The sequence below is a fragment of the Vulpes lagopus genome, chromosome 3 (genome assembly GCF_018345385.1).
Source record: "Vulpes lagopus strain Blue_001 chromosome 3, ASM1834538v1, whole genome shotgun sequence".
Taxonomy (NCBI): Eukaryota; Metazoa; Chordata; class Mammalia; order Carnivora; family Canidae; genus Vulpes; species Vulpes lagopus.
The window spans coordinates 78,943,106-79,087,284 of NC_054826.1; the positions used below are offsets into that span (position 1 = coordinate 78,943,106).

Here is a 144,179-nt window from a genome sequence, read left to right on the forward strand (position 1 = left end):
GTAATTTTTAGATTTGGCACATTCTCAGTGAAACCACACAATTAATAATATTTTTTTTCAATAGGCATATTTTTTTTAAAATAGAAAAGCAGTGTCAAAGGTAGTGCACAAAGAAATGCTACCAGATTGTGTTGAAAACTTCTGTGAGTTCTAAATGACAACGATCATTTAATGATTCGTTGATCACAAGAGAGATGGGTCGTTATCTCCTTACATAGATTCCCAAAGTCTTTATTAAGTGATTTAGAGTTTTAGTTTAAAAAATGCTTAACATGATAATTAGCTAATTCATGTAATTCTGATATTTTTCCAGGCTGCTGGCTACATGAATTATTCAGTTTGCGTGTATGTGGGTTTGCTTTGCTTAGATATGCCCATGTATATTTGTTATTATCAATAAAACCTAGATTCCTCCGTGAGACTCGAATGTAGTCTATTTTTAACATTTATCCACCTTTCATGGGGAAATAATACATGGAATAATATCCTTTTATTAAAATTTTAAATTCCGAATAACTGATTTTCTTGATATCTGGTTTTGTCAGTATTCCCACCTGAGAGGCCTCAAACATTTCAGAAACTTTTCAGTTGGCCACAAAAAGAGAGAATGAACAAACATATGGCTACGTGGTATATAACACTGCGTTTTGTTAATTCTATTTATAAAGTTATTTTCAAAAAAGTGTATTACCGTTTTTGAGTCAGAATCTATTTTATTTAGATGCCACTGTCCTTGGTATCTTGACTAGAAAACATTAAGCTATTTTTTTTAAAAAAAGTAGATACTGTGCTCTCCCATTGAAATTCCAACTCTGTTGGTATTTGTTGTTCCTTTTTAGCACATTGCCAGTGATGGGACCGAGGGAGTGGTGTTCCTCCTCCCTAGTTCGCCCCTCTTTTGCCAGTGCCAGTCTCAGCTCCACTCCCTGCAGACACCTCCTTGCTGGGCTGCCCTTGGTGCCCGTCGGCCCAGCATGCGCTGTCCTTTCTGCGTACTCATTTGGCCCTTCCTCACCCCTCCCTTCCACTTCGGAGCAGGGATCCTCCCCGGGCCCACACTGGAAGAGGCACTTTTTTTATACCACTTTGGCATGAAGCAAAGGACTCCCAGCCTGGAAGAGAAGTGATTGTCTTCACTTACAAACGCAAACTAGTTCATTAAATGCCGAACACAACTCTTCAGTTAGATCCCAAGACTCAGTAGGGAATACTGTGACGGGAGTGCCCGCCCCGCCGCAGGTGGAGCAGGTCCCGGGCGCCAGCACCGTGGACAGCGCCCGGCGCCTGCGGCGGACCAGAGCCGCCCGCTGCTCACTGCAGCGCCCTGCACAGGGAGAGGCTCCGGACCCCACCACAGAGGGCCAGGTCGGGGCCCCGACGGGGCGGCCAGTGTTTGGGAATGGATCTGATCCAGAGGGGGAAATCCCGAGCAAGGGAAGACCTAAGTAATGGTGTTGCAGGGAGAGCACTCGTTCCAAGTGTTGTGGAAATTGACACAAGAGGATGGGGTGGGGCCTCCTCCTCCCTCGTCCCCCCCCAACCCCCCCGCCGCCCCACCCCAGCAAATAAACACAACAAACAACTTTACGCAACAGACAGAATGGCTGAGTTTAATGCTTCAAGTTTTCCATTTCCTTCCACAGGGCTTTGTTTTAAAAATAACAAAATGAGGTAAATAAGTTAATGTATGTACACGTTATAAACATTGTGTAGGGTTGCGGCGGCAGCAACTCAAGCTGTTAGAGACAAAGTTGCTGCGGCGGTGACTCGAGGTCAGCCACCTGCAACCTGAGCCGATTTGTCGTCCTGAGGAGAATTCGCTCGCTGTTGGTGGCACGGGGTCTAGAAGCATTTGCGGTGGACGATGGAGGGGCCGGCCTCGTCGTACTCCTGCTTGGTGATCCACATCTGCTGGAAGGTGGACAGCGAGGCCAGGATGGAGCCGCCGATCCACACCGAGTACTTGCGCTCAGGCGGGGCGATGATCTGCAAGGCAGAGAGCGCGTCAGCAGGGCCGAGCCCGCGCCCCCGAGCCCGCCGCCGGCAGGGGGCGCGCGCCGCCGCCCACCTTGATCTTCATGGTGCTGGGGGCCAGCGCCGTGATCTCCTTCTGCATGCGGTCAGCGATCCCGGGGTACATGGTGGTGCCGCCCGACATGACGTTGTTGGCGTACAGGTCCTTCCTGATGTCGATGTCGCACTTCATGATGCTGTTGTAGGTGGTCTCGTGGATGCCCGCCGACTCCATGCCTGGGGGCCGCAGGGGGCAGCGTGAGCGGCGCGGGCGCCCCGGGCCGGATGGGCCGGGCGGGCCGGGCGGGCCGGGCGCGCCCCCGGGGCCCCGGCGCAGGCGGGCGGGCGCGACTCACCGATGAAGGACGGCTGGAAGAGCGTCTCCGGGCAGCGGAAGCGCTCGTTACCGATGGTGATGACCTGGCCATCGGGCAGCTCGTAGCTCTTCTCCAGGGAGGACGAGGAGGCGGCCGTCGCCATCTCGTTCTCGAAGTCCAGGGCCACGTAGCACAGCTTCTCTTTGATGTCGCGCACGATCTCGCGCTCGGCTGCGGGGGGCGGGCGCAGGAGAGGAGCCCTCAGCGCCGGCCCCGGGGCGCCCCGCCCGCCCGCCCGCCCGGCCCGCCCGCCCGCAGCGCCGCGCACCTGTGGTCACGAAGGAGTAGCCACGCTCGGTGAGGATCTTCATCAGGTAGTCGGTGAGGTCGCGGCCGGCCAGGTCCAGGCGCATGATGGCGTGCGGCAGGGCGTAGCCCTCATAGATGGGCACGTTGTGGGTGACGCCGTCGCCGGAGTCGAGCACGATGCCTGCGCGTGGGGCGGGGCGGGGCGGGGCGGGGGACACGGCGCGGTGAGCGGGCGCCCCGGGCCCGGCGGGCGGGGGGGCGGGGGGGGGCGGGGCGGGGGACACGGCGCGGTGAGCGGGCGCCCCGGGCCCGGCGGGCGGGGGGGCGGGGGGCGGGGCGGGGCGGGGGGAGCGGGCGCCCCGGGCCCGGCGGGCGGTGCGGGGCGGGGCGGGGGGGGCGGGGGGCGGGGCGGGGCGCGCGCTCACCGGTGGTACGGCCCGAGGCGTAGAGCGACAGCACGGCCTGGATGGCCACGTACATGGCGGGTACGTTGAAGGTCTCGAACATGATCTGGGTCATCTTCTCGCGGTTGGCCTTGGGGTTGAGGGGCGCCTCGGTGAGCAGGGTGGGGTGCTCCTCGGGGGCCACGCGCAGCTCGTTGTAGAAGGTGTGGTGCCAGATCTTCTCCATGTCGTCCCAGTTGGTGATGATGCCGTGCTCGATGGGGTACTTGAGGGTCAGGATGCCTCTCTTGCTCTGGGCCTCGTCGCCCACGTAGGAATCTTTCTGACCCATCCCCACCATGACGCCCTGCGGAGCGCGGACACCACGCCAAGGTTACGGCGGCCCCGAGGGGCGCGGGGCGACCCCGGCCACACGCGGACCCCGCCCGGCTCCCTCCGCCGGGGGCGCCGCCTGACCTGGTGGCGAGGGCGGCCCACGATGGACGGGAACACGGCCCTAGGGGCGTCGTCGCCGGCGAAGCCGGCTTTCACCAGGCCGGAGCCATTGTCGCACACGAGGGCGGTGGTCTCGTCTTCGTCACACATGGTGTCTGGCTTCTGCGAAGGACAGGGAGGCGGCGGAGATGCGCGTCGGCCGGCCCGGGGCCCGAAGGACACCCCCGCCGGGAGCGCGCGCCGCGGGCCCGGGGGCGCCCAAAGGACCCGTCCGGGCCGCGCTCCCGGGCTCAGGGCTGCGCTGCGACGGGAGAGGGGCACGGGGTCGTCGCGACCTCGACCTCTCGGAGACCGTCTCCCGCCCGGGCCCCGGCATAGGGGCCGCCGGCATTTCTCCGCCCTCGCGGCGGGCTACCTGCGGCGGGACCCTGGCGCCGGCGCCCCGCCTGTCCGCGCCGCGGCCGCCCCACCTGCCAGGCTAGGCCCGGCCCGAGGAGCACCGGCGCGCCCGCGGGAGGGGCCTCGGCGCTCGGGACGGGGGGCGCGGCCCCGCCGCACCCTGGCGGGCGGCACCTTTCCTCCCGAGGCCCCCCGAGGTTGTGGCCCCGCAGCCCTCTGGCTCTGGCCTTCGTCGGGAGGGCATTGCCCTCGGGGGGACTGACGCAAAGCCCGGAGTCTGCCGGGCACACGCTGAAGGCCCGCAGAGGAGCCAAAGGCGCGGGGGAGAAATTTGGAGACGTTTCCCCAAACTGGTGGTGCCGTCTCTGAAGGACCGAGACGGTGGCTCTGAGGACCGAGACGCAGGAGGCAGGAGGCAGGCCTCGGGTTGAGCAGTGGGTCGGTTGGGCTCCACCCCGGAGTTCTCCGGGCCCCCGCGGGGGTGCCCCGTCACCTCGCCCGCCCGCCCCGCCCCTCCCCCACCGCCGCCCTACCTGGGCGGGTGGCTACACCTGCTGCTCTCCGGCTCGGGCCCTGGTCGCCGCGGGAGGGAAGCGAGGCTTCTCTCGGCGCTGTCCGCTGCGGTGGCCGCTGGTCCTCGCGCTCAGGTTTTATATAGCCCGCGGGCGCCCCCCCCGCGCCGCCCCGCAGGAATGTCGCTCCCCTTCTCGAGCCATATTTGGGTGTTGGACACTAGAGCCCCCACCCCCAGCCGGCTCGCGGCCTGGGCCCCCGCCCGGGTCCCCTGCGCTGACCAAAGAAGGAGCGGCCTGGCCCGAGCCCAGGTAACGCGGGCCGGGCCGTATATGGAGTGTCTCCCCGGCCGGTCGGCCCCTCCCGACCCGGCCCAGTTGCCCGCCCGAGGGGACAGGGTGGGGCGAGGGTCACCGCGCGCGCCAGTTGAGTGGGTGCGTGCGTGCGCCTGCGCTCCCGGAGCTTGCACCTGTCCGACAGGCCTCCCCGCCCCGTCCGCTCTGCTCGCACCGGGCGCTCCGGAGGGTGCCTCCCACATGTCAACCCTTCCCTGGGCTTCCTCAGGCCCCCAAGGCCCCCCGCGCGGCCACAGGGAGGAGGGAGCCACGCCAGTGGTGGGACGGGAAGGCCGGGGGTCGCAGGAAGGCCAGGAAGGAGACCCCGCTCCCCGCCAGTCGGCTTCACTCTCCCTCCCCACCCCTGAGCTCCCCGGTTCAGAGCGCTGACCCCAGTCGGCCCCCGCCCCCGCCGCGGAGAGGGCCGCCGGCGGCGGGAGGGCGCGCAGCTGTCGCGGGCCGGACAACTGGCGGCGGGAGGCCGGAGAGGCGGGGAGGAGGAGGAAGCGTAGGGCTGCCGGGGACAGGCCGGGTCGGCGGCTCTGGCAGCGCCAGGCACACAGCCAGGGCGCCCGGGAGCTGTTCGCCTCGGGGACGCGCAGCGCACACGGGGGGCGGGGGGGGGGCTCATAGAGTGAATTTGGGGAGTGTTCTCTTTCTCCTGGACGGACCTGCCCCAGGTTGGGTGGGCCGAACTGAGTCCCCAAGTCCCCACCTCCTCGGTGGGGTAAGAGTGTCCCCGTCCTGGGGCTTCAGGGCAAGGGTCACACCCCACAACCTGGGGGTGGAACGGGTGAAGCGCCCTTACTAAATGAAGCCTTGCTCGACCTTTCCTCCCAGTAAAGAGGACAAGGACATTGCACTCTAGGATGGGTAGCAATTTTTCCTTCTGTAAAGGCTGAACAAACTCATCTTTATATTTAGAGGATGATGCCTTGCCAAGGCCAGGCCACTTCCCAGTCCACCTTGGAGAGTCACCATCCACCAGAGACTGGCTGAAGCGGTTCTATTTATATCACTGATATATGGGGATATGCCTTTCAAATTTTCTAGAAGGATTTGGATCTACTTATGGTAAGGTGGAGTGAGGGTCAGAGGAGGTTATCCAGTTGGTGCCTGGCTCACTTTTTTTTTTTTTTTTTGGCAGGGGTGGGGGAACCGGCACAGTCCTAAGGCTGCTGCAGAAGGCATAAGAAGAAACAATTTTCTGTGATGAACTCAGTGACATGCTTTGAGGGGGTACATCAGTGAGAATGGAATCATTCATTTTTCTGACGTGCTTAACTGTTCCCAGAATAGTTGCAATTCACATTTGGTGGTGGAGCTCAGCAACTGGGACAGGTGTGGATTCTCTGGAGGAGGGACACAAGAGCACATGTAACCCTCCTCTGTAGCCCACCTCATGGCAGCTCTTCCTAAAACCATCAACATCAATTAAAAAATAGTTTGATTAGTATGGGGCCTATGTGATGAGTATAAGGGGTGTGTCAAAAGCTACTGTGGATTCATATTCAACATTTTCAATTATTTTAGAGAGTGACAGAACTAAATTTCATTTTTAATACCTCATGTCCTGCTTTCAGTAGAAAAAAATTAACTGGCAAATGGGCTGTAGATACAATAGAAGAGGAAAGCTTAAATTTTGGCCCGAAAGTAAGAAGAATAGCTAGAAATTTGGTATTTTAAAGGGGAATGGGGTTGTCAATATTTTCCCAAACTCTTGCTCAGTGCAGTCCTCTCTCCTACAGCAAGCTTTCCTAAGCCCAGAGTCCAGCAGTTTCAAACACACAAAGCGATGAACAAAACACTTCCGGGATGCCTGGATGGCTCAGTGGTTAAGGGTCTGCCTTCAGCTCGGGGCCCGGGGTCCAGGGATGGAGTCCCCCATCCAGCTCCCTGTGGGGAGCCTGCTTCTCCCTCTGCCTACCTCTCTGCGTCTCTCACGAACAGATAAATAAAATCTTTTTAAAAAGAAAGAAAGAAAAAACAACACTCCCAAGGAAGAGGCTCCTGGTTCAGCAAACCTGGGGGAGCGGCCCTGAGAACACCCAGCCAGACATCTGCTCTCTGCCCACGGTTAGAGCTGTTTAAATAGTCTCTGCCCGGGCACTACAGAGCCACCCAGTACCATTCTGGTCTTGTTGAATTCTCATTGGCCTAGGGAACAACTTCACCAGCGAGTGGAAAAACGGTCTCCATACATGTACACTTGGGGGGAAACACACCAGTGCCCTGCTCTCGCCTGATAAGCGGGTAACTGCCTGCATACCCTTTTGAGAACTAAGTCGAGCTCAGCCACGTAGGGCGTGCCTGACAGCGCCGGCTTCTAAGTTTTCAGGTGCAACCCGGCTCTGGACACTCTGACAGGGCCCTTGCGTGCTCACAGCTCCCTCATCCTCAGCCCTGTCCTCTGAGCTCCTCACAAACCTGTATGCCCACCCTCGCTGGGCCTAAGCCTTCTGTCCTTTCCTATCGATTCAAATATGAATCCATATATAGGCATTTATATGCCTTCATATAGTTAAAAGCATATATGCTTTTAACTATTCTGAGGTAGACAGGTGAGTCAGTTTTAAAAATCAGAAAAGCAAGGCTCAGTGAGTTAGACCACATTCCCAAGTCCCACAGCTGAGGCTTGGACGACCCTCCCTCCCACTAGCAGTCAGGGCGGGGTGGGAACTGCTTTCCACCTTTCTTAAATACTCCCCAACACTTGGTTTGGTTCTGGAAACATAAGAGATCCTTAAGCGACCTTTTCCGAGGGGCCAAGACGTCCTACAGTGAAGTCAGGACTTCTGACCTGGCCATCTCTACCGGCCTAGGATTCCACTGGAAACATCAGCTCCCACCCCCCACCCCCACCACCAGTATCTGGCATCGTGTGTTACAAGCCTGCACTTTGCAGTGAATTATTTCTGGGTGTACTCCCCTCCACTCTGGCTACATGACCTTGGCAGCTTACCTCAAGAAAGACTCCATATTCTCAACTGAGGACACTACCTACTCCTGAACATTGACTTGAAGATTAGAATGAAGTGCCTAGAACACGGACACTCAAATAGTACAGTATCTTTCTTCTGAGCGTTTGGAGGAGGGGAGGGGGGTGAGATGGTACAAGAGGGGAGCAAAGGACATTCAATATGACTAGAACTGTTCGCTAAACACGTGTCAACATCAAAAACTCAACAAGAGTCATGTAATTTCACAGGAATTTGGAGTGCACACAAGATTTTTGTACAAAGACTTACTATTTTAGTATTACCTAAAGTGGCAAAAATAAAGTAAAAACAAAACAAAACAAAAAAACCAACCCAAACCATTTACTCTCAAGTGTAAGATCATTAAGGAGGCAGAGAACTATTAAATAAAGCATGGCGTAGCCATGTGGTAAAGTGTCATGTGGTCATTAACAAACTGGATGTTGGGCAGCCCAGGAGGCTCAGTGGTTTAGTGCCGCCTTCAGCCCAGAGCCTGATCCTGGAGACCTGGGATCGAGTCCCATGCCGGGTTCCCTGCATGGAGCCTGCTTCTCCCTCTGCCTGTGTCTCTACTTCTCTTTCTGTGTCTCTCATGATGTGGTTATTTAATTTAATTAATTAATATGTGGCTTCTTAAAGGGGGGAGAATTGTTTCTTGGGGGTGTGAAAAAATTTTAAATTAGATATTACAATGATCTGTGCCCTCCAGAGGCACAGCACATAAAAAATATAGTTAATCTGCAGTATTAAACTTTCACGGGGGTGGGGTGTGTGTGGACTGATTAGGGCAAAATGGGTCTAAAAACTCCTCAGGAATGACAATGGGAAAACGACTGGGGAACCCTGGATTAAGGCTACATGGAGTTGCTCACAATACACATTAGGTTATAGAACACACAGTATGCACAGTCCCAGTCTAAGATACATTTCACTTTTTAAAAGTTTTAAGTAAAAAAAAAAATAAATAAAAAAAAATAAAAGTTTTAAGTAATCTCTATATCCAATATGGGGCTCGAACTCATGATCCTGAGATCAAGAGTCGCATGCTCTTCTGACTGAACCAGCTAGGTGTCCCTCATATACATTTCAAACCTGTAACTGAAGCTATTTCTAGCTGGTGGGATTACAGGGGTTTATCTTCTTCCATATACTTAGAAAAAAATACGTTATACATTTCTACAGGTTTTTTTTTTTTTTTTTTTTAATTTTTGAATTAATTAAAGGTGCCTGAGTGGCTCAATGGACTGTGTCTTCTCAGGACATGATCTCAGGATTCTGGGATCAAGCCTAGCACTGGGCTCCCTGCTCTGCGGGGAGTCTGCTGCTCCCTCTGCCTCCCCACCTCATACTGTCAAATAAATAAAAATCTTTAAAAAATTTTTAGAATTACACAAAATTTTTAATATTTTGGTATTAATGAGTAGATTTTATGTAGAAATAGTAAAACTATTTTCTCTTCAGGCGTTCTCCAAGTTAAAAGGTCCAGGAATAAGCAGGTGGGACTACATTAATATTTTTGTAGTTCCTCAGCCTCAAAATGTACAAGTGTGCTGGATTACAACAGAGTAAGAAGTGAGTCTGATGGCATTATAGTGTGGCTTTCCTTCTGTTCCTGTTTCTAGAGAAAGAAATTCACCTCAAAGGAGAAATGCGCTGTACCATTTACCTGCAGGCCTAATGTGCCTGGTGGGTGATAACACTTCAGGACTCTGGTTCAGACCTCAAAGTAAAACAAACAATCCAGTTTTGAAATTTTCTTCAAAAATGAAATTCCTACAATAGAGGGTATCAATAGCTTTTTCCTTCTTCACTGGAGTTTCAGCAAGTCCCTTATGTATATCTCTGGTTCTGCCTTCATCCTTGACACATTCACAAATTCTTAAAACATTCAGCACACAAAGCTGGCTGCTCACTTTCAAAAACATGTTATTGTTTCATTTAATCAGGCTGCAAGCTGTGACTTTCAGAACAGCACAATGTGAGTGAAAAAAAAAAAACCTTTCCTACGTCAGTAAAATTTCTCTTTCCTTAGAGAACATGCTCACTTTTATAATGTCTTTATCAATTACTCAATTTATATAAAATCAATTCTTTGCTAAAGACTGTTGTGAAATTTTTTAAAATTTAGAAAAATTATTTAAAATCTTAAAGCCTTAATTTTACTATTACTAATTTTTAAAAACCCAACTATTTTGGTGCTAGGCTGACTACAAGATAGAGTTAGAAGAGTGAGCCTTTCTCTCCCTCAAATTAAGACTATGCATTATACTGCGACAGCAGTAGTGCCACATCATGCCATCAATGGGGCCAGGGTCATTGTCAGACTGGCTTTCCTGTCACACTAGGGATATTAGATTTGTGGCACTATGTTGAAGAGGGCACAATCCTGTATCCTCAAGAGCACATTATTACCTAAAAGGATCATACAGGCAAAAATTGTTAATGTCTATGTAGAACCAAAGCCTTGTCCTATAACATTAATAATTTAACAATTTCTTAGCTACCATTTGACAAGTTCTTCCTAACTTCCCTTAGCATCCATCAGTAAGTTCCTAACCTGGGCCCTGATGCTGTCCAACGCACAAGCTGCAAACAGAAAAAGACAAGGTTGCTAGTGTCTTTCCTTTCATTATTAATGTAATGAGCTCCATTAACCTGTTTTTGCCACCATGTTCAAAGGCTGGATTTGAAGCCTAGAGGAGAAGAGGGCATGATGGTTGTACTTTATGAAACCAGGAACAGGACTCTCTTCACCATATTTAACTTCTGACCTTTTCAGCTGTTGGAGCAAGTTGTTTAGTGAGCATTCAACTGGGCCAAAGTCTGAATATGCCAGCAACTCCCTGTCCAATCTCTGGTCTTTATTTGAAGCTGATAAAAACTGAGTGATGACATTGGTCAGAACAATGAAGCTTTGAGAACCACCACTTTTCAGTAAATCAGATGCCATTTTAAGAAAACTTATAATGGCTTCTAGCATAACACATGCTTTACATTAGTCAGACTGTGGTAAAGCTGGAATTCATTGTAAAACACTTTGAAAATATATGAAGTTAACTGAATTCCCGACACTGGAAGACTGTAGCTAACATTAATACTGTATACTTACGGTAACTTACAGATAGGTTAGAAAACACTGAAGGGTCTTATTGACTACTCTAATACTCTATTATTCATGTAGAAATATTTAATATCCTCCCAGTGAATTAATCAGTTCTCAAGCTCACATGAATTTTGCCACTTGTTTAGTCTTCTAGTCCTACAGCAAGTTAGCATATCTCACATCTAGCTTACTACATCTTTCCCACTAGCCCTAACCAAAACAGACATCACATACTCCAGATTCTCTTCAGGATATACCATCTAAAGTCACAGCAATTTCAGAGACAGTGCAAGCTTGTTCATGTTTAGTTACAGAAATGAGGCCTAGAAGTGCTCTGTGCATACAAGTAGCCAGAACCAGAGTAAGAACTCCAGAACCCCTGACAGAGAGAAAGAAAGGGTAGAAAGCATGGAAATCACAAGTGATGAATTTCAGATGGAAAAAGGGTAAGAGAAATTATCTTATAACAAAAAACCAAAACTAGTCACACAGCTGTTTTGTAGCAGCTTTAAAATATAGTATACAAAATTCAGCAACACGTTATAAAACTGTACAAATTTTTAGATGTTTAAGACCTAAGATTTTTATAAAGATAGGCTTATATTATATACATTTCCAGGAACAGTGACTGTTATTAGAAAAAGTTACATTTGTCCCAGAACATAATATTCATAGTTTGCTTTCAAAACAAACTCAAAGTAAGGATTGGACTTTAAGCTTCCAAGCTGGTCTGCTTGTAGGAGGTCCTTCACCTCTGGCAAGTATTCACTGAGCTGAATACCTATAAACACAAACACACAGTCCTTTTTTATTTTCATAAAACTCTCAAATGAATTAAGATGATTAATGATAACAACATCTGTGCTTCTATTTAAAATATAATCTCACTCCACTATTGGGAAATACTGTTCTAAATTCCTTCCACTGTCAAACACACTTGCAGGTCTAACGACAGGACATTGTTTACTTAGAGGAGGGTGCTTGAGTATTTTTCCGCCTAGTGGTCAAAACAGCCAATCCGATTAGTCTTTTAAATAAGATCTGAAATATTTTCATTTTTCTCTATAGCTTAAGTCATTTCTTCAGAATGGAGGTTTTCAACTAATAATCACCTGAAAACAAGTATTTCAAACAATTATATATTCAAGTATTTCAAGAATTATATATATTAAATATATACCCAATTATATATAGAGAGAAATAATTTAGCAGAGATAATACCATGAAAGCTAGCTATAGTGTCTCAAAATACAGTCTGAAATGAGACAGGAGAAGAAGAATCTATAAAGCTCGAAAGCCAATGAACATTGATTAAATGGAACTGCCGGAATCAGGATTTGTGTAGTTACAAAGAGGCACGTAAAATTTTCTCACTTGATAAAGAAAACTAGAAAAAATTTCAATAAGACAATATAACTTATCACATTAGCATTAAGTTCTCAAAATCAAATACGGAGTTTTTTTTTTTAATACCATCAAAGTGCCTAGCACCATTTTTTGTACTTGTTATATAATAAAAATCTGGGTTAATAAATGTTATGAGGCTAAATCCAAAATATTTATAGATCATTTACTACAATTAAAATACTTTCAACAAAGATTGTGCATTTTGTGTGTATAATGTACTTCAATAATATATAAAAACAAACCAAAAAATTCCATGTGGGTAAGTTAAACATATCTGTTGGATGAATACATTCCACAAGCTGAAGTTAATTGCTGGCTGTCAAAGCCTATGAAATTTGAGGCTATTTATCTCTCTACCTTCAGGATCTGTCCTTTAAAAACACTTACTACTGCATATAGTATTATTCTACAGTATTATTAAAAATTTTCCAAAAACAGATGTCCCTACCTTCTTGTTATAATAAATATAGATATCTTTCATTTGTGTATATGTATTTATTTACGTAATAGTTTCTACTTTTTTTTGTCCTTTGGTCACAATTCAGTAATTCTTTCTATAAAACCACAACTTTCCATTCCTGCTGCCCATCTATGATTTATAATCTAAGAATAACAAAAAGAGCAAAGTCACCTTTAAAAGGCACTAAACACTTACCTGAGCAATAACTCAATTCTGTGGCACTTTTATGAGAACAAGCTTCATGAAAAACATTGGATTTGAGTCCAAATGCTTTCTAATAATCTATTAGGCCCAACTGGAAAATCTCTCCAACAGCACAGAGAAATCAACTATATCCAGTTATTTCTTCATTTTCAAATACAGAAAAAAAGTCTTACAGGTGTTTTAGCTGTTTCTGAATTTCAAGTATTTCAAATACTTTCAAGCAAAAGTCAGGTTCTTTTGCTATATCTCTTAATTCATTTTTAATTTTTATTTATTTTGTAACAATGAAAAGGCTTGATTAACCTTTGTGTTATCTGCTTGTCTTTGAAAATGAATGCACTATTAAATCTGTCATGTAGGATGATCAAGCATTCCTTTTTCATAAATAAAATCCATATCGGGGATCCCTGGGTGGCTCAGTGGTTTCGCACCTGCCTTTGGCCCAGGGCGCGATCCTGGAGTCCCGGGATCGAGTCCCGCATCGGGTTCCCAGCATGGAACCTGCTTCTCCCTCTGCCTGTGTCTCTGCCTCTCTCTCTCTCTCTCTCTTCTCTCTCTATCATAAATAAATAGGGATCCCTGGGTGGCGCAACGGTTTGGCGCCTGCCTTTGGCCCAGGGCGCGATCCCGGAGACCCGGGATCGAATCCCACGTCGGGCTCCCGGTGCATGGAGCCTGCTTCTCCCTCTGCCTGTGTCTCTGCCTCTCTCTCTCTCTGTGACTATCGTAAATAAATAAAAAATTTAAAAAAAATTAAAAAAAAAAATAAAGAAATATCATAAATAAATAAATAAAAATAAATCTTTAAAAAATAATAATAAAATAAAATAAAATAAAATAAAATCCATATCAATTCTAGGCAAGTTCCAAGTTGTCTAGTCACAGAACTGTATTTTCACTGGATCACTTATAAAAAGCGACTAAAAATCTGAAAAGCAATGAATGCAAGGAGACCACCACCGATGGGCTGTAAAACAAAAGCTTCTGACACACAAATGGTTGAGAGTTTGCTTTTGTTTCACCTCCGAATATGGGGTGGTACGGTTGGTTTCACACTACCTTTCCAAGAGCCTCCTTTTACTTTCCCAGGGTAAGCCAGCAATTCTAAAATACAAGATGGCAGAATACAATCCACTACAGAGGAGCTGGGGCTTTGAATCTACAAAATACTCGTAGGCATTCAAAGGACAAGTGTCTGTTGAGTGACTACTACATACCAGGGACTCAGTTTGCCATGTTTTATGTATATTAAAAAATGTCTCTTGCATATATATATGTATAGAAAACTTTCAAATGTGTGTAAATGTCACTATGATGGATTAAAGTCCCATCCATTTAGGAGGACTGAATTTACAATAACTTATCACTGTATATTTTTCCCATGTGGTCCAAAAGAATGTCCTTATCTTTATGCGAAGACTGGTAAACTCTAAGCCTTATTTTTGCACATGGCCTGAATTTAGTATGACACATTTTGATAGAACATGATATAACAGGAGCCACATGTGTATAAAATGTGCAAAACTGCTCATCTCTAACACTCTCCATATGTTAAGTTCTCAGTAATATGAAAAAAGGTGAAGGTAACTACAGTTGATCTTTGAACAGCACAGGTTTGAAGTGCATGGGTCCACTTAGCTCCAAATTTTTTGGATTCGGTACAGTACTGTAAATGTATTCTTCTTATTATTTTCTCAATAGCAATTTCTCTTCTCTAGCTTCTTTTATTGTAAGAATATAGTATATAATACACATGCAAAGTTATGTGTTAACTGTTTATGTTATTGGTAAGGTTTCTGGTCAATAGCAGGCTAACAGTAGTGAAGTTTTTAGGGAGTAAAAATTTTATGTGGATTTTCAACTGTGCTGGGGGTCAGTACCCCTCAACCACACATTGTTCAAGGGTCAACTGTATCCTCTACTTCATATTCCCCCTTAGAATAGCTCCTTTAACTTGTGTCTCAATCAGCAAATGGAGTTTTGCTCACTATTTTAGGTAAAAAAACATATACAAAACATATTCCCTTGTTTCTTTTTATTTTGTTCCTAAAATGAATTTTAGAGTGTTAATGTCCAAAATGGATTTATAAAAGCATTTTATAATTTGTACTTAAGCACAGTATGGTCAGTTATATAACAAAAAGTTATTTCTCATTTATATCTCAAGTTTTCTATCTTCACAAGAGTTAACTGAAAAATTAAAAGAAAATGGTTACTTCTATCATACAGATTTTTGGTGTCACAACCAGTATCTGAATCCATTCCTTGTCCATCTTGAATCAACATGGAGACTTTGCCCACTGGAGTCCCCCGGGGCCTATGTGGATGGAGACTTCACACATGCTCCCTCAGCTGGGAGAGGAAAGGAAAAACCCCTTCCTTCATTTTAAAAAAATTTCTCTGAGTATGATACTGTTTAAACTGCCCTAGCACTGACACCTTAGCCAATACCCATTATTCTCAGATTTCTAAAACTGAGGAGCGATGATACAATTTCCAATATTAACAAACCACTTACCATCTTTTAAAAGTTTCTGTAAGATTTTCACAAATATACTGTCTTTAGATACTTCAATTGGATCATCCTTGCCATCTGAACTGGACCAGCTAAAAAACAAAATTGCAATGAGAAGAAAATGAAATAACAGATTATCTAAAATATAAATGACTTCTGTTTGCTCCTGTAGTTTTGTTTTGATGGTTGTGCCTGGCTGGAGAATCTTGAGTTTTGTGATACTGTTTCAAATTATTTAAATAAGAGAGGTTTAAATGTTGTATTATACTTAGAGTCTCCATATTAAATACAAAATGCTACACTTAGGTAGCTATTCCCCCAACACAACCATATATATTTAATGTCAAAACCAAGTAGTGAGCCATCTTTGCCAAAAAAATTCTGTAAAATAAAGTAACAAATCTAGTAAGGACTCCCAAGCATGATCTTCAGAGCACAAGTAATAGTTATAGTACTGTAACATATTCTACTTTTCATTAAAATAAAATAGTAGCAAGTTTTCTTTATCTAGTCTAGATTATCTATTGTTGAAACACACACACACAGATCCACTCACTACTTTGTAGTAATTAATGAATATATATATCCCATGATACCTTAGAGTTTTGTGGGGTTTTTTTAAAGATTTTGTTTGAGAGACAAAGAGAGCACACGCACAAGCAGGCGCTAGGAGGAGGGGCAGAAGGAGAAGGAGGCTCCCAATGCGGGGCTCAATTCCAGGACCCAGAGATCATGACCTGAGCCGAAATCAGGAGGTGGACATTTAACTGAGCCACCCGGGTGTCCCAATACCTAAAAGTTGTTTTTGTTTTTAAAGATTTTATTTATTTATTCATGAAAGACACACACACACACACAGAGGCAGAGACACAGGCAGAGGGAGAAGCAGGCTCCATGCAGGGAGCCCGACATGGGACTCAATCCCGGTTCTCCAGGATCCCACCCTGGACTGAAGGCAGCACTAAAGCGCTGAGCCACCCGGGCTGCCCTACCTCAAAGTTTTTTGTTTGTTTTTTTTTAATATATTTTTTAAAGGCTCTATTTATTTATTCATGAAAGACAGCGAGAGAGAGGCAGAGACACAGGCAGAGGGAGAAGCAGGCTCCATGCAGGGAGCCTGATGTGGGACTTGATCCTACGTCTCCAGGATCACAACCAGGGCCAAAAGCAGCGCTAAGCCGCTGAGCCACCAGGGCTGCCCCATACCTCAAAGTTTTTAAACATGAAGTCATGACAAGGAATTCCAGTCAAATGACAATACACTTTTTTAAGATTAGGAAGAAGAATCAAGTGGTTAGAGCCAGATGCGTTAGAGAGTGACCTCCAAGACCAAAGAGAACAACAATTTTAACTATCTGGGAGTGATCAGAGAAGAAATGCTTTAGTAAAAGTAGTAATACAATTTCTCATATAAACAGGAAAACTGTGAGTAGGAAAGAGTGTTAGCACTCAAGTTACAATCTATTTAAAATCCTTTTCCCAGAAATAATTCATCCTCACAAGCGATTATTCTTGTCTTTCACTGCCACCACCTTTTCTTTGCCACCCTTTCCCATGGAAATCTCCCTCCTCAGGAAGGAGAGGATTGTGATAGAGGTCTCACAGTAACTTATAAGAGAGTACTGATACGCTAATAAACTTTTTATTTAAAACAAAATGCAGTTTCTTGTTTAGCAGAACAGGCCCAACTTATATGAAAATCAGGAACATATATATTTCTGTGCAAACAGTCCAAATTTTAAAATCAAAAGTTTAAAATCAAAAGTAGAGGGGCACCTGGGTGTCTCATTCAGTTAAGCAACTAACTCCTGGTTTCGGCTCAGGTCATCATGATCTCAGGATCATGAGATCAAGTTCTGCATAGGGCTCTGTACTGGGTGCAGAGTGCTTGAGATTCTCTTTCTCCCAGTCTCCCTTTGCATCCCACCTCTGCTCTTGCTCACTCAAATAAATAAAATCAGAAGTAGAAATTTATCATACCTGTGGTCCTAAGTCCTTAAACTCTCCCTTTATTATTAAATGAAAAATTTAATTATTAATGCATGCAGTAAGGTTTTTTTTTTTTTTTAAAAGATTTATCCATTCATAGAGACATAGAGAGAGAGGCAGAGACACAGGCAGAGGGAGAAGCAGGCTCCATGCAGGGAGCCCGACATGGGACTCGATCCCGGGTCTCCAGGATCACACCCTGGGGCTGCAGGCAGTGCTAAACCGCCGTGCCACCAGGGCTGCCCATGCAGTAAGATTTTTATGTTATAATACAATTAGGTTATAAAACCATTTGATGTATGATATAATGTTCCTAAAGAATCCTTTTCCAAAACCATAGCTTAGATTCATACGATGAGAACTAAGAACTTACTTATCTCTCTGAAGAGCTTTGCAAAAGATTTCCAGTTTTAGATCATTTATGTTTACGTCTTCCTCCTTTAGAGTAAAACAAACAAATCCTCATTAAGTCCTGATTTTAAAAATATATGCTTAAACTTGAGTTAGCTAATTCTGCATAAATGACTGATTTACTCTAATTCATAATTTAAAAAATTTCTTTTAAGACATCAATACTGAGGCAGCGGGGGAAGATGGCAGCGGCCGTTCCACAGCGGGCCTGGACCGTGGAGCAGCTGCGCAGTGAGCAACTACCCAAGAAGGACATTATCAAGTTTCTACAGGACCACGGTTCAGATTCGTTTCTTGCAGAACATAAGTTATTAGGAAACATTAAAAATGTGGCCAAGACAGCTAACAAGGACCATTTGGTTACAGCCTACAACCATCTTTTTGAAAGTAAGCGTTTCAAAGGTACTGAAAGTATAAGTAAAGTGTCTGAGCAGGTGAAAAATGTGAAGCTTAATGAAGATAAACCCAAAGAAACCAAGTGTGAAGAGACTCTGGATGAGGGTCCACCAAAATATACAAAATCTGTCCTTAAAAAAGGAGATAAAACCAACTTTCCCAAAAAGGGAGATGTTTTTCCCTGCTGGTATACAGGAACACTACAGGATGGGACTGTTTTTGATACTAATATTCAAACCAGTTCAAAGAAGAAGAAAAATGCCAAGCCTTTAAGTTTTAAGGTTGGAATAGGCAAAGTTATCCGAGGATGGGATGAAGCACTCTTAACTATGAGTAAAGGAGAAAAGGCTCGACTAGAGATTGAACCAGAATGGGCTTATGGAAAGAAAGGACAGCCTGATGCCAAAATTCCACCAAATGCAAAACTCATTTTTGAAGTGGAATTAGTGGATATTGATTGAAATAGCAATGCTTCAGATATAAAGACATTAGCAACAATAAAACATGGCCTTGAAGAAACTTTGTAACTAGAGCTGGTTACTATTGTAAGGGGAGAGTCAACTGGAAAATTCAAGAACTCAGATATTGTTTACCCAATCCCCAACTTTTAATATATGTAATCCATCATAATTCCTTAAAGTTTGAGATATTTTACTACAGCTGTGTAAAATATTAGTTAAGGTGAAGTGACTTTCCTTTTACCTCATGTTGTAAACTAAAAGGCTCAATAAAAAAGTATTCAGTGTCTTGAAAAAAAAAAAAAAAGACATCAATACTCAGAAGTGTAAGCCAATTAATAACTGTGTGTGAATTAGTTTGATTATTCTGTGATAATCTGATTGAAAGGGTTAAGATTTTAAACAAGGTAATATAAAAGCTACTATACTACATTTTAAAAATCTATCAAACTACCTTTTTTTTTTTTTTTAACCAAACTACTTTCAATTGCAGGGCCAACTATTTAACCTACGGAATTGTCATTATAATCTTCCCCCACCCCGCCAAAGAAGGCTGAGAACAGCTCCTCTTAGGATAAATACTGTGAAGAATAAATTGATAAAGCAATATATCAGACTGAGGAACTAATAATGACTTCATAAATGAAAGAGAAAAAATATCCCAGGATTCTGAAAAGCAGTGTTTTTTATTCATGTGCAGAAAAAGACATCTGGGAATGTCTGAGAATTATCAGGAAAGGGAATCTCCTGACAGCTTTTTTAAAGAGCTGTGCACAAGCCAAGTTAGGAATATCTGAACCAGAGTCTTTTTAAATTAACACATTGTCACAACTGGCTAAAAGAGTAATTTTTTTCTTTTTATGTCTTTAGCTCTACAGAAAGCCAAATATATAAATTGTAATACTTGCCCATGATCATCTCAAGTGATTTACGTACCTCATCAATATATTCCAGCAAGTCCAAAGCTTTCTTGAAATCATATTCATTAGCTCTTCTGTTTTCTTCACAGATATACAGCTATGGCAAGTTCAAATAAGACTGAGGATTATTTTAAGTAATCATATAACCAAGACTAGAGAAATTTATGGAGAAAATAAGTCATTCTGTCTTTCAAGTTAGTCACAGGTATTTTTTATTTTATAGTAAGAAGACTATCATCTTTGGAATTCACACTCCATCTACCCTCACAATAAACTGTCTTTCAAAATGTGCCTATGCTCAACAATATTTAATTTGTGTAACTTGGTATATGTACCTTTAAAATGTCAGTACATTTATATTCTTAAGTTCAAGATAGTATATGTATTTCAGTATTCTTTTGATCATATTCTTTGCAATATGCTATATATGGAGAGGCTGTTGTGAGCTCAATTATAGGAAATCTGTTATTAGTAATGGCTAAAATACTGAAGTTTTTGAATTGTCTTCTTTTTAATAGAATTAGAGCAAATTCAAAGTGATCCTACATTGTTCTTGCATTTGAAATGCTTTCTTGAAAGGCAAAGGAGAAGCAAAGTTAACACTACAAGCGTACATAACAAAGCTAGCCTACCTAGGCTGTAGCCCATAATCTAGCTATGCCCTTAGGAATGTGCTATGTCCCAGAGAAAAAGGGTGAGGATGGTACTTAAAGGCTATGTAAAATCCAGTTCCTTGAACATTTTTCTTATGGAAGAGCCTGAACCTCATGGTACATGTCTGTCCTATGCTGAAAAATACAAATACTTTCTTCTGGTCACCTGGATGAGCATCTCTAGGAACAGGTGGAGGCAGAGGCTGACCCACTACTTTCCACTAACGTGAGTCCTGCTCTTAAGCAACTTCTAACAACTATTCTAGGGGAAGGGGAAAGTTACCAGAAAAATAGGAAGTGGGCAGATGACTACTTGTAGGAACTATGCCATCTGACTCAAATACTGAGAGGTTGTTTTGAGACTAAGGAATGGTGCAAGGATGTGAAAAGCACGCACACTGATGAGCTGTGGGGCAGTCAAGACTGGCATTGCACTGAGACTTAGCTGTTTTTCCGCCAGCAGCTGTTCAGGCAAGGTCTCCTGGTGCAGCAGAAAGCGCTCCTGCTCAGCCATTTCTAGAATTCAAAATGAGAGGTAGGGAGAGGAATAAACTCTTCTGCTCCATCATAAAACAAATCTGAATTTTTTTTAATTTTATTTTTATTTTTATTTATTTATGATAGGCACACAGTGAGAGAGAGAGAGAGAGAGAGGCAGAGACACAGGCAGAGGGAGAAGCAGGCTCCATGCACCAGGAGCCCGACGTGGGATTCGATCCTGGGTCTCCAGGATCGTGCCCTGGGCCAAAGGCAGGCGCTAAACCGCTGCGCCACCCAGGGATCCCTGAATTTTTTTTTAAAAAGAGGAACATCTCTAAAGGTAATCTCATCACTATTTGGTGAACTTAAAATGTTATTAATTCTGCTAACTCTTGATTTCTGATTATGCTAAAACATATTCACGGTGTGATCCAAATCATATAAACAAACACTATCACCAGATACAGGAGGGGAGAGAAGAGCTATGAAAATACACCCTACTGCTTGAAGAAGTTGTAGAACAGATGGCTATCTCATGAGGCACAAGTCCTTCAGATCGGGGGATCCAGTCCCATTTTATGGTAACTTAGGAACTCCCACCAGAGTTTCTAGCATAATCTTTCACTAGGGGAAATGATCTACTTAAAAACCACAATGAGTATACTCCAGGAAAAACAAAACCTGGAAGCTTATGTGGCAAACCTATTAACTAGCAATGGTAATCTCAATAGGATGAGGTGACAGGGTGAGGCTTACTTGCCATAAGCTATCCAGGCTGCAGCCCATCCCCAGGCTGGGCTACAGAGGAAAAGGATCTAGAACTGCCATGCAGCCTCATAAACACAGTGGTCACATCACAGCAAAGTACAGTGACCAAAGCACAAATATGCTCATACAAATACTGACATCACTTCACAATCAAATCATTTTTGTGCAATTTCCATACATAGAAAAACAGACTGGGAGGATACACAAAACAGTAATAGTAGTAATCTCTGTGGCAGTGAGATATTATATAGACAATTTGGTTTTTTTGTTTGTGTTTTTCCTGGTAATTTACAAATTTCCATAAGGAATTATTCACATTACCAGAAAGGAAGTTATTTTTCAAAAATCTACTCCCTATGACCAGATACACTGATGACAGTCTGTAGGTAATTACTGACATCTGAAAATACTCCCATTGTGTTAAGAATGTGAAAGTTAAGAAGTAATCAAATCAAAATGACCAGTTCTAACGATTTCTGGTGGGTGAGGTAACAAGAAATAAAACCTTGATTTAATTAACATGGTCTATCTCTGGTGATCAGACTAAATTATGGCTTCCCACGTCAGATTATCAGCCAACCTTGCTGAATTTATACACACTTCTTTAGAACAAAAAAGGACTACCAGTGCTTAAAAATAAAAGACAAGATTTCCCTCAACAGTGCAAAATAATTTTTTTTTTAATATTTTATTTATTTATTCATGAGAGACACAGAGACAGAGAGAGGCAGAGATAGAGGGAGAAGCAGGCTCCACGCAGGGATCTCAACATGGGACTTGATCCTGGGTCTCCAGGATCACACCCCTGGCCAAAGGCGGTGCCAAACCGCTGAGCCACCCAGGCTGCCCAAATAATTTTAATAATAAAAATTAAATGCTAATCCTAGGATTTATTAAATAATATATGTAAGACTTTTTTTTTCAAGAAGATTTTTTACAAGGATTGCCTCCAATCCTTGTAACTACCCATTTCATAGCTGAGGAACTGAGGCCTGTAAGAGGGTATCCAAAGTCACAAAGATAGTAAGCTGGAGAAAATATCTGAAATCAGATCTGTCCAATTTCCATCTAGATTCTTTCCACTATTCCCATTCCTCGAAGAAACAAATGACAGCAGTATAATTAGAATCTATACCTAAGAGACTGGACTCTGTGGCTAAGCCCTGAAACCCAACACCTGTATTTGCATACAGTTCACCCCTGAACACATAGCTAAGATCCCCCTCCGATTTTTATTTTGAAAAATTCCAAACCTACAGAAAAATTTAAAGAATACAGTGTACACTGTATACCTGGAGTTACCTGCTGTTAACATTTTGCCATCTTTGCTTTATCTACCTATCTACTTATCAACCCACCTATTTGCTTTTCCCCTTAAGTAATATAGAAGTTGCAGACTTTCACACCATTTCATTTCTAATTACTTTAGCATATACCTCCTAAGAACAAGACCATTCAACCAGTATCATTATCAAGTCTGAAAAATTTAACAGATATAGTAAAGTCATCTAATATTAATTATGTTCACATTTCCCCAGTTGTCACCATAATGTTTGTCACAGTTATTTGGGGGATGACTGAGGAGCTGATCAAGCATCTCATACTGCATTTGGTTGTCACAGCTCTCAGGCTACTTTAATCTAAAACAGCCTCTTTTTTTTTCCCTTTATGTTGCTTAATTTTGAAAAGACTGGGCTGATTATATTAAATGCCCCACAAATAGGATACATCCAATCATTCCCTGTTGTTAGATTCAGGTTGAACATCTCTAGCACGAAAGCAATGCAGGTGGTATTCTGCATCACTCCAGGAAGTATGTAATGTTAATCTGACTCACTGCTGATGATGGTCTGTTAGATGTGTGTAATGACAGTCTGAAAACATGAGATGATCTTCTACCCCTAACCCCTAGACTCAATGTTTTAGCATCCTTTGATGAACCATTAGTCACTATAGTTGCAAGATGCTTCCCAAGTCCTATTCCACACTTATCAGCTGGTATTCTTTTTTCGTAAAGAAGAATTTCACTGATCCTTCCCATTCTGGGCATCACTGTAGATTTATGAATTTTTGCTTTTAAATGGTGAAATAAAATGCTTTACTATCATTTTACTATCACTATTTTTGGTGTTCAAACTCGGCCAGTGGAGGCTATTTTGTTGACATCTCTACAAAAACCTTGCTCTCTGGCTCAGCAAGATTCAAGATCTTTCCTCAATAACCTTTGTTTTTACTAAGAAATAGTTAGAAGTAGTTAGAAGCCAAAACATAGGACTAGGTATACTCATGCTACTGGGGTGTCACTGCTTTTAGCCCTTTTCAGTGAAGAGAGCCAAGGAATACTTTAATTTTAAATAATCTTGATTCCATCTGAAATCTCCAATTCAAATGCTGTATACAGGGTTCTTCTCCCTCCTTCTAGATTTTATCTCCCTTCCCCTTGGTTCTCAAAAATGACAATGTATCATTTTCTCAACCTACAATATAACAAAATAGTTGGATACAATTATGACACCAAAAAGTTTTAAATTCTGAAACCAGTAGCTTCAAAATTACCACTATTTACAACAAACCCACTGATTAAAAAGGTCAAGATTTCTTTGCAGTTCTTCTTGTTCTTAGATTATGAGTCACTCAGGATGTACTCAGAGCACTCTTCAAATCATACATAATTCTTAGGAATTCTTATTTAACAAACAGATTTTCTGTAAAAAATAGAATCCCAAAAAATATGTACTTAGGTGTCTAATGAGACTGGATAGAAATCGCTCCTCTTAAAGGAGTGATGGGTCCTGTTTCTAATAAACCCTATTAATAACAGGAATGCATTCTAAGAGTTCACTGATAGTATGATTAACATTCAAATCCTTTCTTTTACCTTCAATTTTTTCTTGTAGGATATCCTCTGAAAAGTCTGAAGCCAATGCAGCCAATTTACTCAAACCAAGAAGGGTTTTTTTCTTTGCAAAATAATGAGTTTCCATGTTTGCCAAACCCAGAAGTGTTGCATGAGCCTACAATAAACAAAATATGAAAAATGGTAAGATTCTCAGTACTAATTCAAGTTAAGTACAACCCAAAATTATTCCCAACTGATAACAATGAAAAATCAAATTAATACTAGCAAACCTAAAACTGATTGGTACTATATACTGAGAGCGATTGCACAATAAAATATCAACCCGCCACACTAATTATTGGGAAAAGAAACATACATAAAACATTCGTTCTATAACAATTATATATTCACTTCAACAACTTGTCAAGGACAAACTTTAAAATTAATTCATGCATGGTTTTTACCCAAAATTTGAATTTTTTTGTTTTATGCCATCATAAATAAAAAAGAACACTTTATTCAAATTATGTCAGCGAACAGGAGACACATATTTAAAATCACCTCTAACTAATATTTTAATCACTATAAGCTAAACTAATTAAATAAAAAACTGCCTAAATCGGCTCCATGTAACTCAATCTTCCTTACCTTTTCTAATTCTTGGCTGTTAATTTCATGTAACCAGCTAAGATGCTCATGAGCTTGCAAAAAATTTGCCAACTCTTCATGCTGAGAAATGGGCTGAGATAATAATTTGCCTCGCTTTCCTTTCTCCAGATACCAACGGAAGAGAAAGTCTGAAAAATTCTACAAAAAAAAAACAAAAAACAAAGAATCCAACAATATTCGGGAGTATAGTTTTAAAAAGTACATTTCTGAAAATAAAATATTAAATTTTCTTAAAGGTCTTAGATTCTAGAATAGAAATCTTCTTTTAAACACTTATTTTCTATATGGTAGTGTCCTAAAGAAAACTTAATTCAGATTCAGAATGGGGATCCTGCTCAAGATCATGTAAACTTTATACATGGATGGTGTGGAATGGTACTCATTAGTTACATGTAGCTGTTTAAACTTCATTAAAATTAAAAAATTCAGTTCCTCAGTCACACTAGCCATATTTTAAGTGCTCAATGGCCCTATATGTGCTATCTGAGGCAGAAAATATGAGTAAGATCTCCACTGTCCCTGAAAGTTCTATGCAACAGTGCAGAATGAAAGATTCTCAAGAATTGAATCCTTTGCCAGAAGGCCATGCAGGCTGGTTTGATAAATAGAAAGCTAGATAGGCCCTAAATGCTTAGTCAGTTTTTCCCACCAGATGTTGGGGGTAATATGGAAGGCTAGGGGGGAAAGGAAGACTAAAAAGTCCTACAGCCATACATGTAAGAGATCTTTCCACCACAGGGGGAATTCTGCAATTAACTGGTTTCATAAGACTTCGAAACCAGAAATGAAGTGAATGTAACAAAAGCCACAACCAAGCCTTTGTCCACCTCTATTCTGGTTGAATTGAGTGACCTGCTTCTCACCATATCTGCCTCCCCAGGTAAAAATAGCATTCATTTCCATCTGTACGGTTCTTTTATACACAATATCCAAACAAAAAAAAATTACAAGACATAAAAGCAGAAAAATATGACAAGTAAGTAGGCAACAGAAGCAGACCTGAGAATGATCAGATTTTGGAGGTAGCACAGAAGGATTTTTAAGTATTTACTAAACATATTAAAGAAAATAAAAGCATACAAAAATGGATGGAAAATGTCAGCAAAGGACTAGAATCCACAAAAAGAATAAAAACCATGATGGGCTTAGCGCTATTATGAAATACTAAATAAGCCGTGTCCCACAATTAGGCCCTATCAAATAAGATAAGTTACATCTAGTCCATGTTACACCCTAACATCATCAAAAACATTGCTGTGAAATACTTAATGATAAGGACAAATGTTTGTGACATACTAAGGTAAACAAACAATTGGCAAAACATGTCTGTCTGTATACAATGTCACTTTATAGTAGCAAAAAAATCAGGTTTCACATGAAGATCAACTGAATAACGTGGCCTTTAGGAGCAACTAGAATTCACTTAGAGAGTGTCATAATGAGAACTTTTTTAAAAAAATAAGCATGATGTCAAACAAGAAAAGCAAAAATCTTTGGTGTATGGAAAGCTAAGCTCTCCCAAAGCTGCAGCATCTTGTGCTCCCAAGATCTTTTTTCAAAGTTTAAGAACTCTCCCAACATTCGTATACCTAAGTACTTTTAATTATAACTGAAAATATCTGAATAGAAATGAAAGTTTTAACATATTCTTCAAACCTTAAAAGAATCATTCAATAATACTTGGAATTTACCAAGAAACATAATGCACAAATTAGTAGCTAAGTTAACTACAAAAAGATTGTATATCATCTTTCAAAAAACCCAAGTAGGATCTGATCTGGTAAAACCTCACTACAGGACCTATTGCCTATGGTCCCTGATGATCACTACCTGATCGGCAAACTGGGTCATGTAGCGCTGGAGTCTGCTCTGGTTGTCGGTCTGCTCACACATTTGTACTAAGATATCAAAATCACAGTATTTTTCTGCTAAAGAAGCAGCCCACGGGTACTGGCCTAGTGTGACTGTAAAAATGAGAACAGATAAAAAAAAATCCCGTTAGTGAAAACTTAATATGTGATAAAAAATGACTGGAAATTTTACCTTCAACTCATATTATATTCTAAACATAATGGAATAGAAACCTTTCTAGTTACTGGCATCCACACAAATTCATTAAAGAGACAAAGTGAATCTGCTGCTCATTCCTGTCTCTCTAGGAGGCGGTTTCCTTCCTGAGTGTACAGGCCCTTACCCTTCCTCCTCTCTATAAAAATAATGGGTCCTTTGTTGAACGGCCACATTCTCCCAGCTGTGCCCTCTAACAGGCCTCAACCTGCTCTACTGTGCAGACTAGTTATGTACATAAAGGTCTCAGATGCCAAGCTCTTGGAGGGCAGTTTCCATTTGTTAATTTATTCATTTTCAAATCTTATTTAGCACCGCCTATGGCACTTGTACTGGGAAGTTTTGAAAAAGTTGAACAAATCAACACAGAAAGCTGTACATAGGGGCAGCCCAGGTGGCTCAGCGGTTTAGCGCCCCTTCAGCCCAGGGCCCGATCCTGGAAACCCGGGATCAAGTCCTATGTCGGGCTCCTTGCATGGAGTCTGCTTCTCCCTCTGCCTGTGTCTCTGCCTCTCTCTCTCTCATGAATAAATAAAATCTTTAAAAATAAATAAATAAATAAATAAATAAATAAATAAATAAATAAATAAATAAAAAGAAAACTGTACACATATGCTTTGCTTTAAGTTCTTGGTTATGGTTGGATGAATGATAGTATATTGTATCTGCTACATTAATGATCTGACTCCTTCATCTGTTCTGCAAATTCAAAGACCCACGGCCATTGCTAAATACCATGTACTTACGAAGTGGGGATAAGAGATCTGATCTTTTCTGTAGGTACTCCATTTCCAGACTGCTGTATCTTTCTTGATCACAAGATCGGTCCAGAGACTTCAGCTGGGTAACATAACCATCCAGGAAGCAATCAATCAGTGCTACCAGTTGCTCTGTCAGAATGTTTCGGAGGTTGCTGTCTGCCTGAGGATAAACCACTTTCAGGACAATCCCATGCTGGCGTTCTATTACTGTTCGGATGCCTGAAGGACCACTTGTTGCTATGAAATCACACAAAGTAATATGGTAAGTAAGGGTTCTATGGCGGCTAAGGGAAAAACCAACTGCCTAAAAACTATCACCTCACTGTTGCTGGAAAAATAAATCACATAGGGCTTCAGTTGATACCTGTCCTGCTCAAATCCCATCTTCTCTATGGAAACTTCCTCAACATAGCCAGGTAAACATGATACTTCTTCCTCCTAAATCCCTCTTATGCTGTTCCACTTACTTCCTTGTATTAAATCAACATTAAATATAGTGAACTCTCTCTCTCCTAGAAAGCCAGGACCTGCTTCCTTGAGTAACTATACATCCTAAAATCTAGTAGACACAGAGTGCCTGGTGGGCTCAGTCACTAGAGCATGTGACTCTTGACCTTGGGATTCTAAGTTTGAGCTCCTCATTGAGGGTAGAGAGTACTTAAAAAAAAATCTAGGGGATCCCTGGGTGGCTCAGTGGTTTAGCCCCCGCCTTCTGCCCAGGGCGTGATCCTGGAGTCCCGGGATTGAGTCCCACGTCGGGCTCCCTGCATGGAGCTTGCTTCTACCTCTGCCTGTGTCTCTGCCTCTCTCTCTTTCTCTCTCTCTCTGTCTCTCATGAATGAATAAATAAAATCTTAAAAAAAAAAATCTAGTGTACACATAAGAAGTACTAGTTAAATTATGAAAAGATCTATAAATTATTCTAAGGGAATAAAAAGCAGTTTTCACAAGAATTGCTCATTCTGGAGATGGCATTTATTTTTCATTTCACTTATAAACCTGAACTAATGGGAGTATTATAGCTTCCAAAAACAGTCATTAGAAATATATTTTGCTAATAATAAATCAGTATGTTTGGGCTCGGTGCTTGCAAACTCACCCGTCCAAGGAACATATTCAGGTTCTTGTTCTAGCGGTTCTTCTCTTCTATACAAGGAGTTTCTATTTTGTCGATAATGACTAGCAGCTTGTAGCATGTCCTGGAAAAAAATGTTAACACATGCAGAAAGTGATGAATCTCAGTATTTTTAAAGGTAATTCAAAACACCAAAGTCTATTAATACTAAAAAATACCAAGTCTGCAGAATTACTTTTTGGTTCTTTCTGCACTGAAATGCTTTACTTCATAATTTAGCTGCAGTTTTGGAAAATTATAATAACCAAAGTAAGAAAACCACTGCTATAAGATGGAACATTTTAATCAGTAATATAAATAGTAAGCTTTTGAGTAAGAGACTTATCTAGTTACTATAACATTAATACATTTGCAATGATATGTACATATCCTTCTCCAAATAAAAGGTTTATTTTACCAAATAGAACTCAGGATTATAGAAACTTTCAACATGCACAAGGCAAACATTAAATGTTTGGTAATTAATGTTTATGTTTGGCTGATTAATAAAATGACTGGTATTTTTCTACATTTTTGGAATTAAAGGTTAAATACATTTATAAATTAATGGTGATACAGACAAGAATATGGAAACCACTTTCTCTTCTATCCACACTCTGGTCTCTGATTTGCTGAAATCTTCACTGTAGTTTTGTACCTTGAGAATACTATTCACATTGATCACCACCTCAGCCCATTCAATGGATTCCAATGATGTATCCTTTAAGACCTGCTCCTCATGCTCCAGTAAGCACTCACAGACAGTGTCTACCCGGGACACCTGAAAGAGTGAGGAGAAGGCAATACTTACAACAATTATGGTGATGGGTAATAATTACAACTGCCCAGAATCTACTCAAAGGGTTTCTCATCAAAGGATGCCCTCAGCTCGATAGTCAGAATAAAATAGTTAATGGTGAAAATAAATTTAAAAGAAGTAGAGAAGGGACCCTTGAACAACACAGGGTTGAACTGCACGGGTCCACTCACACGTGGATATTTTCTGATACAGTACAGTACTATATATGTACTTTCTCTTATGATTTTTGTAAAAATATTCTGACAGCGTAGGGGTTAAGCATCCTTAACCCCCTGCCCCTCTGTGTTCAAGGGTCAATTTTATATAACTTCTCACTGTTTTTTCTAATTTTTTGTCATTATTAACATATGAATGTAATGGCGTAAAAATGTTCTTAAGCACTGAAATACCTGCTTCCAGTTTCAGCCCATGATTAAACTTCCTCCCTTTAAGTGGAATACTTACTAAATACATTTAGAGTCTGCACAGCAATTGGGCATGCAAAGAAAAAAGAGAAATGATGTTTGCTGCCCTTAAGCTTACAAACTAGTTGAAGGAACAAGACATACGCACATGCAAAATGTGGCCCAAAGAGAAGAACCCTGTTCTTCCTTTTCTATTTCGGGTATTAGTCAAAGGCATCCTAACGACCCCAGCAAGACACTTTTTGGCTCATTTAATTTATAAGATTAAATGTAAGAATTTCTTAATACTGTTAATGTGAAAATCATAAGAAAGCACATATGACATAAAAGAGAAGATAATATAAAAGCAAATAAAATGTCAAAACATTTGCTAATAAACACCTTCAATCAAGTGAGTTACATACTCAGTGATTTCAAATACTGTTCATATGCTGACCCAATCGTCCATCCCTTAGGCAGTTAACTCTGCTTTATAGAACCCTAGGATTCAAAACTACATCTCGAAGGAATCTTTTTTTTTTTTTAATTTTTTTTTAAATTTTTTATTTATTTATGATAGTCACAGAGAGAGAGAGAGAGAGGCAGAGACATAGGCAGAGGGAGAAGCAGGCTCCATGCACCGGGAGCCCGATGTGGGATTCGATCCCGGGTCTCCAGGATCACGCCCTGGGCCAAAGGCAAGCGCCAAACCACTGCGCCACCCAGGGATCCCTCGAAGGAATCTTAAGAACAGTAAATGTCCCGATGGAATTAAGATAAATGGTGGTATCAATGGTCTTAAACATTACCATTTTCCATATGGAGTGTTCTTTTGGAGAACCAATCATATATTTAGTTTTGTTCTATCATATTCCTAAGATACTACTCATGAACTAATGTATTCAACTGATAATTTCCAGATCTTTCTCTCTCTCTCTCTTTTTTTTTTTTGGTAAGTGGAAAATGCAGGTATACTGAATTTAACTAGTATCCTTTCCATTTTGATCCAAATGCAGAAAAAGGAACCCAGGCTCTTACTCAATTCTTTCAAAAAATTTGTTAACAACTTAAAATCTTTCTTTTGCCATGTTAAATTATGTATGAACAAAGACCAAAAAAGGACACAAAAGTTCTAACAGTTTGTGAAAGAAATCACAATCGCCTTAAGGATCCTACCTTTTTCCCTTCAAAACCCCAAATCCTCTCAAACTTGAGGCTTTGCAAGGCTTACCACCCCTCATTTCAAATCCCTTTCCTCAAATATATTGAAACCTACTAACTCTCCTTATAGTACTCCAATTCTTCCAGTCAAAAAGCCCGATGGCTCTTACAGACTAGTTCAGGATCTTAGAATTATCAATGAGGCAGTATTCCTTATCCTCCTCATCGTCCCCAATCTACATATACACTCTTCTCCCCCACCATTCCAAGGTGGGACGCATTCTTCACTATTCCCATCTCCCCAGAATCCCAAGACCGACCCCAACACCTTACACTCTCAACAGTAGGTAGACAGTTCTCTCGCAGGGTTTTAGGAATGGCCCCCACCTCTTCGGACAAGCTCTAGCATCAGATATCTCTGATTTCTCCCTCCCAAATAGTACTTCATCCTGTAAGCGACCTTCTCCTCCGCAGTCCTTCTTTGTCCGCTTCTATTTCTGACACCATCACTCTCCTCCCCTTCCTAAATAACAAAGAGTTAGGGCTAAGTGCAGACACCTGTGAGTTTTATCTGTAAGCTTGGCCAGGGGTAGGGGAATGGGGGCTTTGTATAGATTCCTTTCAGAATGGTAAGATCGTGAAATGTGAGGTTAAGGGATGTCTGGGTGGCTCAGCGGTGGAGCGTCTGCCTTTGGCTCAGGGCGTGATCGTGGGTCTGGGGATCAAGTCCTGCACTGGGCTCCCTCTGGGGAGCCTGCTTCTCCCTCTGCCTATGTCTCTGCTTCTCTCCCTCTGTCTCCTGTGAATAAATAAAATCTTTAAAAAACTAAAATAAATGTGAGGTAAACTATTTTTATTTCTTTCAATTTTGGGCATATTTCCTAGATTAAAGAAAAACAAAATTAAATTAAAAAGTGCTTTGCCTTACATTCCCTAGGAAAAAAACTAACCCAAATATATAAAAACAAGGCATTCTTAAAACTAAACACATTTATGGAATCAAAAGAAAATGTGAACATAGTTCAGCGTCTTAAATTATTTTTAGGTTATAGTACAAGGAACACAGTCAACCCTTAATGCAGGTTTAAACTGCATCCATCCACTGATGCACAGATTAGTTTTCGATACAATACTGTGAGCTTACTTTCTCTTACGTAAATTTTAATATTTCCTTTATTGTAAGAATACAGTATGTAATATATAACATGCAAAACGGGTGTTAACTACTGATAAGGCTTCCGGTCAACAGTAAGCTAATAGTAGTTAAGTTTTTGGAAAGTCAGAAGTTATTTATTTTTTTTAAAATAAATTTATTTTTTATTGGTGTTCAATTTATCAACATACAGAATAACATCCAGTGCTCATCCTGTCAAGTGCCCCCCCCCCCCCCGCAGTCACCCATTCACACCCACCCCTCGCCCTCCTCCCCTTCCACCACCCCTAATTCGTTTCCCAGAGTTAGGAGTCTTTATGCTCTGTCTCCCTTTCTGATATTTCCCACACATTTCTTCTCCCTTCCCTTCTATTTCCTTTCACTATTATTTATATTCCCCAAATGAATGAGAAGATATAATGTTTGTCCTTCTCCGATGGAAAGTCAGAAGTTATATATAGATTTTCCACTGTGCAAGGGGGTCAGCAACCCCTGTTGTTTAAGGGTCAACTGTATTAAGAAGGAAAAAAAAGACTTCTTAGCATAGCCTGTTGGATCCTGGATCATAGCTAGACTGTAGTCAGAAGGAAATAAAAATGAGGAGGGGCAAGATGGCGGAAGAGCAGGGTCCCCAAATCAGCTGTCCCCAACAAATTACCTAGATAACCTTCAAATCATCCTGAAAATCTACGAATCCGGCCTGATATTTGAAGAGAGACCAGCTGGAACGCTACAGTGAGAAGAGTTCGCGCTTCTATCAAGGTAGGAAGACGGGGGGGGAAAAAGAAATAAAGAAACAAAAGGTCTCCAAGGGGGAGGGGCCCCGCGGGGAGCCGGGCTGAGGCCGGGGCGAGTGTCCCCAGGACAGGAGAGCCCCGTCCCGGAGGAGCAGGCCTCGGGCTCCCTGGGACACTAACAGGCACCTGCGGCACGCGCAGGAGAGTGCGCCGAGCTCCCTAAGGGCTGCAGCGATCACGGCGGGACCCAGAGCAGCTCGGAGGGGCTCGGGCGGCGGCTCCGCGGAGGGGGCTGCGGGGCTCCGGAAGAAGCTCAGCGGCGGCGGCTCGGGCGGAGGAAGAAGCTCCGCGCGGAGGGGGCGGCAAGGCTCCGGGAACAGCTCGGAGGGACTCGGGCGGCGGCTCCGCGGAGGGGGCTGCACAGCCGGGAGCGCGAATCCAACAGCGCAGGCGCCGAAGCACAGGGCGCCGGGACACAGCCCAGGATCCGGCCTACCCCGGGACAGGCAGAGGCCGGGAGGGCCCAGGACAGCAAGGAGGCTCCTGCCTGGAGCTGAGCAGATCAGCGGCCCCGCCCGGGAGCCCCCAGGCCCTGCAGATGGAGAGCCCCGGACTTACTGCGGGGGCAGACTCCAGGGTCCCAGAGCTGCCCCAGCCACTGTGGCTTCCTCCCGGGGCCTCACGGGGTGAACAACCCCCACTGAGCCCTGCACCAGGCAGGGGCAGAGCAGCTCCCCCAAGTGCTAACACCTGAGAATCAGCACAGCAGGCCCCTCCCCCAGAAGACCAGCAACACGGACCAGTTCCAGGGGAAGTCAAGGGACTTAAAGTACACAGAATCAGAAGATACTCCCCCGTGGTTTTTTTTTTTTCTTTTTGATTTTTTTGCTTCCCCGACCCCCTTTTTTTTCCCTTTCTTTCTTTTTCTTTCTCTTTTTCTTCTTCTTTTTTCTTTTTTTCTTCCTTTTTCTTTTTTCTTTTTCTCTTTTCTTTCCTTCTTTCTCTCCTCTCTTTTTCTCCTTTTCCCAATACAACTTGTTTTTGGCCACTCTGCACTGAGCAAAATGACTAGAAGGAAAACCTCACCTCAAAAAAAAAAAGAATCAGAAACAGCCCTCTCTCCCACAGAGTTACAAAATCTGGATTACAATTCAATGTCAGAAAGCCAATTCAGAAGCACTATTATACAGCTACTGGTGGCTCTAGAAAAAACCATAAAGGACTCAAGAGACTTCATGACTGCAGAATTTAGATCCAATCAGGCAGAAATTAAAAATCAATTAAATGAGATGCAATCCAAGCTAGAAGTCCTAACGACGAGGCTTAACGAGGTGGAAGAATGAGTGAGTGACATAGAAGACAAGTTGATGGCAAAGAGGGAAACTGAGGAAAAAAGAGACAGGCAATTAAAAGACCATGAGGATAGATTAAGGGAAATAAATGACAGCCTGAGGAAGAAAAACCTACGTTTAATTGGGGTTCCCGAGGGCGCCGAAAGGGACAGAGGGCCAGAATATGTATTTGAACAAATCCTAGCTGAAAACTTTCCTAATCTGAGAAGGGAAACAGGCATTCAGATCCAGGAAATAGAGAGATCCCCCCCTAAAATCAACAAAAACCGTTCAACACCTCGACATTTAATAGTGAAGCTTGCAAATTCCAAAGATAAGGAGAAGATCCTTAAAGCATCAAGAGAAAAAAAAGTCCATGACTTTTATGGGGAGGAATATTAGGGTAACAGCAGACCTCTCCACAGAGACCTGGCAGGCCAGAAAGGGCTGGCAGGATATATTCAGGGTCCTAAATGAGAAGAACATGCAATCGGGATCCCTGGGTGGTGCAGCGGTTTGGCGCCTGCCTTTGGCCCAGGGCTCGATCCTGGAGACTCGGGATCGAATCCCACGTCAGGCTCCCGGTGCATGGAGCCTGCTTCTCCCTCTGCCTGTGTCTCTGCCTCTCGCTCTCTCTCACTGTGTGCCTATCATAAATAAATAAAATAAAATTAAAAAAAAAAAAAAAGAGAAGAACATGCAATCAAGAATACTTTATCCAGCAAGGCTCTCATTCAAAATGGAAGGAGAGATAAAGAGCTTCCAAGACAGGCAGAAACTGAAAGAATATGTGACCTCCAAACCAGCTCTGCAAGAAATTTTAAGGGGGACTCTTAAAATTCCCCTTTAAGAAGAAGTTCAGTGGAACAATCCACAAAAACAAGGACTGAATAGATATGATGACACTAAACTCCTATCTATCAATAGTAACTCTGAACCTGAACGGGCTTAAGGACCCCATCAAAAGGCGCAGGGTTTCAGACTGGATAAAAAAGCAGGACCCATCTATTTGCTGTCTACAAGAGACTCATTTTAGACAGAAGGACACCTACAACCTGAAAATAAAAGGTTGGAGAACCATTTACCATTCAAATGGTCCTCAAAAGAAAGCAGGGGTAGCCATCCTTATATCAGATAAATTAAAATTTACCCTGAAGACTATAGTGAGAGATGAAGAGGGACACTATCTCATACTCAAAGGATCTATCCAACAAGAGGACTTAACAATCCTCAATATATATGCCCCAAATGTGGGAGCTGCCAAATATTTAAACCAATTAATAACCAAACTGAAGAAATACTTTGATAATAATACACTTATACTTGGTGACTTCAATCTAGCTCTTTCTACCCTCGAGAGGTCTTCTAAGCACAACATCTCCGAAGAAACGAGAGCTTTAAATGATACACTGGACCAGATGGATTTCACAGATATCTACAGAACTTTACATCCAAACTCAACTGAATACACATTCTTCTCAAGTGCACATGGAACTTTCTCCAGAATAGACCACATACTGGGTCACAAATCGGGTCTGAACCGATACCAAAAGATCGGGATAGTCCCCTGTATATTCTCAGACCATAATGCCTTGAAATTAGAACTTAATCACAACAAGAAGTTTGGAAGGACCACAAACACGTGGAGGTTAAGGAACATCCTGCTAAAAGATGAAAAGGTCAACCAGGAAATTAAGGAAGAATTAAAAAGATTCATGGAAACTAATGAGAATGAAGATACAACCGTTCAAAATCTTTGGGATGCAGCAAAAGCAGTCCTGAGGGGGAAATACATCACAATACAAGCATCCATTCAAAAAATGGAAAGAACTCAAATTCAAAAGCTCACCTTACACATAAAGGAACTAGAGAAAAAGCAACAAATGGACCCCACCCCCAGTAGAAGAAGACAGTTAATTAAAATTCAAGCAGAACTAAATGAAATTGAGACCAAAAGAACTGTGGAACAGATCAACAGAACCAGGAGTTGGTTCTTTGAAAGAATTAATTAGATAAACCATTAGCCAACCTTATTAAAAAGAAGAGAGAGAAGACTCAAATTAATAAAATCATGAATGAGAAAGGAGAGATCACTATCAACACCAAGGAAATACAAACGATTTAAAAAACATATTATGAACAGCTGTACGCCAATAAATTAGGAAATCTAGAAGAAATGGACGCATTCCTGGAAAGCCACAAACTACCAAAACTGGAGCAGGAAGAAACAGAAAACCTGAACAGGCCAATAACCAGGGAGGAAATTGAAGCAGTCATCAAAAACCTCCCAAGACACAAGAGTCCAGGGCCAGATGGCTTCCCAGGGGAATTCTATCAAACGTTTAAAGAAGAAATCATACCTATTCTACTAAAGCTGTTTGGAAAGACAGAAAGAGATGGAGTACTTCCAAATTCATTCTATGAGGCCAGCATCACCTTAATTCCGAAACCAGACAAAGACCCCATCAAAAAGGAGAATTACAGACCAATATCCCTGATGAACATGGATGCAAAAATTCTCAAGAAGATACTAGCCAATAGGATCCAACAACACATTAAGAAAATTATTCACCATGACCAAGTAGGATTTATCCCCAGGACACAAGGCTGGTTCAACACTCGTAAAACCATCAATGTGATTCATCATATCAGCAAGAGAAAAACCAAGAACCATATGATCCAGAGATGCAGAGAAAGCATTTGACAAAATACAGCATCCATTCCTGATCAAAACCCTTCAGAGTGTTGGGATAGAGGGAACTTTCCTCGACATCTTAAAAGCCATCTATGAAAAGCCCACAGCAAATATCATTCTCAATGGGGAAGCACTGGGAGCCTTTCCCCTAAGATCAGGAACAAGACAGGGATGTCCACTCTCACCACTGCTATTCAACATAGTACTGGAAGTCCTCGCCTCGGCAATCAGACCACAAAAAGACATTAAAGGCATTCAAATTGGCAAAGAAGAAGTCAAACTCTCCCTCTTCGCCGATGACATGATACTCTACATAGAAAACCCAAAAGCCTCCACCCCAAGATTGCTAGAACTCATACAGCAATTTGGTAGCGTGGCAGGATACAAAATCAATGCCCAGAAATCAGTGGCATTTCTATACACTAACAATGAGACTGAAGAAAGAGAAATTAAGGAGTCAATCCCATTTACAATTGCACCCAAAACCATAAGATACCTAGGAATAAACCTAACCAAAGAGGTAAAGGATCTATACCCTAAAAACTATAGAACACTTCTGAAAGAAATTGAGGAAGACACAAAGAGATGGAAAAATATTCCATGCTCATGGATTGGAAGAATTAATATTGTGAAAATGTCAATGTTACCCAGGGCAATTTACACGTTCAATGCAATCCCTATCAAAATACCATGGACTTTCTTCAGAGAGTTAGAACAAATTATTTTAAGATTTATGTGGAATCAGAAAAGACCCCGAATAGCCAGGGGAATTTTAAAAAAGAAAACCATATCTGGGGGCATCACAATGCCAGATTTCAGGTCGTACTACAAAGCTGTGGTCATCAAGACAGTGTGGTACTGGCACAAAAACAGACACATAGATCAATGGAACAGAACAGAGAACCCAGAAGTGGACCCTGAAATGTATGGTCAACTAATATTCGATAAAGGAGGAAAGACTATCCATTGGAAGAAAGACAGTCTCTTCAATAAATGGTGCTGGGAAAATTGGACATCCACATGCAGAAGAATGAAACTAGACCACTCTCTTTCACCATACACAAAGATAAACTCAAAATGGATGAGAGATCTATATGTGAGACAAGATTCCATCAAGATCCTAGAGGAGAACACAGGCAACACCCTTTTTGAACTCGGCCACAGTAACTTCTTGCAAGATACATCCACGAAGGCAAAAGAAACAAAAGCAAAAATGAACTATTGGGACTTCATCAAGATAAGAAGCTTTTGCACAGCAAAGGATACAGTCAACAAAACTAAAAGACAACCTACAGAATGGGAGAAGATATTTGCAAATGACATATCAGATAAAGGGCTAGTTTCCAAAATCTATAAAGAACTTATTAAACTCAACACCAAAGAAACAAACAATCCAATCATGAAATGGGCAAAAGACATGAAGAGAAATCTCACAGAGGAAGACATGGACATGGCCAACAAGCACATGAGAAAATGCTCTGCATCACTTGCCATCAGGGAAATACAAATCAAAACCACAATGAGATACCACCTCACACCAGTGAGAATGGGGAAAATTAACAAGGCAGGAAACAACAAATGTTGGAGAGGATGCGGAGAAAAGGGAACCCTCTTACACTGTTGGTGGGACTGTGAACTGGTGCAGCCACTCTGGAAAACTGTGTGGAGGTTCCTCAAAGAGTTAAAAATAGACCTGCCCTACGACCCAGCAATTGCACTGTTGGGGATTTACCCCAAAGATTCAGATGCAATGAAACGTCGGGACACCTGCACCCCGATGTTTCTATCAGCAATGGCCACAATAGCCAAACTGTGGAAGGAGCCTCGGTGTCCATCGAAAGATGAATGGATAAAGAAGATGTGGTTTATGTATACAATGGAATATTACTCAGCAATTAGAAACAACAAATACCCACCATTTGCTTCAACGTGGATGGAACTGGAGGGTATTATGCTGAGTGAAATAAGTCAATCGGAGAAGGACAAACAGTGTATGTTCTCATTCATTTGGGGAATATGAATAATAGTCAAAGGGAATATAAAGGAAGGGAAAAGAAATGTTGGGAAATATCAGGAAGGGAGACAGAACATAAAGACTCCTAACTCGGGGAAATGAACTAGGGGTGGTTGAAGGGGAGGAGGGCGGGTGTTGGAGGGGAATGGGTGACGGGCACTGAGGTGGACACTTGACGGGATGAGCACTGGGTGTTTTTCTGTATGTTGGTAAATTGAACACCAATAAAAAAAAAAAAAGATATCAACAGAAATCAAAAATAAAAAATAAAAAAAAAAAAAAAAAAAAAGAAACTAGACCACTCTCTTTCACCATACACAAAGATAAACTCAAAATGGATGAGAGATCTATATGTGAGACAAGAGTCCATCAAAATCATAGAAGAGAACACAGGCAACACCCTTTTTGAACCTGGCCACAGTAACTTCTTGCAAGATACATCCACAAAGGCAAAAGAAACAAAAGCAAAAATGAACTATTGGGACTTCATCAAGATAAGAAGCTTTTGCACAGCAAAGGATACAGTCAACAAAACTAAAAGACAACCTACAGAATGGGAGAAGATATTCGCAAATGACGTATCAGATAAAGGGCTAGTTTCCAAGATCTATAAAGAACTTATTAAACTCAACACCAAAGAAACAATCCAATCATGAAATGGGCAAAAGACATGAAGAGAAATCTCACAGAGGAAGACATGGACATGGCCAACATGCACATGAGAAAATGCTCTGCATCACTTGCCATCAGGGAAATATAAATCAAAACCACAATGAGATACCACCTCACACCAATGAGAATGGGGAAAATTAACAAGGCAGGAAACCACAAATGTTGGAGAGGATGCGGAGAAAAGGGAACCCTCTTACACTGTTGGTGGGAATGTGAACTGGTGCAGCCACTCTGGAAAACTGTGTGGAGGTTCCTCAAAGAGTTAAGAATAGACCTGCCCTACGACCCAGCAATTGCACTGTTGGGGATTTACCCCAAGGATTCAGATGCAATGAAACGCCGGGACACCTGCACCCCGATGTTTCTAGCAGCAATGTCCACAATAGCCAAACTGTGGAAGGAGCCTCGGTGTCCATCGAAAGATGAATGGATAAAGAAGATGTGGTTTATGTATACAATGGAATATTACTCAGCAATTAGAAACGACAAATACCCACCATTTGCTTCAACGTGGATGGAACTGGAGAGTATTATGCTGAGTGAAATAAGTCAATTGGAGAAAGACAAACAGTGTATGTTCTCATTCATTTGGGGAATATAAATAGTGAAAGGGAATATAAAGGAAGGGAAAAGAAATGTTGGGAAATATCAGAAAGGGAACCAGAACATAAAGACTCCTAACTCTGGGAAATGAACTAGGGGTGGTGGAAGGGGAAGAGTAGGGGGGGAATGGGTGACGGGCACTGAAGCGGACACTTGACGGGATGAGCACTGGGTGTTTTTCTGTATGTTGGTAAATTGAACACCAATAAAAATTAATTAAAAAAAAAAAAAGGATATAAAAATGAGACTCACCAAATAAGAACTAAAAGTTCCCCAAATGTAAAAAACAGTTCCAAATTTCAGAGGTGGGGGGTGAGGTAGCACCATTAGTATCACTATCTTTACGAGAGGGAATAAAGTCTCCCCTGCCCCTTCACAAGGTTGTAAGAAGTTGCATGAGAACAAGAGCTGTATACTATTATCACAATGATCAGCTACCACCAACTGGACAGTATCTTAATCTTTTCTCCCTCTGAAGTTTGCAGTAGGTTTTTCTTTTCCTTTGAAAATAAATCTGATTTTAAAAGCAAAGTAGATAATAGGATCCTAGCTGGTAGCGAGAAGAGTTTAGTAAAGGGATGATTTACAGTGGTGCTGGCAGGGGTAAGGGGATCTACAAAGGAAGGTGCAACATCTAGGGGAGCCACTATTAAGTCCAGGTGTGAAAGGGCACTGGGAGGAAGCAGTTATTGGAAACCTGAAAAGCAGCCATGGAGAAGCCACAGTCTCTGACAGAAAGCAGAGGAAACTGCAGTGGAAGCAGGGAAGGAATAAGAACAAATACCAACAGACAGCCACTCCCCACCTGATAGTGCCTCACCATTATCAAAGACAACAGGAAGCCAGAGGGTCAAGGGAACCTGCTGATGACGATGCCCTCTGGGGCAGTCAAGAGTGGATTTGGAGAGGCAAAAGGAAAACATTCAGCAGATAGTAGAAAAAACTTAATTTTGCAAGCTCTAATTTATACGGAATGTGTTAAATGAATATGGAGTCCTATTTAAAATTTCACTGAGATTTTTTTGTCCTCAATCTCATCCCTGTTCACGGCATAATCCACAAATGGCATAGCTCTACGAAGCCACATTAAGAGCAAAAGGACTCTTACTTCTCTAAAAAAGACGTCTGCAGGAGTCAGGTTAGATGGGATTTCACAGTCCCTCTTGTTTAAAGCAATCATTATTGCTGTGTTCACCAGGTCAGAGAGCCTTGAATGGTAGTTCTTGAGAACAATGGCAGCTGATAACTTTTCAGCATGCTCGCAGAGCAATAGTCGAGTTGCCATGGGCATTCCTCTTACGGCAAAAGTGCCAAGACGTCCAAATAAGCCAACCTAGTGAAAATACAAACACATGTTCTTAGAAAGCATTTACAGTAACACAAGAAATAATGCAGTCTTTTCTCCACCAGAAGCACGATGGGTAGAGAGCCACTGGCCTTAGCTGTCCCCAAGAAAGTACATGGCTATCTCTCCTTTTTGCTGTTCTAAACTCACTCTCTCTCTCTCTCCCCCTTTCCTCCCCTCCCCTCTCCTTCAGCCAGAGCCATTAGCACCTGTAAGAAAGTATAGATTCTCCTCTTCTGAGATTATGGTAATTTTGCTACTCTACCTTATTTCTCATTATTTATGGTTATCAAAAGTGTAAAACTGCTCTTTACTACCTATCCAAGATTCTAGATCTTTGTGAACAAGACAGTCAGCAGTCTTCATCTTCAGTGACTAATTTCCAGAACCCTAAAGCCATGAGGCGGGTGGGAGAGTCTTTAATCCTCTGCACTACTACCTCTGATCTGCCTGGTGGCAGATTCCTGATGTGTTACTAGGTTGAGTTCTTGTGAGCTTTCTCATCTGATAAAGTGTTAACATACCAACTAGGAAGAAACCAAGAGATACATCTAAATACTGAAATCTTTTCCACATTTTATTACTGAGTGACTTGATTTTTGTATGCCTAGGTTTATTTTTTAAAAAGTACACAGAAAGCAAAAATAAACAATGCCCCAAATCTCTAAATCCTACTAACATGGATAAAAAAAAACACACATGGTAAGAAAACCTTTTTATTTTATGAATTAGATTTCTTAAAACAATGAGGAATCTACCATTTGCTAAATGGGCTAAACAGTTTCCTGCAAATCCCTCATGAGGTTAGTAACAGTCTTCTCTTCTTATTTTTTAAAGTATAAAGATAGCTCCACTGTGTAGAAATGGAAAGCCATAAGGGAAGGCTGCTTCCCATACAATAGACATCAGAATCATTGAGGAACATCAGCAGTCAAGACAGGAGGAACAAGAATTAGTTATAGTGAAAAGCCAAAACAACTTGTGTCTTGGCAAGTCTGGCTTACAATTGTATGTCAAGAACAAAAATTGCAACATCAGCTAACTGGAAACAAAAGATAAAAGATGACATTCATGTGTCTTTTCCCTTTTTTCTCTGTGCAAAAATGTTCTTTCATTTTTTCTGAATGATAGATTACTTCTACACTGCAACCCAACATGGAAATGCCGTGTGCCCAGGACAAGGCACCAGTGGTGCCTCTCCCTATCACTGTGAGCAAGAATCTGGGCAATAAGAGGATGAACAGGACCTCTTCTGGCTGGAGAACCATTTCTTGCCACTTTGCTGCTGAATTCACTCATTTAACTGCTCCAAGAAAAGCTGCACCCTGACTTCTGAGAATCTATAGCAATTATATACATAATAAACTATCAACTAAGAGGACAGCACACAGGAACCCTTCCTTCAGTGAATACAACTGAAACAGAATGGGTGTGATAAACCTGGGCCAGAATGAAGTATAATACTGTAGGTCAGACCTTAAGGATCTCAAGAATATTCTCTATCATCCCAAATGAATAACAAGGCCAGGAAAGGAGGAGTGAAGAGAAGCTCTAACCATGGAAGAGAAGGTGTGCATAGTGGAATGAAAGGAGTTCATACCTTAATATGCCACACCGAGGACACACTAATTTATCAGAGGGTGAGAGAGCCACAGAGCAGGAGTGGTTGCCATATCTCTAGTACAGCCTCCCTGGGCTTCAGAAACCCTGCTGGAGTCACTCAGCTCTTGGAGGCAGTGTCCATTGCCAGGTAGTATTTAGCTGGATCTAAAGGCATTCTGGGTATGCTTTTGTTTGTATTGCTTTTAACATTTTAGAGCTTATTACTGTTTATTATTAATGTAAATAATTATATAACCAGATACTTATATCCAAGGAAATACTTCTGAATAGAAGGCTCTCCTCCTCAAGCCAGATTCCATGCCAACAAGGCCATATCTCTTGTCAAAGGGGATAAGAATTAATATCAAGGGCTCAGTGGGGGATACTCCAGTAAAAAAAAAAAATTAAATACGGAATTGATTCTAATGGTACTTCAAAATCATAAACCCATATATCAAAATCTGTTACTCTTCACTATCTTTTTAATAATACAAAGTAAATTCATGAAAACCTAAGTTTACACATAGGTTATCACAGAATATTAGAAGTAAAACACATAGAATATCACAGAATATTAGAAGTAAAAACACTTCTGCAGAAATACACTATTTTTCTTCTTTTTATCCTGTTTTCAATGCAGTTTTTATACTTGAATAGCTCCCCCTCCCCTACCAACGCTGGAGTTATATCTATTTTTATGGCATCAACGAAAATGGGAAACACTCACTGGTCATGTTCCACTCCAAAAACCAGCTCAGAGTAAGAGGATCTCCCACTATCCTAGGGAGATCTAACAAAAGACACAGTAAAGCCAAGTGTCCTGGCCATCCCTGTTCACAGCAACTAGGATACTTACTTGGTGAATAAAGTCCATAAGGAAAGAATGGGCTTTCATCTTATCTTCTAGCTGATGAAGAATAATCAGTGATGTATTGCTAAACCCAGGTGCTTCTGTTGAAACAAAGTAACAAAATTTAAACACATAACATACTGGCTTTACAATTACTGCTATTAAAATGAATATATAGATTTTTTTATCTTTATACAAAAAGAACTGCCAACCTTTCAATGCAATTATTTGTAACAGTACCCAAGAGTTAAAAAAATTTAGAGGGCAATTTTGGGAGTTCGACACAATTCATATTTTATTTATTCAAAACACAAGCCATGTTATTATTAATCATTTATATCTTTCTGAGCTTGACAGCTCAAAATAAAGTCAAAGAAAAAAGGTAAGCATTAATGTTTCCTTATTAACCTTCTAATGAGGCATAGCAAACTTGCTAAGTAGGAAATTTGGGAGAGAAATGGACATTTGAGACAGTTTGTTGGTATTTGGGTATGCCTGAGTGCCCCTGATGCTGTGGTGGAAGTGTAAGAGGGATAGTCACCCAGGGCGAAAAGGAAAGCACTGGGCAGAGAGACATGATATGCCCACTTCTATACACTGAGATTTGCTCATTGCTGCTCTTAGGGAAATGTATAATTTCTATTAGGCAAATACAGGGATTATGCCAAAAGTATCATTTAATTTGGGAGCTAATATGCTTTTTTTTTTTTTAATTTTTATTTATTTATGACGGTCACAGAGAGAGAGAGAGAGAGAGAGAGAGAGGCAGAGACATAGGCAGAGGGAGAAGCAGGCTCCATGCACCGGGAGCCCAATGTGGGATTCGATCCCGGGTCTCCAGGATCGCGCCCTGGGCCAAACGCAGGCGCCAAACCGCTGCGCCACCCAGGGATCTCGGGAGCTAATATGCTTACTTATGTCACCAATTTCCTTTTAGAAACAAAATGGTGAGAAAGGTAAGTAGGGCTAATTAATCTCCTTCAGACAGAACAAGCAGGATGTGCTGCATTATTCCTTCAGTTTTTATTATGCAGATCTGTTGAGCCTTTTCCCAAATCTACTATAAAGTAACAACTTTTTAAAAAATAGTAAATTTATAATTGTTTCACCTAAAAAACATGCTTTGAGACATGCTTTAATAAAAAAACCAAAATATTCTCAAAACAGATCACTCCATAATATGAAAAGTAGAAGTTCTTACCCTCAGGGACAGACTCAGCCCACCGTGGGTCAGAGGCTGGGTAGTCATCCACCAGGTCCACACTGATTTGGGTAACAGCTTTGTCTAATTCACAATCAGAATCCATATCAGAGTGGGAGGAAAAGAGCTCATCAACCATCATTTGAGCATGACCTAGATCTTTTCTGAAATAAAATTGGAAAATAAAAGTATTAAAGGAGGCAAATCATTTTCAAAATTCACTATTAAAAAGTTAATGGTGGGGATACTTGGGTGGCTCAGTGGCTGAGGGTCTGCCTTTGGCTCAGAGCATGATCCTGGGGCTTAGGGATTGAGTCCAGCATCAGGCTCCTTGTGAGGAGCCTGCTTCTCCTTCTCTCCACACCCCCGCCCCCCCCCCCATGTGTGTCTCTCATGAATAAACAAAATCTTTAAAAAAAAAAAAAAAGTCCTACGTTAAAAAAAAAAAGAATTGAGGTAAATATTGGCAACTGGCCGGATCTGTATGTTTTTGCTCTGAAATTGAATGGATTATGGTAGAACACTTGTAGAACACCAGTGGTAGCAAAAGGGGCTAAAAAAGAAAATAAGCTTGGAGAAGACAAGCACAGCTGTGGGTATGTTCAAACTGAGGTGCCTGTGAATGTACAATTGCTCTGGAACATTCTTCATTTGTATATAATGGCCTAGAGTATGGTAGATCTGGGTTTCTTTGGCAAATCAAGTCAAGGAAAGAGAAAAAAAAAAGGCAAGGAGAAAGAAAAATTATCATAGACAACAGCAAAGGTAGACTAGGTAGACTAGTTTTCAGGCAGTTTAGTTATAAACAGGAACAAACAAAAGGGGTGGTAGCTCAAAGTGGAACACAAAAAGTCAGATTGGTCTTTTTTTTTTTAAGTAGGCTCCACGCCCAGCTGAAACCCAACATGAAGCTTGAACTCATGACTCTAAGATCAAGACCTGAGCTAAGATCAAGAATCAGACACTTAAAGGACTGAGCCACCCAGGTGCTGTTTTTTTAAAAGGGGTGTGTGTGTGTGTGTGTGTGTGTGAGATACAGAGAGAGATCGCGGTAGGGGTGGAGGAGCAGAGGGAGAGAGAAACCCAAGCAGATGTGCCACTGAGCATGGAGCCCAATGTGCAGCTCTATCTCACAACCCTGAGATCATGATTTGAGCTGAAACTAAAAGTCAGATGCTTAACTGACTGTGCCACCCAGGCATCTCCTGCCCCTGGTCTTTTTTTAAATGACACATTAAATATGATTAATGGCTGGTGAGAAGAAGCCAGCACAAAAGAGGTCAAAGATACAGAAGATAAGTAACAAAGAACATAATTTCAAAATGAAATTCAAAACAAAGACAAAGAGGGGTGCCTGGGTGGCTCAGTGGACTGAGGCCCATGTTGGTTCTACACTCAGCCAGGAGTCTGCTTGAGGTTCTCTCTCTTCTCCCTCTGCCTCTCCCCTTCACTAACCCCCCCCCAAATATGTTTATATAAAAATAATATATATATTAATATGTAATATATAAATAGAATCTTTAAGACAATAACAAAAGACAGAGCTTCTTCTTAGAAAGAACACCCCTTCCTATTTTATAGGGAGGGAAAGAGGAAAAGTAGCTGAGGTGCAGCTAAGTTTGTAGGTAGTAAGTCCAGGGAGTTGGCTTCTATTATCTCTGTGACGTAGGAGGCTGATTTGTCTGCTAGGTACGGGAGAGAAGGCAGAGAAATGGGACAGGTGGAGGAGAGGTAGAAAAGCACTGAAATGGACCCCTGGTAGAACAGGAGATGGAACTAAATAAACACAGAAAAACTGCCTAGAAGTGGTTAAGGCCAAGCTGAAGCTGGGAACCTGATTATGCTACGGGTTACAGGAATACAGTTGACTATGGCAAGATAACCAATAATTATTTAAATTAACAGAGTAAGTTCCTTAAAACTCTCATGAGCAAAGATCTTATATTTATATAGAGCCAATAAAATGAAAATCAAAATAATATAAAAATTAATTTCAAAGAAAAGATGCCATAAAAATTACAACATTACCTTAGCAAAAACTAAACACAGAATACTTCTGAATGCTATCTACCAATTTCAACCCTCAGGGAGCATTTGGCAATGTCTGAAGATAATTTTGGTTGTCAAAAAAAAAAAAAAATTTTTGGTTGTCACAAGTTGGGGGAGGATGCCACTGGCATCAAGTGGGAAGAGGCCAGTTATGTCTGCTACACACTCTACAATTCACAGGATAAAAAATTGTGATGGCCTCAAATGTCAACAGTGATGAAGTTGCAAAACTGCTTTAAAAGTACAATTCCGGGGATCCCTGGGTGGCTCAGCAATTTAGCACCTGCCTTTGGCCCAGGGCATGGACCTGGAGTCTTGGGATGGAGTCCCACATTGGGCTCCCTGCATGGGGCCTGCTTCTCCCTCTGCCTGTCTCTCTCCCTCTGTCTCTCATGAATGAATAAATAAAATCTTAAAAAAATATAAAAATAAAAAAACAAATAAAAGTATGATTCCATTTGTGAAGAGTCTAATTCTTTAAGACTATTAATAGGTGACAACACCCCAGAAGTGGTTACTTGTTAACCTCATAGTACTTCAACCATGCCACACACGGTAAGCTGAAGAAGATATGGCTGTGCTAGAGACCCATGACCCTATTTCTAAGGTTACTATACTCTCAGGATTTCAGGTCAGTGATTCCTTTTCTTGCTTAAGAATCTTCCCCTATAAACAAACAAACAAAATCTTCCCCTATAGGACATTTAGAAATGACCATACACGTTGAATAGCATCCCTTCCCAAATCCACATCCACCCAGAACCTCAGAATATAACTTATCTGGAAATAAGGTTTTTGCATACACACACACACAAAATCAGTTATGATGAGGATATAGTGGATTAGGTGGGCTCTAAATCCAATGACTGTGTCATTATTACGACATGTAAAGGCAGATACATGGGGAAGAAGCCCATGTGACTATGGAGATAACTGGAGTAATTTATGTACCAGCTAAGGAATGTTGATGATTGCCAGCAACCACCAGAATCTAGGAGGAAAACAAGCAAACATTCTTCCCTAGAGCCTTCAGAGGGAGCATGGCCCTGCTAACACTTCTGGACTCCAGAACTGTGACAGAATAAATTTCTATTAAGTCACCCGGTTTGTAGTGATTTCTTATAGCAGCCACAGGAAACTAATACTAGAACTATGGTGACTTGCATTATTATCATTTAAATTTTGAGATGCCACAGATCTGTCAAAATTGTTAAAGACCAAATGTATGCAAGGCATAATCGTAATCTTTTAATCCAAATCTTGGCTATAAGACTGAAGTTGTCTAATGGTGCCCTCTTCTGGCTAAGAACTAAGCTCAGCAGATCATTATGATGGCACAAATTTGTAAAACTGTCAAAGCACTGTAGGGTCTAACTATTTACTATCTCTTTTGTGGGAGTAAGCCCCTACACACCAGATACTACTACGTGGGACTATGGGATCACAAACTGAGAACTAGGGAATATGGAGGTAGTTAACTCTGGGTTTTTAACTTCAAAATAAAAATCTGCCAGATAAACTAATGATCCTTCATACAGTTCAATGGCCACCCGAATGGCCAACCCACTCAACACCTCATAAAGAAACAAATGTTAAGAAATGTTAAGGAATGTTAAGGAATCTGTTTAAAGTCTCACACAGCTACTTAGGGGCAGGGCAAAGGCTAGATCTCAATTTTCCTTAGTGTTCATTCAAATGTGAACTTATGTTTTAAGGAAGGCATATGATATGCAGAATACATAACTGGGACAAACACATGACTGAATTCACCTTAAAACCAGAAGTACAGGTCAGCAACTGTAGCAAACTGAGCACAATCATTCCCTTCCCATATACACACTCCTTATTAGCACCCTCCCAATAGGGGGTGGGGTGGCTAGGGGTTTACCCCTGTGACTTACTCTGGCCAATGGGATATCAGCAAATATGACCCAAGGAGAGATTTAAAAAGCACTTGTACACTGAAGCTTACTCTCTTGCCATTCCAGGAACCCTGAGATACATAAACAAGGCTGGGGTAGCTTGCTAGATGAATGAAGACAGGGCATATGAGCAGAGAGATGACCAGCCAGGGCCTGGATGCAAGTCTAGCTGGCATGGCTGGCAGGTGATCACAGAGAGTGAATCCAGATAGGAACCATAAAATGTCCACCTGAGCCCAATCTCAAACAGCCAGACTACAGAATCATGAGTTATGCTAAATAAGCCACTAGTTCTCTGGTGATTTTGTATGCAACATAACCGAATGAATAAGCCAAGTCTAATTTCTTTATAACATCAATAGACCTTAATATGCAAGTAATTTGCCTTCACAGTAAACATAAAACATGCTTGCAAGATGTCTTTCAGGATCACCATTTTAAACAGCATATAGTTATCCATTAAGTGGGAGGGTACGTCATATCATGTTTTTTCCTAGACTAATTGAAAGCCTCTTATGGCTACCAAGTTTAGAATAAATTTGTTAAAGCATTAAAGCTAAGGAAAACATTTTCTTCTTAGTGGCGTCATTCCTCCTACTTGCCCCCAACAGTCAACAAATAAGTAGCATGTCACGAAAATGTGACATAATTAAGCCATAATTTAAAAAACTTTTCATACCTGCAGTATTGCAGAAAAGCAGCTTTTAACAATTTGGTTTTATCTTCCTGGGCTATGGTTTCATTCTTTGTAGTAGCCTCAAAAACCATACTCTGTCAAATAAAAAAAACTGTAATTCAGAGGTGAAGGTATCAGAATATTCTAAATTATTGAACTAAAAACTGGATCAAACCCACCTATGACAACAAAACAGACACAAGCTGTTTACCATGTCCTTCATACTACCACTTTATATACTTAAATATTTATTGGAACAAAATAAAATGGACCAAATGATCAACTAAAGTCTTATCAAGGGGTGTGCCTGGGTGGCTCAGTCAGTTAAGCATCTGCTTTCGGCTCACGTCATGATCTTGGGGTCCTGGGATTAAACCTCTATAGGGAGCCTGCTGCTCCCTCTCCCTCTGCTGCTCCCTTCCCCCTGCTTGTGTGCGCGCTAATAAATAAAATCTTAAAAAAAAAAAGTCTTATCAAAAAGGTATACATATCAAAGCAATCCTGAAAAATAAAAAACTAGGGAAGGTATCACAATCCCAGATTATCAAGTTATATTACAAAGCTGTAGTAATCAAAATAGTATGGTACTGGCACAAAAACAGACATACAGATCATTGGACTAGAGAGCCCATAAATAAAGCTACAAATGTATGATCAATTAATCTTCAACAAAGGAGACAAGAATATGCAGTGGGAAAAAGACCATCTCTTCAACAGTGTCAGGAAAACTAGATAATTACATGCAAAAAAATGAAACTGGACCATTTTCCTATATTATACACAAAAATATACTCAAAATGTGATTAAGGAACTAAATTTGAGACCTAAAACCATAAAAATCCTAGAAGAGAGCACAGGCAGTAATTTCTCTGACACTGGACGCAGCATTTTTCTAGATATGTTTCCTAAGGCCAAGGACACTAAAGAAAAAATCAACTAGTAGAACCACATCAAAATAAAAAGCTTATGCACAGGGCAGCCCAGGTGGCTCAGCGCCTTCAGTCCAGGGCCTGATCCTGGAGACCTGGGATTGAGTCCCACGTCAGGCTCCCTGCATGGAACCTGCTTCTCCCTCTGCCTGTGTCTCTGCCTCGCTCTCTCTCTCTCATGAATAAATAAATAAAATCTTAAAAAAAAAAAAAGCTTATGCACAATAAAAAAAAAAAAAGCTAAAGGACAACCTAATAAATGGAAGAAGATATTTGCAAATAACCGATAAATGGTTAGTATATAAAATATATAAAGAACTGATAGGGATGTCTGAGAGGCTCAGCAGTTGAGTGTGTGCCTTTGGCCCGGGGCGTGATCCTGAGGTCCCGGGACTGAGTCCCACATCTGGCTCCCTGCATGGAGCCTGCTTCTCCCTTTGCCTATGTCTCTGCCTCTCTGTCTCTCATGATTAAATAATAAAATCTTTAAAAAAAACATAACTAATACAACTCAACACCCAAAAACAACCCAATTAAAAAACAGGCAGAAGACATGAACAGACATTTCTCCAAAGAAGACATCCATATGGCTGACACATGAAAAAAAGCTCAAAATCATTCTTCATCAGGGAAATGCAAATCAAAACCACAATGAGATATCACCTCACACCTATCAGAATGACTAAAGTCAGAAACACAAGAAATACTAAGCACTGGTGATGTGGACAAAAGAGGAACTGTTGCACACTACTGATGGGAATGCAAACTCATGCAGCCACTGGAAAACCGTATGGAGAGATGCCTGGGTAGCTCAGCAGATGAGCGTCTGCCTTTGGTTCAGGGCATGATCCCAGGATTGAGTCCCATATCAGGCTCCTTGCAGAGAGCCTGCTTCTCCCTCCGCCTAAATAAATATATAAATATAAATATAAATATAAATATAAATATAAATATAAATATAAATATAAATATAAATATAAATAAATATCTTTTTTAAAAAAGCCAGTATAGGAATTGCTCAAAAAATTAAAACAGAACTATCATATGACCCAGTAATTCCACTATTGGGTAGTTACCCAAAGAATACAAAAACACTAATTCAAAAAATATATATGAAACCCTATGTTTATTGCAGCATTATTTACAACAGTCAGATTATGGAAGCAGTCCAAGTATCCATCAGTGGGTGAACGGATAAAGAAGATGTGGTACATACATAAAATGGAATATTACTCAGCCATAAAAATGAATGAAAATTTGCCATTTGCCACAACATGAATAAATCTAGAGACTATAAGACTAAGTGAAATAAGTCAGAGAAAGATAAATACCATATGATTTCACTCATATGTGGAATTTAGGAAACCAAATAAATAAAGAAAAAAAAGAGACAAAGTAAAAACCAGACTCCTATTTTATTTGTTTATTTCACAAACTAGTGGTCACCAAAGGGGAGGGTGGGGTAAGGAATGGGTGAAATAGGTGATGGGGATTAAGAGTATATTTATCATAATGAGCACTAAGTAATGTATACAATTACTGAATCACTGTATTATACATCTGAAACTAGGATAACACTATGTTAACTACACTGGAATTAAAAATAAATAAAAAATATGGATTGACATACAGTTAAAAAAAAAGGTACATATAATTTAGGAATTATATTGTAAATAAAACTATCTGGGGGTTTCATCATTAGCCACACAACTTTTTATTGGTTTGCTCTTACACAATTCATTGCAATGGGTATTACTAAGGAAAATGGTTGATTTCAAGTTTAAACAGATTTAGAAAAATTTCAAAGAAGAATATTCTAAGCTTCAGAACATAAGCAGTATTATAAAAACCACATGACTACAAACGAATAAAAGTAAAAAAAAATTGTTACCCTCTGTTGAAACTACCAAGTTATTTTAATTTTGAACTCTAAAAATAGTCTATATATTTCATATTGTATTCAAATGGAAATGACCTCAAGTGGTATTTTTAGTCTCTTGTAAATGATACAAATACCCAGATCAGAGTATTTCATAATTCTAGATGAAGAAAAAAAATTGATGGTTTTTATTCCACTCTGTCAAAATCATCCCAAAATAGCCAGAAGCGCAACCACCTGAACATCTATGATTCCAACTACAACACATAAAGATGGAAACCAGAAGAAGGAATGAAAGATTACAGAGCAGACAGGAGACAGGCAAACCAGGGTGTGTGATGCAGACACAAGTCCTGGCAAGGATTTGTGGATAATGAAAAGGAAGTTTCGAAGATGCCAGTAGATGCAGAGTTTCTAAAGATTTGACTGTGAGGAAAACCATATTGTCAGGCATTTAAAGAGCTCCGGGAGGCCATGAGAAGATAGGCCATATATTAAAGAAAAGTGAAAGGAAATATAAAATTGGTCCATTAAACACTCCGAGAATCACATAAAGGTGAATAATGAAGGACATGTCATCAGCACACTACTTGATTCAGTGAACTATAAGTAATATTCACATTGTTATTAAAGGGAAAAAATTTATACTGGGATGATAAACGCAGAGGCAGGACTACAAATTACCCTAAATCCTATCCTGTAATAGGATATCAACAAATGTCTAAAGCTGATGAATTAAGGGATAGCAACATATGATATTATTTAGAAATATGGAGACAAATAGAGCTAAAAGGAGTTGCTACTGGAAAAGAGGACAGAGGAGATGAGGGAATTATTTTTTCATCACAACTCTTTTAAAACTGTTAAACTAAAACATCTGTGGGAAATACTCTGATAAAAATCTTAAAATCTTATGGAACCAAATTACCTCATTGCTGGGTCCAGCAACTGAAGATGCTAGAGAATCTTCAAGGTCTTCTGCTAATATGGACACACCTTCCCTTGAAGTAATAGACACCAATCCACTGTTTCTAGAAAAAAGGATAGGAAAACCACCGCAGGAACCAGCTCCTAAAATACTATCTCCTAAAAGGAAAATATACAGACATACATAACAAATAAAATTCTTTCTAAAAAATCATCTTGATATATTAAGAACTTTTTTTTCCCTTTACAATATTCTTCCTACTTTGAACTCAGCTTTTTAATTTTAGATCAAATGTCAGGAACCTGTTGTTATTTGAAAAAACAAGCTCTGTGTCTTTCATTTTGGGGACAATTGAAAACTAGCCTTGCAAGATAGCGGTAAGTATAATCAGCCAAAAAATAAAATTATTCATTCTGCAAAACTCAGATGACAGCTTTTTCTAATTCAAGGGAGTCCTCTTGCCCTCTGTCTTTCTTTACTTATTAAATAGGCCAATGGAGAAGGGAAAAAGTCTCAGGTTGCTCAATGCCTTGATAACAATCTCAATACCCAAAGTCTAGGCTCTTGTGTTAAAACTAGAAAAATCTAGGTTCCATTCAGAATCCATGCCTTACTTGGATTTTCCCCTCTCCCCAATCTCTTTAAGATGAAAATCCTGATTAGACTGCCTGGTTGGCTTTTTTTCCACTCCTGGATGACTCCCCCTATCCTGTGCCTCCATTCTGGCCCCCTTGCATGAGTCTGGCACCTGGGATTCTTCTTAACCAGGAGTCTGAACAAACTTAAAGACCATCAGCTCAGAGTAATAAGTTAGTCTAATTAGGAATCAACAATTATTTCTTTTAATGTCAGTTCTCTGCTTCTTGACCTCTTCTGGGGGAAAACATTACTATGTTTTTGCCCACAAACATAACAGTTTGGGAATTTTACTACCCTTTCAATTTTTCAGTACGGTTTGTAACTTCCAGCAACTATTGCTATAGTACTGAATGTCTCAATAACATTTAGAGGTATCATGCTTAAAACAACACTTATGGAATGAAAGAGAATAAAAACTGCTAAGAATGACTAATTATGATTAATCATTAATCATCCTTTCTAAAACTGATACTGTACCTTGTGTATTAAAGACAATTTTCTCCCGAGGAAGAGAAAACTTCCCAGTTCCTGTGGAGCACACGTAGACTGCACTTTCAGTATACAGATACGCAGTCTGATTTGAAAAGTTTGGAACCATCAACCGACACATAATCAAGTCTTCAGACTGAAAATTAAAGGTTACATTAATGAGAATTAAAAATACTCGTATAATTTTGTAAATTTACATTTTTATATACTATCTCATGAAAATGATAAAATAATTCAGGTTGTCCTTGTCAAAACTACCCTAAACACTAAAAACTAAACACTACCCTTGGGATGATTTACAAAATATGACACAGAGTAAGTTTATAAACATCAATTGGAGAAACAATTTGTCAAGTTGTAAATCAACAAATTTTGAAAATTCCATGGTGATGAAATTTTAACTAAAAGTCTCTAACAAATGTGAGAAATTAAAAGATTAGTTTACTATATTATTGATTTAAAATTGGCAAATACTTTGTAAGAGATTCTTGGTAAACATTTTGGTTCCTACTTCACTGTGAAGCTATCGAGCACAAGAAAATTGAGTTAATTTGTTCATATATAAAAACAGAAACCGAAAGAAATATGACCTAATTAAATGAGATCAGCAAATGCTAAAAATATATACTGTTTATTTTTATTAATATTTTAATATTAATAGGCAGAGGGAGAAGCAGGCTCCATGCACCGGGAGCCCAACGTGGGATTCGATCCCGGGTCTCCAGGATCGCACCCTGGGCCAAAGGCAGGCGCCAAACTGCTGCGCCACCCAGGGATCCCTATATACTGTTTATTATTAAAGAAGTAATTTTATAAATGAAACATTAAAAGTAGTATTCCATGATTTTTTTATTCTGAAACTGTTTTCTTTATACCTCTTCTGCATTGCCTGAAAAATCTTAACACTGAGCATGTTTTTCTTGCATAATAAGGTTTATTTGAAATAAAAGGACAAAATAAGCGATTTCCTTACAGTATTTAGTTAGAGTCATACTAAAAATAAAGACTTAACAAAATTAGATACTATACTTCTTTTTTTTTTTTTTTTTTTAGATACTATACTTCTTAAGGCTAAATGAAATGAATTTACAGCTAAGGCTTTTCCTTATGAACATCATCATCATTCAAGAATATTTACAATATTAAACAACTGCTTACGGTCAGCTGCTTCCACTCTCATTTCTTTTTAGCTAAGGTTGTGCAAAGGAACAAGTCTAAGATGACAAACAAAATGCAATGCCTAAAAACTAGCTATTTAAAAATATTTCCAAGCCCTGCAGGTCAATCTCTCAAAAGAACCTGACCCTGCAATGGTTCAGACAAACAACTTGTTACATTACTGTCATTCCTAATTTAATCTGCAGACAGAAATCTTACCTGAAAAGGTGGATTATACTGAGTGACTTCTACAGTTACTGCATCTGACATTTGGTGGCCATTATCTTCTACTGTTATCAGAGAGTAATAAATGAGACACGGATTGTCTGCTGGGTGCCATGCAGCTGCCAAGATCAGGAGCCCATCACTAATCAATAAAAGAGAAAGATCTATAGCCTCTTTGGAAGTCAGCTTGTCAGTTTCTTATATAATTAAAATGTGGACTAACCAGAAGACCTAGCAATCCTACTTCTAGATATTTACCCCAAAAAAGTAAAAACTTATGTTCACACAAAAACCTGTGTGCAAATTGTTATAGTGGCTTTATTCATAATTGCCTGAAAATGGAAGCCCAATATCCTTCAACTGCTGAATAGATGACCCTGGTAATCTTTTTAAAAATATTTATTTGTGAGAGAGTATGAGTAGGAGGGGCAGAGGGAAAGAATGAATCCCAAGCAGACTCCAATCTCACGACCCTGAGATCATGACCTGAGCTGAAGAGTCATCCAGCTGCCCCAAACCCTGGTAATTCTACAGTGTGCCACTACTTAGCAGTAAAAAGAAACCACTGAATGAGTATCAAATACATTATGCCAAGTGAAAGAAGTTAGTCTCAAAAGGCTTTAACCTTTATGATCTCATTTATAGGGCATTCTGAAAAAGGCAAAACTACAGGGACTGAAAATACATCAATAGTTGCCAGGGGTTGAAGGTGAAGGAGGAATTGATTACAAAGAGGCATGAAGGAATTTTGGAGGTGATGGACTATTCCATATACTGACTAGACCTTACAAATGACTAAGTCTGCATTGGTCAAAACTCATTAAACTATACACTAAAACAGGTGAATTTTACTGTCCGTAAAGCACAGTTCAATACATCTGACATAAAAAAAGAACAGGGGCACCTTGGTTTGGGTCACGATCCCAGGGGTTTTAGGATTGAGCTTCAGGTCTGGCTCCCCAGTCAGTGGAGAACCTTCTTTTCCCTCTGTCACTTCCCCTGCTTGTGCTTGCTCTCTCTCTCTCTCTCTCTCTCTCTCTAATAAATACATAAAATCTTGAAAAAAAAAAAAAGATCAACAAATCAAAAGCAGGACTGGTAAAACAGAACCCTCAGGGCTAATTGTGCCCAAGTGAATTTTTATAAATGAAGCTTTACTGGAATACAGCTATGCCCACTCATTTCTATATTGTCCATAGATGCTTTCATGCTACTGTCGATAGAACAGTTGATACTGTTGATAGTTCATGCTATCATTGATAGCATAGAAGACTACATGGCCCCCAAAGCCTAAAATAGTCAGTTTGAGGCCCTTCACAAAAAAGGCTGCCAAACCCTTGCCTAATTTGTTCTTTAAAGCTTACTCTGAAAAAGAAAAAAAAAAAAATTAAAAAAAAAAGAAAAAAAAAATAAAGCTTACTCTGGTTAGGAGGAACATCATTTTGGTTTTAATTTTAACAACTAGTTACAGAAATTTCAATATGAAAACAAACCTTTTCCTATCTTAAAGCTTGTATGTTCCTCTCAAGTCTATCAAAATTGTTGCCCTCAACAAAGAATAGTCTCTAATCTCAACCCCTCCAAAACATTCAGTAGCATTTATTATTAGCAACTTTCATGCAAGTCTCAGAAATATTAACAGGGATGAAGCGCCCTCTATTGACAACTAAAAATAAGAAGCCAAAAAAAAAAAAGGCCCCAAAACAAAAAAACAAGCTGATGACTAATTGATATCACTCCAAATCAAGCGATCCTAACATGGCTTTCATTTCTTTTTCCACCGTTCTCCTCACCCAGCCCCTGAACCCTTATCACTTCTACTTGGACTCTTGAAAGGAATCCAAAAATATTGGCCCAAATTTGTAACATACTGGCAGTGACCTAAAGAGCTAATACAGGACATAGAAGTCATATGTAAAAAGGAATTAATGGATTAAAGACCTAAATGTTGAGACCTGAAACTATAAAACTCCTAAAAGAAAACACAGGCAGTAATCTCTTGGACATCAGCCTTAACAACATATTTATGAATATGTCTCCTCAGGCAAGGAAAAAAAGCAACATCAAACTATTAGGGCTACACCAAAATAAAAAGATTTTGCACAGCAAAGGAAACTATCAACAAAACAAAAGGCAACCTGCTGAATGGAATTTCGCAAATGATGTATCTGATAAGGGGTTAATATCTAAAATATATAAAGAACTTAACAATTCAACACCCAAAAAACCCAATTTTTTGGGCAGAGGCCCTGAACAGTTTTCTAAAGAAGACATACAGATGGCCACCAAACACATGAAAAGATGCACAACATCACTAATCATCAGGAAAATGCAAATCAAAACCACAATGAGATAGCATCTTATACTTATTAGAATGGCTATAAAAAACAAGAATTAACAAGTATTGGTGAAGATGTGGAGAAAAAAAAGGAGTCCTCACACTCTATTGGTGGGAATGCAAACTGGTGAAGCCATTGTGGAAAACAGTATGGAGGTTTCTTGAAAAATTAAAAAACCATATGATCCAATAATTCCACCACTGGGGATTTATCCAAAGAAAACAAAAACACTAAATTGAAAATATACATGCACCCCTATGTTTATTGGAGCATTGTTTACAACAGCTGAGACATGGAAGCAACTCCAAAGCCCATCAACAAATGAATGGATAAACAAGATGTGTGTGTATACGGGTATATATATCTAAGTATCAATGTATGTAGTACATATATACACACATACACACATGCATAGTGGAATATTAGTCATAAAAAAGAGTGAGATCTTGCCATTTGTGACAACATAGATGGAACTAGAAGATATTCTGTTAAGTGAAATAGGTCAGACACAGAAAGACAAGTACCATAAGCTTCCCCTATATGTGGAATTTTAAAAACAAATGAACAAACAGAAAAATTAAAGACTCTTGGTTGTGAGAAAGGAGATCGTTGAGGGAATGGGCAAAATAGATAAGGGGAATTAGTAGATACAAACTTCCAATAATAAATAGTGTAGCCAAAAACAAACAAACAAAACAAAGTAAAAAAAGGAACCAAGTGAGGCCCCAGAGAATGTGGTCTTGAATGTACCAAGGAGTGAGGTATAGTTGGTTAGACCTATGGTAAGGTTCTATATTGAAGCTACTCTAAAGACTATCACTGGGTGATGAAAGGTGCTCACCAAATCACAGAGATATGTCTAACAATTAGAATTCCTTAGAGACTGGTGTTAGACCAGTTGTATTTGATATCTTTAAAAAACATCTTCACGTTTGAAAAAAACATGATGCACTTTTAGGTAGCACAGAAGACACACAGATAATCTAAATTTTGCAGACCAGTAAAAATTTAACAAATTTTTATGTGAATATACACAAGATACTACATTTAAGACTTAAAAATATCCAGGGCAGCCCGCGTGGCTCAGTGGTTTAGCACCTGCCTTCAGCCCAGAGTCTGATCCTGGACTCCCGGGACTGAGTCCCACGTCGGGCTCCCTGCATGTAGCCTGCTTCTCCTTCTGCCTGTGTCTCTGCCTCTCTCTCTCTCTCTCATGAAAAATTAAATAAAATCTTAAAAACAAAACAAACACAAATTCACACCAAAAATGAGGCTGAGTTCCACATCAATAATAATCTAATAAAAGAACTTATAAGCCTATTCATTAAAAATATATGCTTAGGTTGCAAACCTGGCTAAAACGAGCAGTAGATTAAGGAGCAGCAAGGAGCACCAATGAGCATTAGGAAGATGAACACTATTCTTAAATAGAAAAAATGTATGCAGACATGGACACACTGTATGGATCACCAGAGGGTCCAGAAGGAGAACTGAGAGCTGTGTCTTGAAAGCCCCAAAGCATCTTGTTAAGCATGACAATAGGGGAGAGGAGCCTGGGCTCTGATCCAATACAGCAATTCCTAAGCATGTTTCTCTTCCTGTTTTCAGTCTACTTCTCCATTCTGAAAACTATGTTAAAAAAATGTCTGCATCACATGCCCACATGGGCTGTGTGTCCCAGCAGCAGTTCTAAACTTCTGAAAGTCTGGTAGAGATACATGAAAACACATAAACTATATGTAATTAAACTATTTATGGAAATTAAATAGATACTATTATTTCTACCTCTTTGATAGTTCAAATGAGGTTTCTAGTAAAAAAAAAAAAAGATCTGACATTCTCAAGAGCCTCAGAAAAATTTTACAGAATTTCATTATCCTTCCAAAAAACAAGTAGAATTTGTTCTACTGAACTAAATTACTCTAAAACACATTAAAAATTGCCCTTAACTTCTGGTAAGTTGTGTTTTGAAGAATTACAAATCCAGTACCCATAATGCACTCATTATGAACTTTCTCATGGAAGCCATGTTACAACTGGTTTTTAAGTTCCATACAATCTTTGCTATTAGAAGTAAATTGTAAGACAGCTAATAAAGCTAACACAACTACAATACAGCAATAAAGCTCAGCTTTAACAGACTAACCTAGGGTCTTAAGCACGACTTAAAGCATTGTCTCCTCTTGTCTTTAAGAGGAAATTTACTGAGTATAAACCCTGAGTTCTTACTTGTACTGCCAAGACAAGATCTTACCCCACCTTCCTTTCTTTAATATAGCCACAAACATAGGCTTACTAAAGCAAAATGGCTGCAACAGTATGCCTGGAATCTCCGCTAAGAATGACAGCAGCAGGGAGGACAGCTCTTTGCATGAAGTAAGAGAAGCTCCAGCCATGACAGCAGGAAAGATTGGTCTCAAACTAGGGCAGACAGCTAATATAAAAATATACAGCCAAAGGCTGAAAACTGCCTGTTTCTCAAAAAGAAACAGCATCTCTAGAAAAGGACACTAAACCACTTAGGTATGAGAGTATGATGAGATTAGCAGTAAAAAACAGATAGCAAGACTGCTCATCACTTTACAATAAACATTTTTCCAAATAACTACCTATGTTCTTGGTGACAAACTAATAACTTACCAGTTTTGCTTCAAATCCAAATACCGAACGTTAACCCCTTCTTTAATAGCTTCATAGTTACTTTCAGATCCCTATATGAAAAAATCAGTAACATAAGCTCCATGACTGTAAGGATCAGTTTTTCACCTCTGTATTCCCAGCACCTACTAAATATTTCAAAGAGTTATCAAATAATGTATGCATTTTAAAAACTAAGTAAAAAAAATAAAAAATAAATAAAAACTACTAAGTAAATCAGTGAGCTCCAGTATTTCTAGAGACTGAAGGTCCCATTTCTGCTTATCTGATGGCTAAAAGCTACATTACACTGCATCGAAATGTGTTATAATAAATAAAACAACTAAAGAAACTAGCATTCTCATATAACCAAAAATGTGAATTACAAAGCTGAATATTATTTTTCCTTACCCATATAGCATCAGTGATGTTTTCCTTCAGGGTTCTGTTTATATCCCAACTATGTGCTTGTTTTTCTGAAGAATCATCTAATTCCCATTTACTAATGCTTGAACTTGTCAGGCTATAAAAGCTTGCTCTCTCTCTATCCCAAAGGACACTTGAAAGCTGTATGGAGAGAAGAAAAAAGTTCACAGATTTCTAAGTTCTAATGTTAATGAACTATTTTTCTAAAATTCAAGTTTTATGTATTTTATGAGTATTCTATTAGTAATCCTAGCAGAATTCTTCATTTAGGATTCAAGAAAGGAGTGATCCTGAAATGGACCTTGAAAGCAAGGTAAGACTTCCATAGGCAGAAATATAAAAGTATACAGCCCAAAAAGAGTACAATGTGGGAAAGTTATAAGGTCTTTCAGAAAACATGTAGTCCTATTACATTGGAATGTAGATTATAACAAAAAAAGAATTAGAAATAACATTCAAATGAAAAATTACGAACACACAGCAGAGTCCTGAATAGGAGTTTGTAACTCTAGTAAACAAGATATGATCAATGGCTTTTGAACTCAAGAGCTGTTCTAGGAAAATGAATGTGGCAAGTTATGTGTAGTTTTTTTGTTTTTGTTTTTGTTTTTTTATAGAAAAGATTTTATTTGAGAGCGAGAGAGAGAGCACAAGCAGAGGGAAGGGCAGAGGCAGAGCCCAATATGGGGCTTCATCCCAGTGCCCTGGAATCATGACCTGAGCCAAAGGCAGATGCTTAACTGACTGAGCCACCCAGGTGCCCCATGTAGGTAGATTATTTTGCCTTTTCAAGTATATACTGGGTTCTGAAGTACAGTTATGTTTTTAGTTGGGCACACATGATTGTTTTGAGTTAAAGCCCTACTTTTCTCCTGTTACCATGATTCTGGCCTCTAACAGGATAAGGGGCCAACAGTGAGTAAACTAAACTGGCATGAAGAACTTAGGGGAAATTTAACAAGAGTGTAGATTAGGGCATAACAATGGAAGCAAGAGATAGGGATTAAAATGAGACATGGTAGAAGTCAAATCAATAGTATCTGATAAATAAGTAATTTGCTATAGAAGGGAAGATACATATATACAGGATGAAGGTTTTATTTTATTTTTTAAAAATTTTTATTTATGATAGTCACAGAGAGAGAGAGAGAGAGAGAGAGAGAGAGAGAGAGAGAGAGAAGGGCAGAGACATAGGCAGAGGGAGAAGCAGGCTCCATGCACCGGGAGCCCGACGTGGGATTCGATCCCGGGTCTCCAGGATCACGCCGTGGGCCAAAGGCAGGCGCTAAACCGCTGCGCCACCCAGGGATCCCGGATGAAGGTTTTATATTGAGGTTACTAAAAAAAGTGACAGGGTCATGAACAGAAATAAACAGCCCAAAAGAGAAACGAGTCTTATATACACTTCTGGTACAGAAAACATAAGAGAAGAGGGAATATGAGCAATGTGTTTTCAGACACATCAGGTTTTAGGTCCAAAGACCATCAAGAAAGTGGATGATGAGAGCAACCTGCAGTGACGAACAGCACAGTGAGAAGAAAATGTGCTTTTTATTCCCAGAGGCCTGGGCACGTATCTGCCACAGAGTAGCTGTGCAACCTCAGGCAGTTTACATAATGTCCCGAGGCTGTATCTTCATCTGCCAACTGGGGAGAATGCTCTCTACATTATAGGTCATCATAACAATTACTCAAGATAACAAATACAGAGCACCTAGCAGAGAATAGATGTCCACGTTAGCTCCCGTCCACCTCCTTTCACTATTCCAAAGCCTGAGGCAGAAGCCCGGCTGACAGATCTAGATCTGAGTCATCCACACATACAGCTGGAGTCATGGGAGTGGAGAACACACTTTTGGTTAAATCTAAAAAGCAAAATTGGTCCTTAAACACATTTATAATTTTATATAACAATTTTAATTCAAAGACTCTACTTAGAATCTGTATGATTTAAGAATATTAAAGTTACAGGGTTTGCAAAAGGGTTTGGTTAATACGAACTCATTTGATCAAAACATGCTTCACTGAAAAAAAATCAAAGGTTCTATTTCATATACACTAGTGTTCATACGGAGGCAATATCAACATCACAGGAAACTTCCAACTTACTGATTTCACTAAAAAACAAGCTTGTAAAACAAAATTATTTTTATCAACTTACGATGAGATCACTACTTGGAGATAAAATCCCCAAAAGAGAAGAAACCTTCCGACCAATTCCTGAAAGCATGCCTTGCCCTTGAGGTAGGATATGTTGATGAATCTTTCCTAAACTATCAGGTATCAGCCGAACCAGCTGGCTTCCCGATGAGGACAAAATAAAACTTCCTCCCTATGAACAAATATTGTGAAAGCAGTTATGCATCTACAACTAAGATAAAGAACATTAACACAAAATGCTTTGATCATAGAAATAAATCATCTATCATCTATACCTTAAAACAAACCTAAAAAGAATTTTAAGTGTCATTTTACTAAAATGATTTAATTATGAATCCACTCACATGATATTAACTCTACACAGAAAAACTTCAGGGATGCCTGGATGGCTCAGCAGTTGTGTCTGCCTTCAGCCTGTGTGATCCTGGAGACCTGGAATCAAGTCCCGCATGGGGCTTCCTGCCTGAGCCTGCTTCTCCCTCTGCCTCTCTATGTCTCTTGTGAATGAATAAATAAAATCTTTAAAATAAAAAAAGAAAAAGAAAAACTTCAGTTATAACTGTTTTTTTAATCACATATTTTTCTTTTTTTTAAAAAAAGATTTATCCATGAGAGACATAGAGAGGCAGAGACATAGGCAGAAGGAGAAGCAGACTCCCCATGGAGAGCCTGATTTGCTACTTGATCCCGGGGCTTCGGGATCACAACCTGAGCCAAAGACAGATGCTCAACCACTGAGTCATCCAGGAGTCCCAACTGCATGTATTCTTAATTCTGATTTTTAAACAGGTTCACCATACTGCAGGTTCAACAAATCGAGTATCACACTTTATTGTTGGCAAACTTGTAGAGTGGACATTAGTAAACTATTCTTCATACCATTTAAGGGTTCCTAAGTCACTGTCTGAAAATTTCTGAAAGAAATGAATACCACTGGCCATGATCCAATATTGGTATTTCAGAGTCCTAGGAGAAGGGCTTTCTTTTGTCCACCTATTGAAATCCTAGACCCTTTCATTCTTCTCACCTCTTTTTGATCCCCCTCTGGCCTGTACGGTCTATTCAAAACAATTTTTAGTCATTTACATCTCACTCCCAAGCCAAAACACAGCTTTCCAATAAATATAAAAGAATACTCATTGTATACCTGCACTGCTGTTAGGAAACTGTAAGTCTTATCACCTCCCAAATCTACGAAGGTCTCTGTGTAGATATCTTCACCAGCAAGGCTTGGCCAATAGCGGATGGCTCCTTCTCTGGTGGCAACCATGACAGCAACAGCCTTGAAACAATATAACAGTCAGTAATCACAATAAAAAAGACCCTGAAACTAGGAGTCTGGTGACACCAATAAAAAGAAACCAGGGCAATTTACTATTTAACAAAAATTAGGGGGGACAAAACCCCTCCTTTTTATATTTTAAAAATTATCAGACTATAAAATTGACTTTCTTTTGTTGTGTAGTTCTACAAAATTTTTTTTTTTTTTTTTTTTTTTTTTAGTTCTACAAATTTTAACACATGTACAGACCCACGTAACTACCACCAATATAGGGACACAGCACAATTCTGTCAACACCCCAAACTTCCTGGTGCTATCTCTTTATAATCACACCTTTCCCTCATCCTAACCCTGACAACCACTGTTTCCATCATTAGAGTTCCATCTTTCTGAGAATGTCAAGCAAATGAAATCATATAGAATGTAACCTTTAAGCACCAGCTTATCTTACTTCAGCATGTCTTGAGATCCATCCAGATTGTTACTGTTATCAGGAGTTCATTCCTTTTCACTGCTGAGTAGAATTCCATTCTATGGATGAACCCTGTTTGTTTATTCATTCACTTGTTAAAGGACACTTGGGTTGTTTCCACCTTTGGCTACCACAAATAAAAAGCTTCCATGACATTCATACACTGTTTTTTTGTGTAAATATAAGTTTTAACTTCTATAAGGTAAACAGCCAGGAAGGGAATTGCTGGGTCATAACAGCAAGTGTGAAAATCCAGTAGCTATACCATTTTGCATTCTCATCAGGAATGTATGAATTCCAGTTGCCCCATATCCTTGGGAATACTTCGTAGTGTCAGTATTTTGTATTTTAGCCATTTTAAGAGGTGTATTATGATATCTCATTATTGTTTCAATTTACATTTCCCTAATAGCTAATGACATGAACATCTCTGTGACGCCCTTGGTGTCTGTTCAAGTCCTGTGCCCTGTTTTTAAATTCAGTTGTTTTCTTAATAAGCCTTGAGAGTTCATTTTGCATTTGAGATACAAGTCCTTTGATAGCCATAGGACTTAAGAATATTCTCCTCCAGGCTGTAGCTTGTCTTTTTTTCTTGTCACTGTGTTTGACAGAGCCAATTTTTAAATTTTGATGAGATCCAATTTATCCATTTTTTAAATGAATCATGCTTTCAGTGATTTCCAAGAACTCTTTGTCTAACCCCAGATTATGATGATTTTTTTCCTATTTTCTTCTAAAAATTTTATAGTTTTATGTTTTACATCTAAACCTATGATCCATTTTGAGTTAATCTTTATATAAAGTAGGAGATTTAGGGAGTAGTTCTTCCTTTCTCTCTTTTTCTTTGCATAAGGATGCCCAATGGTCCCAACACCATTTACTGAAAAGACCATCCTTACTCCACTGAATAATTGTTGCAGCTGTCAAAGATCAAAGGGCCACTCTGTATCTGTACTCTCTATTCTGTTCAAATGCCCTTATGTGTCCCTTTGCCAATACAAGTCTTGATTCCTGTGGCTTTATCATTATGTCTTTAAATCAGGTTGGATGATTCCTCTAATAGTAGAACTTCTTTATTTAAAAAAAAAAAAAATGCGTATCAATAAGCATTTAAGTCACCTACCTGAGTAGATTGTGTTTCACCTGAGTTATCAGAGTAAGAGAGAGCCACCAAGTCAGCACTCCAGTCGAAGTCACTAGGTGGCAGTTGAAGTTCTTTGCAAACAGATAACTAAAGAAGAAACCCAAACAAAAAAATCTTTCACATCAATCAAATTTTTTAAAATATGCACCTGACTTCACTATGTTCTTTCCTTGCTTATTTTAGATTCTGACTCACTGCTGGAAATACCATTCTACAAATATTCTTTCTTCTCACATCTTTTTGATCAGGCTTTCGGTAATTTCAAAACAAAGTTTTTTAACAGATATAGGATTAGGAAAACTTAAAAGCTAGACTAGACCCTGAATATCAACTACTCCAATGTTTTTCTGGACTAAAGTCTATTGGTTAAGAAAAATACGTATGGAATTTTCCTAGGCTAGTCTTGATTTGTTTGACAACTAACATCAGCATTACCACAGAGCAATTAATTATACCAAGTTGTCTAGAAAATATTTCTTAGCCTCAGCCAGGTATCAGGTTCCTTCTGCTAACTCATCACAGCACCCAGAACATGTCTCCCTTTCCTATGCTTACAAATATCATTTTCTATGTAGTAGCAGTACAGAGGTCACAGACATCAAGAGTTTAGGTAAGCAGGAGTCCCCAGTTCCAAAGGAATAAGGCCCAGTAACAGTAACCAGTGAGTGATGTAAGACAGGATGCCTGATCTGAAACACACAGGAAAATAGGTTGCTGAGGATAAGGTTCTGGAAACACAAATGATAACCCTATGTGAGAAACTTGACAACTCAAAGTTAAACTAGCAATTGCTAAAACTGGTATTATTTTTCCCTTGTTTTTTAAAAAGACATTTATTTATTTGGGGGGCGAGGGTAGAGGGAGAAAATCCTGAAGCAGACTCCTCACTGAGTGCAGTGAGGCAGAGCTCCATTTCAGGATCCCAAGATTATGATGTGAGCAGAATCAGGAGTTGCTGCCTAACTGACCGAACCCCCCCCCAGGCACCACTCAGTTCTTCTCTCTTAAGCATCATTCAGTAAATTCAGTGAAACACAATCCTATTTTAGAAATAAATAAACTCAGTTCATTAGCTTATGTGGACAGCATTTAGTCTTTAAACTCCATTAGATAGACTGACAAGATGCTTATAACAATCATTAAAAATTTTAAAGTCTCTAATGTTACTAAATGTAAGTAACATAGCTCTAGTTTAAAATTATTAAATGGGAGGAACTTTCCCCCCCAATAGAAATGTGTATGCATGCTCAGTGTTTCATATTGTAACAAAAATGGAAATCCATAATGTTGTATAAATTCAGATTACTGTCCTGTAACAACTCTAAAACTTTATAGAGTAAAAATCTAGAGCCAATTGGTAATCCTCTCCTCTATCTCCTACTAGTTCTCTAAACAGCAATTACCTTAGTAATAGGTGACAGAGCAATCTTCCAAATAATGAGTTTCTCTTTGCAGACCAGACAAGCCCATCCACCTTCATCTATGTGAACTGTGAGCTGATCATCAACTTAAAAAAAAAAGCATGTAATTAATCTTAAAGCATAAATTTTAAAAAATTGTTAAAAAGAAAAAAGATCCTTACAATTCCTTATATGATAATCTTCTTTATGGCTACATTCTTTATATATATATAAGTTATTACCGCATACAGAAAAGATTCATTCACATCAAAAAATGCTTTTTTTTCCCAAAAAATGCTATTGAGTAAATCAATATTTATTAATATCCAAAACAAGAATCTATTTAACTTTTATAACCATTTTTGGAAATGTATCTGAAGGCAAAAAGTATATTTTAGGCTTAGGTTTACTATCTTTTAATATTTGCTATAAACAGATATCTTATTTTCTGCAATATTTAGTAACATGTATAATTTTATTTTGATATGGAAACACAATCTCCCATTAAATATATAAAAAAATTTCAAGGAAAAATTGTTCCTTCAAAAGAATGTGATTTTCAAATACTTTATTTAAAAGTATGATAAATCATTATATGCAAACATATATAAATATCAAAGGTGAGGGATCCCTGGGTGGCGCAGCGGTTTGGCGCCTGCCTTTTGCACAGGGCGCGATCCTGGAGACCCGGGATCGAATCCCACGTCGGGCTCCTGGTGCATGGAGCCTGCTTCTCCCTCTGCCTGTGTCTCTGCCTCTCTCTCTGTGTGTGACTATCATAAATAAATAAAAATTAAAAAAAAAAAATATCAAAGGTGACATTCCATATTTTTTAAAAAGCTATTTATTTTAAAAAGAGAGGGATCTCTGGGTGGTTCAGCGGTTTAGCGCCTGCCTTCGGCCTGGGGTGTGATCCTGGAGTCCCGGGATCGAGTCCCACATCGGGCTCCCTGCGTGGAGCCTGCTTCTCCCTCTGCCTCTCTCTCTCTCTCTCTGGTCTCTCATGAATAAATAAATAAATAAATAAAAATTAAAAAAAAAAAAAAGAGAGAGAGCGCATACATGAGGGAGGGACAGAAGGAGTAGAAGAGAATCTAAAGCAGGCTCCCCACTAAGCACAGGGCTCAATTCCGCGACCTTATCTAAAACCAAGAGCCAGCCACTTAACTAAATGAGCCGCCCAGGTGTCTCATGGGTTACATTCCATATTAAATGGCAAAACTAAATTAGTATATTGCTGTCATAACCATTAGTGGCCGACCTCAGTGTGTTAGCCCTAGAAATTTAATTAACTTGAGCTCTGCTCTTTGCTTAAAAGCAGGGTACAGAGGGCAAAACAAAAGGCATCAATAACGTACAAGCTACAATAGTAAATCATGCCTAAGCTAAGTGTGTGGTTTTTGCTGAATTAGAATGTTTGCTCAATATTTTCTTTTCCTAAAAGCAATATAGCAGCTCCAAATACTCTACAGGCAAACCCCTGAGGTCTCTGATTTAACACACCTTGGTAGGTTTCTATATAGGGAAAAGTTCTTATAGTTTACATATGCACATCCTAATTTCTAGGGACTCTCTCCTTTGAGGCTCTGTACTATTAACAGTACTATCTGTGCTATTTGTTCAAGCCTGGTGGCATGAACCAGGAGTATGTTAAAAGGCTTAAATACAATTTAAGCTGAAATTTTTTGAAGAGTAAAGAAAAATATAACATATATATTTAAAACAAGAACAGTGCATAATAGAGGTTTGTGGAAATTTAGTTGTCTGAACACCACCATAACTGAGTTCCCAAGGACTCACAGACAAAGATATGCAACTTCAAGTTGATAAGAAATGTTCCTTTCTAGAATAGGGTACTTTAACCTTTTTTGACTGTCAGTCACAGTATGAAATACACTTTGTATCACAATGCATTCAAATGCAATTTAAATAAAACAGGGCAACCTGATTTCAGGAATGCTGTCGTAATGGTTTTTAACAACTTTTATTCTTCTTACTGGTGCTATTTTGTAGAATCAGGATCAACATTAACAAGTTTTGTGGCGATTGTTTTATAGTTTTTTTTTTTTTTAATTTTTTATTTATTTATGATAGTCACAGAGAGAGAGAGAGAGGCAGAGACACAGGCGGAGGGAGAAGCAGGCTCCATGCACCGGGAGCCTGATGTGGGACTCGATCCCGGGTCTCCAGGATCGCGCCCTGGGCCAAAGGCAGGCGCCAAACCGCTGCGCCACCCAGGGATCCCAGCTTTTTTTTTTTTTAAATCAGCCTTCTATTTTTATGTTTTAACATTTTCATAAAAAAAATTTTTGTAACTGGAGCCACGTAACAAATATGGGGAAAATTGTACCTTGTTTCAACAGTTTTGCTAATTCTTAGGCTGAAAGATGACAGATGCCTAGAGTTTACTTTATGTTGAATTAAAATCAGTATTTCTCTAACAACAACAACAAAAAAAAACCAACAGGGCAGCCTGGGTGGCTCAGCGGTTTAGCGCCACCTTCAGCCCAGGGCCTAATCCTGGAGACCCAGGATGGAGTCCCATCTCAGGCCTCCTGCATGGAGCCTGCTTCTCCCTCTGTATCTCTGCCTCTCTCTCTATCTCTCACGAATAAATAAACAGAATCTTAAAAAAAATTATCTAACATTATTATATGAAATGCACTCTGATATCATGCACTCTGTTTTTTTAAGTGCTGGCCATGAGCCACTAAAATGACTTCAGTCACGACTTACAGTTTGAAAAACACTTCCAGAAAATCACAAAAATCTAGAACTGAATCATAAACAAAAATGACTTGGGTTCATCACTGAGGATGCTCTGAACTTTGCTCCCCCAGTCACCCAACCCCTCGTCCTTAGTGTTGCCTTCTTGATGCTTGTGTGACTGCATCTTCCAAATTTCCACTCTAATTCTCTGCCAAGAGAATCTTCTACAGGTACCACATTGATAACATAAATGTGTACATAAAACCTCTGGGATACTACACAGGATCCAGAAATAGAAGTAAGATTTGACCTGATTGCAGTATCACACCCAATAGTGTGAGGCAGTGGTTTTTGTTTTGTTTTGTTTTGTTTTAAAGCTAACTTCATACACACAAATTCTGAAATCGGACTGAGTTTTGCATATGCAATGTTTAAAGCCATAAAAGAAGTAATGTGATTGTGCTTAGACTCATTCTGCTTCTGAAATTTATTTTATTTTTCAATTACACTGAAGATCAACTATGTTATCTGTTTCTGCCCGATTTAAGTGAAGGTATATCACAGAAAGCACAAATCTCGATCTAAGCTAGAGCCAGGCTGCATTCTGAATTGCTAATAAAGGCAAATGGAAAATGATACCCACCTTCAGCCAATGTTAAGGCTTCCATTATTTTAACAGGAAGAGAAGATCCAAATGTTTTCACATCATAGTTCATAGACTCAGTTACACAGTGGTGTGGCAATATCCGCGTAGGTGTTCCTCTAAAGAAAAGAAACCATATTATTTGAATCATAACTTAAAATTGTGTTATTCTAATCTTTACGTACCTATTTTCACATGAAGAGAAGACCTTGCTTTGGCTCACGTCTACTGCAATTAACTATATTTTTCATTAAAAAAAAAAAAGACTGACAGGATCTAGAAAAACTTGGTTTCTGACTTTTCTGCTCTAGCAATCAGATGCATGCTCTATTTGCTTAGACCCTTTATAACTGCTTCCTTAGTTGTGAAATACAAAGGTTGGACTAGATCAGTGTTTTCCAAATTGTGGGTCACTTTGAAGGTCTCAATCAACATTTATGAAAAATGAAGTAGAATATAATCTAAAATTTATTCTACACTGTGGTCAAAAAAGCTTTACAAACATTGGGTTAGATCATCCTTAAGCTCTCATCAGCTCCAGAATTCTTTTTTTTTTAATTTTTATTTATTTATGATAGTCACAGAGAGAGAGAGAGAGAGAGAGAGAGAGAGAGGTACAGACATAGGCAGAGGGAGAAGCAGGCTCCATGCACCGGGAGCCCGACGTGGGATTCGATCCCGGGTCTCCAGGATCACGCCCGGGGCCAAAGGCAGGCGCCAAACCGCTGTGCCACCCAGGGATCCCCCAGAATTCTTTTTATTGAAGTACAGTTGATATACAATGTTACATTAGTTTCAGATGTACAATACAGTAATTGGAAACTATGCTCTGCTCACAAATATAGCTACAGTCACCATGCAACCCTATTATAATATCACTGATTATATTCCCGATGTTGTACTTTTCATCCTCATGCCTTACACATTCCATAACAGGAGGTCTGTACCTCTCACTCCCCTTCACCCATTTTGCCCTCATCAGCTATAGAATTTTATGAAATCTACTAGACTTGTACAATCAAGAAATTAAATAGGGTCCTGAATATCTGCTGTTATCTGTTCTTCAACACCAGATACAGCAGTTGAAATTGTATCTCCTGTGGTTTAGGGCCGCCTTCAGCCCAAGGCGTGATCCTGCAGACCCGCAATCAAGTCCCATGTTGGGCTCCCTGCAGGGAGCTTGCTTCTCCCTTTGTGTCTCTCAATCTTAAAAAAAAAAAAAAAAAAAATTGTGTCTCCTCATCTTGTTAACCTTCAAAAAAAATGTAAAGTTACCAGTATAAAATTTATTCTCTCTTATGAGGATTAAATGAGCTTTATTTCCTGACAGAGCATTATAACATAACAAAGATTTTTCTTTAAATGATCACTGGAGGGGACCCCTGAGTGGCTCAGTGGTTTAGCACCCACCTTTGGCCCAGGGCATGATCCTGGAGTCCCAGAATCGAGTCCTGCATTGGGCTCCTCCCGGCATGGAGCCTGCTTCTCCCTCTGCCTGTGTCTCTGCTCCCACCCCCCCACATGTCTATCACAAATAAATACATAAATCTTAAAAAAATAAATGATCACTGGAAAGTAAGAAAAGTTTTTAAAACACATTAAAGTACAGCTTTTATTCCCTGATTTTTCTCAAAAGTAGAGAACACTGACAAGATCACCACTTCGAAGAGCACTTTCAAAAGCAAAAAGTCAAAGACGCAGTGTAGTTTTTAAAAACCATTTCTCGGGATCCCTGGGTGGCGCAGCGGTTTCGCGCCTGCCTTTGGCCCAGGGCGTGATCCTGGAGACCCGGGATCGAATCCCACGTCAGGCTCCCGGTGCATGGAGCCTGCTTCTCCCTTCTGCCTGTGTCTCTGCCTCTCCCTCTCTCTGTGACTATCATAAATAAATAAAAATTTAAAAAAATAAAAAAATAAAAACCATTTCTCCTTTAAAGCGTTGCAAACATTCAGAGATAAATTTTAACTATAAATTCAAAATCCAGTATCACAGTTTTCTTGCAAAAAAAAAGTTCATTTTTGGTAGACGAATTCTGAGGAAACTAAAACATGCTACCTTCTAAAGCTCTAAATTAATTATGACAGGGGGGCATGGAGCACGATTTAACAGGTGATGTGGACTAATGTGAAACGCTTTTCTCTGGTAACTATTCTTATGTCAATGCTATGGAAAACCTTTCCCCTATTTAATTTAGCTACAAAGTTAACTTGTGTGGTCTAAAGTCCCTTAATTATCAATCAGCAGATACATTAACGGCAGTAATTCTATCAGGCATTATACGATTTTCCTAGGCTGGAGACGCTCATTCCCACCATCGTCGAGGAATTTCATGTTGATTCACTTGGCCTTGAGTGAAGCAGGTTCAGGTCAAATACTATCGCCATTTCACAGATGAAAAGAATGACTGACTGGCTTGCACCGGAACACAGGGGCAGTAAGGAGGCGGCAGGTAACCACTCACTGCAATCCAACTTGTTCCCTTCTACACAGAGGTAGAAGAGACCTTTTCCATGAAAAGTAAAAAGTGAAGGCACAATCGACGAATTAAAAGCGAGGCTGAAATAACCCGCAAAGATGGCGAAGGTCTATTTCCCCCAAACTTCTGGCATTCCTGCCCGCCGCCCCCGGTTCCGGAGGTTTCTGGAGACACTGGCCCAGCAGGCCCGCGAGGCACGTAAGCCTGCGCATCACCGGACCGAACCGGGGACAATCACGTACCTCGAGCTCAGCGAGCTACGCCGGCCGACGGGCGAAAAGACCACCGGGGAGCTGACTGCCGACCCCAGGCACAGCCCTTTCCTGCTCGCCGTCCGGGGCGTGGAACCTGGCCCGACTCCGCCTAGCGGGCCCCTCCGGGTTCCGGGCCCGGGTGTCCGCGGAGAGGAGACGGCCGGGAACATGACGGAAGGGAGAGGCGACACAGAACGCGCCGATCCCGCCGGTGCGGCCTAAAGCTCTGCTCGCGCGCGGAGCTTGAACACCCAGAGGCGGGAGGGCGCGCAGTGATGACGTAAAAACACAGCGCCAAGCTCCGGGCTTTGTAGGGTGGCGGGGGCAGAGCGCGCGGTCAGACGTAAAAGCGCAGCGCCGAGGCGCGGGGTGTGGTGGGGACGGTGGGAGGGCGCGCGGTAATGACGTCGGAGCGGCGCGGTCGGCCGCGGGGCGTGGTCGAAGAGGTGACTCTTCTGGGGCCTTGGGGGGCCGGCGAGTGTGGGGGGCCGGCGGGTTTCCGGAGCCTCAGGGAAGTGAGACTGGAAAGCCAGGTGCCCTCTGGACCCCGAGGGGTGGGGCTGGCCCTCCGGCAGCCTGAACACCAGCGTCCCCGTGTGCTGGTCTCTCCTGAGCCTCTCGCGACCTGGAAAGTGTCGGATCCCTGGTCCACGCTGAAAGGCCGCCAGTGGTGTCACACTCAGGGTTATGTTTGTCCTTCTCTAGGTTTGTCCTTCTCTAGGTTTGTCGTTCCCCACTCAACTCCGCGCCGTCTCATCCACGCTAGCAGAGTCCAGGTCTCTAGCCCGGATCTGGCTCAGAAGCTGCCCTCTGCAGCAGCTCCCTGGGGGACGATGGGACCTGCGTGTCCTGCAGACCCCCACGACCCGTGTGTCAAAAACTGGATTCCTGTTTTCCTTGAGGACCCCTTTGCCCCCGGGTAAAGGAGAGCTCGTCCCGGAGCCACTCGGCGCACCGACCGCCGCCGCGACACCCCGGAGCGCCGAGCTGAGTCGGGCCACCCGGGCCAGCCTGGCCCAGACAGCGGGGACCCAAGAACTTCGGTATCACCACCCGGGCTGCTACGTTTTCCTCGTGGCTGCCATCTCCTTTTTTTTTTTTTTTTTTAAGTCATTTCCTTATTTATCCTCTGACCTTATTTTGAAGAGCGTGGTCCCTTCTACAGGAGACTAGAAGGAGAGATGGTGCAGAGCCGCGTCTCCCGTTCGAGCTTGCCCACCCACTGCCTGGGAATGTGCACGTCTAACAGGCTTCCCGGTGTGGGTGATGCTGCTGTCTGGGGATATTTTGACAACCACTCACGTAGTAATTGAGTGTATAGACTCCGGAATTAAATGGGACTTGCTTTAAATCTCACCTCTGCTATTCACTGTCTCTGTCACCTTTTTGAGCCTCTATTAAATTACTGAAAGTACTCGCTTGTGAGAATTAGATAGTGGAGACATGACTGTATTCATGGGTGGCAAAAAACAAACATAGAATGAAAGCAAACAAGCTGAAGAAAAACAGTATTTCCAATAAAATAGTACTCTTTAAAGAAAATCCGCAAGAGAAAGCAAGCCACCCAATAGGAAAAAAAAAAAATGGAAATGTGGAAGGCATGAACTAGCATTAAATCAAAGACTAGAAATGACCACATGAAAAGATCTTCAATGTCACTAGTAATTAAAGAAATACAAATCAAACCACCAATCAGTATTTTTTGCCTGTTTAATTAGCTGGAAGTTTTTTAAAAAAATGAAAATAGTTCATGTTGAAAGGCTGTGGAGTAATACGTGCTGATATTTACACTTCTGGTGAGATTTTTATAAATTAGTACCATCTTTTAAGAAGATAATCTATCAAAAAGCCTTATAACTTGCACATGCTCTTTAAACTTGGCAATTCACTTTTAGAAATTATCTGAAAAAAACAAAAGTCATTATATACATAGTATTGTTTATAATAGCGAAGACTATAGAAAAATGTACAATGATAGCTTTGTAGTATATTCACATTAAAAGAAGACATGTAGATGCGTGTAATGAATACTTAAGGATATAGGAAAATATTCCATTGTAAAATTTTAAAAAGCAGGTTGGTCTAAGAACAGTATGTCCACGATGAGCCCTTTTTTCTGTATATTTTTTTATTGGAGTTCGATTTGCCAATGTATAGCATAACACCCAGTGTTCATCCCATCGAGTGACCCCTCAGTGCCTGTCACCCAGTCACCCCATCACCCCATCACCCCATCACCCCACCCACCTCCCTTTCCACCACCTCTTGTTCGTTTCCCAGAGTTAGGAGTCTCTCATGTTCCGTCTCCCTCTCTGATATTTCCCACGATGAGCCCATTTCTTAATTGAAATAAAATACTTCAGGACGCCTGGGTGGCTCAGTGGTTGAGCATCTGCCTTTGGCTCAGGTTGTGATCCCTGTCCTGGGATCGAGTCCCACGTCTGGCTTCCTGCATGGAGCCTGCCTCTCCTCTGCCTGTGTCTCTGCCTCTCTCTCTCTCTCTCTCTCTCTCTCTCTCTCTGTGTCTCTCTCATGAATAAATAAAATCTTTTTAAAAAATGAAATATATCATTGTATGTCTAGACACATGCACATTTGTGAGACGTTCAACCTGAACATGTGCCTCCCTTCCTATTGTGCTACCGTTTCAGTTAAGACCAAACTTTGATTTATGTGGTACTAATCACTGCAATCAACAATGGGACAGTAGCCAGAATCACTTCTTGCAGCTGTGGTAGAATTGTTAGAATCCCATCATCACTGACATAGTAATGGTGACATTAAAATCGAAAGGCAGGGGAACAATGAAAAACTCATGATAGAAATCATCCACGCCCAATCATTTTTAAGGCATTCATTTAATTGCCGTCTAATGGCAATGGGACTTTGAGATAACTATAAATTTCATTGTAGTTTAAAGGAATTTAGTCCTTCAAGCAGGGAAGAATGCATATTGTTTTCACTAGTTCAATGGTCAGGAGACTGTCAAGGGTCAAAGACCGTCTCCAGCTTGCGGGCCGTTTAGTCTGTTGGAACTGCTCATAAATGAGTGTGGCTGTGTTCCAATAAAACTCTATGGACACTGAAATTTAAATTTCATATAACTTTGATGTGTTATGAAATATTTTTCTTTTGATTTTAAAAATCATTTAAAGCTGTAAAAACTGGGGTGCCCGCATGACTCAGTTGGTTAAGCATCGGACTCTTGGTTTGGGCTTGGGTCATCATTTCAGGGTTGTAGGATGGAACCGCAAGTCAGGCGCCATGCTCAGTGTAGTCTGCTTGGGACTCTCTCTCTCCTTCTTCCTTTACCCCTCCCCCAGCTCACGTGTGCTTTCTCTCTCTCACTAAATAAATAAAATCTTTAAAAAACAAACAAACCGGGATCCCTGGGTGGCTCAGTGGTTTAGCGCCTGCCTTCAGCCGAGCGGGTGTGATCCTGGGACCTGCATGGAGCCTGCTTCTCCTTCTGCCTGTGTCTCTGCCTCTCTCTCTCTCTCTCTCTCTCTCTCTTTCTCTCTCTCCCTGTCTCATGAATGAATAAATAAAATCTTAAAAAAAAAACCTGTAAAAACCATCCGTAGCTTGCAGACCATACAAATCAGGCAGCAGGTCCGTTTACTGACCCATGGGCTAGTTTCATGAGGAGACATGGGTCCTTTGTAGGCATAGGGGAAGTAGAGAATGCTCAGTAATATTTTTCAAATGAATGAACAGAGATTGCCATGATGCCTGACATAAAAATCATGTAGAAGGACACCCCCAAAGGAACATTTACAATGTAGTTCTCACATACTTCTTTCATTAATACACTTAATGTTTTGTAACATTTATATTTGTTTTCATTTATTTTCTAACAGCTTTGGCATTTTTATGGAATAAAATGGATTTCTCAAAATAGAACCTTAGTTTATAAAAATGGGTTTAGCTTAAAACAGCTTATTTAGCTTATGGTTCTTTCCTGAGAACAAGTCAAGTCCAAGGTCAGAGAAGGCCTTGCACATAGAGATGAGCCTGGGAGGTGGACAACAAACACTAAGCTCATTAACATGAAATTTTATCTCACATGCAGTATTTCTGGTGATTACAATGTTTTTTGCTTATTTTTAAAATTGCTTATATGAACATACATATCCTTCAATTGTTCTCCATGCATGTAGAATGAAAGCTAAGATTTTCAGCATGATTTTGAAGGTCCATGATCCAGCTCCCATTTCTCTAATATCTCCTAGTATATAGCACCAGTGCTGAACTAATTTACCACTTGCCTATTCTTATTTCCTTTTCTGTGAAAAGGGGATGATAGGCCTTTATTTAAATTATAGAACTGTCAAAGTATCAAACATGGTAACATGTGCAAACACTCGGGAAACAAATTGGTGCAGTAACTCCTCTGCTATTTAGCTATTTTCTTGTAATTACTTTTTGTTTCCTTTATCTCTTTCTAAATAAACTAGAAGCTCCTTGAGGGCAGATACTCATTCTGTCATCACCTCCAAAGCAGAATTCCTTGTCCACAGTGGGAGTAGAGGATACTTATTTATTGCACTAAAGCAACTAAATAGAGAGTTTATGTAGGAGTACTGACAATACTGACTCTATCTTTAGCCCTCCATCTTGTTCAGTTTTGCTCAATGACCTCTCTTGTGTTCCAGGTCCCTTGAAGATTAATATACATACCTTAGAAGTACACACCAAGGCTGGGATGTGTGGAGGCTTGTTTTGGTCTCCCATGAATCTGTTAGACAGAGTCTTTACACTTCCTATGGATGGCACCACAATATCTAATTAAAGATTAGCTCCCGGTTAGGTGCATGCAAGCCCTTTGATCTCACTACAGTATGCTCCCCACCCACACATCCCTTTGCTCTATGAAGTCTGTAGACCAAGGTTTGGACTTTATGGAGAATAGCTGTGCAGCTGCCTGGATCATCATCAACTCGATCCCCCATCGACAAGTTTCTTTGAAGTAAACTCCATGTAAATTGGATGGAGTCACCTATTTCAATCTCCCGTCTCTAACCTTCTCAGTTTGGGGGATACTTTACTATCCCTCCCCCACCTTCTAACAGTTTATAAATAGCAAAACAACAAAAGGGTAAAAATAAAAATGAGAACATTAACAATTTTAGGTAAGGAGGATATGAAAGGAACTTGTAATTACTACTTTCCTTTATTTATAATGTTAGTTTTTTCTTTATTACTGAACCTCCATAGTCAAATTCCAGTAAGAAGAAAGCTTTATAAGAAGTGACAGACTCAAATAAAGTTTACTATAAATTTTAATCTGGGATATAAAATGTTCCTTAAAGACACAATTGAACATCTTGTATTAGAAAATAAAATATAATCAAAGTCAATTTTGTAAATAATTTCTATGGCACAAAGAGATTTCCCTCAGATCCAACTTGTAATTGTTTTGTCTGCTGTGAACCATGCCATAATAGCAAATTGTATAAAGAATACAAGTAAAGCTTGTTAAAATGATTGTCACAAATATACTGTTTCCTAATACAAAGAACATGGAGTTCATTCATTCACTGAGTTCATTTTATTCAATGATAAATTCCCTTATGTAGAATGAATTATAACACTACACGCTCATCAGGAAATAGTGGTTTCTTCTTCCAGTATAATCAGTGAACTAATCAATACTTAGAACATGGGCAAACTTCCATTTTAATTATACCAATATAGTTATTTCTTAGGTTCTGGCATCATCAATGTTAAAAAAAAGCACTTTTTCTTGAGGCAACAGCAAAATAACAGAAGTGATTTGAAAGCAGGCTTTCAGCACTGCTTTCAGAATTCTGAGGCATTTGGGTGAATAAAATTATAACCATAAATCAAAAGGGTTATCATCCTCTTTTCAGAAGAGTGAGTGACAAGTTCTGAAAGTTTATTGATACTCTGTATCAATAGGAAAACTACTGATACAAACAATATCAAAAGGAAGAACTAAGCTTTCTTCAAATGTTTTAAGGTTGAAAATTACAGTTATATTATTTAGATTTTTGCCTTATTGAATGAAACAACTTCAAAAGTATTTCAGTAACTGGTAAAATGTAAAATTTGGCTAGGAATTATAAATATTTAAAAGATGATTTTCAAAATACATGCCTCTGGATAACTTATATGTAAAATTCATTTTTACCTCTTGATAATACCTAGCAGTTCATGCCTCGCTTCCCAAAGTAACAAATGTACGAATAATGAAAACAGAAGTTTCCGTATTCAAAGGATGGGCTTCTTCCCTTTTTAGAATTCATCAGACTTTCATGTGCTAAAAATGTTGAAAACCACACACATCTAAACACAGTTTCATCCCAGAAGAACACATATTTCTAAAGTTTCACATCCCTGAAGACATAGGAGGTGGGGAACATAAATGTTCCCTCCTCGCCATGTGCCGTTAACTATTCCTGTATGTCTGTATGTCAGGTTTGCTTCAGGAGATTATCAGAATAGAAAAAGAGAGAGATTTTCGTCTAGTGAAATTAGACATAATGTAGGTAGGACACTACCAAGAGAATTACACAGAGTGACTGGCAAACTCACCTAAAATAGTTAAGCTTTTTATTTATAATCCCCTTTTAAAAGTTGTCATTTGACAACAGTTTCAATGTGTATCAGCAGGTTAAAAAAAAAATGAGGCATCATGTTATATTAATTAAAGTATTCCAGGATAAAAGAAAGTAAAAAAACCTGAAAATAACTTCAGTGCTATAGACATTTAGAAAGTTACAATTATTAAAACTCTGAATAAAAAAGTCTTGAGAATAGGTACATCTCAAAACAATGTTTTATCCACCTTGGAAAAAATAGGTATATTTTAAATAACTTGAAGTATGATTTGTAGATTAGATACCATCCCTAAATTTCTTTTTATCCTGCAGCAAGGGTTTGCTCTAAAGTCTCTCGTGTTCACTTTATCAGTAATTGCTTCTTTAAGCTGAAATAAACCTTTGTTTGTTCATTAATTTTCTGTATATCCCGTCTGGTTTTGAAAGCAATTCCTCATGTTTCCCACATTCTGTAATCTTTCCTTGGTCAAGAACAGCCACCATATTAGCATTCTTAATGGTAGACAGACGGTGGGCGATAATTAGCACTGTTCTTCCTTCCATGAGTCGGTCCAGCGCTTCTTGCACAAGGTATTCATTTTCAGCATCCAGCGCGCTTTCACAGGAACCATGTGAGAAAGCAGAGACATCAGTGCTGTGCATGCTGTGTGCTCACGTACTTCCCCTTATAAACGCAGTTGCCCCAGAGGAGCAGTGAATTTCCACTGTAATCAAAATCACTTCTACTCTATACATAATTCCACTATATATTTTTTATATTATAAAAATACTACACAAAAGAAACTTGGATCCTTGTTCTCCATAGAACTGCTGTCACAGAAGGAGAAGAGAACTCTGTAAAGCTGCTGCTGAGTGTGATCCAGGGCTCATCACAAACGTGACTGAACTGAGACTAGAACCCTCAACTTCTGACTCGGCCTGCCCTCTGCCTCCCAACTGTCATTATCCATTCAGATGTGGTCACTTTAAAGTGGAAGTGGGAAAAACAGCATTTTCAGTCGTATCACTTTGAAGTACAGAATAATAAGTTTTTGGTAAAGGAAGAATTTGGCTTATACAGGCACACATAGTGTTAAGATATCCTCACCTGGTTGCTTCATCTAGGAGAAGAATTTTGGGATTCTGAAAAAAGAGAAATATCAAAAAGAAAAGGAACACAATTTATTATAAAAACACAAAGTCTCAGTAATAAAAAGAAATGAAGTACTGATACAGGATACAATGTGGATGAACCTTGAAAACACTCTGCTAAGTAAAAGAAGCCAGATACAAAATGCCACATATTGTAGGACTCCATTTAGAGGAAATGTTCAGAACAGGCACATCTACAGAGAGTAGGTAAGTGTTTACCTGCAGCTGGGGTCAACAGAGAAATAAGAGAGGAGGTCATGTGTGGCTAGTAAAGGATCAAGCATCTCTTTGTGGGGTGATGAGAATGTTCTAAAATTGATGATGGTGATAGATACAACTCAGAATACACAGAAGCCCACTGAACTGCACAATTTAAATGGGTGAACTGTATAGAATGTAAATTATATCACAATAAAGCTGCTACAAATAAGAAAAGCATAAACTCCTAAGTGTCTGAGATAAGTGCATAAATGGAAAAGTTAGAGCTGACTCTGAACCAATATCACAGGCGTCACTGGACTGGACATTGTAGATGATGCAGTTTTATCCTGCTGGCCAATCAACTAGCAGTGTGAGGCAGGGATCTAAAGTGAGTGAGACAGAGTCTAGACTCTCAAGATCCTGCTTATAGGGCAGCCCGGGTGGCTCAGCAGTTTAGCACCACCTTCAGCCCAGGGCATGATCCTGGGGGCCCGAGATTGAGTCCCACATCGGGCTCCCTGTGAGGAGCCTGCTTCTCCCTCTGCCTCTCTCTCTTTCTCTCTCTCTCTCTCTGTGTGTCTCTCTCTCATGAATAAATAAATAAAATCTTTAAAAAAAAGATCCTTATAGTTAAGAGTATCACATAAAACAGAAAAGGTCGTCAACTAATGTCTCTAACACATTAAATTCTAGCTGTGCCTAGGAAGTTACTGAGAAGAAATGTAAATATATGTCCAAACAGAAGCTTGTCCACTACTTGCTCACAGCAGCATGATTCACAATAGTCCCAAGCTGGAAACAACCCAAATGTTCATCAGTTGGCAAACAGATAAGCGAGTCCTGTTGTGCCCACACAGAGGAATACTGCTCAGCCAGAGAAAGAAGTAAAGGACAGGTGTAGGCTGCGACATGGACACACCTCCAAAACATTATACTAGTGGAGCGCCTGAGTGGCTCAGTTGGTTGAGCATCTGACTCTTGATTTTGACTCAGGTCATGACCTCAGGGTCATGAGATGGAGCTCTGCATTAGGCTCCATGCTGGGAGTGGGGCCAGCTTATGATTCTGTCTCTCCTACTCCTTATGCCCCTCCCCGCTTAAACAAACAAACATTATACTAGCAAAAGAGATGATATGCAAAGGTCACATCTTGTTTGACTCCATTTACCTGAAATGCCCAGAAAGGCAAATCCAGACAGACAGACAGACAGACAGTACCTTGGTGGCAGCCTGGGATGAGGGTGGAAATGGGGAAAGACTGCAAGGGGGTGCAAGGGATCTGTGTGGAGTGACAGAAATGTTCTAAAATTGGACTGTGATGGTTGAACAACTGCACATTTACTGAAAGTTACTGAAGAGTATATTTAAAACTGGTAATTTTTATGGTATGCTTCAATAAAGCTGTTTTTTTTTTTTAAACATCACCTATAAACCTGAGGGGAGTAGTTATACAATAAAGGGGAATGCTGGCATTTCCTAAAAACTGCAATGTCTGGGGCCTTCAGCTGAAATGGCTTTCCCTCTACTCTTAGGAGTCTTGTGTAAGTATTTCCAGTCTATACTACTAAATTTAGCAGTGGACTATAGATTATACAAGGAATCATACTTGTATTGTTTCAATATTTTGATATAATCATTGTTACACTCGTTAGACCATATGCTAGTTTGCTTGCTTTTTAAAAGACTTTTATTTATTTTTTCATGAGAGACACAGAGAGAGAGGCAAAGACATAGGCAGAGGGAGAAGCAGGCTCCATGTAGGGAACCCGATGTGGGACTCGATCCCGGAGCTAAAGGCAGACGATCAACTGCTGAGCCACCCAGGCGTCCCAAGACCATATACTTCTTGACAGAAGGTCCATGTGTTAAACTTTTCTCCCTCCAACAACCCTACCACAGTTTGGACTCTTAATACCTAAGAAATACTTGTTAAATCAGGACAACATATACTCAGTGGAATTCCCAACTCATTTTTCATGGGAACTATCAACCATATATCTACCCTCCCCCTCTAAAAAAAAGGGAAGGAGAATAGTAAATTATAAATTATAAGGCCTCTAAATTAAAAATGATAGAAATATTCCAGCCAAATGGCTTCAAGCTTACCTTAAGTAGAGCACGGGCAATTGCAATCCGTTGTTTCTGCCCACCTGACAATGACAATACAATTTTTTTTTTTTAAACATGAAAGCCTAAACAAAAATTCTTGGTAATAGGTTTTTCTGATAAGCTTAGTGGCAATTTGAAGACAGCTTCTTCCGGTTAGGCACAGCTGAGATTGACAGTAGAAAGGAAACCTATTTTTAAAATATTGTCTCCTCATCAAACTCAAAATTAATAGCAATTGTCATAGCTAACATTTCTTGAGGAGTTCCTATGTACCAGGCATTGTCTAAATGCATTACAATGTTATCTCATTCAATCTTAAAAAAAAAAAAAGTCCTATGACGTAGATCCTGTAATTATTCCCTTTTCACAGATGAAAAACCAAGGCACAAAATAACCCAGTCCCAGGTCTCACAGTTGGTAAGTGGCAGAGCCAAGGTCTGAGTAACCCACTTTAATCCTTCCCTTTTAGAACTCAAATTCTACTAAAAGCAAGGGAAGAAACTGGGGGCTGGGAGTGGGCAAATGCAGATGGCACAGCAGTAGGCAGAATATCTATGATAATTCCCTTCCTCCACTTTGCCTTACAGCACCCTCTCTCCTTTCCTCCAGGGCACAGGACTCCCAAGTTACCACGAGTAGAGTCTCAGACACCAGTACTCAGGGCTCCTCCCGACTTACTTTGTTTTAGAAAACTCACTCCATTTTTGGTGATGAAAACATTCCTCTTTTGGTTGATTTTATTGGATGAAATACTTATTAATAGTAATTGTATTATATTACTTCATCTAAGAGAAGTTCATCAAATGATGAACCAAAATTAAATTACAACTGAAATGTGCAATTCATCATATTACATCTGAAACATATGGTGCTCCTAAAAGCTATCCTCAAATAGGCAGCCCTGTGCTCACAACAAGGAAACCAGGGACATCCCTTTGTTTTGGATCCCCCCAAGTCGGTGAGGATGTCTGAGTGCTCTGAGGTGGGCTGGTTGAGTAGCCAGTTGAGGACTTCAGGTCGGCTCTGAGAAATCCTCAGTACCAATCAGTACACTGAGGATCTATCACTAGATGTCCTTTCTTCCTTCCTTCCAGAAAGTGAGCATGGTTTGAAACTTTTGGCTATTTCACTCTGAAATGTAAGCTTGAAAATCCTGGTAGAGGGAAGGACATATAGAATCTATTCCAGGGGACAAGGTGACATGCTTGTTGGACAGAGTGAGGTAGCTCCCAGCTACCTTTTATTTATTTATAAATAAAATAAATTTTTATTTATTTATTTATTGGAGAGAGAGAGAGAACGAGACGACATGTGCACATGCACATGAATGGGGGGGGCGGCAGCAAGGAGCAGGATGTGTGAGCTCCACATCCTGATGCTCAATAATGTCACCATGAGCAGCTGAAACTGGTTTTCTATTTGAGGGCGTGTTTCAGAGATGCCAGAGCAGTTCACTTTTACACAGCAATGTATAATTTTACTGCTAGAATCTCGCAAATCTATCAAAAACATTTTTTCATCCACTGCCTATTGTTTTAAAAAAATCATACACAATAAAAACATGTCTTGTGTTAAATTTTCTGTGGTCTAACCTGAAGCAAAAAGTTTTGAGTTGGAAAGGACTACTGCTCTAGCTCAACCCAGCCACCTTCACTCTGACATGGAGGCATCTGTCCTCTGCTCAGATGCTTCCAGGGACAGAGAGCTCATTCCATGGAAGTGAGCACATGCCAATAATTGTAATGAAAACATTATCCATGTTTACCCAGAAATGTATTTCCCTTTAAGTACTCATTGATCCCACTACTGCACTCTAAAGCAATAGAATACAAGTTTTCTCTTTCCCTCCTGAAAATATGGCACCCATAATGCAATGTACTCTGATGTGCTCTAACATCCCAGGGAACAGCAACTGAGCCTCAGAGTCCTGCATGTGTCTGGCACAGGGCATGGCACACGGCGCTGTGAGCCAGATCGGGGCCAGGGCCTGTTTGTGCACGGCCCTCAATTTAAGAGTGGTTTTCACAGTTTTAAAGGATTGTTTTTTTAAAAAAAATCAACAAAGGATATGTGACAGAAACCACATATGGCTCATAAAATCTAAAATATTTACTCTGCGGCCCTTTATGGGAAAGTTTGTGGACCTCTGGTCTAACACGTAAAGTACAAAGTACTTCAATTTCAGTTCTGCTCCAGATTTACAGCCCCTGCTCCCTGAACAAATCATCCTGCCACCTGATATCTGTCTTATTTTCTGCAATTTTTAAGGATCTCAAGCTGCAAAACATATTTTTTTTTCTCAGGTGAGAAAAAGCTGCTATGGCTGAGTACTGCTCAGTGAACACTCCGTGGATATTTGGAAGCACCTTTGGGGTAGAAAGTGAAGGAAACTGGGGGGCTGTCCACACACAAAAAAGATTTTAGAAAATGGAAAGGCTAATATCATGAACTCTAAGGACAAAAGCCTAATTAGAAGTTAATACTGCTATATGAAACACTGCGGAGTTATTTGGAGCAGAGAGTTTTTGCTGCCAAGCAGTAACAAAAAGGTACCTGAAAGGAGAACACCCTTTTCTCCGACCACAGTGTTAAATCCTTGGGGGAAGTTTCGGATGAAAGTGCCTGCGTTGGCTACATCAGCCACTCTCTCTATCTGCTCGGCAGTCACTGAGGAAGGGTCATCAGCACCATAAGCAATGTTCTCAGCAATGGAGCAAGAAAACAAAATTGGTTCCTGCAAATTGGAAACAAAACATATTTATTGCAAATTTCAGAACAGACTTCAACCATGTTTAGGAAATGTAGTGAAGCTTAAAAAGTACTTATATCTAAGCAACTATTAAATTCCTCCCAAAGAATACACAGTTGGCAGCTGAATAAATAGCATGAGGGTTAGGGGTGCTGACCCCCATGCCGCTGAAAATCTGAGTATAACTTTTGAACTCCCCAAAACTTAACCACTAATAGCCTACAGTTGACTGGAAGCCTTACTAATAACATAAATAGTTGATTAATGCATCTCTTATGTATTATATATATTCTATACTGTATTCTTACAATAAAGTAAGCAAGAAAAGAAAATATTAAGAAATCATAAGAAAGAAAATACATTTACGGTACTGTACCATAAAAAACCATGTATAAGTGGTCCCACACAGTTCAAACCCATGTTGTTCAAGGGTCAACTTTATACTATTTTTTTAAAATTTTTATTTATTTATTTATTGGAGAGAGAGAGAGAACGAGACGACATGTGCACATGCACATGAATGGGGGGGCGGCAGCAAGGAGCAGAAGGGGAGGGAGAGGGACAAGCAGACTCCACACTGAGCCTATAATCTGTCTTGGGGCTCAATCCCAAGACCGGAGCTGAAACCAAGAGTCAGATGCTCAACCAACTGAGCCACCCAGGTGGCCAACTTTATACTATTTTGATTCTACTTCCTCATTCTCCATAAATTCACACAGATGACTTCTGAAAAATTCATGTTTTTCCATGAACAGGATTGATTTCATCATTATATTGCAGGAAATGAGATCCCATGGCAGGTGCCTGGCACATAGTAGATACTTCATAAATGTAAGCTCCCTCCCTTAGGAACTGTCAGGTATGGAAGGTGCTGGATCCATCTGTATTTTCCAGCTGCAAACTTCCCACTAAGGATGAAGGGGGAATCCATCTCTATTCATTACTTTTTGAAATATACACAAACCAGATGGGAACATGACATTTTAACTGGACCCTGTGGAATAGTCTTAAAAAAGCAAATAAACCTCCAGCTTCTTTTCTCCAACCCTAAACAATATACACTGTTGATATACTTAAACTACCAAGCAGCCCCCATCACCACCACCGCTGCTCCCCACCTAGTGGAGTGGGGTGAGGGTGAGGTCTGAGAGGAAGCTCATTAGAGGGAGAGGCTCAGAAATGAAGGAAGGCTCAGGTTTGTCTGCCATGCACGCAGCCTGGTAATAAAATATAAACAGCTGCATCAAAATTTCCCTGCACCAAATGGTCTCATGAAAACAGTCTCATTAAAGTGACCATATTACACTAACATTCTGCCTTGAAATCTGCAACCTTTTTGCAAGGAGACCCTGGCCCTTGCCATAATCTTTGCTTGCTTATCCCTGAAACCCATTATGTAAAACAGTGGACCACTGGGCCGGTGATGAGAATGGGAATTGTGGGAAGTCAGTAAAAGCTAAACAGTTCTATCATTTTCTTCCTATCCTCTGGACTACTTGCACTACAAAGTAACACTAGCGCCCAGCTTTTGATAAAAAGCCAGTTTCAACTGTTTCAAGTGTTTAAGGTAATAATATCCTGAAGAGGATATAGCACTATTTACAAACCTTAAAAAACATGCCATTTGAGATTAGTTTAGTACATCTGGAGAATTTCCATCCCTTCTCTTTTAAGAGGTTCAAGTCTAAGGAACAATAAATAATAAAATCAAATTTTAAAGGCAGTATAATAAAAACAGAAGCCTCTCTTCCTACCTGACTCACTGTCCCAATCCTGGATCTCAGCCAGACTGGATTTAGCTGACGGATATCACGGCCATCAAGACTGATTGTTCCTTGTAGAGAGGAGAGGAAAGTCACAGAGTGTCATGGGGCTAAGACTAATGTAAACACAGAAGGGATCTGGTGGAAAAATTCCACATTCAGTTCTTTTAAAGATCAAAAGTACACTCAAAATCTCCAAACAGAATCTAATATCAACATAGTTCACGGAATTTCCCTGTCTACTGACTAGCCCATCCACTAATTCACTCATCCAGCTCCTCACTTTGCTGCAATGACTTCCTTTCTGGAGTTATTCAGGGCTCCTGAGAAGATTCACTTGTGCAAAACTGATTTGGAAGCAAGGTCCATGGAAGGGGGCAAGCAGTGTGATGTCTGCTTGATGGCATAAATACGGGCAGCACAGTTCTGAAGCTGGCACCAAGGACAGTGGCTGCTCAACCCTGGAGTTTCCTGACCCTGTCAGTATCAGCATATACCGTGAAGGCCTGGTTCTGTGGTGAAGTTTTGAGAACTAGAAATTCAAATCTGCCAGTGACGTTTTTAGCTCTTTTATTACTCCTTCAAATATTCCTTCCTGCATAGATGCAGTTGGAAAAGAATCATTATTATTATTACCAAGAATCTGATACTATAGCAGAGCTTGTAAACAATCCAATGTAATTCTCTGATCCTAGCTAACAGAATTAATTTTGTAACACAGAGGGAACTCAATAATGCTTGGGGATGACCATGACGGTGACTAAGAAATGCCATGCTTTCTCTGTCAGTGGTATGGAATTATACAAGCCAGCTGTAAACTTTCACAAACTGGCAACAACCCAAGGTCTTTAACTTAAAAAGTACAAAGGTTCTATAATCTGTGCAAGGCTGGAATTTACATGTAGTTTCTTTTCTCCTTGATTGATCCACCATGAGAAAGAAACTAGAGGCTTCATATTTTGACTTGCTTTGCATCCACCTAACTAGGATTTTTTTCTAAATTCAGAGTTTTATAGCAAGTAGGGTGAATCAAAACAGGGATTCCAGAGGCAAACAGTATAGTTAACACCCCTTTTAATATAGTCAGTGACTCTATGGGTCAGGATCTGCAAATCAAATAATTATCTGGCACATAACCAGCTCTCTCATGTTTTGTTTTGTTTTTTAAGATTTTATTTATTCATTCATGAGAGACACAGAGAGAGAGAGAGAGGCAGAGACACAGGCAGAGGGAGAAGCAGGCTCCATGCAGGGAGCCCGACGTGGGACTCGATCCCAGGTCTCTAGGATCAGGCCCTAGGCTGAAGGCAGCGCTAAACTGCTGAGCCACCTGGGCTGCCCTCTCTCATGGTTTTAACCAAAAAGTACAGATACAGAGACCACAAGACATACTGATTTTAAATTAATAAAATTTTTTAATAACAGTCATTTTCTTGCTAAGAAACATCATTGTTTTCTCAGTCCAAAACTAAATCCATTAATATGGACTATCTACTCCAGGCTCTGATATAAAGAAGGATATAAAGTTTATAATTATGTATGGTGATGGATGTTAACCTGACATTTCACAATATACGCAATCATATTCACAATATAGTGAATCATGTTGCACATCTGAAACCAATGTTATATGTTAATTATATCTTAATTAACAAAGAATATAAAGAAATAAAGTAATAGGTTCTTTACTCTAAAAGATACTATAATTCAGTTAAAAATACCAGAACAAGAAAAATCCATTAAGAAAATCCCTACTACCTCAAAATAGCTTCAATAAAGCAATTACATAGAAGTGAATCACCGACTGCCAAACTACCTGTCTGCACACTAGCCACAGGGCAACTAATGGGCAGACGTGGCCTGAAGGCTCCCAGAGAAGCTTTACAAGCTGAGCCGCTGGTGGTGGCCAGTGATGCTCAGCCACACATGGGATGGGGGCGCCTTCGTGTAGCTGTGGAGCAACCTTGCTCGTCCTCTCCCGGGAGAGCGGGTGTCAAAGGAGACATCAGCATGGGGCAAGTGGAGGCAGAATTCAGGAAGTCACAGGGGCTTGAAGAGGGCAGACACGAAATATACAAACTGTGTGACAGGTCTTCTGTATACACTTATTTTTTTTTTAAGATTTTATTTGTTTAGTTATGAGAAACACAGACAGAGAGAGAGGCAGAGACACAAGCAGAGGGAGAAGCAGGCTCCATGCAGGGAGCCCGATGTGGGACTCGATCCCGGGACTCTGGGGTCATACCCTGAGCCAAAGGCAGACGCTCAACCGCTGAGCCACCCGGGCGTCCCTTCTGTATACATTTAAAAGGGACACCTTTGTATAAGGGAGTTCTTTCCTGGGAACAACTCCCTTACACAAAGGCCACCTGGCACTTCAAGACTCTGATACTATAAACTCTTTGCATAATTTGGTCCTCTCTTAAAACATCCAAGTAGAGGGCTCTAGAGAGTCCTCCCCCTACAGTGTGATGAACCACTCACCAGAAATGGGGTCATACAACCTCAGCAGGAGGGATATCACTGTTGACTTGCCAGAACCACTTGGGCCAACCAGCGCTGTGACTGATGCTGATGGGATAGAAAGGCTGAAATCCTGGAATATGGGCACCTCTGGGCGAGCTGGATAGGCAAAATGCACGTTCCTAAACTCCAAAGTGCCCTGGAAGCTCTCCTTGTTTAAAATGACCCCTTCTGAAACAAGATGGAATATTAGTCACGTCACGCAAAGATCAAGCTGACAGCAGAACTCTGTTCTCCTATTTGCCTGACTACAGATGGGACCTGACCACAGTTCCCATGCTGTCCTGGAGTATGAGCCTGGGCTGGCAGAGAGAAGCCTCTGTCCATTGCTTACCTTGAGCCTGGTCTGCACCCACTCTGTATAAGGCACTATATATATGTGCTTATCCATTCTCTCATCTTGAAGAGGCAGAGATAACTGCTCCAGTCTTACTGACAGGACACTGTGTCTCAGAGACAACCAACTGTCCAAGCTGACAGGTAGTAGAGTTAGTTTAGCTAGTTTCCACCTGCAGAACAGTCTGGTTTCAAACCCAATTGCCTTTCTTCTCTGTGCCACTACCTCTGTAGTTCCCTAGGTCCAGGGTTTATCTTACCTATTCTAAATAAATATTTTGAGAGAATGATGGTAAATGGAAGGGCCTTGCACAACAGCTTCAGAGCTTGGTACTGCCTTGCTAATGACTTGGGAGAAGTTGCTCAATCTCTTTCAGCTGGGTTTATTTCCTCCAGCCTGTCACACTAGAGAATACTGGGCTTTCACTCATGGTCTGAGGCTAAGCAACAGTGTCCTGGGAGTCAGTGAGGGAGGAGTGGTTACTGCTCCAGGCCACACAGCTCTCCCGAGTACAAGCTTCCAAGAAAGGAATTGATAAAGATGGCTCTAGTCAATTAACACCAGCATTCCTTTGGGGAGCCCAATCCCCAAAGCCCAGAAATTTAGAGGCTTTTATATTGTGCGATCTGTCTTCCCCCACCCCCCACCCCCCACCCCAACATCAAAATCACTCCAGAAGATGAATCTGGGGGACTCGCCAAGGCCCCTCCTATTTGCACCCCCAGGGGGCACTTGTTTCCTTCCTGCTGTTGGTGGTCACCTGCAGGGACAGCACACTGTAAGGTCAGCCCCCATACTTCCAGGGCCATCCTCTGCCCCGCAGCAGCGCCTGGCACCATCCTTCCTCTCTCACTGCATACCCCTGATTACCCTTTTCTGCTGTGTGGCAGGGATGACATCTGTATCACACTTATCCTTCACAGGTAAAGCAGGAAGTTGGTCTAACTGTCCAAAGCCACATTTGTTTAATCCCAGCAAAGAACACACCCATGGGAGACCCACCATTAAAAGGCAGCTCAGGCTCTCTCTCAAGGAGCTCCCAGAGGCGTCCCCCAGCACCCAGCCCTTTCATCAGCTCCGAGTAGAAAGAGCTCAGACCTAAGGACAAGAAGCAAACATAACCATCACTGATGCCAGGAAACAACCAACTGCTACTCCTTGTTCTATGTGAATAGTAATAATAATTTGCTTTTAATATAAAATTTGTTAACTTTCAAAAAAGGAATGAGGCACAACCTGGGAAACCAGAGGGAATATTCAACATTCTCTCTGTCCCATACCCTTGTTTGCCCTCAACCTCTCCTCCTCCAATTTCACTGTTTTCTAATAAAGATTAAATGTTTGATTGGGAATTTACAAATGCATATAACCATAATAGTAATCAACCACTAAATTAAAACCACAGCGTTATAGAGAAAATCTACCTAGTCGAAAAACATAGCATATAAATAAAATATAATGCTTACTTAAAAGGAATATAAAACATCCCAATATTCATTTTAAATTCAATCCACAAAATCAAACCCCCCATTTCAGGCACTCAACAGAGAGAACTTTTACTAGACTAAAAACTGAAAAGGAATTTGGAAATGTTAAAGATTCCAACAATTTTAAAGTCACCTTTGAACTATGAATTAATTAATGACTTTAAAGCAAACAAATTCCAAGTACACTAGGCTATATCAACTATATACTTGTAACACTTTCCCTGAGAAAGGATGCTGCAAAAATGCAATTCACATATTCTTTCTAAGGTATTTTTGTGCATATATTTGTGGAAATTTGGGCAAAATACAGTGGCTTAAACTCTTCAGGTTAAATTAAAATTGCACTGGGCAGAAAAAGATCCAGAAAAATATAGTCAATTAATCTTTGACAAGTGAGCCAAGGCAATTCAATAAAGAAAGGATAGTTTTTTCAACAAGTGATGCTGGAACAATTAGACAGTCAAATGCAAAAAAAAAAAAAAAAAAAAAAAAAGAATCCAGACACAGACCTCACACCCTTCACAAAAATTACTCAAAATGGATCATAGACTTAAATGTAAAAACAAAGCTAAAACTCTTAGAAGATACTATAGGAGAAATCCTAAATGACCTTGGGTTTGGTGATGACTTTGTAGATACGACACCAAACATATAATCCATGTAAGAAAGAGCTGATATATTTGACTTCATTAAAATTAAAAACTTGTGCTCTCCAAAAAGATTGAGAAGGCGATGCATAGATTGGGAGAAAATATTTGTAAAAGACATACCTGATACAGGACAGATAACCACAATATAAGAAGAACTCATTAAAACTCAACAATATGAAAACAAACAACCCAGCTGAAAAATAGGTAAAAGATCTGAACATAAAGACCTCACTAAGGATGACAAATAAGCATACATAGGTCCACATCATATGTCATCAGGGAAATGCAAATAAAACAACAGTGAGATACCACTGTACACCCAATAGAATGACAAAACTCCAAAATCCTGACAACACAAAAAGCTGGTGAGGATGTGGAGCATCAGGAATCCTTATTCATTGCTGGCAGAAATGCAAAATGGTACAGCCCCTTTGGAAGGCAATTTCTTACACTAAACATACTCTTGCCATATGTACGATCCAGCAATCTCATTTCCTTTGTGTTTACCCAGAGAAGGTGAAAGTTTATGTCCACACCAAAACCTGCACATGGATATGTATAGCATCTTTATTTATAATTGCCAAAACTTGGATATAACCAAGAGGTCCTGCAATATGTGATGGACAAATAAACTGGTACATCGGACAATGAAATATTAGTCAGTGCTAAAAAGAAATGAGCTATCAAGCCCTGAAAAGACATGAACCCTAAATGCTATTTACTAAATGAAAAGATGCCAATCTGAACTATATGACATCCTGGAAAAGGCAAAACTATGGAGACAGTAAAAAGATCAGTGGTTGTGAGATGTAAGGGGAAAGAAGGAATAGGGAGAGCACAGAGGATTTTTAGGGCAATGAAAGGATTGTGTGATACTGTAATGATAGATACATGTCCACACCCATAGAATATACGACACCCGTGAACATAATATAAATTATGGACTTTGGGTGATAATGACATGTCACTGTTGGTTCATCAATCATAACAAACGTATCACTGTGGTGGGAGATGTTGATAGTGAGGGAGGCTGTGCTTGCATAGAAGCAGGGAATATGTGGGAACTCTATACTTTTCTCCTCAATCTAGAATTTATCGAAAAAAATTCTATTAATTAAAAAAAGGAAGGCAGGAAGGAGTCGGAAATAGTTCAACGTAGTTTAGACACTGGAAAATAGAAACAAAACAAAATGGCCCTGGATAAACAACATGTGGTCTATCCATACAACGTAGTAGTATTCAGTCAAAGAAAGTAATAAAGTACCAACCTATGCTACAGTGTGGGTAAATTCTGCAAACATCAGGCTAAGTCAAAGAAGCCAAACATACCAGGCCACATATTATATGATTCCATTTCTATGGACTAAAGTAAATACATGTAGACACAAAGCAAGCTGTGGTGCCAGGGGCTGAGGGAGGGAGGGATATGGAGACAGATGCTTAATGAGTATGGGATTTTCTTTTGAGGTGACAAAAATATTTTGGAACTAAGGTGAGGTAGTGGTTGTACAACACTGTGAATGTACAAAATACCACTGAATTGTAAACTTTAAAATGGTTAATTTTATGTTATGTGAATTTCAACTCAATAAACATATGTAAGAAACAAGAGATTGGGGTTCAGCAGGAAGATGTAAGTGCATTCTCTGAACAAAACAAATAGGCATACTTTTCTTCAAACAGTAATTCTAACGCTCTCTCAGCAAAGAACGTAAGTAGAATTTGTTTTTATTTTTCACTATGAAATTCTAAGCAGAAAACAACATTGAAAAATTCTTATTTATTTAACAAATAAAATAGAATTTCTTGCTTGCAGATTCATTATTTTGAAGAGTGAGCTTCACAAAAACATTAAAAATCGACTCAATTTCTTGAATTAAGTTCCTGTAGTCTTATGTAGTTATCTGGGTTGTAAATGTGGGGAAATTGTGTGGTAATAGATCCCTACACATCTACCTATACCTTTTCTCCTCCCTCCATCACCAAGTGGCAGGTATCATACAAGACAGTGACCAGAGTTGTGGGATAGCCTGCAGCTCAGAAAGCCAAGTTATCCTCAAACCTTGAGCACAAAGCCTCAAAGGCAGCTTCTGTAAATGAGAGAAGTAACGGACTCCCAGTAGACAGAACTCTGTTTCCAAACTATTTCTGTGCAAGACACAGTTGTGAATTGTCAGGACAAAAAGTAAGGCAGTGAGCACACCAAAGCAGAGATGGCTTCTATCAGGTCAAATAGTTTGGAGAAAAGCAGCCAGGAGAAGCAGAAAGACTAAGAAAGATCAATTCAACAACTTGTGGCAGAAAACATAAGATTAGGGAAGGCCGGGGAGGAAAGCTGATTGTGGTCAAGCATGGAATGTGGGCAGAGAGGCCACAGGGAAGGGACATGGGGCAGGCAAATCTACTCTACGGCAGGCCAGAAGTCTTGAAGGACCATGACCACCCAGGCGTGAGACCCTGCAGCCCAGCAGGCTCAACCCAGGGGTGGAGAGAAAAGCAACAGCACATCACCAGGTCCTCCCAGACCGACTCACTTCTCAAGTCACTCAGCACCCTGAACCATCTTAAGCAGGTTCTTCTTCAAAAGCAGCCAGCAGAACTAACAGGCTATTTTAACAGGATCTCTGGAAATCTCAGTCTAGAAAATATCCTCACTTGCTTGCAGATGTTTAAGGAAAAGATTCTACCTTTAAACACCGACAACAGGGATCCCTGGGTGGCGCACCAGTTTAGCGCCTACCTTTGGCCCAGGGCACGATCCTGGAGACCCGGGATCGAATCCCATGTCGGGCTCCCGGTGCATGGAGCCTGCTTCTCCCTCTGCCTATGTCTCTGCCTCTCTCTCTCTCTGTGTGTGTGTGTGTGTGTGTGACTATCATAAATAAATAAAAATTAAAAAAAAAATAAACACAGACAATAAAAATCTCGGGTTGAGGTGACACTGCGGGATACCAGAGTTGCATTCATCAAATCTCAAGCTATTTATTTATCTAATCTTTCCATCTCAGTTTTCAAAGAAAGGAAACTAAAAGCAGGAAATCGCTTGCCCCTTTTTGGCTGGGCATGTAGGAGAAGTACAGAAAAGAAAACTTCACAGATTTCACAGAGCTTTGTCTCCATAGACCTTGCTTCCCTTTAGCCAGGAATGAACAAAAAAAGCTGAACTCTGAGAGATTCCTGATAAAAGTAAACAACTCTGTTCCATGTACTTTCTAATTTATACTTTATGACCATTCATCAGTTTTGAAAGTGGTTGACTTTGTACAAAGGGAGTTTTATTCTCTAGTGATTTGTCAGTTGTGAAACAACCACTACCACAGGACTGTGGGTTTTGTGTACACACCTGTTCGTCACTGTCCTTCCTCCTCCTCACATTCTAGGGCCAAAGCAAACAAGCTGTCTGAACATGCAAGTTGGAAAATATGGCTCCAGTATGACCCTGAGCTCAGTGAGCCACAGAGGCCTGTAAAAATCCTCAACATCCCAGCTAAGGAACTGCTCACCTCATGGAAAGATCACATTCATATCTTCATTTCTTCTTTCAAAGTCAAGTTGGACTAACATTCTAGGAAATGTTTTTTCAATTGAAGTTAATAGATGAGAGGTCATGTAATGGGAAAGTTAAATTTTTATTTCAGAAACAATAACCTGATTTTTAATTTGTAACTCCCAAACCTATTTAAATTATATACCTCCAATGCTTAATCCAACCCAGAAAGCATACATTAGGAAGGACGAGAGTTCACCCACGGTCATGTGGGCGCTGCCCATCAGCAGCCCTCCTTTGTACAGGACAGAAAGCACGATCAGGTTCCCGGAGAGCCCTGTCTGTCAGATGAAGAAAACAGAGATGTCAGGTGGGAACCAGAGACCTAAATGCTAGAAGGATTAGCATGGCCTATAATTTCCTTTTTTGCATTAACTATCACAACAAGATTTTTCCCAAATAGTAAGTTTTTATCTGAATTTCAAATACAAAAATACTTCTGAAATAGTGCAGTACTGAAGGAAATAATCTCATCAACATGAAAACCTAGAAGCTGAGTCACCCACCAGATTCCTATTTTATTCAATCAATTCAGTTTGCAAAGGAAAAAACAATATTAAGATCTCCCTCTCTAAGGAGAAGACGAATACATAGCTAATGTATGTGTTTATATATTCTAATTTGACACTCCCAGCAAAGCTGGATAAGAAGATGGAATCCTATCTCTCTGAACTGCCTTGAGTGATGTTAGGTGTGTGGTCCCTGGTCAGTGCTGCCTTATCTGGGCCTCTGTGTCCCTAAATCATGATAATTATTGAATCACCTGAAATTCTTTCCAACTTGAACATGCTATGGATTTCCCTTCAGGGTGATTATCTAATCGTGTTGTATTTGAGTTGTGACCAATGTGATCAATTTTGTCATACTTCTTTCTTGAAATACACTGAAGTTATTTTGGTTAATACTCTGTGGGTTTCACACTGCCTGCATCAGAATGACCCGAAGGCCTGTTAAAACAGATTGCTGGCCCCCAGCCCAGAGGTTCTGATTCGTAGGTCTGGAGTGTCCAGCCAGTTCCCAGGTGAAGCGGATACGGGTGGTCTGGGCCACACCAGGAAGCTGTCTGATCCCACACTGTTTCGGTCTTACCACCCACTGTTTTTTGTTACATGTAGCAGTTTTTCTCTTCTTTCACAGAAACAGTTTATGAATGCTCACACCTAGTCTTGAAGTGGAATAGAATTATTTTCTACTCATGGCAAAGTCACAGAATACAAATGTCTTTCAGTCATAACATCCATCCTTTGCACTTTTCAAAATCATCTACTTACTGCTCCAAAGAAGCCAGCCCGAGCAAATGCCTCTTTCCTTGCTAAGTGCATCACACAGTCCACTTTGCTGGTGTATTTCTCTATTTCAGTCATTTCTTTCCCAAAAGCTCGAACAGTTCTTATATTTCCAATACGTTCCTCAGCTAGCTAGGAGAATAATAAATACGTTTCAAGGGGAGGAATGCCACATTACAAGATTTCTACAGGCAAGTTAAAATGGGGCTCTCATTTTTAAGGCACTATCAACAGAAAGCTGCTCATGCATGATACATGACTAAATCAGACATAGGTTACAAAGCATAGTGTATGAACAATCCTATTTTTGGAAACAAATATTTATACATACACACATCATACATATGTAGAGAAAAAGGCAAACAGGAGGGCTAAGAAACAGACACTGAAATATATTTTTATGCAGAGAAAAAAGATAGATTAAAAAGGACTCTAAAATGTTAATAAGATTCATTCTGAGAGACAGGGTTATATATGTTACTTTTTTCTTTATATTTTCAAATTTTCAATTACAAACATGCATGGTTTTTGTAACATGAAAATGCAAGTTATTTTTAATTTTTAATAAATACAATTTTGGGGGTTCCTGGGTAGGTCAGTCAGTGAAACATCTGCCTTCCCCTCAGGTCTTAATAATATTGGGGTCCTGGGACAGAGCCCCACATCAGGCTCCCCACTCAGTGGGGAACTTGATTCTCCCTCTCCCTCTGACCCTCCTCCCTACTTGTGTTCTCTCTCTCTCTGTCTCAAATAAATAAATAAAATCTTAAAAAAAATATGATATTGGATAGCATTGCAAAGCTTTACTTATTAATTAATGAAGGACAGATTGTCATGCAGAAACTATTTTTAAAATATAATTAGCTTTTTCATCTTCTAGGAAATAGTAATGGTAAAGAACTAAGGAATTCATACAGTGTTCAGCCAAGTGAGATCTATACCAAGGTATGGGTAGTCATCTAGTCTAGAAGGCAGAGCATCTAGGTTTCTAAGACCTTGAGGACTAACTTAAGGAAAAGTAAGTACTTTTTTGAAAAGCCCAAGTCCATTTCTTAGGGTCTGCCTACAAGTCCTTGGCTCTGAGCTTGTTCTAGTGGAGACCACACAGGGGAGGGGCCTTTACCTGAGTGGCTTGTGCTAGGGAATCCTGTGTGACTTTGGTTAGTTTCCGTAGGTAACGTCCATAAATAACAGCAAGGATGGATACTGGAGGCACCACACTCAAAACAAAAGTGGCCAGATTCGGTGACACAAAAAACTGTCAAAAACAAAAGCCAAAAGGGGTTTGTTACACAGAAGAGCAAAATATTCTCGTTACCTCTTATCAGGGTATGTATTTAATTAGTAGGCAACGGCAGCCCGGGTGGCTCAGTGGTTTGGCACTGCCTTCAGCCCAGGGCATGATCCTGGAGACCCGGGATTGAGTCCTGTGTCGGGCTCCCTGCATGGAGCCTGCTTCTCCCTCTGCCTGTGTCTCTGCCTCTCCTCTCTTGTGTCTCTCATGAATAAATAAATAAAATCTTAAAAAAATAAATAAATAAATTAGTAGGCAAGTTTGAAGGTGCTGTCTCAAAGTTGTACATCCTGTTTGGTAGAACTTTTTGGACATCTACAATCTTCATAAAACTCCATGAAAACTCAGCATACCACACCGGGGTAAGGTGACAGAGCTGCTGAAGAAAGGATGGAAGGATTTTTATCCTCCAGTGCTGTACTGTTGCTGATACAGTGCTGCATACAGCAGACCACCCTGTTCGACCACAGAGCAGAGGAAGACAGGCCAGGAGTAAAGGAAGGAGGCCCAGGCTGCTCCACATGGACCAGACCACACCATGACTTCCGTATTCAAGTCTGGATCCCCTTGAAGGCACTGAACAACCAGGGCCACATGTCTCATTGAAATGATCAAGATGGCAAAGACACCCATATCAAATGACGGATGAAAGAGGACTCAGTAGAGAGGTATAACTAACAAGTGAAAGGAGAGTTGGAGCTGTTTCCATGGCTCAGAGGAATGAAGTCTCAGCAGGATGGACATGGACTCAACATAAGGAATTTCTAACAACTGGAGTTACTGAAAGAGGAAATAATCAACTTCTATAGAAATAACATAGTGGGTTTTCCTGTCAACCCTGTAATCTAGTGATTGGATTTTAAATGGCCCTAGCATCTCTTCAACAAATTATTAAATCTGTCAAATCTCATTTGTACAGAAAATAGTATAATCAGCATAAAGCGTTCTTGAAAAACTGAGGAAAAGTTGCAGACTGAAATGTGCAGTAATAGATGGATCAACCAATCATTCACTCATTTACTTATTCAACAGCTCGTTACTGAATGCCTACACACAGCACATGCTATTCCAGGCACCTGAAAGATACCTGACCCATGTGGAGTTTTATCCAAGGTGAGACCTAGATAGAAAATGGGTAAAAGAGAGAGGACAATTTCAGACGTAATAGGGTCTTGGAAAAGCAAGTGCACAAAGGCCCTGAAGCAGGGATGAGCTTGGTACTTTCAATTTATGCAATGATCCACCCTGAGCAGACAAGTCATGCAGTCCAGCAGGGCACATGCAGAGGCAGTGACTCAATTAGGGTAGGCCTGCTGGTTCTGGTGCCCGAATAGAACAGAGCTCAAGCAAACCATCTGCATGTGGTATCCTCTGCGGTAGGGTAGAAACGTGCATCAGAACCCCTGGGTAGACTGTCTCAGAACCACCCACCTCTGTGTGCTCTGATTCCATGTTTAGTAATAACTTTCTGAAGGGATCTTGTCACCAAAAAGGAGTGTTAGAATAGTAGGAACACACATCTTAACATAAGAAGGAAGATCCCATGACTTAAGTTACTAAATTTGCAGTATGGTATAGACATTATTAGGTTCTTATTAGCAGGCTAATCATAAATCAGGTCCAGGGAGTTTGTGAGAAACAAAGAATACTTTTTGTTCTTCCAGGGCTAAAGACCAGGTGATGCCACATCATAAAGCCCTGTATGGGCTGAATGTCTGTCCCCCCAAATTCACATGCTGAAGCCTTAACTCCAGTCTGGCTGTATTTAGAGATGGGGTCTCTAAGGAAGTAATTACGGTGAAATGAGGTCATATGGTGGGGCCTTGATAGGATCAGTGTCCTTAAAAGAAGAGACACCAAAGAACCTGCATTCTTCACACAAGCACTGGGGAAAGGCCATGTGAGCATATGTCAAGATGGCAGCCACCTACAAGCCAAGAGAAGAGGCCTCACAATGAACCAACTTTGCCAGCACCTTGACCTTGGACTCCAACCTCTTTAACTGTAAGAAATAAATCTCTGTTGGTTAAGTCTCCACTCTTTAGTACTTTGTTAATGGCAGCCTGAGCGAACTAAGGCTCCTTCTGATTAGCTATGAGACTTATACTGAACTGTCTGAAACTGTTACAAAAAGAGGTTCCAAACTCAACCTGAGCCCCAGAATTATCAATATTTAGAAATATTAGAAATGGTGCTTTAGTGCAGGGTGGGTCTTCTTCCAGTTTGGCTTCTCTCTTGGCTGGGAAAACAAAAGCAGTTTTCCATTTCATAATCAGATCTTACCAGCTCGGTCTGGTACACGTCCTTCTGCTCCAGATTGATAGTGCTACGTGGAAAGCAAAGAGGACATAAGCCCAAGCTATTCCACTTGGGATATGGGATTAATTACAGTCCTCATTCTAGAGATCTGGAATTGCACTGCTTAAAATGATAATGGTCACATAGCTACTGAGCACATCAAATGTAGCTAGTGTGACTGAGAAACTAAATTCTTAAATTTGTTTAGTTTTAATTAAAATTTAAACTTAAAAACGAATATTCTATTTAGTTATTGGTTAAGTTTTAGATGTCTGGAAAATCTGGTATGTAAATCTACTTTTTCAATGGCAAAGTTTATAAATCTAAATGTAGATGAAATATTTCCAATCTGGATTGAGATGTTCCATTAAATATAAAAGGCACATTGGATTTTGAAATCTTAATATGAAAAAAATCATATTAACTATCAGATTAATAATTTTTATGTAAATTACATGTTGAACTGATGATACTTTGTTTATATTGGGTTAAGTAAAATATATTATTAAAATAATCCCACCTCCCCTGGGTAGCTCAGGAGTTGAGCGTCTGCCTTTGGCTCAGACCATGATCCCGGAGTCCCGGGATTGAGTCCCGCATCAGGCTCCCCACAGGTAGCCTGCTTCTCCCTCTGCCTGTGTCTCTGCCTCCCTCTCTGTGTCTCTCATGAATAAATAAATAAAATCTTTAAAAAAATAATAATAATCTCACCTCATCTTTCTTTTTTTGTTTTTGTTTTTTTCAACTCATCTTTCTTTTTGCTTTTTAAAGTATGGCTATTAGAAAATTAAAAATTACCTATGTGGCTTGCATTACATTTCTATTGGCCAGCAGTACAGGTCTGAAGAGAAACGTGGTTTGAAGAAGTGAAGCAAGCAGACATGACAGTGCTCTAGCCACCCAGCTAAGGCAGGAAAGAGGCTGTGGGGGTAGAGAGAGTTCACTTCAATGGAGTATAGATATACTTCTGTGTATAGAAAGATGGCATTTATCCTCCTCCTTACAAGAAGAGGAAAGGAAATGATCCTCTGGTCTTGTCAAGATGGCACTGCCTTTTTGCCGGGCAAGGAGAGAATGTAACTTACAATCTTTCCTCTAACCCAAAGGGCTCCTTTCACCTGTGGCTCTTTTCTGCAACATTCATTCACACATTCTTAGAAAATCCAGGCAACAATGTAATCTCTTCTAAATGGTCCACTCTCTTGTCCACTCTCCAGAAAGTCATTCTGGAGAAACAAAAGTTGCAGGAGGTCCCAAAGGAAGAAGCCATCTCCATGTCCCTGCAGCCTGTGATAGCACTCTTGGCTTACAAGGTGATAAGAACAGCTCAACTTGAGTTCATCTCATGACTGAGAGGCCTGGCACAGGCCAAAGCCCTAACTAGAAGGTACCAGCACAAGCCAGGCCAACATACCATCATGCCAATGCCAACAGAAGCCTGGGCCCCAGCCCTGAGCCCATCCGAGAGGTTTTCCGTCACTGAACGCCCTAGCAGTGCGGTGTCTGACGAGAGGCGGTTAATCAATTCTCCTGTGCGAGTCTTGTCAAAGAAAGCAACCTCTTGCCTCAGAACAGAGGAGAATAATGAAGTTCTCAACCTATTCACAATACGCTGACCTGCAAAAGCAAACAGGAATGGTATCAGCTTGGGTGTAGTCACCTAATGGGCAGCAGGTTGGCCAGAGGTCATCAACCTCTTCTGAGCACTGCACCCTCTGAGGCATGTCTGGCACCCTGCATCCATCTGATGGGAACAGACTCACCTGAGCCCTGGCATACTGACATGCATGCACCAGTAACAAGCACTAATTTTCTCTTAGTAACCATACACAGACTGTTGATGTGGAGAACAGGATGCAGTGATAAAATACAATTATCTCTGAGAGATGTTTAAAAAGTAGTATTTACAAATAAGCTTTACTACATTAAATTCTCTGAAGCTAATTTTGTTCCTCCTTGGCAATGCTTTTTTGTATTGATCTTTCAAATGGCAAGAACTGGTTAATTATCTGCAGAGTATTTTATTAGCTAAATAATGAGCAGCGATTTAGAGTCGGGCATCCTGGGCTCTATGATTATTGTGGTAGTTGCCCACCTGTTAACAACCAGGCCTCATCAGGGAAATACTGTAAAAACTCATCACCCCACTGCCTACTGAAAGGGAAATATAAACACAGAGCAGATAAGGTTTCCACAGGTCCCTGGAGGAGGCTCAGAACTCCAGCCCTCCAACTACGGACCACGTTCTCAAACCTTCCATAAGATAGGCTGTTTCCCTCACTTCAGTTCATGTACAAAGACAGTTGTGAAGAGAGTGCTTGATCTAAAACAACTCATGGGCCCATCTGGCCACACTTGGGGCTTTGTCCCTGCTGAACAAGGGGTAGAAAAAGAGGAACAGACATCCTGGAGCACATGAAGCTCACACCTGAACAACCCCATGTGACCCCACTACAAGTCCTCTGGAATGCCTTGCTTGTGCAAAATGAGGGCATATATATATTTTTTTTTCTTTTAATTAGAGTTCAATTTGTCAACATATAGCGTAACACCCAGTGCTCATCCCGCCAAGTGACCCCTCAGTGACCGTCACCCAGTCACCCCACCTCCCTTTCCACTACCCTTTGTTCGTTTCCCAGAGTTAGGTGTCTCTCATGTTTTGTCACCCTCACTGATATTTTCACTCATTTTCTCAAAACAAGGGCCTTTTTACCTGAAGTCTGCATGAGGTAGATGCGAACTGCGTTGGCAGCAGCACCACACAGGAACACGCCGCTGAGCACCAGGCAGAGGTGTGTCAGGTTAGAGCCGTAGTCCACAGTGGGGTTTGTGTAAATGACATCGATGATCTTTCCCAGGAAGAAAGGAGCAGACATGGTGATGACACTGGACACGGCCAGAAACCCAACTGCAGCTAGAAAAACACAAGCAGCTTCAGGTCCGTGAGCACTTCAGCAAGGGGCAGGATGGTAACTTTACCAAGCTTCTTTCCCTGAGCTGCTGTTCAGAGCAGGTGCTGCTCTCAGGTGCTGGGAGTTTCCTTCCTTTCATGCTCCTGGACCCTTGACTAAAGGCAAGAACCCAGGGGGTCCTAGGGACAGAAGAAGTAGGGTGACTGTAGGGAGGGACTGATCATACCCAAGTATCCAGGCAGAATGACTTTTACTTTACTCAGGTCTGATTATATCTTCCTTGCCAGAAATAACCATGAGTTAACTATGACAATCTGAAGATCCATTCTGGCCTCCCTTCCTGCCTCTTGATCTGGGTGTTCAGCTCAGAGGACATTTTTCCAACGTTCATGCTATACATTGTCATTCCCTGGCATCTGTGTCTTTGCTTGAAGATCAAACAATGCAGGTAAAGCTCTTGATTATGTGTACTATTTCCAAAGGTTATCTAAAGTATTGAAATAGTTACTGGCATCCATTACACATGTGATATGTTCCTTCTTAATCTTATTGCTTTGGGATTAAAGCACCAGAATACCAGCATGATATAGAAATACATAATAACACAATTGTTCACACATCTAAAAAACAGGGAGACAGAGTCTTATCAAAAAGGAAAATATTGAGAAAATCCAATTAGGAACAACACATACCCCAGGTAAGTAAGTGCATTCATAGCAAGAGGAATGCAATTTTCACTACAAAGATAAACCAGTTTTCATATATTGGATTGGCAAGGATCAAAGAGTTCAATAGCACACCATGTTGGTGAAGCTGTGGGAAAAGAAGCATTTATACTGTTAGTGGGTGTGCAAAGTGGTGCGACTGCAATGGAGAGTAATGTGATCGTATTGGTTAAAATATGAATGTGAATTCCCTTTGATACAATAATTCTACCTCTAAGATTTTAACTTATACATATACTCCCATATATGTATGCAAAACAGGCACATCTGAGGATGTTCACTACAGCATTACTTGTATCAGCAAAAGACTCAAAGCATGCAAACTGCCAATGGAGAACAAGTTAAATCAATTAAGGAACATTTATTTTATGAGTATTACACAGTCATTAAGAAGAATGAAGCAATTTTCCAGGTATTGAGGTCACCAAAATACACTGTTAGTGAAAACAGCCCAGGACACAGGTGTTAACATTTGCTTGTTAGCTTTTAAGTTCATATACATACAAAACATCTCCCGGAAAATAATAAGAAACAAGTAACAGTAGTTCCTTTTTAAGACTGGGGTTGGGGAGTGTCTTAAGCATCCGACTCTTGGTTTTGGCTCAGGTCTTGATCTCAGGATGGTAAGATCAAGCCCTGCGTCGGGCTCTGCACTTGGTGGGGAGTCTGCTTGTCCCCCTCCCTCTGCTTTTCTCTCTTTTCTCTCTCTTTCCTTAAATTAAATAAAATCTTAGGAAAAAAAGATTGGGGTGATTGGGGGCACTGTACATACCACTACATACCTTTTGAGTTTGAATCTATTAGGAACCCAGCTAGTGCCACCATTACAGATTCAATAAGAAGGCTCCTAGATGAATACTATGTGGACTGAGCCCTGGGAGATGGGAGCTCTCACACTCTCCTAACAATAGGTACTTCTCTTTGTGTTTTACCTAATACTAATACTGCAGTTAAAGGTATTAGTTTTATGTAACCTTAATAAAAAGAGTGTAGATTGTATTACTTAAAATAGTAAGATATGAAAACAACTCAAGTATCCACCCATAGATGAATGGATAATGTGGTACACACACAGTGGACTATTACTTAAGCCATAAAAAAGAATGAGAGCTTTCTATTTGCTATAAGATGGATGGACCTAGAGACTATTATGCTAAGCAAGATAAATCAGACAAAGAAAGTGAAGCTGTGGGAAAAGTGATTTCACTTTTATGTGGAATATAAAAATCATGTGAAATCATGTGATTTCACTTATATGTGGAATATAAAAAATAAAACAATGGAACAAACAAAAAATCTTAGACTCTTAAATATAGAGAATAAACTGGTAGTTGCCAGAGGCAAAGTGGAAGTATTGAGAATTAGATAAAGGAGATTAAGAGGTACAATCTTCCCGTTATAAAATAAATAAGTCACAGAGATAAAAAGCACAGCATAGGGAATATAGTCAGTAATAAAGTACTAAATGCTGTTTGGTGACAGATGGTGACTATACTTATTGTGGTGAGCACTGAGTAACAGAATTGATGATTCAATATATTATGCACCTGAAACTAATATAACATTGTACATCAACTATACTTCAATTTAAAAAGTATTTTTTAGGGACACCTGGGTGGCTAAGTGGTTGGGTGCCTGCTTTCAGTTCGGGTTGTGATCCCAGGATCCGGGATCGAGTCCTGCATCAGGCTCCCTGTGAGGAGCCTGCTTCTCCCTCTGCCTGGGTCTCTGCCTCTCTCTCTCAGTCTGTGTCTCTCATGAATAAATAAATAAATCTTTTTTAAAATTATTTTTATATTAAAAAGAGTATAGAGCAAATAAAGTATTTCTTATATTAAAAAAAGAGTATACAGCAGAGCTCTAGGAAGAATGAGAGCCTTTTAAATAGGGAGTATTTCACATAATCACTCTTTTCCTTTCTCGAGGCCTTCTGACAACCTTATTTAAACTATAGATACTCAATACTGGCTGCCTCATTCCCTCTTTATTTTTCTCCTAGCACCCCCCACCTCTGGCATTCTAAATGTTTCACTTATTTATTGTCTATTTTTCCATTAGGACATAAAAGATTTTAAGAATTTATTTTTAGGGGCACCTGGGTGGCTCAGTTAGTTAAGTGTCTGCCTTTGGCTCAGGTCATGAACCTGGGGTCCTGGGATCGAGCCCCACGTTGGGCTCTTTGCTCAGGGAGGGGAGAGCCTGCTTTTCTCACTCCCTCTGTCTACCACTCTCTCTTGCTTGTGTGTGTGCTTACTGTTTTTCTCTCTCTTTGTCAAATAAATAAACATCTTTTTTTTTTTTTTAAAGAGTAATTTATTTTTAAGTAATCTCTACACCCAAGGTGGGGCTTGAATTTACAAGCCTGAGATCAAGAGTCACATGTTCTTCTGACTGAGCTAGCCAGGTGCCCCAGGACATAAAGATTTTTGTCTGCTTTGTTCACTGCTATATCCCCACCCCAGAGACACATAGTAGAAGTTCAATAAACATTTGTCAAATGAATGAACAAATAAATTGAAGTTTGGCAAAGAAGGCACAAAAATGTATCAGACCAAAGTTACTCAGTAGCCTAAAGAGGAACTTTAAGATCTGGCACCTCAGAAAATCCAAACAGAAACAACTCCTTGCACAGAGCCACAAAGTTCCTGTGTCTGGTTTAAAATCCCAATATCTGGGGATCCCTGGGTGGCGCAGTGGTTTGGCGCTTGCCTTTGGCCCAGGGCGCGATCCTGGAGACCCGGGATCGAATCCCACATCGGGTTCCCGGTGCATGGAGCCTGCTTCTCCCTCCGCCTGTGTCTCTGCCTCTCTCTCTCTCTGTGACTATCATAAATAAAAAAATTAAAAAAAATAAGACAGATCATTAAAAAAAAATAATAAATAAAAAAAATAAAATCCCAATATCACAATATAACCAAAAAATGTGAACCTGGCCAAGAGTCAGAGCTGGGGTCTTATTTTGAAATGCCACGCTCCTGATGACAGGGCCCAGAGGGACTGAAACCCACAGGTATGCGGAACATCTCACTCAGTATTCAGCATAACACAACTGTGGAGATTTGGCATGCTCCAGGGGGAGGTGTCCTGGGGAACAAGGGATTAACTTGAGAAACCTTTCTGCTTCATCTTTCACCAGTTGCTAGTCTCTCCAGGCTGTTCTTTCACTCTGGCAAATGCTTCCAAGAGTATGCAAGGTGCTAGAAGGGTCCATTTCTCCCTCTCTCCTCCAATCTTCTAATTCAAAGTTTTTATTCCAGATTAGAATCTGTAGTTAGTGAATGAAATGCCCTATGATTTTGATTCTGAACACTAGTTCTTACACAGTAATGATAATGATCATAAAAAGGAAGGAATTTAGTTGAATCCAAACTCATTCCAGGATATCCCCTTTGCCTTTTAATTAAAAAAAAAAAAAAAAAAAAATATATATATATATATATATATATATATATCATCCATTTGTTTTATTGCCATTTGTGTCCTTTTCCTACAAATTGAATGTAGACAAAAGTAAAATAAAAGGTTTTTTTTTTTCAGATTTCAGTTAGATGGATTCTTGTTAATGCAGGTTTTACTACATATGACTGTCTTAAGACATTAATGAATAATTTAGACTTGCACCCTGTCATTTCAGATTCCTCCCTAAACCCAACATGCTGACTATACTACAATCCTTCTGAAGTCCTTCTCCAACTTTTCTCCATGGTTAAGCCTCTTGCTTATTTTACAAAAGTAAAATAAAAGGTTTTTTTTTTAATAAAAGGTTTTTTTTTTTTTTCAGATTTCAGTTAGATGGATTCTTGTTAATGCAGGTTTTACTACATATCACTGTCTTAAGACATTAATGAATAATTTAGACTTGCACCCTGTCATTTCAGATTCCTCCCTAAACCCAACATGCTGACTATACTACAATCCTTCTGAAGTCCTTCTCCAACTTTTCTCCATGGTTAAGCCTCTTGCTTGTTCCTATCCTTGCTAATGGACCTCAGCCACTGTTATGTATCTCTTGACAGATACCTTCAGGTTTCTTTGTTATCCTCATTCTACTGAATAATGGCATCCAAAAAGTTAAAGAAATAGTCTTCAAAAGAAGGGAAAAAACCCTAAAATGCAGAGTTAGCTCATGAAAAAACAGGTTTGGGTTAGGTGGAAGAAGCATGCCCACCACCTACTAGACACAGTGCCAATCTTTTAATGATTCCTCTGACCATCAGGCAGGAGCCTTTCTGCTTCCTGGCCTGTCCCAAACCCCAGGCTGGTGTCCTTTTCTCTGCTTGTAATATAGTGTAGTACAATGAGGAAGTCTTTCTTTCAGTGAAGTTCTGTACTATATGAACTAGGTGAACTTGGGCAAGCTCCCTCACCTCTCTGTGCTTGAGTTTCCTTTGAAATAAGGTGGATAAGAGGGGTTTGGGGAGGATTGAAGGAGATAATGCCTATTAAATGCTTCAGACAGTGGTGGGGTCTCATTTTTGTGCTTCATCTTTAATCCTGGAATGACCCTGGGGTTAGCTGTACCTGCCTGATGGTCAGAGGACAGAGCTAGGACAGGGACCTCGTGGTGCAAAAGAAGTATTGAGAAAGTGGGGAAAGAGTGGGTTCTATATTATACACTGAAATGGGGAATTTGCAGAATGGCAGGCTAAGAGGGCTTTAGGGTAGGTAGTGCTATAGTCAACTGTACATTTTAAATGATCCACTCTGGCTGCAGAGTGAGAGGGGAGAACTAGAGGCCATCATGACTACAGAGACTGGTTAGAATATTCTGTTCCCCTGCTCCACGCAAGAGGGACTGGAGGGAATTAGGGTAGGGGCAGAGAGGACAAGGAAGGTGTCAAAGACTGCAGATGTTTTTAAGAACTAGACTCTTAGGACCTGAGGATTGGCTGGATTGGGGGAGCATATTAGGAGGGTAGGGGGTTTTTTTTGTTGTTTTTTTGTTGTTTTTTTTTAGGTTTTAAAATGGACCTCACTCTGCCATCTAGCTGTTTGACTTCGAGTCACTCAACCTCTCTGTGCCTCAGTTTCTTTATAATATGGCAATAAAAGTCATATTTCCTTTGCAGAAATATTATAAGAAGTAAATTAAGTACGTATAAGTAAGGCATCTGATACAAGGCCCAGTATCTAGTACAATAGTTAGGTATTACTGTTGTCATTACAGGAACCAAGAATGTCTCCAGCTTTGACAAAGGACACAGCAGCCCACTCTCTGAGAGAAGTAACGGAGCAGAAAAGGTAGCTTTGGGGAGAAGGGTACTTTGGTTTTTGGACATGTTGAGTTTTCAGGTGCCTAGGAGATACCTCCAAGGACACAGGTGGGTATTATAGGGCGCAAAGGAGGTGAGGATATTTCAAGGTAAAGGGAGAGGTGAAGAAACCTGGCATCTAAGCTGGCTGGAGAAGGGATGAAAACATCAGGGGCTGGCAGGCTAGCAGAGTTTAGAGAACTGCTCAGGTGGATGGACACCTAGTCTGTAGAATAAAGATCTTCCAGACGGTCAGCATGTGCTGGAGACCGAGGCATCTGTGCCATATCTGCAATAGTGGTAGTCCTGCCCTTAACTCCAGCACTCCCTGTTCAGTAGACACCTATGTACTTTTAAATCTTCTAATTGCCACATTAAAAGAGTAAGGGGGAGTGGGGAAGATGAATTTTAGCAACAGATTTGATCCAAAATATTAATTAACCTGTAATCAACAAAAAAAATAATGAGTTCTACTTTTTTTCATCCCAAGTTCTTTTTAAGCATGCATTCTCTGCTTAAATGAATTCTAACACATTTCATAGCACAGCTACAGAATGTTCATGTTTTCTCTGAAATATGGTATTTCCAGAGTGAACAAACATCCAGTTTTCTGGAGCAGTCTCAATTTCAAAGGTTCAGCCTCACTGTGCCAGCAGTACAGTCCTTAGTAGAGCCTCTGTCCTGATTTGGGCTCCAGGAAACAGCCATTCTAAACACTTCTCACCCTCTCTTTGCTTATTCACTGGTTTTATCACTCTATTCTTTTTGATCGCTTCATAAAATATTAATTTAGCAAAAGCTCCTGGTGGGCATCAGGTTCTAAGAACTGTCCTAATCTCAAACCACAGAAGCCCTTATCAAGAGAGGCACCCTCCCCAGTTCTCCACAGAGGCCTCAGCTGCACTGTGTGTGTGGAGGGGTGGGGGTGTACCTTACACAATCTAACCAGGAACCTGCCTGCAAAGTGTAGGGAAGGCAAGCTGCCTCTGTGGGCACCTCAAGGCTGGCATTGTCATTATAACCTTACAGTACCCCAAAGACCCACAGCTCACTTCCAAGATCAATTTATGCAGTGTTCTCTGCCCCTAATTCAGTGGGATGGCTAGAGCCCTCCACAGTCCCCTTCTATCTGCCAGGTGCAGCTAAGGGCTGGAACAAATGACTTCTTATCCCAGCAGTCCACCAGGGGCTCCTCAGTGAGCTCCAGTAACTTTTAAGCCTTCTTCTGGCCAAGGTGATAAGATGAAGAATTAACAGAGAGAGACTGGAGAACAACTTTGTAGGCCAGAGCTATAGGAAGATGGCTGCAAATTCCTATACTAAGTGAGCCGCAGGGAGGAGAGGCATGGGGCAGGTGAGAAGATTGCAGTGCCTTCTAAAAGAAGACTTTTAAGACTTCTTCTGGCCAAGGTGCTAAGATGAAGAATTAACAGAGAGAGACTGGAGAACAACTTTGTAGGCCACAGCTATAGGAAGATGGCTGCAAATTCCTATACTAAGTGAGCTGCAGGGAGGAGAGGCATGGGGCAGGTGAGAAGACTGCAGTGCCTATTCCTTGAAAAAATGGGAATAATGCTAAAACTGTTCTCCCCACACATCTGGAAACATTTCAAATGGTAGACCTTTTTTAAAGTTTCTGACATAAATTACTTCAGATCAAAGTTTTCTGGTCACAGACTTCAGGTGGCATATTCAACAAATTGCTGAAGACAGATGAAAATACTGTTAATCAAATGTAGAGCTGAATCGTTAAAAAAAAGATTTTTGCATTTATTTTCCTAAAAATTAGCAAATTAACACTGGAATTTCTTCTCTTCAGTTTCTTTTGGCCTCTTGATTTTGGCCTCTTGATTAACACACACACACACACACAGCTCTTTATCCACACCCTTTCAAAGAGATGTATCAACATCTGAGGCTGTTTTTATGATGGTAAGTTACAAATTAATGATGACACCCCACTTCCTTTTAATCTCACAAATGCCAACACCCAGATTGGTTTCAATATATCATATATAATGACTTTTAAGGAAACCATATGTCCAAAGTAAGTGTTTTTCATGAGATTTCCTCGTAAGATACAATATGTATTCATTATCTGTTTAAAAAAATTAGTGTACCAGGGATCCCTGGGTGGCTCAGTGGTTTAGTGCCTGCCTTTGGCCCAGGGCACGATCCTGGAGTCCCGGGATCGAGTCCTGCGTCGGGTTCCGGGCATGGAGCCTGCTTCTCCCTCTGCCTGTCTCTCTCTCTATGTCTATCACGAATAAATAAATAAATAAATCTTAAAAAAAATTAGTGTACCAACCTTGGACTTATTTTCTCAGGTCATATATATGCTCACAATCATTCAATGAGGCAGATCAAAATCACTCTTCTTAAAATAAAAGGAGGTACAGTTCTTGCTTTACTTAAAGCTGTCTCAACATACTAGCATGGCAAGACATGTGGGAACGGAAAGAAGGTACAGGGATGATGGTTATGAGAGATGCCAGGCTGGACTATCCACAGTGCTGAGCACATGTGGGCACCAGCAAAGCCTAAAATGGAAAGTACTCTGGCCCACAGGGTGAGAGGTTTATCTAAAAAAACTTCTCAGCACCTGGTATTTCAGAAATAAAACAAAACTGGCTTTCCTTGCACTCAAATTGCATATGGGAATGACAGACACACCTTGCAGTGCTCAGAGTCACTAAAATTGGGCCTGGTGGGACCATTACTTATTCCTTCATCTCAGGCACTCTTGAGCCCCTGCCCTGTGCTGCACACATGCTAAGAACTAGACAGAATCAGAAACAGCACCTGTCTCAAGCAGTTCACTGTCCAGCGAGACCTTCTAGTCTCAAAAATTTCTCTTAATAGAGTAAAAGATCTTATTTCCATCAAAATCTGCATAGGACCAACTGAGCAATGAAATAAATTCTCTTTATACTTAAATGATAGCAAGAATTCCCCAAAGCTTCAACAGTGAGAAGTAAGCCATTCCTACTCCACCTGCCTTCCTCCACAGCACCCATCTGCCCTACATCACAAATGACTCTCTAGGAAAATCCTTTCTAAAGCAATGGATTTGCAGCAAAGCATGTGGAATTCTCACCTGTTTCAAGGGCTGCATCTGACCCTCTTCCCATGCCCTCATCATGGTTGCAGTTTTCTCTCTAGTCATATGACTTTCATTTGTTTCTTCCCCACTAAGCTGGAAGCCCTGACAGGAACAGAAATCATGTTTCTTTCTGCCCCCACCGCCCCCAATGTAACCCCATGACATTGAGGAGGCTCAATAAATATTTATTAAAGAAATGGAGGGACACCTGGGTGGCTCAGCGGTTGAGTGTCTGCCTTCCGCTCAGGTGGTGATCCCTGGGTCCTGGGATCTTTTAGATCTTAAAAGGCCCTTGCGTGATAACATTTTCCCAATTATGGTTAAAAAATGAGGAATTATAGAAAATCGTACTAAAAACATTCATTTTGCTTCCTTTAAAAATTACTCAATTATGATTTAGTTAGGTTATGATCTACAGTTTCTCATAGCTTCTGGAGTTCACAGATCACTTACTATGCCAGTGTTTGGTTTTCTTGAAGAGCTAGTAACTTCCTGCTTACCACTCAGGGAAGCAAAAGGCACATGAAACAAAACGGAAAGGTTTACATTGTTTTACTTCACATAAATTCACAAAAAAAGTGTTGACTGTTTAATAAAGTTGCCTAAATCAAATAATGTTTTTTAAATTTTTATTTAAATTCAGTTTAGTTAACGTATAGTTTATTATTAGTTTCAGGGACAGAATTTAACGAGTCATCAGTTGCATATAACACCCAATGCTCATCCCAACAAGTGCCCTCCTTAATGGCCATCACCCAGTTACCCATCCCCCGCCTCCCCTCCAGCAACTCTGCTCGTTCTCTATAGTTAAGAGTGTCCTGTCGGTTTGCCTCCCTTTGTTTTTATCTTTTTCCTTCCCTTCACTCATGTTTTGTTTCTTAAACTCCACATCTGAGTGAGATCCAGTGGTATTTGTCTTTCTCTGACTTATTTGGCCTAACATATTGCACAATGTTCATAAAAAGTAGTATAACTTCATAATACAAAACCAGATATACTTTTGGCTAGAATAAATTTTAAAATGTAAGGGGCGGGGGGGCTGGCAATGGCCAAGCGGAACGGACCCAAAGATCCCAGTAACGAGCCGCCGCTGCTCGCTTGTGCAACGTGTGTCAAGCCAAGAAAACAAACATAAAGCACAGCCGTGAGCAGGTTCTCAGCCAACCTGAAAGGCCTGACAGTGCGCCCGAGGGTGAGCACTCCTCGTTCAGCACCGGTTCAAGATCCCCACGTAAAGGGGGATCCCGGCCTGTCCCTCTCCACGGGGTTACAAGTGGCCCAGGCGTGGCCCAGGGCCGCGGGGTGCAAGGTGCGCTGACCGCCGAGGGGAAGCGGACGCAGCGAGCCCTACCTGCCAGCCTCCCGCGCTCCGGGTACGCCAGCCCCAGGAGCTTCCGGGCCTCCGAGCGCCTGGCCGCCGCGGGGCGCAGCTGCGAGTCGTCTCCGGGAGCCGCGGCGGCCGCAGGCACCTCCGGCCCGCGCTGCCAGGCCCTGCCCCCGACGCGGGCGGCGGCCGCGGGGCCGCCCCGAAGCCCAGCGCACGGGAGCCGGGGAGCGCCGGGCCCGGGGAGCGCTCCGCACCTGCAGCCGCCGGGGAGCCGCGCGCACAGCGCCAGGAGCCGCGCGAGGCCCGATCCCCCGCCCGCCGCGCGGGGGCCCCCGGCCGGGCAGCCGCTACTCCAGCGGCGCGGGCCTCGCGCGGCCCCGGCGGCCCCGGGGAGCCCCGGCCCCGCGCCCCAAGGCCGCGCCGGCCACAGGCCCGTCCGCTGAGGCCGGGGCCCCGGGCCGCGGGCGCCCAGGGTCCACGTGCTGGCGGCCGGGCTTCGCCACAGGAGCAGCCGCAGCGGCCCGGCAGGGGGGCCGTGCATGGCGCCTCCGCCCGCCCGGCCCGGCGCGCACCGAGTCCGACGACCCTCCGGGCCCCGCCGCGCAGACGGCGAGGACGCGGCGCCGCCCGCCGCCCCGCCCGCTGTCACCCGCCGTCACCCGCCTCGTCGGGCCCGCGGACCCTGCGCACGCCCCGGGCCGCGCCCGCCCCATACCGGTCCCCGCCGCGGCCCTCCGCCCGCACCGGTCCCCGCCCTGCAGGGCGGCGACCCGGGCCCGGCACCACCCCTCCAAGGAGCCCCCTCCCTCCTCGGGCGCCTTCCCCGCAGCGCCCCCCGCCGGGCTGCCGAGCGCCCCCGAGGACCGCGCTGCGGAAAGCCCTGGGCGCCGCTGCGCCTGCGCACTGTCGCGCGGGGAGCTTTTTCGCGCTTTTCGGTCCGGTGCGGCGAAAAGCCGGACGCGGCGCGAGCCCTTTCTCACGCCGGAGGACTCGGCGGGGCGCGCAGGCGAGAGCACACGATGACCGGTGACAGGATGTGGCGGCCGGACGGCGAGCCGATCCGGGCTTGGGGCGGGTCCGCGGCCCGGGCGACCCCGGCTGGGGCAGGTCCTGTCACCTGGCGTCCCCGTGCGGAGGGCAGACGCTGTTGGAGACGGCGTCGCTGCGGGTCAGCCCCGTGGCGGAGGAGGTAGTTGCTGAGCAGCCAAACCGGACAGCTTGCAGCGGGAGAGCGAGCGATCGTTTCCTAACAGCACGGTCGAGGCGCTCGGGCTGCTCGGAGCGAGAACCCGATCCGAGGGCAGCGTAGCTTCTTAGTACACGTGCGAGGAAAGCCAAAGCCGAGGGGAAGATCTTAAACCCCGCCGGGCCGCAGGGGGCTTCGTGGCGCGGGCACCTCGACGCTGGGGGTCGGGGAGGGGAGCGGCCTGATTCTCTTGCCTGTTGAACAAGGTGGATAGATTTTCGTTGACCCGTAATTTTACAGGGCCAGTGCTAGGGTTCGGCTAGGGAGAGACACGTGCCTCAATTCCAAAATTTATGCATTCGGGAAAAAAAAGAAAACAACCCACACCTCCATAATCAAGATAAATATTTTGATGCAATGTTTTTTAAAGTCAAAAATAATTTCAAAAAATCAAAATTAATCCAAAAAAAAAAAGCCATGATAAGCAACATATCAAAATTTCAAAAGCACCTTTTCACTTGCGCGATCCTGCCTGTCTTCTCACCTTAATCCCACCCTTGAAAGCCTTATTTACAGAACTAGGCAGTCAGCAGCTGGCCTAGTTTACCAATTTTTAAAAGAATTTTTGCATTTAGATATTACTGATCTTGATTAACTGAGACATTTTCAGGCCTCCATTAAGTTTCGACTCCAGGAGAGTGCCTCGCTTACCTCACCGTACTTGGGGCCCTGGTAGGCAGGGAGTGTAGGACATCGGAGAGGAGGTACAGGTAATAGAAAGTGTGGAATGAAACGGTGCTTTATATGCCCGGACGAGCAGGAAGTGAGCAGGAAGCATGCCATCCTTTAAATCCCAACGTCTTAGAGGAAGGGCAGCGTGGGGCCACCCCGCCCTCCCCCCCCCCACACACACACAAGTTAACAGGGGACTTTTGTTAGCCTCTCATTGGTGTCTAAAATCTAGAATGCAGGGTATAGGTTGAAAGTTGACTCCATTGATTTATGAGCAGGCATATTCCTTTTGGGAAAGATTTTATTAGGTCACTTCTAAAAAGTGGGGAGATAGTACCTCATTCCCCACATCATACATCCTGCTACTTCCCATTTAAGCCTCAGCTGAAGCAATATAAAAAAGTGACATTCTCCCTGTTGGAAAGTGACAATTTTAAGTCAAATCTAACTTTCCTCTTACTTTCTTTTTCCCATTTTCCAGAAAACAGTTGCTGCTCCAAGGACTGGGGAAAGCAGGACGGTCCTTTGCTTTCTGCCTTCCCCAGAGTGTTGTCTACCAGGCTTTGTCAGCAAGCACTTTCTGGTGTCTGATGTCTACAGAAAAATAACTCAAGTGTAGTTGATTTCAAAAACAAAACAAAACAAAACAAAACAACTGTTGGTTTTTTGAATTTCTAAAAATCAGGCAGGTAATAGGAAAACAACCTTGACAAAAATGTAATTATTAAAAAAAAAAAAAAATCCTGCCCAGCCATCATATAACAGACAAGGCAAGGATTATTTACTACTGTAGATGCAAAAGAAAATGTCCCGGCTCTTTAAAAATATATACAATGGGAGAATGGAGTAGGGAATAAATATTGGCAGAAGGACTTACTTACACAGTCATCACACCAAAATAAAAAAAAGGGGGGGGGGAAGCTACTCTAAAAATATGTGTATATACATATTCAATATATATATTCATTCCTATGAGAAGGTTATGGTGCAAAACAATAAACATGTTTTGCATATGTATATATTTTATTACTTTGCATGACTATGACTTCTTCCCACTTAATATAAGGATAACTTCTTGTTGCTTTTTTAGAATTTCTTTGGCCACTGAAAAAGGCAAGAATTACTCTAAACTGTATTTGGGAAAGTAAGACTCAAACCCTTAGATGTGAGTGGATTAATAGTATAAATACTATGGAAAAGCAAGAAAAAAACAAAAGTCCAAATCCTGCCCACTGACAGACAGAAAGGGCTCTTGGTGGAAGTGTGATTGAACCATGCAGTAAAATCTGGCCCTCCGTGAATAGACTCTACATAGGTTTAGTGGCCAACAGGTGTTGAATTCAAAAAGGATGTCTTTTGACTGAAACTTGAGAGCAGGTGGGATCACTTCAAGAAGAGCTCCATCCGTGGATTCCTCTCCTTCAGAGGGTGATAAGGATGCTCATGTAGACAGCAGGAGGGGGTCCATGAAGCACAGTAGCACAAGAAGCAAACAAGAATCTTCCTGGTGTGAAGCCTATAATCTGATGAGGGTGGGGGTTGTCATTTGACCTCTTTTCTTTTTTTAAAGATTTTATTTATTCATGAGAGACACACGCAGAGAGAGAGAGAGAGAGAGAGGCAGAGACACAGGCAGAGGGAGAAGCAGGCTCCATGCAGGGAGCCCGACATGGGACTCCATCCCTAGTCTCCAGGATTATAGCCCGGGCCGAAGGCAGCGCTAAACCGCGGAGCCACCTGGGCTGCCCTCATTTGACCAAATGGCGTCCCCGTGCGGAGGGGGGTACATTTTCTTGGTACATTTCTTTTTCTCTTAACTCAAGCTTGTAATTCCTCCAATCAAGGACAGGAGTGACAGGCTGAAGGTAGAGCATGCAGTTCAGTGAAGCATGAACCAGGAAGGGGATGGAATGCATATAGGGCTGGATTTGTAAATTCCTCTGAAGTCTGGATTGATTGAAGTTTTTTGGTAGCTCCTCTGCACTGCGTGCTTCCAGTGAATGCTGAGGCTGTAACTTTATCTCAGTAACTGGACTCAGGCGGGCTGAATGCAACGTATATAAGTGTCAGCATCTTTGGCTTTTACATTCTCCCTCACTTCTCCCCAAAGATTCTAGAGAAAGGTTGTTATGGGTTGAAGTGTGTCCCTCCAAAAAAGATATGTTGAAATCCTAAACCCCCCCCCATCTCATAATGTGACCTTATTTGGAAATAAGAGGGTTGCAGGCATAGTTAATTGAGTTAAGATGAAGCCATATTGGAGTAGGAATAGGGTATCTTTATGAGAAGATGGCCACCTGAAGACAAAAACACAAAGAGGGAAATGCCGTATGAAAACCAAGGCAAAGATAGGAGTTAGGGAGCTGCAAGCCAAGAAATGTCAAAGACAGCCAGCTAATCCCCAGAAGCTGCCAAGGTGTGTAAGGAAGGATTTCGCTATAGGTTTCAGAGGGACCATGCTCTGCCAACACCCTGATTTCAGCCTCCAGAACCATGAAACAATAAATTTATTTTAAGCCACACAGTTTGTGGTATTTTATTAAGGCAGTTCTAGGAAAGTACTACATAGGCCTAACATCAGTGTCTTATATAATACTACGATAGATGCTCAGTATTTGTCCATTTAACTCCTATTTAGCCAAATAAGCAATTGAGTTATTCAGGCTACTCTAAACAGTTTGCAGGTCTTATCTGCTACAACGCTTAACTTTATTTTACCAGGAGTATGTTTCATAGCTGGTCTAGATTTCAGGCTACAAAGAAGCTTGCATGATCTGTTGAAATGAAGCTCATGACTACTACACAAAAATAGCAAGAATGAAGCCAGACAGTGAGCCTGATTCTATGATTTTTATAATATTTAGGGACAGAGTATTCTCTTATGTTTAAAGAGTCTGAGCTTGGACCCAGATGTAGAGAAAAATTACCCATATCCTATCACTTTTCTCATTCTGTGCTAGTTTCACCTCATGCTTAAAGATGCAAGCCTGGGGTGCCTGGGTGGCTCAGTCAGTTAAGGATCAACTATTGATCTCAGCCCTTGTCTTGATCTCAGGGTGGTAAACCCAGTGTGGAGCCTACTTAGAAAGATAAATATAAAGGGGGGAAAAAAAAGATGGGAGGCTGACTGCAAGGTATATGGTAACTATAATTTTCAAATCAAAATATGAGATTTCAGCATCATCATTCCCATTCCGATTTGAATTTCTAACTATAAAAGTATGTTCAGGGGATACCTGGGTGGCTCAATGGTGGAGAGTCTGCCTCCGGCTCAGGGCGTGATCCTGTAGTCCCGTGATCTAGTCCCACATCGGGCTCCCTGCATGGAGCCTGCTTCTCCCTCTGCCTCTGTCTGCCTATCTCTCTCTGTGTCTCTCATAAATAAATAAATAAATAAAATCTTTAAAAAAATAAATAAAAGTATGTGCAGAACTAATAGAAAAATATGCAAAGAAAATGAACAGGCATTTCACCCAAAAGGAAATTCAAATGATACAAATTTACTAAAAGAAAGAAAAGATGTTCTATGTAATTTATGATAGAAGGTATAAAAACTAAAATGTCAAGCCCATACGTTTTTCCTCAATCATTTTAATAAAAATCAAAAAGTTTTATTACACTGTCTTGATAAGAGTGAGATGTAAACATGGACAAGAGAATGAGAAGAATGTTGAGAAGAATGTCAACTGCTACAGTTTTTATGAAAAGCACTGGTTACAGCTATTACAGTTTTAAATATATCCCTTAGTCCTGCAATGTCACCTCTAGAATTTTCAAAAGACTTTGTTTTTTTTTTTTAAGATTTTATTTATTCATTCATGAGAGACACACAGAGAGAGGCAGAGACAGAAGCAGGCTCCATGCAGGGAGCCCAATGTGGGACTCCATCCCAGGACCCCAGGATCACACCCTGGGCTGAAGGTGGCACTAAACCACTGAGCCACCTGGGCTGGCCCAAAGACTTTATTTTTTAGAGCAGTTTTAGGTTCACAATAAAATCAAAAAGAAAGTACAGAAATTTCCCATGTACCCTGTGCCTTAACACACGCACAGCCTCCACCCACTATCAACATTCCCTACCAGAGGGGTACACTTGTTAAATTGATGTGTGTACACTGATACATCATTATCACCCAAACTCCCTCCATTAGGCTTCACTCCGGGTGTTGTACATTTGGACAAATGTGTAATGACATGTATCTATCATTATAGCATCATACAGAATAGTTTCACTGCCCTAAAAATCCTCATCCCTACTTCCCCCTGGCCATGGGGAAGCACTCATCTTTTTACTGTCTCCAAAGTTTTGCCTTTTCCAGAATATATACTGTCATATATATATATATATAGCATGTAGCCTTTCAGATTGGCTTCTTTCATTTAGTAATAGGAATTTAAGTTTCTTTTATGTCATTCCATGGCTTGATAGCTCGTTTCTGTTCAGCCCTAAATAATATTTCCTTGTCTGTACCACAGTTTATCCATTCACCTACAGAAGGAAATCTTGGTTGCTTCCAAGTTTTGGCAATTACAAATAAAGCTGCTATAAACATCCACATTCAGGTTTCCATATGAACATAAGTTTTCAACTCTTCTTGGTAAACACAAAGGGGAGAGATTGCTGGATTGTATGTTTAGGGTTGTAAGAAACTGCCAAACTGTCTTCCAAAGTGGATGTATTGTTTTTGCCTTCCCACAAGCAATGAATGAAAGCATCTGTTGCTTCACATCCTTGCCAGCATTTGATGTTGTCAGTATTTGGGGATTTTAGTTATTCTAATAGGTGTGCCACTTCTAGGAATTTAAAGCGTATACATACTCCCACATGTGTGGGATGATAAATACATACAAAGATACGCATGTATCAAAAGATACGCATTACAGTATTGTTTACAATAGCAAAAGACTGGAAACTACAGGCTAGTATTAGGGCATTATTTAAATAGATTGGGGATATATCCAGGCAATGGAAGACCATGCAAGTTTTAGAAAGGATGAGGCAGTTCTACATGTGCCAGTTTGGAACCATACCCTAAGAAGTCCAATGAAAAAAGCAAGGTGCAGGGCTGCATATATATAGTATGCTATGTTTGTGTAAAAAATAAAAACAAATATATGTATATACTCATGCTTACATTCATATATTAACAAAGTATCTTTGCAAGGATACACAAGGAACAGTGGTTTTCTGTAGAGAGAAGTGAATGACTAAGGGTATTAGGGTATGTGTCCTTTTCCAAATTTTGGGTCTTTCACTTATTCAAAAATATGTTAAAATTATTGGTTGAAATTAAGAAAACAATAAAAGATATCCTTCTATGTAGAAAAAAGAAGAAAAATTTAAACATACCAAAGGATTACCTGAAAAATATGCTTGATAGGTTCTTTCATATTTTTATTTATTTGTGATTTTTTTTTCTTATTTTTACACACCCTGTGTTAAGACCTCTTTCAAAGTTTTAAAGAAAAATTTCCATGGTATATAAACTACCCCAAAGCATAAGAAAAGATAGATTTCTCAGTCTATTTTATGAGATTCATGACCCCTAACATTTAAATTTAACAAAGCCACCAAAAGCAAAACATAGAAAAATATCAACATACAAGTCCTTAATAAAACAACAGCAAATCATATCCAACAGAATATTTTTAAAAAACATATTATTACTAAACTAACATGGTAAGAATAGAACTGTCACATTGCACAATCAGTTCCCCGAGAAAGAGCATCTAGATCAAGCCGTCAGCCAACATCATACTTACTAGTGAATTTTTCTCTAGTGAGAGAAATAAGACAAAGACACCGTCATCACTGCCGCCGTTAAACATGGTGCTGGAGGTCCTAGCTGATGGAAGAGACAAAAATAAATGAGATGTAGTTATCAACAAAAGAAAGATGAAATTATCATTACGTGTAAATTGTATTATTTACCTAAAAAAACCAAAGAGAGTTAAGTGAAAAAATAATGAAGCAATAAGAGAATTCTATGAGGTAGTTGAATCCAGAATTGACAAAATAAGTTTTCCTGTGAATGAAAGTTGAGCATACACTGCAAAAAATGGCATTAATAATTGCAATATAAATGTAAAATACCTGGGGGTGCCTGGGTGGCTCAGTTGATTAAGCATCTGACTCTTGATCTTAGCCCAGGTCTTGATCTCAGGGTCATGAATTCAAGCCCTGCACTGGGGATCCACCCAGGGTGTAAAGCCTACTTAAAAAAAAAAAAAGTAAAACACCTAGTAATCAAAGTAAAAGGAATGTACAAGACAAATGTGAATATAATAACAAAGCAGTACTGAGGTAAAAATAAGATTCAAATAAAATGAAGAGATATTTTCCTGGATGTGTAGACCAAGTACTAATACATGATATGTACCAGGTTCTATGTTAAGCAATTTTTTAAAAAAGATTTTATTTATTTATTAGACACACACATGGAGAGACAGAGAGAGAGAGAGAGAGAGAAGCAGAAACCCAGGCAGAGGGAGAAGCAGGCTCCATGCAGGGAGCCCAACGTGGGACTCCATCCGGGGTCTTCAGGATCAGCCCTGTGGCCCAAAGGCAGGCGCTAAACGGCTGCACCACCCAGGGATCCCCCAAGCACCAATTTTTATCAGAACTATTGTCCAGCTCTGTCATGAGGCTTTGAACAGAACTGAGGCCAGGAAGATTTTAGAACTGGGAACTTTTTAGAAAAAACAAAAAAACAAAACAAAAAAAAACATGAAACAAGAAGAGAGGGACAAGGAGTCCAAAATTGACCTAAAATCGTGAGAGAGAAGGAAAACTTAAAAATGAAACTATGGTAGAGAGGGAGGCATGGATCAAAACACTGACCACAAGGAAATAACTTAAAAATAAGCAGGACTCAAGGTCATTGCCTCAAAAACTGAAAAGGGAAAGTGGGAAGAAAGTTTTTAAAAAAAGGGAAGGGTACGCTATGGAGAGTTGGTGGTACAGAGAAAAAGAAGAAAGAAGGGAATTTAGAATTCTGTAAGAACCAAAATCAACAATCACAATCCCTTTCTCCTCCCTTCAGAGAGGCATCCACTAAATGAATTGTGTTTTACTACCCTGACAAAGGAGAGCACCCTCAAATCAGCCATTTTGTAAACCAACCCCCCAATTGCCAACTCTACTCATAGTACGCATAGACTTTTCATCAACACAAAACTATAGAAAACAGAAAAGGAAGATAAAAGCATTTCAGCTGATAAAAATTATTTCTCCAGGGTATCCCTGGGTGGCTCAGCAGTTTAGCTCCTGCCTTCAGCCCAGAGCGTAATGCTGGAGCCCCGGGATCGAGTCCCCCATCAGGCTCCCTGCATGGAGTCTGCTTCTCCCTCTGCCTGTGTCTCTGCCTTTTTCTCTCTGTGTCTCTCATGAATAAATAAGTGAAATCTTTAAAAAAAAAAAAAAAAAAAAGACGCAGGAAAACAATCAAAATAAGAATAAATGGCTGAAATGGAATATGAGTAAAGAAGTTCCAAAATTCTTATAATGGAGAAGCAAATCAAAACAATAGACCAGAACTAATATTAAAACCTATAATCTAGGGTACCTGGGTGGCTCAGTCGTTAAGTGTCTGATTCCTGATATCAGCTCAGGGCTTGATGTCATGGTCATAAGTGCAAGCCCTGTGTTGGTTCCACTCTCAGGTTAGAGCCTACTTTAAAACAACAACAGATAAAACTTATAATCTCAGAAAACTTTCCAAAAATAAAAATAATCTGAATCTACTATTTAAAGAGCTTGCAAATACTTGAGAAAATTGACAAACAAAGATCAATTCTGAGACATATGATAGCAAAATGGCTAAGCTTTAAAGATTAAAAAATTCTCCAAGATTCCCGGCAAAAGGATCAAATGACTTGCAAGGGCAAGAGAATTAGGCAGCTTTCAGCTTTCAGACTTTTCAAAGGTAACATGCAAAGTAAGGCAACTATGGAGCAGCATTTTTTGAAAAGAGAAACTTGAAGAAAGAAAGCATGAACTAAAGATTTTATAACCAAACTAAGCTGTCAGTGTTGCCTAGGATTCCTAGGGCTATCATAATGAATTACCAGAAACTTGGTGGCTTAAAACAAATGGACGTGTATCAGTTCAGAGTTCTGAGGGCAGAAATCTGAAATCAAGGTATTGGCAGCACTGGTTTCTTCTGGTGGCTCTGAGGGATAATCTGTTCCATGCTTGTCTCCTAGCTGCTGGTAATTCTGGCATTCCTTGCCTTGAGGCTGTGTAACTCCAATCTTTATCTGTTTCTTCACATGGCATTCCATTACGTGCCTCTGTGTTTAAAATTTCACCTTCTTTCCTCTATAAGGTTACTACTCATTAGATTGAGGGCCTACCTGAAATCCAGAGTAGTATTATCCCAAGATCCTTAATTATATCTACAAAGATCCCCTTTATAATTAGGTTGATATTCAAGGGTACGTGGAGTTAGGACTTGAGCATCTCTTTTTGCAGGATATTATTCAACTTACTACATTATCCTTTAGGTATCAAAACTACAGAAAAATAGTTTTGAACATAGAAAAGCTTGGGAAATATGGAACTTATGAGTCTTTCTTGAGGATTCTATGAGAGGATGACCTTCAATGAAAAAATGACTGAGAAATCTTTAGCAAAAAGACGATGATGAGTATATAATAGTAATTAATTTAAATCTAAGAGCAAGGGGGTGTCTCACTGTCTTAGCTGGTAGAGCATATGACTCTTGATCTCTGGGTTGTGAGTCCAAGTGCCACATTGGGCGTGGAGTCTATTAAAAAATAATAATAATAAATAAATAACCAAAACAAAGTTGGGAAAGAAGATAAAATAGCAATATATACATGTGATATATTCTAGATAAAAATTTAAGCCACTAAAATAGGAGGAGAAGGAAAAGAGAAAGCAAAAGCAAAATGAACTCACTGTCTAGACAACAGATGGGAATCCGTGAATATGAATACAAATGGACAAATCAGGAAAGTAGCAAAGGAGTTAGCATCAGAAAAGAGAGAATTCCAAAAGTAAGCTCTAGAATAAAAATACAAAGTTTCCTAAATATTAAAATAAAATTTAAAAATAAAAGAGCAAAGAAAACGCATCATGTAGAGGAACATATCAATTATTTATACACAAGGCAATTTTAACACAAAATGAATAAATAAATGTGAATGGATTTAGTTAATCTATGAAACAGTTTTCTAATGTGTCTAATAAAAGAAGATCAATTGAATTCTTTATATAAAAGAATGGTGGAAAACAAAGTGATGGAAAAATGGAAGCCAACAAAAGCAAGTTCTGTGATCTTGATAGCAAAGTAGAATTCAAGCTAAAAAAAAGCACTAAACATGAAGAAGCACTAAACATGAAACTAAACTAAACATATATATATATGTGTGTATATATATATATATATATTTTTTTTTTTTTTTTTTCCCAAGCGCAGCAGGGAGGCTGTCCTAGGGCTCAATCTCACAACCCTGAGATCATGACCTGAGCTGAAACCAAGAGTCAGAAGCTCAACTGACTGAGCTACTACCCAGGGGCCCCAAGAAGCACATATTTTAACATAAAAGCCAGAATTAGCAATGATAACAGTAGCCACTCTTAGAAGGCAAAAAAGAACTGGAAATGCCAGGAAAAACATTAGCACACTAATGATAGCACACTTGCACATATCAATCTGCATAGAAAAAAGGTCAAGATGGACTAAAATTGAAAAAAGATATAGAAAATTGAAACAACAAAATCAGTAAGATAGATCATATGGCTATATATTGAACTTCACATCCTAATAACAGTCTTTCTCAAGTGCCTGTGTAGTATTCACAAAATATGATTATATATTATGTTGCAAAAAAGCATAAGTTCCATAAAACAGAATCATTACAAACACACTCTATGATTACAATGCAATACAATTCAGAATTAATAAAATCAGATGATAAAAGGAAGCTTTCATCAAAATTTTTTTAAAACTTCTTTTCATTAAATAACACTTGAATAAAAGGGAAGTTATAAAGAAAAATTACAGAATCTAATTAGTTAATTAAAACACTATGTATCTGGGATGCCTGGGTGTCTCAGTGGGTTAAGCGTCTGCCTTTGGCTCAGGTCATGATCCCAGGGTCTGGGATTGATCCTTGCACTGGGATCCTTGCTCAGCGGAGAGCCAGCTTCTCCCTCTCCCTCTGCTGCTCCCCCTAATTGTGCATTCTTGCACTCTCTCCATGTCAAATAAATAAATAATATCTTTTTAAAAAACTATGTATCAATCTATTGGGTTTATTTTAAAGCAGTTATCAGAAGAAAAATCAATGGCCTTAAATCTGTATCAATAGAAGTAAAAAAAAAAAAAAGTGAATTAAATATTCAACTCAGAAGCTAGGAACCTAAAAGGTACAGCAAAACAAAAACAAAAACATAACACAATGAAACAAAACAAAACAAAACAAAAAAACACAAGAAGGAAATAAATAAAAGCAGATATTGATGATATGTAAATAGATATAATTAACTTTAAAACACTGTCTTTTTAAATCAATAAAGTATTCAAACAACTAACCTAGTAGGGAAAAAAAGGAGAAAGCCATAAAATATACAAAGTAAGAAATGACAAAGGGGAAACATCTATTGAGAAGAAATTTATAAAACCATGGGACTGTTTTGTGGACCACTATGCACATAAAGTTGAAAACACCAATGAAATAGATAATTTTATGGGAAACTGCTCCTCACTAGAATTTTCTGGAGATAGACCAACAGTACAATTCCATAGGAGAAATAGGGAAAATTATCAAGGAAATTGCTCACAAAAAGGCAGCAGGTTCATATGATTTCACAGAGAAATTCTGCCAAAACTTTAAAGAGCAAATAGTCATAATTTTTCATAACTTTTTTCATAGCATAGAAAATGAAGAAAAACTTATAAGTTCCTTTTGTAACACCAGTGTAATGTTGATACCTATTGCTGTTAAAAATAATACAAAAGCAATTTCTGACCAATGTTACTTATGATTACCTAGGCTAAGATATTATATTAGTTTGCTAGGGCTGCCAAAAGAAATACCACAGACAGGGGCTTAAACAACAGAAATTGATTTTTCTCACAGTTCTGGAGGTTAGATGTCCAAGATCAAGATGTTGGCAAATTTGGTTTCTTTTGAATCCTCTCTACTTGGTTTGCAGATACCCATCTTCTCCCTGTGTTGTCATTTGGTCTTTTCTCTGTATGTGTGCCAGTGTCCAGATCTTCTCTTGAGGACAGCAGTCAGTCATATTGGATTAGGATCCACTATAAAAACCTCATTTTAAAATAATTACCTCTTTAAAGATCCTATCTCCAAATATAGTCACATTCTCAGTTACTGGGAATTAGGACTTCAACATATGAATTTTCGGGGGACACAATGCAGCCCATAACAGATACTAAATACTAAATTCTGGTAAACAGAATCTAATATCATGTTAAGAAAATAGTGCACCCTTCATTTCTAAGTTCAGTTAAATCCTGAAATGCAACGTTGATTCAATATTTGGAAACCTACAATATGGAAATACCATATTAACAGATTTATTTATTTATTTTTAAAGATTTTTCTTTATTCATGAGAGACACAGAGAAAAGGCAGAGACACAGGCAGAGGGAGAAGCAGGCTCCATGCAGGGAGATCGATGGACCCAGGGCCCCGGGATCACGCCCTGAGCCAAAGGCAAATGCTCAACCGCTGAGCCACCCGGGTGTCCCCCATTTTAATAGATTTAAAAGAAAAGTACCATCATATCCATTAAATCAGAAAGATTATTGACAAAATTAAATTCTTATTCGTCTTTTTAAAAAACATCAGAATACTAGAAATTGATGGATAATTTCTCCTCTTTTTTTTTAAAGAGTTATTTATTTATGATGGACATGGAGAGAGAGGCAGAGACACAGGAGGAGGGAGAAGCAGGCTCCTTGCCGGGAGTCCGACGTGGGACTCGATCCTGGGACTCCAGGATCACACCCTGGGCCAAAGGCAGGTGCTAAACCACTGAGCCACCCAGGGATCCCCTGATGGATATTTTCTCAATGTGATTATATATATCAGTTCTTTTAAAAAATCTTTTATTTAAATTCAATTTAGGAAACATATACTGTATTATTAGTTTCAGGGGTAGGATTTAGCAATTCATCAGTTGCATATAACATCCAGTGCTCATGACATCAACTGCCCTCCTTAATGCTCATTACCCAATTACCCCATCCCCTCCAGCAACCCTCAGTTTGTTTCCAATAGTTAAGAATCTCTTATGGTTTGCCTCCCTCTCTGTTCCTTCCCTTCACCTATGTTCATCTATTTTGTTTCTGAAATTCCACATATGAGTGAAATTATATGGTGTTTGTTTTTCTCTGACTGATTTTATTTAGCATAATAAAATAATAAACCTATAGTTCCATGCATGTCATTGCAAATGGCAAGATTTCATTCTTTTTGATGGTTAAGTAATATTCCATTGCATATATACACCACATCTTCTTTATCCATTCATCTGTGGGTGGACATCTCAGCTCTTTCCACAATTTGGCTGTTGTTGACATTGCTGCTATAAACATTGGGGTGTATATGCCCCTTTGAATCATTGTATTTCTATCCTTTGGATAAATACCGGGTAGAACAATTGCTGGGTTATGGGGCAGCTCTATTTTCAACTTTTTGAAGAACCTCTATACTGTTTTCCAGAGTGGCTGCACCAGTTAGCATTCTCACCAACCGTGTAAGAGGGTTCTCCTTTTTCCATATCCTCACCAACATCTATTGTTTCCTGAATTGTTCATTTTAGCCATTCTGACCAGTGTGAGGTGGTGTCTCATTGTGGTTTTGATTTGTATTTCCCTGATGCCAAGTGATGTTGAGCATTTTTTCATATGTCCATTGGCCATTCATATGCCTTCTTGGAAGAAATGTCAGCTCATGTCTCCTGAGCATTTCTTGACTGGATCTTTTGTTCTTTGGGTGTTGAATTTGATAAGTTCTTTAAAGATTTTGAATACCAGTCCTTTATCTGATAAGTCATTTGCAAATATCTTCCCCATTCTGTAGGTTGTCTTTTAGTTTTGTTGACTATTTCCTTTGCTATGTAAAAGCGTTTTTATCTTGATGAAGTCCCAATAGTACATTTTTGCTTTTCTTTCCCTTGCCTTTGGAGATGTGTCTAACAAGAAGTTGCTATAGAAGAGGTCAAAGAGGTTGCTGCCTGCATTCTCCCTTAGAATTTTGATGAGTTCCTGTCTCACATTTAGGTCTTTCATACAATTTGAGTTTATTTTTGTCTATGGTAAAGCAAAAGGTCTAGTTTCATTCTTCTGCATGTGGCAGTGCAATTTCCCCAACACCATTTGTTGAAGACTGTCTTTTTTCCGTTGGATATTCTTTCCTGCTTTGTTGAAGATCAGTTGACCATAGATTTGAGGGTCCATTTCTGGGTTTTCTATTCTGTTCCATTGGTCTATGTGTCTGTTTTTGTGCCAGTACCATATTGACTTGATGATTGCAGCTTCGTAATACAGCTTGAGGTTCAGAATTGTGATGACTCCAGCTTTGGTTTATTTTTTCAATATTCCTTTGGCTATTCAGGGTCTTTTGTGCTTCCATACAAATTTTATGGATTGTTTGTTCCAGCTCTATGTAGAATGTTGATGGTATTTAATATGATAGGGATTGCACTGAATGTGTAGATTGCTTTGGGTAACATAGACATTTTAACAATATTTGTTCTTCCAATCCATGAGCATGGAATTTTTTTCTATTTCTTTGTGTCTTCCTCAATTTCTTTCACAAGTGTTCTATAGTTTTCAGAGCACAATTTCTTTACTTCTTTGGTTAGGTTTATTCCTAGGTATCTTATGGGTTTTGGTGCAATTGTAAATAGGATCAATTCCTTGATTTCTCTTTTTTCTACTTTGTTATTAGTGTATAGAAATGTAACTGACTTCTGTGTATTGACTTTATTTATTTTATTGCAACTTTGCTTAATTTCTGTATCAGTTCTAGCAATTTTTGGTAGTTTTCTGGATTTTCTACATAGACTATAATGTCATCTGTGAAGAGTAAGCGTTTGACTTCTTCTTTGCTGACTCAGATGCCTTTTATTTCTTTTTGTTGTCTGATTGCTGAGGCTAGGATGCCTAGTACTATGTTGAACAACAGTGGTGAGAGTGGACAACCCTGCTGTGCTCCTGACCTTAGGGGAAAAGCTCTCAGTTTTTCCCCATTGAGAATTATATTCACTGTGGGCTTTTCATACATGACTTTTATGATATTGAGGCATGTTCTCTCTATACTTACACTGCAGACAGTTTTAATCAAGAAAGGATGCTGTATTTTGTCAAATTCTTTTTCTGCATCGATTTAGAGGATCATAGGGTTCTTGTCCTTTAATTAATGTGGTGTATCACATTGGTTTGTCGATGTTGAGCCACCTTTGCAGCCCAGGAATAAATCCCACTTGGTCACAGTGAATAATCCTTTAAATGTACTGTCTGATCCTATTAGCTAGTGTCTTGGTGAGAATTTTTGCATCCATACTCATCAGGGATATTGGTCTATAATTCTCCTTTTTAGTGGGGTCTTTGGTTTTGGAATGAAAGTAATCCCGGCCTCATGGAATGAGTTTGGAAGTTGTTCTTCCATTTCTATTTGTTGGAACAGTTTCAGAAGAATAGGTATTAATTCTTCTTTAAATGTTTGGTAGAAAAAAAATAAATGTTTGGTAGAATTCCCCTGGGAAGCCACCTGGCCCTGGACTCTTGTTCATTAGGAGATTTTTAAAAAAATATTTTATTTATTTATTCATGAGAGACACACACAGAGAGACAGAGACATAGGAAGAAGAAGGAGAAGCAGGCTCCATGCAGAAAGCCTGATGCAGGATTCGATCCCAGGACTCTGGGATCACACCCTGAGCCAAAGGCAAATGCTCAACCACTGAGCCACCCAGGCATTGCCATTGGGAGATTTTTTTTATTACTGATTCAATTTCTTTGTTGGTCTGTTCAGGTTTTCTATCTCTTCCTATATCAGTTTTGGTAGTTTACATGTTTCTAGGAATTTATCCATTTCTTCCAGATTGCCTAATTTGTTGGCATGTAATTGCTCATAATATTCTCTTATGATTATATTTCTTCAGTGTTGGTTGTGATATTTCCTCTTTCATTCATGATTTTATTTATTTGGGTCCTTTCTCTTTTCTTTTTGGTAAGTCTGGCTAGGAGTTTATTAATCTTATTAATTTTTTCAAAGAACCAGCCATACTTTTCTTGATCTGTTCTGTTGTGTTTTTTTGTTTACTTCTATATCATTGATTTCTACTCTAATCTTTACTATTTCTCTTCTACTAGATTTAGGTTTTATTTGCTGTTCTTTTCCAGATCCTTTAGGTGTAAGGTTAGGTTGTGTATTTGAGTTTCCTTGTTTCTTGAATAAGGCCTGTATTGCTACATACTTTCCTCTTAGGACAACCTTTGGTGCATCCCAAAGGTTTTGAAACATCGTGTTTTCATTTTCATTTGCTTCCATGTATTTTAAAAAAATTCTTCTTTAGGGCAGCCCCTGTGGTGCAGCAGTTTAGCACCGCCTGCAGCCCGGGGTGTGATCCTGGAGACCTGGGATTGAGTCCCATGTCCAGCTCCCTGCATGGAGCCTGCTTCTCCCTCAGCCTATGTCTCTGCCCCACCCATGCTCCCCCTCCCCCATGTGTCTCTATGAATAAATAAGTAAAATCTTAAAAAAAAAAAATTCTTTTTTAACTTCCTGGTTAACCCATTCATTCTTCAATAGAATGTTCTTTAGCCTCCATGTATTTGTGGTCCTTCCAAATTTTTTCTAGTGATTAACTTCAAGTTTTATAGCATTGTGGTCTGAAAATATACATGGTATGATCTTAATCTTTCTGTATCAGTTGAGACCTGACTTGTGACCCAGTATTTGATCTATTCTGGAGAATGTTCCATGTGCACTCAAGAAGAAAGTATAATCTGCTGCTGAGGATGGAAAGCTCTATATACATCTTTAAGTCCATTTGGTCCAGTGTATCATTCAAAGCCCTTGTTTCCTTGTTGATCTTCTGCTTAGGCGTCTGTCCATTGCTGTGAGTGGGGTGTTAAAGTCCCCTACTATTATTGTATTATAAATGAGTTTCTTTAATTTTGTTATTAATTGGTTTATATATTTGGTTGCTCCCAAGTTAGGGGCATACATATTTACAATTTTTAGATCTTCTTGTTGGATAGACAACTTTATTATGATATAGTGTACTTCTTCACCTCTTACTATAGTCTGTGGTTTAAAATCTAGTTTGTCTGGGGAACCTGGGTGGCTTAGTGGCTGAGCATCTGCCTTTGGCTCAGGTTGTGATCCTGGGGTCCTGGGATTGAATCCCAAATCAGGTTACCACAGGAAGCCTGCTTCTCCTCTGCCTATGTCTCTGCCTCTCTCTGTCTCTCATGAATAAATAAATCTTTAAAAAAATAAAATAAAATCTCGTTTGTCTGATATAAAGATGACTACTCAAGCTTTCTTTTGATGTCCATTAGCATGATAAATAGTTCTCCACCTCCTCACTTTCAATCTGGAGGTGTCTTTAGATCTAAAAATGAGTCTTTTGTAGGCAGCATATCAATGAGTCTTGTTTTTTTTAATCCCAAAAGACCCTATGTCTTTTGATTGGACATTTAGTCCATTTACATTCAGAGTAATTATCAAAAGATATGAATGTAGCACCATTGTATTACCTGTAAAGTTGCTGTTCCTATAGTATGTCTCTGTTCATTTCTGGTTTTTGTTACATTTGGTCTCTCCACTCAAAGGATCTTCTTTAATATTTTTTTGCAGGGTGTTTTATTGTTCACAAATTCCTTTAGTTTTCATTTGTTTGGAACTCTTTATCTCTTCTTCTATTCTGAATGACAGCCTTGCTGGATAAAGTATTCTTGGCTACATATTTTTCCCATTTATCATATTGAATATATCATACCAGCCCTTTCCAGCTTGCCAGGTCTCTGTGGACAGGTTTGCTATCAATCTTGTGTGTCTACCCTTGTCAGTTAAGGACCTCTTGTAACAAGTTGCTTTCAGGAATTTATCTTTGAAATTTGCAAGCTTCACTATTATATTTTGAGGTGTTGACCTGCTTTTTCTCTCTTCTTTTCAGCTTCCTTATTTTCCATCATCTTATCTTCTATATCACTGATACTCTCTTCTGCTTTGTTTATCCTAATTTTTTATAGCCTCCACTTGGGACTGTGTTGGTAACAGCATTTTAAATTTCAGCCTAAGTTTAGTTCTTTTATCTATGGTAAGGGATTCTCTAGTGTCTTTTATGATTGTTTTCAAGCCCAGATAGTATCTTTATAATCACTGTTTAAATTCTACTTCAAACATCTTAGTCATCCATATTGATTAAAAGCCTGGCAATGAGTACTACCTCCTGTTCTTTCTTTTGGGGTGAATTTCTCTGTATCATCATTTTGTCCAGGACAGAAAAAAAGAAAGAAAGATAAAACAACAATAACAATGACAACAGGAAAAAAAAACCCAAAAAACAAAACACAATAAAACAAAAAACTAGATCCTGGGTGTGTTTTGGTCTGCTTGTTAAAAGAAAATTCCAAAAACTTGCTTTTCTACCTGTAGAATTGCAGCATTTCTTTTTTCAGATCTAGGATTGATTTCTCAGGTGTTCAGAATGATTTCATAACCATCTAGCTGAACTCAAGGGGCCAGACAAACTTAGAGTTCCCCTACTCCTCTACCATCTAACTCCTTCCCTATATCTTAGTTCTAAACCAACATCTTCCTTAAAGAGGAAGTGCTAGCTGCATTTCTGTTAAGATCAGGAACCGGAAAGAATACCCAATATCTACTTTATTATTTCACATATTACTGGAGGTTTTAGCCAATGCAAACAATAAAAGGAACTAAATTAGAAGCGGGAGAATTTTTAAAAGAAGCAAAACTGTCTGGATTGCAGATAATGTGATAGTATCCCTAGAAAGTCTCAGAGACTTTATCAATGATAAAGCTGACTGAAACAACAGTTTCATTATGATAGCAAAATACAATATCAACATATAAAAATTAAAAGCCTTCAGATACACAATAATTATATGATATGGCAATACATTTTGGAATAAAAATGAAAATATGTGTTCAAAGCTTATATAAAGATATTTTAAAACACTTCTGAAAGGTACATAAATAGATTTTAAACAAATGGAAATATGTTCAGTGTTCTTGGATAGAACAGGTCAGTATCATAAACACACCAGTTTTCTGAAGGTTAATTTCTAAACTTAGTGCAATATTAATAAAAAAATCAAAAATATTTTCTAGAGAAGTAAAATTCACATGGACAAATAAACACACAACTAGAAAATTGAGGTGAAAAAATATGAAAAAGTATTGACCTTACTAGTAATTATTTTTTAAAAGATTTTTTATTTATTCATGATATACATAGAGAGAGGGAGAGAGAGGCAGAGGGAGAAGCAGGCTCCATGCAGAAAGCCCGATATGGGACTCGATCCCAGGTCTCCAGGATCACACCCTGGGCCAAAGGCAGGCGCTAAACCACTGAGCCACCCAGGGATCCCCAACCTTACTAGTAATTAAATGTTAATTAAAACCATGAGGTACCAATCTCTCTATTAAATTAACCACATATTGACTAAGATATTAAATGGACCAATTTATTTATTTATTTATTTATTTATTTATTTATTTATTTATTTAATTTTTTGGACCAATATTTAAAAATAGCAATAAGCAACTAAAACAGAAACACAAATAAAACTATTGTGGAGAATGTAAGGAACCGCACATTCATGCACCTGTTAGTGGTATTCTTAATTGTACACTATTTTTGGAGGACTATTTGGCAACATGTTAAAAGAAAAAGAGAAAAATACACTTCCTTTTAGTATTTCACTTCTAGGAACCTAGACTAAAGAAAATGTTAGGAATGGTCAGTAAACTAAATGGCCCATGGTACTCCCTACAATAAGGCCATGAAAAATCACGCAGAAGACATGACAAAAGAAAATATTCATAACATATTATTAAGTGAAAAAAGGGAGATGACATTAGTAACATCATCAGTATGATCCCAATTTTTCAAATGAAAAGAATTGGGTAAGTAGCCAAACATTGTATGATTCTCTCTGGGTTGTGTGGCTGCCTGTAATTCTAATATTTATTTTTGTGATTATTGGTCTTTGCCTAGTAGCCTTTAACAAAAAAGAACCTGCTTTTGATTTAAAACAAACAAAACCTCAGGGTACCTGGGTGGCTCAGTCCATTAGATAACAGACTCTTGATTTCTGCTGAGGTCATGATCTCAGGGTGCTGTGATCTAGTTCTGCTTTGGGCTACCTGCTCAGCAGGGAGTCTGTTGGAGACTCCCTCTCTCTCTCTGCCCCTCCCCTTGCTTGCACACTCTCTCTCATAAATAAATAAATAAATAAATAAATAAATAAATAAATAAACAAACAAACAAACAAATAAATAAATAAATAAAAATTTTAAACCCTCATATATATACATACATCTTCATATATATATATGTGTGTGTGTGTGTATATATATATATATATACACACATGTATCTATAACAAGGTTCAAATACCTAATTAAATATTTGAAATCAGGATGTATATGTTACTTTCATTTTCCTAAACAGCAGTACTTCATTTTAATGTCGGGGTGATTAGGGGATAGGAGGAGTATGTGAATTGAATAACTGTCTCACTGTTTAGACTTTTTTGGGGCTGCTTGAAATTTTCTCTCAGCTTAATCAAGAAGGATCATCATGCCTACTTACAAACCATGCACACCTTATTTCTCCTGTCTAAGACTGCTTTGGCAGCAGGTGTCCAAAGCAGACTTCTTGTTATATAGTTTCAAGGGATGTCAATGGGCTTAAATAAGATTAGAAAAAAAAAAAGCTAATGCTTTTTCTGCAGGTGAGTTTGGAAATAGTTTTTAAAGCATAATTTTCAATAAATTACAAAGCATGACTACCTCTTACAAATATAAAATCAAAATATGTCAAAGATCTTTAATTACATTGTTTTTTAAAAAATATTTTATTTATTCATGAGAGATACAGAGGGAAGGCAGAGACACAGGCAGAGGGAGAAGCAGGCTCTTCACAGGGAGCCTGATGTGGGACTCAATCCCAGAACTCAAGGATCATGCCCTGAGCCGAAGGCAGATGCTCAACTGCTGAGCCACCTAGGCATCCTTTTAATTGCATTGTTAATGAAGGAATAGCAGGATGGCAAAACTAGTTCAAGAATCATTTGAATAACAAGAGTCCATATGTTAATCAGGAAAAAATTTTTTTTTAATGTAGAATAATATTCCTGTGTTAGATACAAACATGTTTTATTTCCCACAGGGCAATAAACAATACTTTTGGGGGTTATATTTACTCTAATAAGACAAATATTATTTGTTGTACTACCAACCGTGTTCAAGCTAATCTTTATTTTATTTATTTATTTATTTTAAAGATTATTTATTTATTTATTCATGAGAAACAGAGAGAGAGAGAGAGAGAGAAAGAGAGAAAGAGAGAGAAGCAGAGACACAGGCAGAGGGAGAAGCAGGCTCCATGCAGGGAGCCCGGTGTGGGACTTGATGCCAGGACTCCAGGACCATGCCCTGGGCCAAAGGCAGGCTCTAACCCGCTGAGCCACCCAGGCATTCTCAAGCTAATCTTTAGAGTTGCAAAATATCCTAATCAATAGTAAGTAGAAAGTCAAACCAAGGTTTTTCTAGCAAACTTGCTAGCAACTTTTACCTGGATACTGAAACAATCCCCAAGAATACCTTTAGCCTGCATCCTAATTTGGTTAATTTTTCTTTCTTCTTTAAAATTAATTAATTAATTGTTTAAAGTTAATTTGCTTATTTAAACAAAGGGAACACAAGCAGGAGGAAGGGCAGAGGGAGAGGGAGAGAGACAAACAGGCTCTCTGAGTCAGGAACCTGATGTGGGGCTTGATCCCAGGACCCTGAGATCATGACCTGAGCCAAAGTCAAGCTTAACTGAGCCACCCAGGTGCCCCTGGATCATTTTTCTTAATAAGTCAGTTAAGCCACAGCTAAACAGATTTCTTTCCTACTGGATGTCTTCTATTAATATGTTAACATGCATATAACTGGTATTTCAAAAAGCAGTATTTATAATAGGCTGAAAATTGGATTTTATTTATTTATTTATTTATTTATTTATTTATTTATTTATTTATTTGAAGTATCACTGACACACAACGTCCCATTAGTTTCAGGTGTACAGCATAGTGATTTGACAAGTCCGTATGTTACACCATGCATAACTACCATTTGATAATCATCTGTTATCATACAATGCTGGTACAATACTATGGACTATATTTCTTATTCTCTACCTCTTATCCTCATGACTTATACATTTCATAACTGGAAGCTTGCATCACCCACTCTCCTTCACTCATTTCTGCCCATCCCCTCCCTTCTGGAGACTATCAGTTTGTTCTCTGTATTTATGGGTCTGTTTCCATTTTCCTTTAGTCTCCCACAATACTTAATAAAGTTTATTGAGCAGAGGTAATATTCTCTTGTTCCTGGAAGAAAAGTCAGGTAGGCACAAAGATTTTCTACTTTTCCTAAGTAACAGTTCTCTAATTTGGCACCAAATATTCCTTGTCACCTATAAGGTTATCTTTTCTATCAGACAGAAATCTATGTGGTAAAGTGCTTCACAGATTCTGAGCTTTATAGCACCCCCCCCTTTTTTTTATTTAAAGAAAGAGAGAGCATGAGTGGGAAGGACAGAGGGAGAGAGTTCCTTCCTGCCCAGGCCCCATTCAAAGGGGCAGGCCTTTTGTGTCATATAGTGTAAGGGATGGAGCTCAGAATCTTTGTATGCTTTACCTCTTAACATCTGACACACAGTGTCTTATCAAGCCTCCAGCATGCTAGCCATTTTTTGCTTATCCAGTGGCTCAGCATGACGTCAGCACTATGTATTGTATATATGTAGAAAGGTCGGCTATCTTCCCATGTGCTGGGTCAGGCACATAAAGTGGTAGAAAAACATGACATACATCTCCAATATAAACATATGTGGTCTTAAAACAGTAAAAGAATAATTAAAGAAGATATTTTGCCATGCCAATTTTCTGGCTTTGTTGAGACCGAATCATCAGATCAGATAATGTATGTAACAGGACGAAAGTAAAGTTTTAGACACAGTGTTGAATTTTGCCACGAAACTGGATTTTGAGCATTGTTTTATTAAATTGAACTTAACAGAGAAGGAATTTGTTTTTCCTTAATAGGCTAGATCTAAGGCATTAATGTTCATGAGAATTTCCTGAACCATTGGGTAGATTTACCAAGAAAAAAGCAAAACAAAACAACTTACCAGGCAGGCTTAGCATAAACTGTAGGTATTCAACTTACAGACAAATAATTCATATGTCTGAGTATCTACTATTAACAAGGCTGGCCTTTCTATTACCTGAAAAATGGAGATACCAGTTGAACAAATCTGAAAGTCTGAAATATTCACCCTACATCCAACAGCCCTGACAACTTCTAGAAGTGGACCTTGTCTAAAAATGTTTAGAGAGCATAGTTGAAGTAGTGCTATGTGTAATGAAATATTTCTATATGATCTTAAAATTCTTGAGCCACATTTGACATTATCCTATTTGAACTTGCAGAATATCACATCGGTGGACAGGGCATCATGGTGCATCACCCCAACTGACCTGGTAGAAGTAGTCAAGGTATTGTTCTTTGCTCATGGGCTAGATCCATGGCATTACTGTTCATAGGAACTTCTTGAGTGGTTGTACACACTATAGGAAGCAGGCAGTTCTAGAGCGGCAATGCTGACACTCCACCTACAAGCGAACATTTCAAATCAGAGATGTCTGAGCACCCACCATGAGCAAGGCCTCCTGGATAACTGAAAAATGGAAGTAGCAGCGGAACACCATCTCTATGTGACTTCTCTCAGAATCTCTGGCATCTAGTACAAGGCCTGGCACACAGCATATGTTCTATGTGATAGCTTTTATTAATTTCCTTTATAATTATCCTATTCTTCTGTATTTTCTCCTCTTCCTCTCCCCATCTCCAAATGTTCCAGAGACCAAAAGAAGAACATCACCCAAAAGAGTCTCTCAATATTTTATCAACCTAAGTGATAATCCTGCTGTGACACTGGGGCACCCCACAGAAAAGAAACACCTGGTAGAGAGAGGGAGAAGCTACTTCCTCCTCCTCTAGGGATTCACATTTCACCTTCATCATTCACAAAGAAGGTGAGTGAGGGAAGATCTATGGGACTGTTAAAAGGAATGTACTAACTGTTGGCTCTAAGAACTATGTCATCAGAACATAAAGCCCTGTGAGAAAAGTAAAAAAATAGACAAAAAAAGCAGACAAAAGAAGCAGAGAAATTAACTTCTGGCCTGTCTCCAATTCATGTAAATATTGCTCAGAGCTCAGCAGAGAGGGAGGAGAGATGCGGGCAGGAAGTCGGGCTGCAGTTGATGGGATACTCTCAGGTGTCTTTTTTTTCCCTCAGGTGTCCTTATTGTGGTGTGCTTTTTGGACTGTAGCTTGGGTGGGCATGGCACAAATAGAAGGCCATTTCAGGACTCCCCAGCTGCAGTCAGCAGGCCCTCTGTGTGCTCTGACTGCTGCTGGAAGGAAGCCTGAGAAGCTCTGCCCTCACTGATCAGGACTCACAGATCACTGTGCTGCAGCAGAGTGCTGAGCAGTCATCTTCAGAGCCCGGGCTGGGTGCCACATGCTGGGGCCTGGCCCTGATCTGTGCTCAGGTGGTGGGATCCCACCTGTCACACAGTCTCAAGTGGGATTCTAAGCGATGGTCATATTTTGTGAACTCTTAGCAAGTTGAGAAAAAGCATAGGCTTGAAAACAATGTGGGCACTGGCTAAGAGAGGAAGATACGACAGAAAGGGGCTCTCCAAAGACTGAGCAAAATTTTGAAGATGACAGATTCTCAGTAGCTTTAGAATCTAGGGATCTCATTCTTTTGGGGATTAAAAAAAATTCATAGTTAAAGAGAAATGTTTCTAATTATGGAAACATTAGTTTTTTGTCCTTTAAGAGGTGGTTTGTTGACTTCTCTGTTTTATATAACCACCCTTAACAAAGACGGTGATTAAGAGGTAAAGTGTACAGCAGTGTAGTGTATTCTGGGGCACTGAATTATAGTTTGATATCACTGCAAATCACTTTATTTTATTCTTCTGAGGTTAAGTAATAATTGCAGTACCCTGTCCTTTGTTATACTTACCTATGGTTTTATTCTGAGAAGCAAAAGGATTTACCAACATAAACTCATTGAGCTATCAGACAGCTTGTGGTTTAAGTCAAGTTTGAGCTTTTTTTAAGACATTATTTTGTTTAAATTCAAATGTGTATTCTTGGTTTCAGAGGTAGAGTTCAGTGAGAGCTTTCTTTTATAGATAGAGGCAAACTTAGGAGCATTGATCAACCCAGTAATATTGGCTTAGTCAAGAAATACATTTGAAATAAATTTTAGAGACATTTTTAGGAAGCATAAAATCTGTTTTTTAAAAAATAGCAAAAGAAACTAGAACAATTCAAAACACAAACTTGATGCATGGTGTTGATATCTGCAATTCTACTTTGGTGAAGAAGTCAGCTTTAAAAGTCCTGCAGGTAGTTGAGTCGAAATCTTTCAAGGGCTGAAAGGAGGCCTATCATTTTCTCCCAGGACTGGATGGCTACCGTGTACTCTGCATTCATTCATTTATTCAGGGATAATTTCCGTGCCAATCATAGGTGAGTTACAGCATTTGGAGGCAGCACCTTATCTTTTGTTAAGGTTTTTGTTTTTGTTTTTTTGTTAACAGCTTAATTGAGATTTAACTCATCTATTTTACAGTTCACCCATTTAAAGTCTCAACTCAATGGTAAATATTCAGAGTTGTGCAGCTATCATCACGATTGATTTTCATCAAGCCCATGTTACCTTTTGATTTTATCTTTGATTTCTCTAGGCAAAGTTGTTAGCTTTTGCATATTTTTGGCAAGATATATTTTATCAAATTAGATTTTTTGGTTAATATTACTAAGTATATGTTATGGCACCATGTGACTATGAAAATTTAACTGTCTTAAATGCTACTTCAATTCTTTTTTTCCACATTCCCCAAAGGAAACAGGCTCAGAGAAGCCAAGTAACTTACCCATGGCCATGATACACCTCATTGCAGCTGAGAATCAACACCACGCTTCACCTCTTTAGGCCACAGCATTCCACATTCTGTAAATAAACCCTAGGCTGCCTCCCTTGCACCAGCTCAAACTAAGTAAGCCAACTAAAATACCCTTCTTTCCCCCCTGAAAAAAACACATGTTGCCTTCTGACAGGTATGTGCATTTCATATCATCTGAATTCAATGTCTACACTGCTGGAGGGAGTAAACTGTATATCCTACTGCCTCTCCAGGAAGCCAGATTGAGAGCAACATAGCTGGGCTATGGGACGATCAAGTCCAGACTGAAAGCAGTCAGAATTACTGGAATTGTACTGAGACAAAATAGCCAGCATTAACTTAACTCTGAGATTTTTTGTTTGTTTGTTTTTTGTTTTCCTTCTTCATGTTTTCAAAAAATAATCTCAAGTTCAGAGAGGCTAAGCAACTTGCTCTGGTTATCTCTGTCAAAGCTGAGTGTTGTGAATGAAATCTAACGCAGAAATATAAATCCAAGTGAGCCAAAATAAATTATGTTGGTTCATAAGTTCATTGTTTTCTTTACAACCTCCTTCTCTCTCCTTTTTCTTTTCTTTCTTCCAACCTGCAAGCACTGGGGAAAGGGCCTGCCAGGACTACTGACCCCAGCCCTTCTACCTACTTGTCTCCATGAGCAACATGCCTCATCCTTCCCCCTCATCAAATGGGACTCCTCTCCCCAGCATTCAGAAGGCCTCAGAGCAGAATTGTTCACTTCCCATGTAATGGCCTCATTAGTGGGTCATGAAATTAATCAGTAGGTTGTGACCAATATTAAAAATTATATATTACATATAGAAATTTTTATGTACTACATTCTGTTGAGTCTAAAACTTAATTTAAAACTTTCTTTGAACATTTGTGGAATCAAGAGAGGATGGGACTTATAATTGGATGACACTTTATAGCTGCTCTCAGCTAGGTGGTACTTGTGACATGTGAAGTGGATTGTTAGTCCAGGTGCCAGGAATGCATCACTATGATCACTCATGATTTCTAGCAGCAAACTATGTAAGGACAATTATGGAAGGAATAAGAAGTCTGGTTGTTTTCTGAAAACTTTCTGTTGACACCTAAGATAAAGAAGTTGCCAGGCATCCCTGGGTGGCTCAGCGGTTTAGCGCCTGCCTTCGGCCCAGGGCGTTATCCTGGAGTCCCAGGATTGCATCTCTCGTCAGATTGAGTCTCTCCTTGCATGGAGCCTGCTTCTCCCTTTGCCTGTGTCTCTGCCTGTCTCTGCCTCTCTCTCTCTCTCTCTCTCTCTCTCTCTCTCATGGGTCTCTCATGAATAAATAGATAAAACCTTAAAAAAAAAAAAAAAAAGGAGTTGCCAACATC

At 40.3% G+C, this 144,179-nt stretch overlaps 4 protein-coding genes and 1 long non-coding RNA gene across 8 annotated transcripts; 2 read left to right on the top strand and 3 right to left on the bottom strand.

The window, feature by feature from the left end:
- Nucleotides 1–1,583: 1,583 nt before the first annotated feature.
- Nucleotides 1,584–4,561, bottom strand: ACTA1 (actin alpha 1, skeletal muscle). The gene is made up of 7 exons (XM_041749656.1): nt 4,411–4,561; nt 3,500–3,640; nt 3,065–3,389; nt 2,659–2,820; nt 2,370–2,561; nt 2,069–2,250; nt 1,584–1,986 (listed from the first exon to the last, which is right to left on the bottom strand). The coding sequence occupies exons 2-7, from the start codon at nt 3,626–3,628 to the stop codon at nt 1,843–1,845; spliced, it is 1,134 nt and encodes a 377-aa protein (XP_041605590.1). The 5' UTR covers nt 3,629–3,640; nt 4,411–4,561; the 3' UTR covers nt 1,584–1,842.
- Nucleotides 4,562–9,088: 4,527 nt separating this feature from the next.
- NUP133 (nucleoporin 133) lies at nt 9,089–74,596 on the bottom strand. Its single transcript, XM_041750122.1, has 26 exons — nt 74,309–74,596; nt 71,591–71,709; nt 68,242–68,345; nt 66,818–66,925; nt 65,088–65,222; nt 63,942–64,112; nt 61,766–61,921; nt 61,358–61,428; nt 56,373–56,520; nt 54,984–55,131; nt 53,868–54,025; nt 50,135–50,226; nt 45,485–45,648; nt 44,290–44,384; nt 41,595–41,819; nt 29,576–29,698; nt 28,903–29,002; nt 27,789–28,040; nt 26,806–26,939; nt 24,955–25,113; nt 24,346–24,481; nt 20,617–20,735; nt 19,583–19,663; nt 17,755–17,819; nt 15,396–15,484; nt 9,089–11,587 (listed from the first exon to the last, which is right to left on the bottom strand). The coding sequence occupies exons 1-26, from the start codon at nt 74,488–74,490 to the stop codon at nt 11,451–11,453; spliced, it is 3,471 nt and encodes a 1,156-aa protein (XP_041606056.1). The 5' UTR covers nt 74,491–74,596; the 3' UTR covers nt 9,089–11,450.
- Nucleotides 17,960–18,941, top strand: LOC121487976 (peptidyl-prolyl cis-trans isomerase FKBP3-like). The gene has a single exon (XM_041750123.1). The coding sequence runs from the start codon at nt 17,975–17,977 to the stop codon at nt 18,647–18,649; it is 675 nt and encodes a 224-aa protein (XP_041606057.1). The 5' UTR covers nt 17,960–17,974; the 3' UTR covers nt 18,650–18,941.
- A 126-nt stretch (nt 74,597–74,722) lies between the features above and the next one.
- On the top strand, nt 74,723–76,012 carry LOC121487739. The gene is made up of 2 exons (XR_005986906.1): nt 74,723–75,009; nt 75,042–76,012. It is a non-coding gene; the product is annotated as an uncharacterized LOC121487739 (long non-coding RNA).
- A 3,572-nt stretch (nt 76,013–79,584) lies between these two features.
- Nucleotides 79,585–116,451, bottom strand: ABCB10 (ATP binding cassette subfamily B member 10). Of its 4 annotated transcripts, none has more exons than XM_041749050.1 (13): nt 115,623–116,450; nt 104,993–105,193; nt 103,694–103,896; nt 99,811–99,945; nt 98,673–98,819; nt 97,547–97,682; nt 92,720–92,815; nt 91,342–91,548; nt 88,849–88,928; nt 86,899–87,079; nt 84,343–84,386; nt 81,992–82,026; nt 79,585–81,499 (listed from the first exon to the last, which is right to left on the bottom strand). In XM_041749050.1, exons 1-13 carry the CDS (start codon nt 116,137–116,139, stop codon nt 81,268–81,270), a joined length of 2,214 nt encoding a protein of 737 aa, XP_041604984.1. In that variant the 5' UTR covers nt 116,140–116,450; the 3' UTR covers nt 79,585–81,267. The 4 variants fall into 4 exon arrangements, with proteins under 4 accessions (XP_041604984.1, XP_041604983.1, XP_041604985.1 ...); XM_041749049.1 differs by having other exon boundaries at nt 91,342–91,551; XM_041749051.1 differs by lacking the exon at nt 99,811–99,945 and having other exon boundaries at nt 91,342–91,551; nt 115,623–116,451.
- Between the last annotated feature and the right edge of the window lie 27,728 nt (nt 116,452–144,179).

Coding starts and splice junctions, on each gene's coding strand:
- ACTA1 (XM_041749656.1), bottom strand. CDS start 3,628: ATGTGTGACGAAGACGAGACCACCGCCCTCGTGTGCGACAATGGCTCC. Junction 3,390..3,499: donor TGGGCCGCCCTCGCCACCAG/GTCAGGCGGCGC, acceptor CGCGCTCCGCAG/GGCGTCATGGTGGGGATGGG. Junction 1,987..2,068: donor CCAGCACCATGAAGATCAAG/GTGGGCGGCGGC, acceptor TCTGCCTTGCAG/ATCATCGCCCCGCCTGAGCG.
- LOC121487976 (XM_041750123.1), top strand. CDS start 17,975: ATGGCAGCGGCCGTTCCACAGCGGGCCTGGACCGTGGAGCAGCTGCGC.
- NUP133 (XM_041750122.1), bottom strand. CDS start 74,490: ATGTTCCCGGCCGTCTCCTCTCCGCGGACACCCGGGCCCGGAACCCGG. Junction 56,521..61,357: donor TTGGATTTGAAGCAAAACTG/GTAAGTTATTAG, acceptor TTTATTGATTAG/TGATGGGCTCCTGATCTTGG. Junction 26,940..27,788: donor AGATCTCTTATCCCCACTTC/GTAAGTACATGG, acceptor TCATTTTTACAG/TCACACTAGGCCAGTACCCG.
- ABCB10 (XM_041749049.1), bottom strand. CDS start 116,139: ATGCACGGCCCCCCTGCCGGGCCGCTGCGGCTGCTCCTGTGGCGAAGC. Junction 105,194..115,622: donor GGAGCGCGGGAGGCTGGCAG/GTAGGGCTCGCT, acceptor GTGTTTTTCTAG/CTGCAGTTGGGTTTCTGGCC. Junction 99,946..103,693: donor CTGTTGGCATTGGCATGATG/GTATGTTGGCCT, acceptor TGTTTTTGACAG/TTTTTTGTGTCACCGAATCT.